The sequence below is a fragment of the Pantherophis guttatus genome, chromosome 2 (assembly GCF_059756535.1).
Source record: "Pantherophis guttatus breed Tessera chromosome 2, ASM5975653v1, whole genome shotgun sequence".
In the NCBI taxonomy this organism is placed as follows: Eukaryota; Metazoa; Chordata; class Lepidosauria; order Squamata; family Colubridae; genus Pantherophis; species Pantherophis guttatus.
Window position 1 is genome coordinate 291930890 of NC_142064.1, and position 139709 is coordinate 292070598.

Consider the following 139709-nt stretch of genomic DNA (forward strand, 5'->3'; position numbering starts at 1 on the left):
CAGAAGGGGGGAAAGAATCTCCCCCTGAAGGACTGCTGGAGCGGAGCCTGTCGGGGGTTCAGCCCAGAGTCTGGAGGGTCTCCGGCTGCTTCCTCTTTTATGGACAGTCCCAGCCTTTCTTCCCCCTCCCCCCACAAGCAGGAGGGGGTGGGTGGGTGGAAGGCTGGGGGGGAGGGCCGATGGGGAGACTCAAAGGCTGGAAGGGACCTTAGAGATCTTCTAGTCCAACCCCTTGGCCTCCAGGGATGCAGCCCCCCTCCTCCCCACACAATTCCAGGTGGGGGGGCCGCTCCATTGAATCATTGGTTCTCAGGGTCAGGAAATCCCTCCTGATCCCTTCCAGGTCGGATCCTCCTCGGAGGATGATCCCATTTTCCCTTCTAGGCTGCTCAACCTTCTCTGGGCTTCGGCTTCTGTCAGTTGAGGGGTGATCCCTAGAGATGCTGCCCCACTCCAGGATCTGCTTGTGAGATCCCAAGTGAGCGAGGGAGATCCCAAGGGCAGGAGTGGGAGTCCAGTTGGTCTTCCCCTCCAGGAAGGGTCCCAAGTGGAGTTTCCCCCCACCCAGAGCCCAGCCAAGACCCCCCCATCCCCCCTTCTCTTCCGGCCCAAGCCCAGAATTCAGGGAGGTCCCCCGTCTGAGCAGTGGCTCTTCCTCCGTCCCCCCCCCCAATTCTCAGCCAAAGACCCTCAAGGCATTTTTTCCTCCCTGGAAATTTTGAGGGTGTTTTTGTCCTTAATTCCCTCCAACTTTTGTAGGTGTGTTCATACAAAACGTCTTTTGAAGAGAAATATCGTTTCCAAATAAATGCAGCTTTTCCCTCCTTTCCAAATCTCTGCCGTGATTTGAAATAAACTTTTAAGCTCCATAAATCTCAGAAACATTTTATATTATGAAGGACCAGATTCTCCATTCCTCCCGTTTGTTCTTTGCCAGGGAACTCAACGTTTTGCCTGCAGGGATCCTGAGAGAAAAGGGGATTTTAGGGGGAAAGGAATCAGTCCTGGGACTCCCAAGTCCTAAGAATCCAGATTCTGAGATGAATTTAGTTCTTCTGGAGGGGAGTTGGAGGAAACATTTTCCCAAAAGAAGGAGAAGAAAATCCATATCCACGGATATGACGTGTCAGAGGATCTGAGTGGCTTTTCTTCCTTGGAAAAGATTTCAGGATTATTTAGGAAGGATGAATGGAGGGACAGTATATTAAACCGAAGAATAAATTTATAATTTATAGAATAACTTGGAATGTTAATAGAAATCCTGAGGACTTCAGGGATCCTATTTCCTCCACTATAGGATTACAGCCTTTTCACCATCACAGTCAGGAAATCTCTCTCCCCCCCAAACTATCCCAAAAGGAGACCTTCTGTTTCTTCTACTCCTCTTTTACTACATCCATAGAAAAACTTTTTTCTAGTCTTTGGAGGAGATTCAGGTTCCTGTGAGTTACGCAAAGGCGGCTTAGAGAGATCCTGAATTCCGGATCCTGTTTCAAGAGCTTTGGGGGTCCAGAGGTGGCCTGGGTCCTTTCCAGGGATGGGGGGGCTGGAGGGGTCAAACTCCCCCCTGGCCCAGCACCAGCCTCAGCAGCCCAGAGCCAGGTGCCCCCCAGCATCTGCCCCACAGTTGTGTATCTGACACAGCCACTCACACACAGTCAGCCCCAGATCCAGGCAGCCTCTGTGGGGCCTCCCTCCCTCCCCTGACCCAGGCAGAACCTCTGGGCCCCTTTCATGCTTCCAACCCCCCAAATATTGTGCTCTTCTCCAAGTTCCCTCTGCCATCCCCAGCTACACACACACACACAAATACACACACACACACACACACACACACACACACACACACACACACACACACCCAGAGCAGCCCTTCCTTCTCCAGCCCCCAAGAGCTGCAGAGGCGCTTGGGCTTCGCTTCCCCAGCCTGAAGCTCTGGGCTCCTCCGAAGCGGAACTGAGGAACCGGCCAGGATCCAGCAGGCAACAAGCCTCCATTCTCCCTCAGGGACTCCCCTCCTCCTCCTCCTCCGCCCCACGGCTGAGTCTGCAGGTGGGGCAGCCACAAGGTCCTCTGCCCCATTGGAGGCGGCTGAAGGGGCCCTTCCCCACCACCTCATTATAGCTCTCTGGTCCTTTTCTCCTTCAGTTAAAGCCCATTGAAGGAAGGAGTCCCTGACTTATGACGGCTCATTTAGTGACCTTTCGAAGTTACAATGGCAGTGAGAAAAGTGACTTTTTCCCTAAATATTTTTAAAATATTTTTTATTTTTGAAGATACACTATCTCCTTGTAGAGCCTCCACAGCTTCTGCCGGCCACAGCCTCCCTAGTTCTCTCCTGGGTCCTCTCTGATGAACCTTAAAGGCTTCTCTGCTGACCGGAGCCTCCCAGAGAGAGGATCGGAGGGGCCAGGAGGGGCAGCCTTCAAGGCTCCCTGGGGGTTGGAGAAGGCCCCGTCCAGGGTCTCCCCTCCCCTGGTGGCAAAGGCCCCGTATGGGGGGAAAGGAGGGGGGGCTGCTTCCAAGGCGGCCTCTGGTCTGCTGGGTTTCCCAGGAGCCTCTTTCCTCTTCCACCAGGCCCAGAACCTGCCTCCCAGGTGAGGCCAGGGGAGTCCAAGCCCCCCATGACTCTTGCGGGGAGCTTCCTCCGGGCCTCGGCTAATTCACAGAAACTTCCATCTCTTTCCTCTGGTTGGTTGGGAGGCTCCGAATATTCCCCCATCCCTCTTTCCCCCCTTTTCTCCCCTTTTATCTCAACCCAAATGCATTGAAGGAGGTTTTCCTCTTTCTTCTGTTGAGTTCAGTTGGTTATTTCTTATACAGTATATAGAGGCTCAGTCGGAGGGCTGTCTAGGGGCATCTAGAGGTGATGGGGAGAAGGGAGGGGTCTTCCACTCAGGGTTGCCCCATTGAACTCCCCTCCTTTTTCCCACCGAGCAGGTCTTCCCCTCCGTGGCAATGTCTTCTGCACCAGGAACGGCTTCAGATGGATTCCTTGGAGGTCATCTAGTCCAACCTCCTGCTCAGGCCTACACCATTTATACCATCGAGCAGGAGACTCTATACCATTGGAATCTGAGCCCCAAAGAGGGAGGGAGCCATTGGGTGCCAAAATGGGGCAGGACCCTCCAGTTGTGGAGGAGGGAAATGGCTGAAATGGCTGGATGAATGTAGGGGAGTCTCGGGTGCCCCCCAATGGCTCCCCAGAAATGCTCAGGGAGGACGGTGCCTTCTGCCATTCTGCTCCTCCAAAGTGGGCTTGAGGGGAAGCAGAGCAAGGGGGCCTCTGAGCAGAAAGGGGGGTCCTGCCCCTTCGCCTCCCTGGATCTGCCCACCCTCCTCCTGAACCAGTTCTGGCTTCGGACCAAAAGTAGCCTGGATGGTGGATCCAGAGGCAGCGGAGGGAGGAGCCTCCTGCGGGGGCAGCAAAAAGGAAGAGGAGGAAGAGGAAGGGAGGATTCCAGGGTTTTCTTACATCTGAAGTTTATTCTTTTATACCAAAGCGAAGGGAAGGGAAGTGAGTGGGAGGGAGAATAATGTAGATGAAGCTGCTGTGGGTTCAAAGCCAGGAGAGTTGAGGGGTCTGAAGTGACAGGTCCACCTAGCATCCCTGGGGACAGTCTAGATGGTCTCCACCCCTCCCTCAGAAGAAAGAGAGGCCCTGAAAGGAAGCTGGTGTGTATATGTGTGTCTCAGCAGGAGAAGGTCCAGGCTGCCATTCTCCTCCTCCCCCCAAACTGCCACCTTCAGCCTCCGTTTCTCACAGGTTGCAAACAGGACAAAGAGTCTTCAGCTGTTAAATAAAAAATATGCTTTTGCATCAGAGAGCAGGATTAATTCATGAGTGCTGTAGAAAAAGAGATGGGGAAGAAAATCAGAATATAAAGAGACTTTTACTGTAAATAACATATTCTTCTTCCCTTTCATCCCCCACCCCCAAGGCAGACCCACACTGCAGGGGGGTGGTTGACAGGCAGGGACACATAGAGGGAGAATCCACCCATTTCAGGGAGGAAAAGGCTGGGATGCTTCATAGGAAGAAAGAAGACGGGGCTACGATGGGGGTGGCAGCAAAGGAGGTAGAGAACGAGCGAACGCAATGACAGAAGAATACCTGAGATGCTAAGTTCATTATCAGCAATTTAGCTGGGCAGATCTCCTGCCATTTGCTGAAGTGGCCTACAATACCGCAGTGCATAGTAGCATGGGGTGAAATGTAAAATTTGTTACTACCGGTTCTGTGGGCATGGCTTGGTGGTGGTGGGGGTTAATGTGACTGGGTGGGCGTGGCCTAACAGAATGGGTGGGTTGCTTACAAAATGCATGGGGGAATTTAAACCCGGGGTGCTCCCTCCCCAAGGGAGGAATGGCCCCCTCCTTCCCTTCCCTTTTGCAATTTCCCAAAACTTGGAAAAATTCTGGGCAAGATTTTAGCGTTTCTGTGTACTTTTGTTTTTGATTGCAATACATTTTCAGATCTCTGTAAGGAAACGTTGCTCAAAATCCAAAAAAACTGCTCTTATCCACAACCAGGAGATTTTGTTCAGGCAAGGTTTTTTTTTAAAAAAGGAACAATTAAGGAATTTTTAAAAGCCACCTATAACTCTTAGGAGGGGTTGAGATGAGGGGGAAGAGGAGAAACTCACCTGCAGGAGGTTGGATGGGAGTTGCTGGAAGGAGAAAAAGACCCAATCAGGACCCTTCGTGGGCTGGAGGACTCAACGGGACCCCTCCCCATTGATAGCCCATAATAGGTTGCAGGATCTTCATTTATAGCCCCTCAAACAAGAGAAGCTTGATGAGAGGCCTCCCCTAGAGGGTCCCCTCCCCACAACCTCCCCTCCAGCCCCCCAGACTCACCTTTCTTGCTCTTCAGGTAGGAGAAGAGCCCCACAGCCAGGAAGGCCACTCCTATCACGGCCCCCATGATCCCCGTCCAGAGTTTGCTCCTGGCAGAGCTGGAGGAATGGGGTTCTGGGGAAGGAGAAGGAGCCTCACCTGAGCAGGAGGATCAGGCCCACCTTCCCCCAGGAGGGTCCATTCCAGCTCTCCCCATGGGGTGGGTCTCTCCCCCTTCTCAGGGCAGGATGGGGTCCACAGACCAGGAGGGGAGGGAGGGGCTTACCCCACTGGACGGTGATGGGGGCCTCCAGGCTGGCATGCCCCACCTTGCAAGTGTAGACATCCCCCCGTTGGGGCTGGGTCTCCAGCATCACCTGGAGCTGGTAGGTCCAGTCTCCGTTCTGGAGCTCCTCCCCAAAGGCCACGCCCTCCTCCTCCAGCCGCCCGTTCTTCAGCCACTGGACCTCGATCTCCACGGGGTAAAAGCCGGTCGCGGTGCAGAGGAGGATGGTGTTGGGGGAAGAGGGGCCCATCTTGGTGGGGGAGATGGAGACGGTGGGCTTGGCTGGAGGGAAGGAGGGGAAGGAGGCACATGAGAGACACAACAGGAAAGAAACGATGCAGAAGACGGGAAGGAAAGACGCAGCACGAGTCGGATGATTCTTGGTATCTCGTTGAAAATGAAACCAGATTTTTAATTAGGTGCAATACCACAACATTTGTTTGTTTGTTGTTTGCTTAGTAAATTTAGTTATTTATTAAATTTATTTGTCAAAGTTGCCACAACTAACCCAAAGTCTTACAGACACTCTCCTAGCCGTGACTGCCACCTGCTCTCCGGGAGTCCAGGAGAATCTCCAGAATTGCCAACTGGGTCTCTGGGACAATGCAGCTCCACCCAGAAGGAAGTTGGTTAAAGTCCCCCATCTTGGGGCTCCCAACACCCAAAGCCCTTTGGCCTTTCCAGGGTTCAGCCGAAGCCCCTAATCCCCCACTCAGCCCCTCCCCCCACAGCCTCCAGGACCCTCGAGGGGGCAGCCTCAGCATCTCCTGGGTCCCCAGAGGTGGAGATGAAACCTTATCACATCAGCAGACGGAGGAGACCTCCAGCCCTGGTGACGGATGGCCTCACCCAGCGGCTTCATGCGGAGGTTATAGAGGAGAGGAGAGAGGACGGAGCCAAATGTCTCTGGGCAGCCCTGAAGGTGATCAAGCAAGCTTGCCAAGAGAAAAAAAGAAAGAGAAAGAGAAAGAGGAGAGAGGAGAGGAGAGGAGAGGAGAGGAGAGGAGAGGAGAGGAGAGGAGAGAAGAGAAGAGAAGAGAAGAGGAGAGGAGAGGAGAGGAGAGGAGAGGAGAGGAGAGGAGAGGAAATCTTTGTCCCAATTTTCTTCGGTGTTTCAATCACTTTTCAAAAAGTTTTATTTGGAGAGAGAAAATTTCTCCTTCCACTTTTTCTTTTCTCCCTTTAGGATCCACAAGATACACAAAAAAATCAGCAGAAGATTTCAGGGGAAAAAGTGCAAAATGTGATGTGGCTTCAAAACCCCCCAATTTTAGGCAGCCTCAATAGAAAGAGGCATTTTGAAGGAAAGGCCAAAGGAGCCAATGGGGGGGGGGCAGCCCTTTGCTCCCCATAACTGCCAGAATCCCCTGAAGGAAAAGTTTCTCCCCCACTGAAGATGACAGACCCTGAATCCCCCCTTCAGAGCAGGAAGGGCAGAAGAGTTCTGGGGGATCTCATGATCTCTCTCAAGGATCCTTCCTGGGGGGGATTCAGAGGGAGACCCACCCCAGACCAGGCTCTGCCTGCACCCAGCCGTCCTCCTTCCCAGCCGCAGGAACCGGCCATTCCTGGGGAAGGAGGTGGGGAGGGGTCCCTCTGACTCCCAGAGGGAAGCTTCTGCCCTGGATGAGGGGGGCAGGGAGTGGGGAAGGGATCCAGAGGGGATCTGGGATCTTGATCTCCTCCTTCAGCAAATGCTCCAACTGGCACAACTCTTGGATGGATTAATGGGGGGGGTTCAGTCTGGATGAGACCCCCAAGAGAGTTGACAATAGATCCATTCCAGCCCAGAGTCCTTTGCTAACCATTTTTTTTATTTCTGTTGAGGGATTTTCTTATTAACAGTAAATTCTATAATGCTTAAGAAGAACCCATTTTTAAATGATTATTTGTAATTCCAACCTGGGATCTGGTCAGGTTTCCACGCAGACAAATAGCAGCATTTCAGGTGTGAGTTGTTTTTATTTTCCAGGAAAATCCCATTTGCCTCTTGGGACATTAAAGGCCTTTGTGGAATTGCTAAAAGAAGGCAGAGGCTTTACAAACTGAAAATGGCCTTTTTTAAAAAAACAGGAAATGCAAATTTGGATGAGAAAAAGACTTTTAGCAAGAAAATGGAAGGATCAGATTTTAAAGCTGCAATTTGATATTTTTAGATTTTTATTTTTATAGCCCATCCCAAACCTCCTTATTTACAAGACTGCAGTGTGAAGATTTTGGGGTTCCAATTTGGCCAGATGGGAGTTGCTGGAGATTTTAATTGAATTGGAAAAAGGTATTTTTTTTCCTTTTAAATACCTACCAAGGGACACAACTTTCTCCCTCTGCTCATCCAGGAATCCAATTTAATAGACAAATAGAGACCTCTTGATTTAAAACAGCAGGAGGACAAAGTACATTTTATCTGCCCCACATCATGTCATTCAAGATTTCTTTTTGATATCAAGCTTGATGAAGGGGTGGGTTCTAAATTTTTTTACTACCGGTTCTGTGAGCGTGGCTTATTTTGTGGGTGTGGCTTGGAGGTCATGTGACTAGGTGGGCGTGGCTAGCTGGTCAGAGTCATTTCTGGAAGGTCCTCGCACTTACGACCTGACTCATTTGTTTGCTTTTAACACTGATCAGCTGTAGGGCGGCCCTTTGAAGCCCCGCGGCAAGAGTTTAAACAGTTTTTTTCCCTCTAGTCATCAGCTGGGACTCAGGAGGCAGCAATAGATTAGGGGTGGGACCAAATAAAAGGTAAGAATAACGTGGGGGGGAGGGCGAGGGGGGGAAGAACCGGTTCGGTGACGTCATATCGTGACCGCTACCGGCTCGGCCGAACAGGACTGAACTGGGAGGAACCCACCACTGGCTTGATGCCTAATGTAGTAAAATAGGACACAGATATAAATCAGTTTCTTGTAAAAATCAAATCCAGAAAGCACCCACAGGCAGACTGATTCAGCAGGATTCATTAAGTTCTTTATATACATATATATAATTTTGGGGAGGGAAGGTTGGGAGCCTCTCTTGGTGGCCGGAGAAAAGCTTTGGCCTCTCGGGGGAAGGAGACGCCCGGATCTCTCCGGAGAGAAAAGTCAGCTCGGAAGTCAAAGAAAAAGGAAGAGAAAATCCCCCCAAAATGACTCAAGAAACATCCTGTGATTTCAAGTCTCCTAAACTGGAGCCTGACCAACAATTGGCATTTATTTTATTTTATTTTATTTTATTTTATTTTATTTTATTTTATTTTATTTTATTTTATTATTTTATTTTATTTTATTTTATTTTATTTTATTTTATTTTATTATTTTATTTTTTATTTTATTTTATTATTTTATTTTATTTTATTATTTTATTTTATTTATTTTATTTTATTTTATTATTTATTATTTTATTTTAATTTATTATTAATTAATTAATTAGTTAGTTAGTTAGTTTGATTTATATGCCGCCCTTCTCTGGAGACTCAGGGCGGTTTACAATGCATTAAGCAATAGCCTTCATACTTTTGTATATACCTGCTTAGTTGGGCTTTCGGTCCCCCCCCAAGCGGTGTTCTTTTTTATACAAAGTCAATTTATTGCCCCCACAATCCGGGTCCTCATTTTACCTACCTCGAAAGGATGGAAGGCTGAGTCAAATACACGGGATTTAATAAATATTCCTGGTCTTTTAATAAAGAACAGGAACCCCTGGAGAATTATTGGCCTCTTGTCTGAAGTATTTTCATGGAAGTAAAAATAATACTTTTGATGAAGAAGAAATTATATGAATCACAATGAAATTCAGGATCACCATTTTGGATTTATAACAAAAATGCATTTTATTTATGTGGATGAAGCTTCTGAGCAGCTAAAGCAACAAACCATCCAGAGATTTTGGTCCTGTCCCTGAACCAGAGGAAGGAAGGAAGGAAGGAGGGGAGGGAGGAAAAGAGGAGGGGAGGATGGGCTTTGGAGTCTTTGGGCAGCTGATGAAGCTCCTTTCCCTGAAGGGAAAATCCCCCCAGAGACCCCCAGAAGGAGGGAGGAGGGAGGGAGGCCCTGAGAGGCCCACAAAAGAGACACACTCACAACACCAACACAATTGGCACTTGGGGCACTTTCGGAGGTTATCAAAAATCACTAGAGAAATGACTCAAGTGGTGAAATTTCTATGTGAAATATTATTGGAATGAGAATTATTTCAAGTACTGTGCCAGATGACAAGAATGTTGTGCTCTTTGTAGGGGAAAAATACACTTTAAATTTCATCCAGAAACAAATTAAACAGGTGAATATTATTATCTCCATAAAAATATCCTCTTTGGTAGTAAAAACATTTCCAAATGCATCTTATGTGGCAGCTGAAAATCCTCCCAGGTTTGCAGGGAAGAATTTAGAAGTGAAAGTGAGTTTTGCCTCCAGACTGAATATGTGGAGAGCAAAATCTCTGCAGGTTCCCCTAAAATATTGAATAATTTCCAGAAGGAGCAAATGCTCCAAGAGGCTTTTCTCTCTTAGGATCTGGAGTTTTCCTCTTATGGAAAAAAGATCTTATTGGATTCTATGGTGAGACGTTATTTTTGGAGAATCTCTGGAGTTAAACTTAACCAGTTCTTAAGTGATGATGCTTTCAAGACTTCTCTGATTTGAATATAGGAATATAATTTCCCTGGAAAGGCCGAATGGCAACAAGGGCAGCTAAAATCCTTGATTGGCCTCTGAAACCCCATCAGTGGATAGAAATAGAGAAGATTTTTATTAGAGAAAGAAATAAAAGGAGAAAAAGAAATGTAGGCAACATTGAAGGAAGCTGGAAGGGAGAAGGAAAGAATCGGAGGCTTCAGGGCTGAATGGAGGCCCAATTTCTTTCTTATGACCCCAAATTCAGTTTTAAGGCTTGTGGGTGTTTTTGGATTCTCCCCCCCAAATCAGGAGCCTCCCCAGGAAGGAAGACGGAAGCGATCAGGGTTCCTCTTATTGGGGGTTTTACATCTCAGTTTAAGCATTGAACCGTGATTACAAATTCTAGGCTGCTTCCGTTACTCATTTCTTTCTTCATTGGATTGAAAAGCTGCTGGGCTGGAAATGACTCTGAATGAAGAAAGACCAAAAAAAGAAGGAAATAAAAAAGGAAGAAAAAGAAGCAGAAGATCCATATTAAGGGGACAAGCAGGATTGAGCAGGAGAGAGAGAGAGAGGGACCCCCCCCAAAAAAACATATCTGGATGGATTTTCTTGTGGGGGGGGGGAATGGATCCAAGGGATCCCAGACAGGAGGAGAGTTTGGAGCCTGGGAAGAAGATTTTGTCCATCTGAGAGTGCAGAATAAATAAATAAATAAGGAGTAAAAGCTGCATCCGGGAGGATCGAAAGGAATGAAAGGAAAGGGGGGTCCTGGCCTCCCCCTCCCAGGGAAGAGCCCCCCCTCCCTCCCTCCCCCCAGGCTCACCTCTCCGGCCAACCACCCGCTCCTCCCTCTTGGCTGCCTCGAAGTTCAACAAGTGGTAGTTGCGGCGGCAGACGGAATCCACTCCGGCCTTCAGGTACTGCAGGTACTGCTCGTCTCTGTTCCACATGTCCACATCGGGCTTCCCCAGCGGAGTGACGGCCACGAACTTCCCGAGGTCGCTGTCGAAGTAGTCGGTCTCCTGCCGGTCGTAGAAGCTCCTGAACAGGAGCCGCACCCGCTGCGTCCCGTTGAGGAAGCGGCACTCGTACTTCTCCTGGTGCAGGAAATGGGCTGCGAGGGGGAGGAGGAGGAAGGCTGTCAGGAGGGACTCCAGGGCCCATCACTCACAGCCGTTGGTAGAGGAGGGGGCGGGGTGGGGGACCTTCCGAGAGAGACTGGAGGAAGATGCCCCCTGGAGGAGGGAAAGGGAACTCTCTCAGTCCCAGAGAGGAAGGGAGGCTTCCTGGGGGGGGGGGTCTGGAGGGGGGGAAGAAAGAGGGGGGAAGGACCTCCTCCAGCCTCCCAGGGTGGAAAAAAGCAGGCAGAAGCTCAACTGGTCTCTGCAGGGAATGTTGGATCTAAAGGGGCAGGAATTGGGGGAGGGGTGAGGGCTGGAGGAAAATTGACGTCCATACCCCCCACTCTCTCTTCCTTTCGGAGGGGATCTGGGGAGGGGCCCAACGAGGACATCTAGACTGACTCTCTCGGGGTCTCCCAACCATTCGAACCCCCACTTTCCCTGGGTCCCCCCAGCTTCTCTTCTTCCCCCGAATCTTCAGCCCAACGCCCTCCCTTTGGAGGATTCTCGGGGATCAACCTTGTTTCCTCTCCCCCTCCCCCAAAAGACCCCCTGCAGTCCCCAGGGTCACGTCAAAGGGAGGGTCTCCAGCCCCCTTCACAAAAGGGAGCCAGTCTCCGAGGAGCAACTCAGACCCCCAACATCCTCCTCCCTCCCTTCCCCCTCCCCTCCAGGGGGATTATGGGGCTGGGGGGTTCTTGGTCTCCTCCCCAAATTCAGGGTCTCCCCCAGAAGGGCCCGAAGCCCCCCTCTTGCCTGACCTCCAAAGCCCCAAATCTGAGATTGAGAAGAAAAAGTGAAGTTTCTGAAGAAGCCCAAAGACTTTTGCTCAAATGCCTCTTTTCCCTTCTGGGGATTCAGGGCTGAAAATGCCTCAGTTTCCCTCTTTCGCTTTTCCTCCCTTCCTCTTTCCCTGCAGCCCCCTCCCACCCAGGCACAGGAAAGGCCGCGACCCCCACCTGGCTACATGGGGGAAGGGTTAGGATTAGGGTCCCTCTCCGTCCTCCTGGGGGGGGAATGTGGGGAGGAAGGGGGAGGAGACCACGCAGAGATGGAGGCTGGTGGAGGCTCTGGGGACCCATCGGCTTTCTTCCCCCTTCCCAGCCCCCTCCTCCCCCGCCCAGCCCCCTCCTTACCGGGGGTCTCCTCCCCCCCTTCGCTCCCGGGGATCCGGGCCAGCGCCCCCAGCAGCAGCATCAGGGGGAGCCCAGCCAAAGCCATGGAGGCTCCCCACAAGCGCCCCAAAGGGGGGAGAAAGACGCTCCCAGCCCCAGAGGAGGAATCGGAGGGTCTGGAGGGGGGGAGGAGGTTTCCTCGGACTTCGGAAGAGGGAGAGTCCAGAAAGAGCAGGAGGACCAATGGGAATCCTCCCTTCTGCAGCGTCATCGGTCTCCGGGCAGAGCCTCCCTTGACTTCGCCCGATGCAGGAGAGAGTTCTGCGCAGAGAGAGAAGCGGAGAAAGTGGGGGAGGGGGATCCCTTCAGTCTTGGGGGGCTGCAATCTGGGGGGTCTTTCATGCCAGCTCCGGAGGAGAATCTCCTCTTCCTTTTGCCCCCCCAGCCCCCCCCCCCGATTCTCCTCCACTCTCCCTTTCTCTGGGCACCTGGACTGGAGGGGTGGACTAGATGCTCTTTGAGTTCTCCCAGTGCCCAGAAGGAGCCTAAGCTGAATCAGCCGAGAGTCCACAAGGGAAAAAGTGGATCCAGAGCTCCAGGGGTCCTTCGGGGCTCAGAAGGGGAGGAGGGACCCCCAGCAGCTGCCCTGGATGACAAGGGGGGAGGGGCAGCCCCACAGCCAGCCAGGACTTGGGGGTCACACGCTCCCCCCAATCCGAAGGGAAGCCAGGAAAACCCTCAGCTGACAGTCCCGCAAGAAGAGGCGGAGGGGATCTGCAGGGATCCCTCCTAATCCAGCCGGATCCTCCCCCTTTACGAGGGAATCTCCGTAGGGATCTCTTGGCTTTACAAGAGAAAAGGGCGTTTCCCTTCCTTGAAACACGCGTCTCCCTTGCTCAGAACGTCTGGACGGACCGGATCCTTCAGGTTTCCCGCCCCTGAACCCCGATTGTGCAGGAATCTCCCTCTTCCTCTCTGTGGGTCGGGATCCCCCTTTTCCTTGCAAAGCAGCCCCGGATGAAGATCCTGGAATGAAGTTTGGCTGTTTCTCCTCCGCTTCCCGCTCCTTTCCTCGGAGAACGTCCACATCTTCTCCCATAATGCACCACAATCTCTACTTTCAGCAGAGAAATATATACAGTGACATTGTGGAAGAAATTTTGCCATCTGATTGTGCAGATCCTGATGAGATTTGCCTATTTTGGCTGTGGGACAGGAAGGCCCCTAAAACAAAAGGCTCCGTTTTATGATGTTCCATGAAGATTATAAGGGCATCAAATGGAAAATAAAAGTCTTAGGGAAATGGGGAAGGGAAAGGAAGGCGAAGGAGAAGTGGGGGATAAAGGGCAAAAGGAAAAAAGAGAGGAAAAAAACTTCTTCCCAGCACAATAAAATAGAAAGTGAAATTGTACCCTCGGTTTTTATTTCTTTTCTAAGTAAATATTAACCATTTCTATAACAACAACTTAACTTAATCAGTAAATCCAAAACTCCAGATTTCATTCTTTTCCTGCCTCAAGCACAAAGTCCAGAAGTGGCTTCCAGGTAGAAAACCAGCTGGAAATCTCTTCTTTCCTCTGCTCAAAAAGTTTATTTTGCCATTTCTGCCACATTTTTCATTCCATCACTTTGTCCATCCTGGGGATGGAGGTTTGTTTCCATTTTTGCATATAAGGAATTCTTGCTGCAGTCAGCATGTGCAGTAATAAAGTCATAAATTTATATTTCACGTTCCTTGTCCAGGAATCCCGAAAGGAAAACTTCTGGTTTTCAACAGACTCAGAGAGATAAATCACATTTACACCCCATTCGAAAAAGACAATAATAAAGCTCTGAAGGGAAGAAAAAGACCCACCTCCCCTCCAACAGCCAACAGATATACAGGATCCATAAATCTCACAAACATTTTATATTATGAATGAGCCGGATTCTCCATTCTGGCCGTTTGTTCTTTTTTTCTAGTCTTTGGGGGAGATTCGGGTTCCTGTGAGTTACGCAAAGGCGGCTTAGAGAGATCCTGAATTCCGGATCCTGTTTCAAGAGCTTTGGGGGTCCAGAGGTGGCCTGGGTCCTTTCCAGGGATGGGGGGGCTGGAGGGGTCAAACTCCCCCCTGGCCCAGCACCAGCCTCAGCAGCCCAGAGCCAGGTCCCCCCCAGCATCTGCCCCACAGTTGTGTATCTGGACACAGCCACTCGCACACAGTCAGCCCCAGATCCAGGCAGCCTCTGTGGGGCCTCCACCCCTCACCTGACCCAGGCAGAACCTCTGGGCCCCTTTCATGCTCCCACCCCCCAAATATTGTGCTCTTCCCCGAGTTCCCTCTGACATCCCCGGCTACACACACACACACACACACACACACACACACACACACACAGAGAGCAGCCCTTCCTTCTCCAGCCCCCAAGAGCTGCAGAGGCGCTTGGGCTTCGCTTCCCCAGCCTGAAGCTTTGGGCTCCTCCGAAGCGGAACTGAGGACCTGGCCAGGATCCAGCAGGCAACAAGCCTCCATTCTCCCACAGGGACTCCCCTCCTCCTCCTCCTCCTCCGCCCCATGGCTGCGTCTGCAGGTGGGGCAGCCACAAGGTCCTCTGCCCCATTGGAAGCGGCTGAAGGGGCCCTTCCCCACAACCTCATTATAGCTCTCTAGTCCTTTTCTCCCTCAGTTGAAGCCCATTGAAGAAAGGAGTCATTGACTTACAACAGTTCATTTAGTGACCGTTTGACTTTGGGGTTGGGTGGCTTCCAATGCACCCCCAAAGCTCTTTCCTTCTTTCCCCCCTTTTATATCAGCCCAAATGCATGGAAGGAGGTTTTCGTCTTTCTTCTGTTGAGTTTCTAGAGCAGTTTGGTTATTTCTTACCTATCCTGCAATTTCACCTCCTCTTTTTTTAGGTCTGTTTCTTATTTATTTATTTATTTCATAAAACACAAAGAAAGACAGAAATAGGAAATTAGGGGAAGGAGAAAGAGATGGGAAAAGAAAGTCTGAGGTTCAGGGGAAAAAAGGCTTTGACTTCCGGCTCTTTTTAGCACAGTACAAGATTAAAAGACAAACATTCCCGCCTCAACTTTTTGCTTTTACACATGAATATGTCAGCAGCTATTTCTAGAAGGACAAATTTATCTAATGGACAAAAGCAAAGTCATTTTAGGTCCGTTTCCTTTGAACACTTTAAATGTGAAGATATTCAATTGAAGAGCTGGAGAAGGAAAGTCTAGAAAGGTCCAGAACACCCTCTTGTGGCTGAGGGGGGGGGCTCCCGCCTGAGGGGATCTGCGCTCTGATTGGTTGCTGCGGATGAAAAGGGGGCGTGTCCCTTTTTCCCGCCTTTTTCTTCTAGGCGCCGTTTGAGATTTACCTCAGGATGTCCCTGAATGTCTTCTGTGCTGTGAATTATCTTTAGGGTCCCTGAAAGTAGAGGCGCCTGTAAATTAACATGCGTTCATGTCAGAAGGCTACTCAGGAGAGATCGGGACCGGGGTGCTTATTTGCCGAATCGATTTTTCGGAAGGAAAAGAGCGAGGGGGGGTGGAGGGAGGGAGAGAGAGATATTCAGATTCTACAGGTATCAGTTTTAGTTTAGCCTGAAAAGATTTCAGGATTTCATGCCTCCGTCTGCCCGTCTCTCGGTGAGGAAGCTTCCTGGCCGCTCGCTTCGAAGTAGCTGAGCCGTTTCCTTGGAAGGGAAACAGGCGCCCCCGGGGCTCGTGATTGGCGGCCTCCGCATGGACCTTTCGGCTGTCTTTCCTCAGAGCCCCGAGGCATAGCAGCCTCCCGCACCTCCTTCTCTGCCTCCCAGTTGCCCGCCCTAACCCTAACCCTAACCCACACCGAAGTTTGGGAAGCAGTTTGGGGAAAGTTTGGGGCAGGAAAGCAAGCCACCGCTGTAGCTGTACACCCGGTAGTTGTGCCCTCAGAAATAATCCACAGCCGCCTTCATTTATTTATTTATTTATTTGTTTAAATTTCTATACCGCCCTTCTCCAATGTAGGACTCAGGGCAGTGAACAGCCAAAGTAAAAACAAGACATACATACAAACATACAAAATCTAAAAAACTGTTTAAAATAATTAAATAATTTTGGCCGTAATTAAAACATTCCAATTTAAAATCCATTTAAAATTTGACTCAAGCCAGCCCAGCTAGTTGGAATAAATGGGTTTTCAGGGCCCGACGAAAAATCCGGAGGTCTGTTATTGTACGTAGCTCTGGGGGGAGGTTGTTCCAGAGGGCGGGCGCCGCCACAGAGAAGGCTCTCCCCCTGGGGGTCGCCAGCCGACATTGTCTGGCGGACGGCACCCTGAGGAGGCCCACTCTGTGGGAGTGTACTGGCCGGTGGGAGGCTATTGGTGGCAGAAGGCGGTCTCGTAAGTACCCCGGCCCTAAGCCATGGAGCGCTTTAAAGGTGGTCACCAACACCTTGAAGCGCACCCGGAAGACCACCGGGAGCCAGTGCAGCTCGCGCAGGAGAGGTGTCACGTGGGAGCGCCTCGTCGCCCCCAAAATCCCCCGCGCGGCCGCATTCTGGACCAGCTGGAGCCTCCGGGTGCACCCCAGGGGGAGCCCCATGTAGAGAGCATTGCAGTAGTCCAGGCGGGAAGTGACGAGTGCCTGAGTGACTGTGCGTAGGGAGTCCCGATCTAGAAAGGGGCGCAACTGGCGTATCAGGCGAACCTGATAAAAAGCCCCCCTGGCCACGGCCGCCAAATGATCTTCTAACGACAGCCGTGCGTCCAGGAGGACGCCCAAGTTACGAGCCCTCTCCGTGGGGGCGAGTGATTCGCCTCCAATAGCCAGCGATGGCGTCAGCTGGCTATATCGGGACGCCGGAAGCCACAGCCACTCGGTCTTGGAGGGGTTGAGTTGGAGCCTGTTTCTCCCCATCCAGGCCCGCACGGCCTCCAGGCACTGGGACATCACTTTAAGGGCATCATTGGGGTGGCCTGGGGTGGAGATGTACAGCTGGGTGTCATCAGCGTACTGATGGAACTCCACCCCGAAGCCACGGATGATCTCACCCAGCGGCTTTACATAAATGTTGAACAGAAGGGGCGAGAGGACCGACCCTTGTGGCACCCCACAAGCAAGGTGCCTCGGGGTCGACCGCTGCCCCCCTGTCAACACAGATTGCGACCGGTCAGAGAGGTAGGAGGAGAACCACCGCAAAACGGTGCCTCCCACCCCCAACCCCGCCAACCGGTGCAACATGATACCATGGTCGATGGTATCAAAAGCCGCTGAGAGGTCTAACAGGACCAGGATAGAGGAGCAACCCCTATCCCGGGCCCTCCAGAGATCATCCACCAATGCGACCAATGCCGTTTCCGTGCTGTGCCCAGGCCGGAAGCCGGACTGGAGCGGGTCTAGATAGACAGCTTCATCCAGGTACCGGGGAAGCTGTTGCGCCACCACACTCTCAACAACCTTCGCAATGAAGCGAAGGTTGGAGACTGGACGATAGTTAGCCAAAACAGCCGGATCCAGAGAAGGCTTCTTGAGGAGGGGCCTCACCACCGCTTCTTTCAAAGCGGCCGGCAGGACCCCCTCACTCAAAGAAGCGTTAACAATCTTCTGGAGCCAGCCTCGTGTCACCTCCCGGGAAGCCAGTACCAACCAGGAGGGACACGGGTCCAATAAACATGTGGTCGCGTTCAGCCGTCCCAGGACCCTGTCCATGTCCTCGGGAGCCACAGGATCAAACTCCCCCCAGATAACACTCTCAAGACCTGCCTCAGTCATCCCGTCTGGACATACCCAGTCAGAGGCCAGCCCTTCCCGAATCTGAGCGATTTTGTCATACAGATACTGCACAAAATCCTCAGCTCGACCCTGCAAGGGGTCATCCCGCACTTCCAGATGGAGGAGGGAGTGGGTCACCCTAAACAGGGCGGCCGGGCGATTATCTGATGACGCGATAAGAGCGGCAAAATAGCTAGTTTTCGCCGCTTTTATCGCCACTAGGTAGGTCTTAATATGAGACCTCACCAGTGTTCGGTCAGGTTCGGAGCGGCTGGTCCTCCAACTACTCTCCAGGCGTCTTTTCCGGCGCTTCATCTCCCTAAGCTCCTCGGAGAACCAAGGAGCTAGGTGAGTTCGGTGCCGGGTCAGAGGCCGCAAAGGCACGACTCGGTCCAAGGCCCCGGCAGCCACACTATCCCAGGCGGCCACCAGGTCTTCAGCCGAGTCATGAGCCAGAATCTCAGGAAATGGCCCAAGCTCCATCTGGAACCTATCAGGGTCCATCAGGCGCCTGGGGCGGAACCACCTGGTCGGTCCCGCCTCCCTGCGGCAGGGTGCAGCGGTTAGAAAGTCCAGTCGAAGGAGCGAGTGGTCAGACCATGACAAGGGTTCGATGGCTATATCCCCTATATCAAGGCCACTCAACCACTGACCAGAGACAAAAACTAGGTCCAGAGTGTGTCCTCCTGTGTGAGTGGGGTCATGAATTAACTGAGTAAGGTCCATGGCCGTCATGGAAGCCATGAACTCTCGAGCCACCTCAGACGTTTCACCGATAGATGGCAGGTTGAAATCCCCCATGATGGCAATTCTGGGGGTGCCCACCGCCACCTCGGCTATAACGTTAAGGAGCTCGGGCAGGGCCGTTGCCACGTGGCAGGGAGCCAGGTACGTGACCAACAGGCCCATCTGTACTCCACGACCCCACTTCACAAAGAGGGACTCACATCCGGCTATCTGTGGAACAGTGGTCTCCCTTGGATCCAGACCTTCCTTTATAATAACCGCCACCCCCCCGCCCTTGCCCTGAGCCCTCGGCTGATGAAATGCACGGAAGCCTGGTGGGCATATATCCACGAGGGGGACTCCCCCCTCCTGGCCCAACCAGGTCTCCGTAATACCCGCCAGGTCCGCCTCCCCCTCCTGAATAAGATCGTGAATGAGGGGGGCTTTATTAACAACGGACCTGGCGTTGCACAACATCAGCCGGAGGCTCTGGCCCTGAGAATCTGGACAACCTGGGGAACAAGAAAAGCATTGGGGGCCGGAATGCGCAATCGCTCTAAGATAGCGAGTGCGCATTCCCCGCACATGATGTGGTCCCCAGCTTCCGCCATATCTGCCCCTCCCACTCACTGTGCTGATGGAACAGCCCTCTTCAAATCGAACTCCAACCCCCTCCCCGACCTCCGGTTCTACGTCCCTAATGTCGCAGCCCTTCGCTAAGGCTGGTCTTGAACCCGGTGGATTTCCCCCAGAACCCACCCTAATCCCCCCCGAACCCCTTAAAATTTTTGTTAAAAACTCACTAAAAAACCCACTTAAAAAACCCCTCAAACTCTTCTTAGCCGCATGCCATCTCTCGGGGCTCCAACGCCCGTCATCAAGATAGGCCCTCGATAACGAAGAGGGCCAGACCTGCGAGAGGGGGGAGTCTCGCAGGGCACGAAGGTCATTCACCGAGTACATCAAACATCAAAGGGAGGTGATAGTCCATGGCCAATAACCAGGGGCCAATTTGATGTTATCACAGTCAGAAGGAGTGAAATGCCAGGCTTCAATAGAGTTCCAATGGAGCATGTGAGACCTCAGTGCCCTCTCACGGCAATGGCGGGAGTAAAATGCTGTTTCGGTCCGGCAAAGGGTGACCCAGCCCTCCTCTCACGGGGGCTGGTCAACCACGATCGTCCAAAAAGCCGGAGATGAGACAGCAGCTATAGACCCACTCCACCAAGACTTGAATCCCCAGATGTAAACCTCCATTCAACGGAGGGGAAGAATGGGGTCAGGTCAGTCCACATAATCCAGACAGGCTCAGACAGCGGAGATCATAATCGTCATTACCTCCGGGGAGGTCAAGATGGCATCTAGACCCGGAGATGATTGTTCAGCAGGCATACACGGCATGGCATCACCACATTCAGGGGGATGGGGGTGAAAAAGGAGAGCAAAGGCAACAAATGCCATAGCGGGGAAAACCCCTCAGTCATAGTCCAGCTCTCCCCAACCCCTCCCGGATCTTCCTTGGGACCATGCTGCTTGCCTCGTCCAGCCTCGCCCAGCCTCCATAAATCCTCATGGAGGCCTCTGGGATGACCAAGGGGCCGGATAATGCCCCACGGTCGCCCAGGAGATCCAACAAAGCAAGCCAGCAACTGCCAACCTCTCCGACGCTCCCACGCTCCAAACTGTGGCAGCTTCTTCCTTGACCCGGCAGCCGCCATTTCCACGCCGCCAGCACCGCCGCCGCCGCCGCCAGCCTCCCCGCCCTCACCTCACCCCCCCCCTCCGCCCCTAATACATGTCCAGGGCAGATTGGGCTGGCGAGGATCCCGGCGGGGGTGCTGCACCGCCACCACCGCCGCGGCGCTGACGCCGTCATCCTGGCTCTGCTACCTTCGCCAGGAGAGTCTGCTGCCGCCCCTCCTCCTTCGGGCCGCTCTCGCCGTCCTACGGTCTCCGCGAGCCTCAAGGACACTCACAGAAGCCGGAGACCCCTCAACGGAGAGCCCCAACACTCCTCCAGCTGGGCCAGGGCTGCAACGATCGAAATTCAGCCCTCCAAAGGCCCCCTGGAGCCATAATCGCCCCCCAGGATCACCGGGATCACAGGCAAGTCGCCATCTTGCGCATGCGCAGAAGAGTATCGCTGTAGCTGTACACCCGGTAGTTGTGCCCTCAGAAATAATCCACAGCCGCCTTCATGATCTGCAGGTGCTGCTCATCCCTGTTCCAGGTGTCCACATCGGGTTGAGCCAACGGAGAGACACGACCTTCCCGAGGTCGCTGTCGAAGTAATAGATCTCCTACCGGTCGTAGAAGCGCCTGTCCAGGAACCTCACCCGCTGCGTCCCGTTGAGGAAGTGGCACTCGGCCTTCATCTGGGCCAGGAAATGGGCTGCGAGGGGGAGGAGGAGGAAGGCCGTCAGGAGGGACTCCAGGGCCCATCGTTCCCAGCCCCTGGGAGAGGAGGGGGGACCCACGTGGGAAGGGGGAGTTGCGGGAGTCCTTCCAAGATAGACTGGCGGAAGACGCCCCCTGGAGGAGGGAGGGGGAACTCTCAGTCCCAGAGAGGAAGGCAGAGGGGGAGGGGGGAACCTCCTCCATCCTCCCAGGGTGGGAAAAGGCAGGCAGAAGCTCAACCGGTCCAGCAATCCCATTCAGTCTCTGCAGGGAAGGTTGGATCTCAAGGGGCAGGAATGATTGGGGGGGGGCTGGAGAGAAAGTAGCTTCCATCCCCCCCACTCTCTCTTCCTTTGGGAGGGGATCTGGGGAGGGGCCACAATGAGGACATCTAGACTGACTCTCCTGCAAAAAGACCCTGCAGTGCAGCCCCCCAGAAGAGCCTCTCGAAGGGAGTGTCTCCCGCCCCCTCCTTCTCCCTCACTTCCCCCTCCCCTCCAGGGGGATTGGCTGGGGGTGTTCTGCGTCTCCTCCCCCAATTCAGAGGCTCCCCCAGAAGGGCCCGAAGCCCCCCTCTTGTCTGACCTTCAGAGCCCCAAATCTGAGATTCAGGAGAAAAACGGAAGTTTCTGAAGAAGCCAAAAAACTTTCGCTCAAATGCCTCTTTTCCCTTCTGGGGATTCAGGGCTCAAAATGCCTCAGTTTCCCTCTTTCGCTTTTCCTCCCCTTCCTCTTTCCATGCAGCCCCTTCCCACCCAGACACTGGGGGAGGGGTGAGAGAGGTGCGACCCCCCACCTCGGACTTCGGAATTGGGAGTGTCCAGAAAGAGCAGGAGAACCAATGGGAATTCTCCCTTCTGCATCATCATCGGTCTCTGGGCAGTCTCTGTTATTCAGGCCCCTTGGTCCTCTGCCCCATTGGAAGCGGCTGAAGGGGCCCTTCCCCAAAACCTCATTATAGTTCTCTAGTCCTTTCTCCCTCAGTTAAAGCCCATTGAAGAAAGGAGTCCTTGACTTATAACGGTTCATTTAGTGACCATTTGAAGTTACAATGGTGCTGAAAAAAGTGACTCTCCGCCTAATATTCCTTCTTTTTTAAATATTTTTTAATACTTTCATGTAAATACCTGTTTTTATTTTTGTTGTATGTGACACAGAGTCACTTGTTGTGAGATGGGCGGCTACATAAATGTGAGAGAGAAGATGAGAGAGAGAGATTTGATGGATGGATAACCTTATTATTTTGAATATAAGCAGAGACAGTAGAAGCTTATTCGTTCCCATCAGTGTCTTCTCCATTCGTTGCAGCCTCTTTAAATACCTTCCAATTTCTGCCCTTGAAGGAATCTCCTCGTAGAGCCTCCACAGCTTCTGCCGGCCACAGTCTCCCTAGTTCTCTCCTGGGTCCTCTCTGATGAACCTTAAAGGCTTCTCTGCTGACCGGAGCATCCTAGAGAGAGGATCGGAGGGGCCAGGAGGAGAGGGAGGGGGAGGGGCGGCCTCAAAGGCTCCCTGGGGGTTGGAGGAGGCCCCGTCCAGGGTCTCCCCTCCCCTGGTGGCAAAGGCCCCGTATGGGGGGAAAGGAGGGGGGGCTGCTTTCAAGGCGGCCTCTGGTCTGCTGGGTGTCCCAGGAGCCTCTTTCCTCTTCCACCAGGCCCAGAACCTGCCTCCCAGGTGAGGTTAAGGGAGTCCAAGCCCCCCATGACTCTTGGGGGGAGCTTCCTCCGGGCCTCAGCTAAGTAACAGAAACTTCCATCTCTTTCCTCTGGTTGGTTGGGAGGCTCCGAATATTCCCCCATCCCTCTTTTCTCCCCTTTTATCTCAACCCCAAATGCCTTCAAGGAGGTTTTTCTTTCTTCTGTTGCGTTTCTAGATCAGTTTGTTTATTTTTTATATACATAGTGCAACTCCACCTCCTCTTTTATTAGGTCTGTTTCTTTTGAACCCTTTAAATGTGAAGATATTAAATGGAAAAGCTGGAAGAGGAAAATGCACAATGGTCCAGAACACACCGTTGTGGCTGAGTGTGTGCAGGCTCCTATATGAGGTGATCTGCGCTCTGATTGGTTGCTTTGGGTGGAAAGGGGGAGTTTCCCCTTTTCCCGCCTTTTTCTTCCATGGGCTCAGAATGCTGTTTGAGATTTACCTCACAATCTCCCTGCATTCCCGGCTATCTTGTCTGCTGTGAATGTAGATGTGAAATACATTTATTTACATAAAACTACAAGTTTGTGTCCGTGTCTCCCACTTCCTTTGGACAGCTGCTGCCTGATTCCTCCGCATTAAATCTCTTTAGTTGCACCTTCCAATTTTGGGTTTCATCCCATGAAGTTTTCAGTGATTGCAACAATGTCACACCTGCCTTTGGGCTCCACCTTCACCCCATTTATTCCTCGTACTATGAACATCCGTGCAGAGGCATCTGAGTCCCTTTTTGACTGACCCCATATTTGCTTTCTACATCTCCTGCTCTGTCTCCGAGTTTCCCTTCTTTCTCTCCATTTGGTTGATTCCCCTGAGATTTGAGCTTGGAATTTGCTTCTAAAACTTTGTCTCCCTCTCACTTCGGTCTCACTTTCAAGCCCTTCGGATGAGGCGAGCCGGTTGGTGTCCAAAGCCGACCTTCTGGATTCTTGTGAGGGGCAGCTCATCTCCTGCCAGAAGCCCCCCATGTGGGTGTTGTGGACCATGGTCCAAGAATCCCAATTTCCCTCGAGAGAACCATCCCCTAAGCCAGAGTTGACTTCCAAGGTGCTGCCTTCCCTCCTTGGATGGTTCCCTTTATTGGGAGAGTGGAAGAGAAATCCCCCTGTGCCCCCAACTCTTTGGCTCCCTTGCCCACCTGCTCCCAGTCTCTTGGCATCGTTTCCAGGGACTTTTTCATTCCTCCCAGCATGAAAGAGGAAAAAGGGATCATACTCTGTGGGCTTCGTTATTTCTGTAAGCCCCTCAGTCACGTCTTTGATAGCTGCTCCTGGGAAACAACCAACCCCCTTAGTTTGATTGTCCGTCTTAGAAACGGCTGTTTCAGTTCCCCTAAACAATGAATCAACACAAGACTTTCTTTTTTTCTTAAGGAGGTCCGGTCTAATTTTTGCCCTCTGCCATTGGTACATTTGGTGTTGTCCCTTCTCCAGGTTCTTGCACACTGTCTTGCAAGGGGAGGCATTGCTCAAAGGAGCCCAAATCTTCTCAGGCAATTTCAGACAATTCCTACAATCACACTCCGACCTATTTTTCCCCTGGTGGCCCCAAGACCCCAGATGAGGAAGGGGAGGGGGAAACTCTGCCTCGGTGATTGAGGCCACTGGAGAACTGCAGAGTCAGTCTGGATGACCTCTGGAGAGGGCGAGGCTCAGTTGGAGGGCTGTCTAGGGGCATCTAGAGGTGATGGGGAGAAGGGAGGGGTCTTCCACTTAGGGCTGCCCCATTGAACTCCCCCCCTCTTTTCCCACAGAGCAGGTCTTCCCCTCCGTGGCAATGTCTTCTGCACCAGGAACGGCTTCAGATGGATTCCTTGGAGGTCATCTAGTCCAACCTCCTGCTCAAGCCTACACCATTTATACCATCGAGCAGGAGACTCTATGCCATTGGAATCTGAGCCCCAAAGAGGGAGGGAGCCATTGGGTGCCAAAATGGGACAGGACCCTCCAGTTGTGAAGGAGAGAAATGGCTGAAATGGCTGGGTGAATGTAGAGGAGTCTCGGGTGCCCCCCAATGGCTCCCCACAAATGCTCAGGGAGGACCGTGCCTGCTGCCCTTCTGCTCCTCCAAAGGGGGCTTGAGGGGAAGCAGAGCAAGGGGGCCTCTGAGCAGAAAGGGGGGTCCTGCCCCTTCGCCTCCCTGGATCTGCCCACCCTCCTCCTGAACCAGTTCTGGCTTCGGACCCAAAGTAGCCAGGATGGTGGATCCAGAGGCAGCGGAGGGAGGAGCCTCCTGTGGGGGCAGCAAAAAGGAAGAGGAGGAAGAGGAAGGAAGGATTCCAGGGTTTTCTTACATCTGAAGTTTATTCTTTTATAGCAAAGCGAAGGGAAGGGAAGTGAGTGGGAGGAAGAATAATGTAGATGAAGCTGCTGAGGGTTCAAAGCCAGGAGAGTTGAGGGGTCTGGAGTGACAGGTCAGCCCAGTATTCCTGGGGACAGTCTAGATCAGCGGTTCTCAACCTGGGGGTCGCGACCCCTTTGGGGGTCGAACGGCCATTTCACAGGGGTCGCCAAAGCCCTCTCTTGCCCCCCTCCATGCCTTCCCTCACCCTCACCCTCTGCCTCTGTTGGATCGCCGGTCGCTTACCCCGCCCACTCCCAATCTATTGCTGCCTCCGGAGTCCCAGCTGATGGCTAGAGGGAAACAAACCAGTGGTGGGATTCTGCCGGTTCTAGGCGGTTCAACCGAACCGTTTGTTAAATTGCTGGCTCGCCCCGCCCCTTGCCAATAAATAGTGGGGGTGGGGCGGGGCAAGGGGCAGGCGAGCCAGTAATTTAACAAACGGTTCGGTGTTTTTTTTGCAATTTATTGGCCTCGCAGCACACCGAACTGTTTGTTAAATTGCTGGCTCATCTGCCCCTCGCCTTGCCCCGCCTCCCACCCACTCGGCGTCAGCCTACCCTAGCCCAGGGCTGGGCAATTGTGGCTTTTTTACAACCTGTGGACTTCAACTCCCGCCTAGCCCATTCTGGGGAACTCTGGAGAATTCTGGGAGTTGAAGTCCACAAGTCTTAAAGCTGCCAAGGTGGGAGACATCTGCTGTTACACTGTAGAATCCTTTCAAGCATGAAGATGGCCAAGTAAGTATCCTCCTTGAGAGACAACAGTTGAACATCAGGAGGGCTGTTAGAGGGCAGGGCTACATTTGGAAATTTTTACATTTTTGCAGGTGGTGCAATACGATCTGGTGTCTACAATGGAGAGCAAAATCCGGCTTCTTTTCTCCGCTGTAAGTTCGGCATCAGGATTCCACCTTGGTGTATTTGCAGCACAAGGCAGCCTTCCTCTCCTGCCTCTTGGGACTCGGAGCGGTAAACAGCGTTCGGTTTGGGGATCAGCCGGATTTTGCTCTCCATTGCTCTCTCAGCCCCCTGCAAGCTCTCGTCTCTCGAGGAGCGCTCCCTGAAGTGGTGCGGGAAATTTTGGTTGGGCTTCTCGAGAGATGAAAGCTTGCAGGGGGCCAAGAGAGCAATGGAGAGCAAAATCCAGCTGCTCCCCGAACCAGACGCTGTTTACCGTTCCGAATCGGCAGGAAACAAGGGCTGCCTTGCGCCGCAAATATACCAAGGCGGAATCCTGATCCTGCACTTACAGCAGAGAGAAGAAGCTGGATTTTGCTCTCCATTGCAGACACCAGATCGGCCCCCTGCAAGAGAATGAGAGAGAAAGTGGGGGAGAGAGAGGGAAAGAGAAAGGGGGGGAAGAGAGAAAGAGAATGAGAGAAAGAGGGGGAGAGAGAAAGAGAGAGAAAGAGTGGGGGAAAGAGAGAAGGGGAGAGAAAGAATGAGAGAGTGGGGGAGAGAGAGAAGCGGGAGAGAGAGAGTGGAGGAGAGAGAGAAGGGAGAGAAAGAATGAGAGAGTAGGGGAGAGAGAGAAGGGGGAGAGAGAGAAAGAGAGAGAGAGAGTGGGGGAGAGAGAGAGAAAGAGGGGGAGAGAAAGAGAGAAAGAGAGAATGAGAGAGGGGGGAGAGAGAGAGAAAGGGGGGGAGAGTGCCTGAAGGACGCTATCCCGTCACTGGGAGTCCAGGTGCTTCAGCAAGTAGCGCACTGGATTCATATTAGTGGTCTACAAAATTTAAAATTATGAACTTGGTGGTCCCTGAGGTCCAAAAGGTTGGGGACCCCTGCTCTGGAGGATTTAAGTAGCTTAACTGTGCTTGCTTGCCAATACCAGAATTACAGAGTTGGAAGGGACCTTTGGAGGTCTTCTAGTCCAGGGATCTCCAACGTTGGCAACTTTCTCTGCCTGGGCCTGATACTTCCTGAGAGGCAGGGGGTCTCTCTGAATGGGACCCCCTCCCCAAAAGGCTGGCCCCAAAGCCCTAGCTCAGAGGTCTTCAAACTTGGCAGCTTTAAGACTTGTGGACTTCAACTCCCAGAATTCTCTAGCCAGCATAGTAGAAAGCTCTGTGGTGTAAACAGTCTATCTCAAAAGACCAGGGTTTTTCTGGTGGGTTAGTAATTAGAAATAAAATGTTCTCTTTTAAAAAAATGACTTGCAGCTGTTGATTCCACTCTAACAAATTAGTTCCATCTAGTTTCAGTTTAGGAAAGTCAATGGGTAAAGTTCCAGTATTGCGTAGTGTATTACTTACTGGCAGGCGCTGTCTATGGTTAAGTATGTGAGGAAACTCACAATATGGTATTGGAATGCTGTTTGGTAGTCTGTATTGACTTGCTTCTATGTTTCTCTCTTCTTTTATAGGTGGTCGGTTCTGCGCATGCTCAGCTCTCATTTTCGCTCTGCAGTCATCTGGGAAGGATCTCTCCGCAGGAGCTCCCAGTTGAGGGCCCAATTCGCCTGGGTAGAGTCTCGGTTCCGGCTTAGGGCTCCTTGGGAGAGCGGAGAGGTTCTGGGTTGTCGCATGGGTCGCCTTGAGCCAGGCTAAGATTCGATATTGGGATAAAACTCAAATATTAGAAATCCAAATCTTTGGTTAAGACAGAAGTGCCTCTTCCGTGCCAAGGTGCTGAATTGACAAACGGTATTTGACGTAGGTACAGAATTGTAAAAGGGCAAACTGACCCTAAACAGATACATCCTGTTGTTTAATGTTTATTACATCCCAAATGTCATGTATATCCTAGAGAAGAAATACTGCTTCCCTTACTGTCCTCTTTACTGCTCTTGAGGCGCCTTTGAGCCCCTTATCTCCTCTTTTATTATGTCTTGAGCTCCGGAGCTGAAAGCCTGAGCCTGTGGGAACAGGGCTGTTATGTCTTTCCTAGAGATAGATTAAAGGGTAGCTTCTACGTGTGAAATGCATCACTCTCTGTAATACTTTTGCGTTTAAACTGTATAAATACATGGCCAGAAGAAGCCATCGGCGTTCAGACTTTTTCGTGGTCTTCGGACTGTTTGAACCTTGCGCAAATAAAAACTCTTTCCTGCACTGAAGAGCTTGTTCTAGTCCGTTATTTTGTCTACAACAGCCTGAATGTACCTCTGGATCGTCGCGTGGCCTGTGAAGCCTGCAGCCGCAGGAGAAACAGCCGGGAAGTCTGGTCTTGCGTTCCGTCCGTCGAGCGGGAGTGGGTTGAAGATGTCGTCTGCTGCCGGATCGAGGTGTCCCTTCAGTGTCTGCTGGACTGGTAAGTATTTTGTTGTCCTCTGGGGATCAGTGTAGTTGCCGCTTGCTATCCGTGGGTGTCCCAGGGAAGTAGCGCTGATATAGGGAGTTCGGTGTTGTTGTAGGCCCCCCCTGTGTAAACTTCGGTTGTGTCTGCTTGGATTTGGCTAGTTTTTGGGGTGTTTGGAGGTGTTTTGGGAAACTTTAGATTTTTGCTGAAGGCTGCGGTTAAAGTTTGCATGGCCTTCTCGATGTCGTCTTTGCTGGGTACTTCTTTGGGGGGGTCATAGTCATCTTCTTCGCATTGTTCATCGCTGTCATATATGTTTTCTTGCGAGTAGCCCTTATTTCCCGCCTCATTATTTGAATTTGGGGGCCCCTTCGGTGATTGGTCGGCCATTTCTGGTGTGATTACTGTCCAAGATGGCCGCCGTGAAAAAGGCGGAAAGTTGTTTCGGCCTTTTCTGTGGGTGAAAGACAAATGGGTGAGTCTCTTACCGGGTTGAAGTCTTCTTGTTCTGGTTCTGGATCAGATTCGTTAGCCTTAGTTGCTGCTCCACAGTCTTTGATTAGGTCTTGGAGTTTCACAATTAGGTCTTGTTCGCCCGGAGTCTTTTTGATCATTTCTAGTAGGTTATTTCTGAAATTATCTCCTTTGTTTGGACAGACTTTAACGAGGATTTCTTTTTCTTCTCCTTTTGTCGGAGTTTCCTTCTGGGTGTTGCTTTCAGGTGATAGTTGGGCTGCCATCTTTTGTGCAAAGGCCCGACTAATGGTTCTTTTTCTTCTAGGTTTTTTAGTTTCGTTGTTTTCAGACATATCTGGATGTAGTTGGGCTGTTAACCATCCTCTGCTACCATATTTGTCAGAATTCGAGGATCTAGCCCAATGATTACTCAGAGTCTTTAATAGTATTTTAATGTACTTTTATTTATGTCTGTTCTCTTGCAGGAGAAACAGAGAAGAACCAAGAACCAGGGAAGTTTCACTATATATACTAAGGAGGAGTGGTCAGAGGTAAGTGGGAGTGGTGATAGTGATGACAACAACTAAGTAGGAGTTGACTATAGATATATACATTAACAAATATTAGGCATTTACATATATGACAGAAAGGAGGCGGGGGGGGGTGTCTCAGCAGGAGAAAATCCAGGCTGCCATTCTCCTCCTCCCACAAACTTTCCACCTTCAGCCTCCATTTCTCAGAGGTTGCAAAGAGGACAAAGAGTCATCAGCGACTAAAGAAAAAATAATCCTTTTGCATCGGAGAGCAGGATTAATTCATGAGTGCTGTAGAAAAAGAAATGGGGAAGAAAATTAGAACATAAAGAGAATCTTTTACTGTAAATAACATACTTTTCTTCCTTTTCAGCTCCCACCCACAAGGCAGGCCCACACTGCAGGGGGGTGGTTGACAGGCAGGGACAGATAAGAGGGAGAATCTGCCCATTTCAGGGAGGAAAAGGCTGGGAAGGACCAGGGATTCCTCCCCATTTCATCTCCAGGGGATTCTGGAAGTCTCCCTAATTGTCTTAATTAGAGGGTTAATCAAGAGGGGAGGGCCCCCTCCCCCACTCCCTCCATGCAGATATGAAGAAAGAAGACGGGGCTACGATGGGGGTGGCAGCAAAGGGGGGAGCCTGGGCTCAAATGGCCAGAAATTGTAGGAATTCTCACAAGGAGAAGTGGGGGGGTGTCAGGAAGAGGAGCCTGTCCAGGTTCCAACTAATGAACCCAAATGAGTCTGTATGGGGTGCCAAGAAGGATCCTCTCGGACCGGAAGGTGGGGTGCAGTTCAGGGCAAAGTTTTGGAGGAAGTTCATTAAGTTGATAGGTTCATCTCAAGGACTTAGCTCCACCTCCCACCCGAGTACGAACGGAGGTATAGAACGAGTGAACGCAATGATAGAACAATACCTGAGATGCTATGATAATTATCAGCAATTTAGCTGGGCAGATCTCCTGCCATTTGCTGAAGTGGCCTACAATACCACAGTGCATAGTACCATGGGACTCACCTCTTTTAAAATAGCTATAGGGGTGGAATTTGTCCCCTGAATACCCTCGGGAACCCCCCTCCACAGTGAGCCTAACAGAATGGGTGAATTGCTTACAAAATCCGTGGGGGAATGTAAACCTGGGCTGCTCCCTCCCCAAGGGAGGAATGGGAAGGAATGGCCCCTCTTCCCTTCCCTTCCCTTCCCTTTTGAAAATTCCCAAAATGTGGAAAAATTCTGGGCAAGATTTTAGCATTTCTGTGTGCTTTTGTTTTTGATTGCAATACTTTTTCAGGTCTCTGTAAAGAAACGTTGCCCAAAATCCAAAAAACTGCTCTATCCACAACAAGGAGATATTGTTCATGCAAGTTTTTTTTTTAAAGGAACAATTAAGGAATTTTAAAAGCCACCTATAACTCTTAGGAGAGGTTGAGATGAGGGAAGAAGAGGAGAAACTCACCTGCAGGAGGTTGGATGGGAATTGCTGGAAGGAGAAAAAGACCCAATCAGGACCCTTCATGGGCTGGAGGACTCAGCAGGACCCCTCCCCATTGATAGCCCATAATAGGTTGTGTGATCTTCACTTATAGCCCCTCAAATAAGTGAAGCTGCCAAAAACATTCCCCAAGGGGCCCCTCTTGGCCACCTGCTAAGCTTGAGGAGAGGCCTCCCCTAGAGGGTCCCCTCCCCACAACCTCTCCTCCGGCCCCCCAGACTCACCTTTCTTGCTCTTCAGGTAGGAGAAGAGCCCCACAGCCAGGAAGGCCACTCCTATCACGGCCCCCATCATCCCCGTCCAGAGTTTGCTCCTGGCAGAGCTGGAGGAACGGGGCTCTGGGGAAGGAGAAGGAGCCTCACCTGAGCAGGAGGATCAGGCCCACCTTCCCCCAGGAGGCTCCATTCCATCTCCCCCCATGGGGTGGGTTTCTCCCCCTTCTCAGGGCAGGAAGGGAGGGAGGGGAGGGAGGGGCTTACCCCACTGGACGGTGATGGGGGCCTCCAGGCTGGCATGCTCAACCTTGCAAGTGTAGACATCCCCCCGTTGGGGCTGGGTCTCCAGCATCACCTGGAGCTGGTAGGTCCAGTCTCCGTTCTGGAGCTCCTCCCCAAAGGCCACGCCCTCCTCCTCCAGCCGCCCATTCTTCAGCCACTGGACCTCGATCTCCACGGGGTAAAAGCCGATCACGGTGCAGAGGAGGATGGTGTTGGGGGAAGAGGGCTCCATCTTGGTGGGGGAGATGGAGACGGAGGGCTTGGCTGGAGGGAAGGAGGAGAAGGAGGCACATGAGAGACACAACAGGAAAGAAACGACGCAGAAGACGGGAAGGACAGACGCAGCACGAGTCGGATGATTCTTGGGATCTCGTTGAAAATGAAACCAGATTTTTTTTTTATTGCAAAAGTTTTACAATTACATTTTCACCCCTTTTTCCCCCCCCCACCACCCACCCCAAACTTCCCATCCTCCCTAACCCTCCCTAACCCTCCCCTCCCCCCAGACTTCCCTATAGTATACTCATAACTGGTAAAAAGAGAACACACACAAAAAAAACAAACCCTTAATATAACACTTATATGTAAACTTGAACCCCTCCCTCCCCTGTATAATTTTTCTCTTTACCTCATTACATTAAAATATTTCTAATACATTATTTTCAAGTAAAAGCTATTTGATACTTTCTAGTTTGATATTTGTTCTGAACATATTCTATCCACCTTTTCCATTCCCATTCATAAGTCTCTTGTGAACAATCTTTTAAGTATGCTGAGATCTTCGCCATCTCTGCAAAACTGGCCATCTTCAAAGTCCATTCCTCGATAGTGGGCAAAGCTTCATTCTTCCAGTATTTACCTATCAACAATCTTGCTGCTGTTATCATATACAATATCAATTTTGTTTCACCCAATGTAAAACCCTTAACTATGCCCAATAAAAACAGTTGTGGAGAGAATTGAATTTTTTTCTTCAAAACATTCTGCATGACCCACCAAATTTTTATCCAAAAAGCCTTAACTTTCCTACAGGTCCACCAAACATGATAATACGTAGCATCCAAACATTCACATCTCCAACATTTTGGCTGAACATTAGGGTACATACATGACAACTTTTTGGGATCTAAATGCCATCTATAAAACATTTTATAGAAATTTTCCCTCAGGTTCTGCGACTGTGTAAATTTAACATTCTGAACCCAAATTTTTTCCCATGTTTCCAACATCACTGGTTCTTCAAAATTTTGTGCCCACTTAATCATACAATCTTTAACTAATTCAGTTTCTGAATCCCTTTCTAGCAAAACATTATAAAGCCTTTTGATATGCATTGGACCTTTCTCTTTTATATGTCTAACCAATTCTTCCTCGTGCAACATAATACCAGTTTTTTGGTCCTCTTTCCATCTCAATTGTAATTGGTTATATTGTAACCAAGTTAAATTAATCCCTTCGTCCAACAGTGTCTGCAATGTCTTCAGCTGCCATCTGCCCGCATCTGTAAAAAGAACCTCTTTGTATAAAAACCCCCCGAGTGACATTATATTTGTATTCCACAAGGTATGACCAAGATCCAGCCATAGCGGTATTTTATAATCCCATTTGAGTCGGTGCTTCTTCCAAACTCTCATCAAAGAGTCTCTAAGTATATGGCTTTTAAATACTTTATCTACTTTGTCATCATAAAATAAGTAAGCATGCCATCCAAATTCAAGATCGAAACTTTCTGCATTCAATATTCCAGCCTTTTTACTTCCAAACCAATCACTTGTTAAAGTTAGAGCTGCTGCATCATAATATAACTGTAGGTTTGGAAGTTTAAGACCTCCTCTTTCTGGAACATCTTGCATGATTTTCAATTTCACTCTCGGCTTTTTCTCGTTCCAGACAAACTTATTAAGTCCAGTTTGCCAAACTTTCAATTGTTTATCACTTTTAAGCACCGGAATCATTTGAAACAAAAAAAGAAATCTTGGCAAAATGTTCATCTTAACTGCTGCTATTCTTCCAAGTAGAGACAGCTGCAGTTTTTTCCAAGTCTCCATGTCTTTCTGCACCTCTCGCCACAACACCTCATAATTATTTTGAAACAATTTCGTGTTTGATTCTGCAACCTGAACTCCTAGGTATTTTACCTTAGGTACAATCTCAAAACCTGCCCTCCTTTCAAGCTCATGTTTGCGATCTTGTGTCATGTTTTTAACTATCATTTTAGTCTTTTTGGGATTCAGTCTAAAACCTGAAACTTTACCATAGCCTTGTATAATGTCCTTCATCAGGATTATTGATTCCGTTGGCTGTGTTAGGGTAACGACCAGATCATCTGCAAATGCCTTTATTCTGTAATCCTCTTGCCTAATCATTATACCTTTCAAGATATTAGAGTCCCGTATTGTATTTAGCAAGACTTCTAGTGTTAGAATAAATAAAAGTGGGGACAACGGACATCCCTGTCTTGTTCCTTTTTCAATTTTAAACTCTGTTGTCAAACTTCCATTAATAATGATCTGTGCCTTTTGCTCTTGGTAAATTGCTGAAATCGCCTGTATAAATTGATCCCCAAAATCCATCTTTTTTAAAGTCTTTAGTAGAAAATTCCAATCCACTCTATCTAAGGCCTTCTCAGCATCCAGAAAGACCAGCACTGCAGGAATCTGTTTATTCTTCTCAAGATATTCCAATAAATCTATTACTTGCCTTACATTATCCTTCATGTGTCTGCCCTCGATAAATCCCGCTTGATCATCATGAATCACCTTTTGGATTACTGGCATCAACCTGTTGGCTAATACTTTCGCATAGATTTTATAATCTGTATTCAAAAGAGATATTGGTCTATAATTCTCTGGTTTTTTAGGACTGACTTGTTCTTTTGGTATCAAAGATATGTAAGCTGTTGTCCATGATGGGGGTATTTTACCCCCTTGTTGAATATTGCAAAATAAATCTCTGAGTTGTCCCACCATTTCAGCTTGCAAAGTTTTATAATACACTGCAGTCAAACCATCCGTGCCAGGAGCTTTGGCTATTTTTAACTGCTTAATTGCTACTATTATCTCCTCCTCTGTTATAGGATAATTCATTCTTTCCTTTTGTTGATCAGTAATTTTTGTAACTCTTTTATCATTTAAATATTTTTCTATAAGTCCATTCTGCACCTCCTCTTTGGCATATAGTTTGGTATAATAGTCCACAAAAGCTTCTTTAATTAATTTTTGTTGAAAAATTTCTTTCCCTCCAATATCAATACTATCAATAGTCCGTATACTTTGTTTTTTCCTCAATGTGTAAGCCAGCCATCTGCCCGGTTTATTAGCGTTACAAAATGTGTTATACTTCGCATATTGTAAGTTTGTTGCGACTTGTTCCGCCATAAGCATTTGAAATTGGTCTTTCAAAAGTTTTATAGCACTACGTACTCTTTCATCTGTTGGATTTTTAATGAGTAACTGTTCTTTATTCTTTATTTCTATTTCCAGTTCAGATCTTTTCTTTTGTCGAAACAGTCTATGTTTAGAGTTCATGTAAATAAGTACCCCTCTCATATAAGCTTTACTTGCGTCCCACACAATTTCAATTGGGGTACCTTTATTCAAATTTATTTCAAAAAATTCTTTCAAATGCTTTTTAAGTTCTGTTGTATTTTTTTCATATCTAAACAAATTCTCATTTAGTCTCCAAGAACGTCTCTCAGCCTTATCCATCTCAATTTCTATCCATACTGGGCTATGGTCAGTCAAAGTTCTTGGAAAGATCTTTGTTCTTTTTGTCTTAACAAGTAAGTCATCTGTCAACAAAATGAAGTCAATCCTAGAGAAGGATCTGTGTCTGTCAGAAAAAAAAGTGTAGTCCAATTCTTTTGGATTATGTATTCTCCAAACATCTTTTAGTTCCATATCTTCTTTCATGTCAAAAAAGGTCTGTGGTAATCTGATCCTAGACTTTGCCAAACTCTTTTTATCTAATTTAGAATCAATTACTCCATTCCAGTCTCCCATAATTAAAATAGATCTGTAATCCCATTGCAGTATTTTAGTATGTAACATCTTATAGAAATGGTCCTGTTGTTGATTGGGAGCATAAATTCCAATCAGAAGAATTTGGCCATTTGCTGTAAGCAATTCAATTGCTACAAACCTACCATCTTCATCTGCTTCTATAACTTTAGCTGTTAACTTTTTATTTACATAAATAACCACACCATTCTTTTTTTGCGAAGTTGAAGATATAAAATGTGTTCCTAGTTTGGAGTTTATCAAATATTTTTGATCTTGAGTTGTGATATGCGTTTCTTGTAAACAAATTATATCATTATTAAATTGTTTCAAATATGTAAATAATTTCTTCCTTTTCTGTGCTGAATTCAACCCATTAACATTCCAAGATAAACACTTAAACATCATCTTCATCTTTCTGGAGCAAAGAGCAAAATAATTGAAGGTCATCCGAAAGCTTCGATCTCGCTCCCCCCATGGCTCCAATCTCTTGTGCAGTACTCTTAACTGCCTTCTTGTCTTGTCTTTCCTGTTGTTGTTGTTGCTTTTGTTTAAGTAACTTAGATTGAGCTCGAGTTATACGTTGGTCCTTAACTTCGATCATCCGAGTCGGGTCCAAGATTGGAGAAGATTCCAGCAAAGGCTCATCCAGAAAACCTCCTTCTGCGCCTTGCATTTCCTCTAATTCCTGCTTAGACTGTTCTTGCAGTTCTCATTGAGGTTGCTTCTCTTCACTCTCCTTAATCTCCAAAACTGTAGATGTATGTGGAGATGGTGTTCTTTCCTTAAGAGTAGTAGTATAGAAGTGCTGTGCCTTATCCACGGTATTCAAACGATATCTTTCTCCCTTATATCTGAAAATTATACCAACTGGGGCGTCCCACCGGAAAGGTATCTGTAAATTTTGCAATTCCTTAACCAGATTTTTAATTAGATCTAATACCACAACATTTGTTTGTTTAATAAACTTATTTATTTATTAAATTTATTTGCCAAAGTGGCCACAACTAACCCAAAGTCTTACAGACACTCTCCTAGCCGTGACTGCCACCTGCTCTCCGGGAGTCCAGGAGAATCTCCAGAATTGCCAACTGGGTCTCTGGGACAATGCAGCTCCACCCAGAAGGAAGTTGGTTGAAGTCTCCCATCTTGGGGCTCCCAACACCCAAAGCCCTTTGGCCTTTCCAGGGTTCAGCCAAAGCCCCTAATCCCCCATTCAGCCCCTCCCCCCACAGCCTCCAGGACCCTCGAGAGGGCAGCCTCAGCATCTCCTGGGTCCCCAGAGGTGGAGATGAAACCTTATAACATCAGCAGACGGAGGAGACCTCCAGCCCTGGTGACGGATGGCCTCACCCAGCGGCTTCATGCGGAGGTTATAGAGGAGAGGAGAGAGGACGGAGCCAAATGCCTTTGAGCAGCCCTGAAGGTGATCAAGGAAGCTAGCGAAAGAAAGAAAGAAAGAGAAAGAGAAAGAGAGAGCAAGAGGAGGGGAGGGGAGGAGAGGTGAGGAGAGTAGAGTAGAGTAGAGTAGAGGAGAGGAGAGGAGAGGAGAGGAGAGGAGAGGAGAGGAGAAGAGAAGAGAAGAGAAGAGAAGAGAAGAGAAGAGAAGAGAAGAGAAGAGAAGAGAAGAGAAGAGAAGATCCTTGTCCCAATTTTCTTCGGTGTTTCAATCACTTTTCAAAAAGTTTTATTTGGAGAGAGAAAATTTCTCCTTCCACTTTTCCTTTTCTCCCTTTTGGAGCCACAAGATACACAAAAAAATCAGCAGAAGATTTCAGGGGGAAAAATGTGATGTGGCTCCAAAACCCCCCAATTTTAGGCAGCCTCAACAGAAAGAGGCATTTTGAAGGAAAGGGCAAAGGAGCCCAATGGAGGGGGGGCAGCCCTTTGCTCCCCATAACTGCCAGAATCCAGTAAAAGTTTCTCCCCCATTGAAGATGAGAGACGCTGGATCCCCCCTTCAGAGCAGGAAGGGCAGGAGAGGTTTTGGGGGATCTCATGATCTCTCTCCAGGATCCTTCCTGGGGGGGGCTTTGGGGGGATTCAGAGGGAGACCCCCCCTCAGACCAGGCTCTGCCTGCACCCAGCCGGCCTCCTTCCCAGCCGCAGGAACCGGCCATTCCTGGGGAAGGAGGTGGGGAGGGGTCCCTCTGACTCCCAGAGGGAAGCTTCTGCCCTGGATGAGGGGGGCAGGGAGTGGGGAAGGGATCCAGAGGGGATCTTGGATCTTGATCTCCTCCTTCAGCAAATGCTCCAACTGGCACAACTCTTGGATGGATTAATGGGGGGGGTTAGCCTGGATGAGCCCCCAAGAGAGTTGACAATAGATCCATTCCAGCCCAGAGTCCTTTGCTAACCATTTTGTTTTCTCTTGAGGGATTTTCTTATTAACAGTAAATTCTATAATGCTTAAGAAGAACCCATTTTTAAATGGTTGTTTGTAATTCCAACCTGGGATCTGGTCAGGTTTCCATGCAGACAAATAGCAGCATTTCAGGTGTGAGTTGTTTTCTTTTTTCAGGAAAATCCCATTTGCCTCTTGGGACATTAAAGGCGTTTGTGGAATTGCTAAAAGAAGGCAGAGGCTTTACAAACTGAAAATGGCCTTTTTTAAAAAAAAACAGGAAATGCAAATTTTGGATGAGAAAAAGACTTTTAGCAAGAAAATGGAAGAATCAGATTTTAAAGCTGCAATTTGGTATTTTTCCATGTTTATTTTTATAGCCCATCCCAAACCTCCTTATTTACAAGACTGCAGTGTGAAGATTTTGGGGTTCCAATTTGGCCAGTTGGGAGTTGCTGGAGATTTTAATTGGATCGAAAAAAGGTTTTTTTTTTTCCTTTTAAATTCCTACCAAGGGACACAACTTTCTCCCTCGGCCCATCCAGGAATCCAATTTAATAGACAAATAGAGACCTCTTGATTTAAAACAGCAGGAGGACAAAGTACATTTTAGCTGCCCCACATCATGAAAATTCCCCCAAAAGGACTCAAACAAACATCCTGTGATTTCAGGCCTCCTAAAGTGGAGCCTGACCAACAATTGGCTTTAAATACACGGAATTTAATAAATATTCCTGTTCTTTTAATAAAGAACAGGAACCCCTGGAGAATTATTGGCCTCTTGTCTGAAGTATTTTCATGGAAGTAAAAATAATACTTTTGATGAAGAAGAAATTATATGAATCACAATGAAATTCAGGATCACCATTTTGGATTTATAATAAAAATGCATTCTATTTATGTGGATAAAGCTTGTGAGCAGCTAAAGCAACAAACCATCCAGAGATAGGAAGGAAGGAGGGAAGGGAGGGAGGGAGGAAAAGAGGAGGGGAGGATGGGCTTTGGAGTCTTTGGGCAGCTGAAGAAGCTCCTTTCCCTGAAGGGAAAAGCCCCCCAGAGACCCCCAAAAGGAGGGAGGAGGGAGGGAGGCCCTGAGAGGCCCACAAAAGAGACACACTCACAACACCAACACAATTGGCACTTGGGGCACTTTCGGAGGTTATGAAAAATCACTAGATAAATGAATAAAAGTGGTGAAATTTCTATATTAAATATTATTGGAATGAGAATTATTTCAAGTACTGTGCCAGATGACAAGAATGTTGTGCTGTTTGTAGGGGAAAAATGAACTTTAAATATTGTCCAGAAACAATGTAGCTGAATATTATTATCTCCATGAAAATATCCTCTTTGGTAGTAAAAACATTTCCAAATGCATCTTATGTGGCCGGTGAAAATCCTCCCAGATTTGCAGGGAAGAATTTAGGAGTGAAAATGAGTTTTGCCTCCAGACTGAATATGCGGAGAGCAAAATCTCTGTGGGTTCCCCTAAAATATTGAATAATTTCCAGAAGGAGCAAATGCTCCAAGAGGCTTTTCTCTCTTAGGATCTGGAAGTTTTCCCCTTATGGAAGAAGGATCTTATTGGATTCGATGGTGAGACGTTATTTTTGGAGAATCTCTGGAGTTACAATGGGAACATTAAACTTAACCAGTTCTTAAGTGATGATGCTTTCAAGACTTCTCTGATTCTAACAAATAAATATAATTTATCTGGAAAGGCCGAATGGCAACAAGGGCAGCTAAAATCCTTGATTGGCCTCTGAAACCCCATCAGTGGATAGAAATATAGAAGATTTTTATTAGACAAAGAAATAAAATGAGAAAAGGAAATGTAGGCAACATTGAAGGAACCTGGAAGAGAGAATGAAAGAATCTGAGGCTTCAGGGTTGAATGGAGGCCCCATTTCTTTCTTGTGACCCCAAATTCAGTTTTAAGGTCTGTGGGTGTTTTGCCTGCATTGAGCAGGAGAGAGAGAGAGAGAGAGACCTGGCTGGGTTCCCCTCCCCCCCCCCAAAAAACATATCTGGGTGGATTTTCTGGGGGGGGAAATGGATCAAAGGAGGAGAGATTTTGTGAATCTGAGAGTGCAGAATAAATAAATAAATAAATAAATGAGGAGCAAAACCTCCATCTGGGAGGATCCCAAGGAATGAAAGGAAAGGAAAGGAAAGGGGGGTCCTGGCCTCCCCCTCCCAGGGAAGAGCCCCCCCTCCCTCCCTCCCCCCCACACTCACCTCTCCGGCCAATCATTCGCTCCTCCCTCTTGGCCGCCTCGTAGCTGCACACCTTGTAGGCCTGTCGGCAGAAATAATCCACAGCCGCCTTCTTGTCCTGCAGGTAGAACTTGTTTCTGTTCCAGGCGTCCGCATCCACCTTCCCAAACTCCGTGAGGGCCACGAACTTCCCGAGGTCGCTGTCGAAGTGCACGAACTCCTGCCGGTCGTAGATGTATCTTTGCAGGTATCTCACCCGCTGCGTCCCGTTGAGGAAGCGGCACTCGTTCTTTCCCTGGACAAGGAAATGGGCTGCGCGGGGGAGGAAGAGGGGAGGGAAGGCCGTCAGGAGGGACTCCAGGGCCCATCGTTCCCAGCCGCTAGCAGAGGAGGGGGGGATCTATGCGGGAGGGGGGAGTTGCGGGAGTCCTTCCGAGGGAGACTGGCGGAAGACGCCCCCTGGAGGAGGGAGCGGGAACTCTCAGTCCCAGAGAGGAACGGAGGCTTCCTGGGGGGTCTGGAGGGGGGAGGGGAGGAAAGAGGGGGAGGGGTGGGAAAAGGCAGGCAGAAGCTCAACCGGTCCAGCGATCCCATTCAGTCTCTGCAGGGAAGGTTGGATCTCAAGGGGCAGGAAGGATGGGGGGGGGGGGCTGGAGGGAAAGTAGCTTCCACCCCCCCCACTCTATCTTCCTTTGGGAGGGGATATGGGGAGGGGCCACAATGAGGACATCTAGACCGACTCTCCTGGGGTCTCCCAGCCCTTTAACCCCCACCTTCCCTCCCTCTCTCCCCCCCTTCTCCTTCCCCCGAATCTTCAGCCCAGCTCCCTCCCTTTGGGGGATTATCTCAGATCACCCGTTTCCTCTCCCCCTCCCCAAAAAGACTCCCAAGAGCCTCTCAAAGGGAGGGTCTCCTGCCCCGTTCACAAAAGAGCCCCAACATCCTCCTCCCTCCCTTCCCCCTCCCCTCCAGGGGGATTATGGGGCTGGGGGTGTTCTTGGTCTCCTTCCCCAATTCAGAGGCTCCCCATGAAGGGCCGTAAACCCCCCTCTTGCCTGACCTCCAAAGCCTCCAATCTGAGATTCAGGAGAAAAAGTGAAGTTTCTGAAGAAGCCCCAAAACTTTTGCTCAAATGCCTCTTTTCCCTTCTGGGGCTTCAGGGCTGAAAATGCCTCAGTTTCCCTCTTTCACTTTTCCTCCCCTCCCTCTTTCCCTGCAGCCCCCTCCCACCCAGGCACAGGAGAGGCTGCGACCCCCACCTGGCTACATGGGGGAAGGGTTAGGATTAGGGTCCCTCTCCGTCCTCCTGGGGGGGGGGGGCTGTGGGGAGGAAGGGGGAGGAGACCACGCAGAGATCGAGGTTGTTGGAGGCTCTGGGGACCCATCGGCTTCCTTCCCCCTTCCCAGCCCCCTCCTCCCCCGCCCAGCCCCCTCCTTACCGGGGGTCTCCTGCCCCCCTTCGCTCCCGGGGATCCGGGCCAGCGCCCCCAGCAGCAGCATCAGGGGGAGCCCAGCCAAAGCCATGGAGGCTCCCCACAAGCGCCCCAAAGGGGGGAGAAAGACGCTCCCAGCCCCAGAGGAGGAATCGGAGGGTCTGGAGGGGGGGAGGAGTTTTCCTAGGACTTCGGAATTGGGAGAGTCCAGAAGAGCAGGAAGACCAATGGGAATCCTCCCTTCTGCAGCGTCATCGGTCTCCGGGCAGAGCCTCCCTTGACTTCGCCCGATGCAGGAGATAGTTCCGCGCAGAGAGAGAAGCGGAGAAAGTGGGGGAGGGGATCCCTTCAGTCTTGGGGGGCTGCAATCTGGGGGGTCTTTCATGCCAGCTCCGTCTTCCTTTTGCCAGCCTCCCCATGATTCTCCTCCACTCTCCCTTTCTCTGGGAGCCTGGACTGGAGGGACGGACTAGATGCCCTTTGAGTTCCCACAGTGCCCAGAAGGAGCCTAAGCTGGAGCTGTGGAGACTCCAGGAGGGCAAAGTGGATCCAGAGCTCGAGGGGTCCTTCGGGGCTCAGAAGGGGAGGAGGGACCCCCAGCAGCTGCCCTGGATGACAAGGGGGGAGGGGCAGCTCCACAGACAACCAGGACTTGGGGGTCACACGCTCTCCCCAATCCGAAGGGAAGCCAGGAAAACCCTCAGCTGACAGTCCACGCAAGAAGAGGCGGAGGGGATCTGCAGGGATCCCTCCTAATCCAGCCGCATCTTCTCCATTCACGGGGGAATCTCCGTAGGGATCTCTTGGCTTCACAAGAGAAAAGGGCGATTTCCTTCCTTGAAACACGTGTCTCCCTTGCTGAGAACGTCTGGACGGACCGGCTCCTTCAGATTTTCCTCCCCCGAACCCCGATTGTGTAGGAATCTCCCTCTTTCTCTCTGTGGGTCGGGATCCCCCTTTTCCTTGCAAAGCAGCCCCGGATGAAGATCCCGGAATGAAGTTCGGCCGTTTCTCCTCCGCTTCCCTCTCCTTTCCTCGGAGAACGTCCACATCTTCTCCCATAATGCACCACAATCTCTACTTTCAGCAGAGAAATATATAAAGTGACATTTTGGAAGAATTTTTTTCCATCTGATTGTGCAGCTCTAGAGTGGAATCGTGATGAGATTTGGATATTTTGGCTGTGGGACAGGAAGGCCCCTAAAACAAAAGGCTCCTTTTTATGTTTTTTTTTTTTTAAGATTATAAGGGCGTGAAAGAGAAAATAAAAGTCTTAGGGAAATGGGGAAGGGAAAGAAAGGGGAAGGAGAAGTGGGGGATAAAGGGCAAAAGGAAAAAAGAGAGGAAAAAAACTTTTTCCCAGCATAATAAAATAGAAAGTGAAATTGTACCCTCGGTTTTTATTTCTTTTCTAAGTAAATATTAACCATTTCTATAACAAAAACTTAACTTAATCAGTAAATCCCAAAACTCCAGATTTCCTTTTTTTCCTGCCTCAAGCACAAAGTCCAGAAGTGGCTTCCAGGTAGAAAACCAGCTGGAAATCTATTCTTTCCTCTGGTCAAAAAGTTTATTTTGCCATTTCTGCCACATTTTTCATTCCATCACTTCGTCCCTCCTGGGGATGGAGGTTTCTTTCCATTTTTGCACATAAGGAATTCTTGCTGCAGTCAGCAGGTGCAGTAATAAAGTCATAAATTTATATTTCACGTTCCTTGTCCAGGAATCCCGAAAGGAAAACTTCTGGTTTTCAACAGACCCAGAGAGATAAATCACATTTACACCCCATTCGAAAAAGACAAGAATAAAGCTCTGAAGGGAAGAAAAAGACCCACCTCCCCTCCAACAGCCAACAGATATACAGGATCCATAAATCTCACAAACATTTTATATTATGAATGAGCCGGATTCTCCATTCTGGCCGTTTGTTCTTTTTTTCTAGTCTTTGCGGGAGATTCGGGTTCTGCTCAGTTACGCAAAGGCGGCTTAGAGAGATCCTGAATTCCGGATCCTGTTTCAAGAGCTTTGGGGGTCCAGAGGTGGCCTGGGTCCTTTCCAGGGATGGGGGGGCTGGAGGGGTCAAACTCCCCCCTGGCCCAGCACCAGCCTCAGCAGCCCAGAGCCAGGTCCCCCCCAGCATCTGCCCCACAGTTGTGTATCTGACACAGCCACTCGCACACAGTCAGCCCCAGATCCAGGCAGCCTCTGTGGGGCCTCCACCCCTCACCTGACTCAGGCAGAACCTCTGGGCCCCTTTCATGCTTCCAATCCCCCAAATATTGTGCTCTTCTCCAAGTTCTCTCTTACACACACACACACACACACACACACACACACACACACACACACCGAGCAGCCCTTCCTTCTCCATCCCCCAAGAGCTGCAGAGGCGCTTGGGCTTCGCTTCCCCAGCCTGAAGCTTTGGGCTCCTCCGAAGCGGAACTGAGGACCTGGCCAGGATCCAGCAGGCAACAAGCCTCCATTCTCCCTCAGGGCAGCTCAGGGACTCCCCTCCTCCTCCTCCTCCTCCGCCCCATGGCTGAGTCTGCAGGTGGGGCAGCCACAAGGTCCTCTGCCCCATTGGAGGCGGCTGAAGGGGCCCTTCCTGACTCCCGAGGAGACCCTGGAGAGCCCAGGAAAGAAACCGATGGAGGGTTGGAGAAATGTCACTCAAAGGACCCACATTCTCCCCCTTGGGACCCTTTGTGGGGAGACCCTCCCTGCTCTCTGGGGAGGCTCTGATGGAGGAAGGATGGGAGGGAAGAGAGGAAAAGGGGACCAGCATGGAGGGGGAGGGGCTCAGTGGCAGATCCATAGGGATCCTGAGCTTCTCTTCTGGGGTTGTGGCTACTCCTGCCAACTTAGCCTCCTCTGCAAATCTGACGAGTTCCCCCCTCCCCACTTGGGACTCCAGGACTCTGACTTTGTTGCTTCTTCCTTGCGATTTATATGGATTTTGATTGTTTCCCAGGATGATTTGATTGCTTCTTGTCCCGTATGACTTTCACTGGGTGTTGTGCCCTCTGATTCTGGACGAATGTATCTTGTCTCTTAGAATGGAATGGAATGGAATGGAATAGAATAGAATAGAATAGAATAGAATAGAATAGAATGGAATGGAATGGAATGGAATGGAATGGAACGGAACGGAACGGAACGGAACGGAACGGAACGGAACGGAACAGGACAGAACAGAATTCTTTATTGGCCAAATGTGATTGGAGACACAAGGAATTTGTCTCTGGTGCATAGGCTCTCAGTGTACATAAAAGAAAAGATACATTCGCCAAGAATCGTCAGGTGCAACACTTGAGGATAGTCACAGGGAACAAATAAGCAATCAGGAAACAATATCAATATAAATCGTAAAGATACAAGCAACAAAATTACAGTCAGGCAGTGATAAGTGGGAGGAGATGGGTGGTGGGAACGATGAAAAGATTAATAGTAGTAGAGATGTAGTAAATCAATCAAGGGTTGAGGGAATTATTTGTTTACCTTATCCCCGCTGAGGCCATACAAACCCATAAGGACTGGTGGATTACTGTCCTTACTGAGGTATTTAATGCGATTAATCAAACAGGCATTATCCCTAAGGTCTGGGAGGATGCCATCATCATGCCAATTCATAAGAAAGGTTCCCCCTCCAATCCAGGCAATTTTCAAAACATCCGTTTATTGTCAGTACTGGGGAAACTCTATGCCCGGTTCCTCCTGTCCAGGCTGGAGTGCTGGGTCGAGGAGGCTGGTCTGCTCGGTCATGAGCAGGCGAGGTTCAGAGCAGATCATTCTACTGTTGACCATGCTCTGATCCTATACCATCTAGCCTTAAAATACTCTACCCCTAGGAAAGGCCGTCTCTGTGTTGCCTTTATAGACTTAAAGGCTGCTTTTGATAGTATTCCCAGATACAAACTGTGGGGCAAACTCCTTTCCTGGGGCATTGATAGAAGACTTCTCTGGCTCATCTCCCAACTGCACGAGGGAACGGAGGCAAAAGTGCGCCTTACCCCCCAAGGGGACCTTTCCAACGCCATCCCTGTTAATAAGGGGGTCAGACAGGGATGTATATTGGCACCCCTTCTTTTTAACTTATATATTAGCGATTGGAGAAGGGCATTAATGGTCCAACTGGAGTATATCCATGCCCCCAGATTAGCTGACTACAGGTGCCCGCTCCTGCTCTATGCGGACGATGCTGCGATTCTTTCATTCTCTCGGGTGGGTCTGCTTAGAGCCCTTAAAATCCTTTCCAACTATTGTTGCGCCAACCAACCGTTTATCAACCATTCTAAGTCTAAGATTATGATCTTCTCAAGAAGCAGGAAAAACTATCAGTGGAAGCTCGCTGGCATACCAGTGGAACAGGTCCATAGATTCCAATATTTAGGCATTCTTTTCCAATCTAATGCCATGTGGCTTACGCAGGTCAAGTCCGTCCGCACCAAGGCCAAGGCGATTACGCATGCCCTTCTGCAATTCTTTTACACGGAGGGAGCCCAACAGATTCCCTCAGTATTGAAAGTATATAGGGCAAAGGTGATAGCTGCCATTACATACGGCGCCCCCCTTTGGGTTCAAACAAATATTTCCCTCCTCGAGTCAGTTCAAAGCCAGTTCTTACGCTGCCTAATGGGAGTCCCCCCCCTGTGTGAGCAATGCTGCAATCCGCTTGGAACTGGGCGCACCATCTCTCGCTACTGTTCTGTGGAAGCGTGCCATTGGCTACTGGCTGACCCTGTGGGTCAGACTTCCAGACTACTATTTAGGCCAGTGCTTATGGCGGGACGACTTCCACGGTCCTTGGGCCCGCAATATTCACACCAAACTTATGAAGATAGGTATTCCCCCTATTGAAGCCCTTATGCTTGGCCCAGATGCAGCCAAATCGCTGATATTTCAGCGATTGGATGATATTGAAAGACAACAGAATCTGGCACTTGGTGCGGGAGTATGTTCTCTGTTGTCTCTTGGTATTACTCCCCGAATGCACCCCCCCCCCAAATACCTCTCTACGCTATCCTTTGTTAAATACAGGTTGGCCTTTCTAAAGGCACATTTTAATGTGATCCCCTCGAATGTCCTAGATAGCAGGTGCTCGGGGTGTGTGAAATCCACCCACTGTTCATGTGACGGCCGATCTCCGGAATCGTTGGCTCACATCGTATTTACATGCCCCCATTATCGGGAGGTAAGGTCAGAACTTATCTCCCCCATTTGCCAAAGATTTCCTGGATTATCTGAAAATCTCAGTCTTCGCTTCTTACTCCAAGATACTGATTCTAAGATTACACTAAAGGTAGCAAAATTTTTTGCTGCAGTCTTGGGATGTAAGAGCTGGGGAAAGGGACGGGCTGGACCCATTGACTGAGGTTAGCTTTATTGATTGTCAGCGGTTGAGTTAGCTGGTGGCTGTATAAAGTACCGATGTGTGGATTTTATGTAAATTGCAATATGGTATTTTCTACCTATGTAAAATTTTAATTGACTATAGTACATAAAGATTGGAGCAAAAAATTTAAAATACATGAACTGTGAGTTTCACGGAGTGGTTTTCACCACTGATCTTGTCGCAGTTTTGCACTTCAGTCTGGTCGTGTGCCAGCTATGTGTCTTGGATGTTTTGGGTTTTTTTTGGTCTATGACCGCAATAAAATATGCTGCTGCTGCCCTGCTGGAGTGATTGATGGCAGTCATTCTGCTCACAGTGTTTGGACTGGAGTATCTGCAGCCAGAAGCTGCTGCAGGTTTGTGGGAGAGCTTTCCTCCAGGTTGGAGAGTAAACGGGACGTTGGGGGCAAAGTCGGTGCCAATAAAGGGACTCATACTTGTTCTCTGGCTATGTTGCCTTCGTGCCACGCCCTGGGTCATCACAGGGGAGACCCTACACCATTTATACCATCAAGCAGGAGACCCTATACCCATGATGGGGAACCTATGGCACGCGTGCCACAGGTGGCATGCGTAGCTGTAACAGTGGGCACGCGAGCTCAGCTCTGGAGTGCACACGCACGCTGGCCAACTGGCAAAAACAGCCTTCCCCACCCCCCGGAAGCCCTCCAGAGGCCAGAAACGGCCTGTTTACCAATTTCCGGTGGGACGTGTGCGAGTGCCCCTCCTTGCTCCTGGCACACGATGGCAAAAAGGTTAGCCATCACTGCCCTACACCATTAGAATCTGAGCCCCAAAGAGGGAGGGAGGGAGCCCAAAACGGGGCAGGACCCTCCGTTTGTGAAGGAAATGGCTGAAATGGCTGGGTGAATATAGAGGGAGCCTCTGGCTCCCCACAAGTGCCTGGGGAGGACTGTGTCTGCTGGCCTTCTGCTCCTCAAAGGGGGGCTTGAAGGGAAGCAGAACAAGGGGACCTCCGAGTAGGGGGGTGGGTTCAGCTCCTTCCCCCTCCCTTGATCTGCCCATCCTCCTCCCAAACCAGTTCTGGCTTCGGATCCGAAGAAGCCAGGATGGTGGATCTAGAGGCAGCGGAGGGAGGAGCCTCCTGTGGGGTTCAAAAAAGAGGAAGAGGAAAGAAGGAAGGAAGGAAGGATTCCAGGGTTTTCCTCCTTCTGAAGTTTATTCTTTTATAGCAAAGCGAAGGGAAGGGAAGTGATGGAGATGAAGCTGCTGTGGGTTCAAAGCCAGGAGTGATGAGGGGGCTAGAGTGACAGGTCAGCCCAGCATCCCTGGAGACAGTCTCCATCCCTCCCTCCCAAGAAAGAGAGGACCTGTATGAAAGTGGGGGGGGCAGTCTCAGCAGGAGAAGGTCCAGGCTGTCATTCTCCTCCTCTCCCCGACCTGCCACCTTCAGCCTCCATTTCTCAGAGGCTGCAAATAGGACGAAGAGTCATACTTGACTAAAGGAAAAATTATCCTTTTGCATCGGAGAGCAGGATTAATTCATGAGTGCTGAAGAAAAAGAGATGGGGAAGAAAATCAGAATATAAAGAGAATCTTTTAGTATCAATAACATATTTTTCTTCCCTTTCAGCCCCCACCTTCAAGGCAGGCCCACACTGCAGGGGGGTGATTGATAGGCAGAGACAGATAGAGGGAGAATCCGCCCATTTCAGGGAGGAAAAGGCTGGAATGGACCAGGGATTCCTCACCATTTCATCTCCAGGGGCTTCTGGAATTTTCCCTGACTTAATTAAAGGGTTCATCAAGAGGGGAGGGCCCCCTTCCCAGCTCCCTCCCTGCAGATGATTCATATGAAGAGAGAAGACGGGGCTACGATGGGAGTGGCAGCAAAGGGGGGAGCCTGGGCTCACTTGGCCACAAATTGTGGGAATTCTCACAAGGAGAAGGGGGGTTAGGAAGAAGAGCCTGTCCAGGTTCCAACTAATGAACCCAAATGAGTCTGTATGGGGTGCCAAGAAGGATCCTCTCAGACCGGAGGGTGGGGTGCAGTTCAGGGAGAAGTTTTGGAGGGAGTTCATTCAGTTGATATGTTCATCTCAAGGACTCAGCTCCACCTTCCACCCGAGGACGAACGGAGGTAGAGAACGAGCGAACGCAATGATAGAACAATACCTGAGATGCTACGTTAATTATCAGCAATTTAGCTGGGCAGATCTCCTGCCATTTGCTGAAGTGGCCTACAATACCACAGTGCATAGTAACATGGGTGTCACCCGGGGTGAAATGCAAAATTTGTTACTACTGGTTCTGTGGGCGTGGCTTGGGGGGGTAATGTGACTGGGTGGGCGTGGTCTAACAGAATGGGTGGGTTGCTTACAAAATGCGTGGGGGAATTTAAACCTGGGGTGCTCCCTCCCGAAGGGAGGAATGGGAAGGAATGGCCCCCACCTTCCCTTCCCTTCCCTTCCCTTCCCTTTGGCAATTTCCCAAAACCTGGAAAAATTCTGGGCAAGATTTTAGCGTTTGTATCTGCTTTTGTTTTTGATTGCAATACTTTTTCAGATCTCTGTAAAGAAACGTTGCCCAAAATCCAAAAAACTGCTCTTTCCACAACAAGGAGGTTTTGTTCAGGCAAGTTTTTTTTTTAAAGGAACAATTAAGGAATTTTAAAAGCCACCTATAATTTGTAGGAGGGGTTGAGATGAGGAAGAAGAGGAGAAACTCACCTGCAGGAGGTTGGATGGGAATTGCTGGAAGGAGAAAAAGACCCAATCAGAACCCTTCATGGGCTGGAGTACTCAGGGGGTCCCCCTCCCCATTGATAGCCCATAATAGGTTGCATTGTCTTCACTTAAAGCCCCTCCAAGAACAGAAGATCCCATAAATATTCCTCCAGGGGCCCCTCTTGGCCACCTGCTAAGCTTGAGGAGAGGCCTCCCCTAGAGGGTCCCCTCCCCACAACCTCCCCTCCAGCCCCCCAGACTCACCTTTCTTGCTCTTCAGGTAGGAGAAGAGCCCCACAGCCAGGAAGGCCACTCCTATCACGGCCCCCATGATCCCCGTCCAGAGTTTGCTCCTGGCAGAGCTGGAGGAACGGGGCTCTGGGGAAGGAGAAGGAGCCTCACCTGAGCAGGATTATCAGGCCCACCTTCCCCCAGGAGGCTCCATTCCAGCTCTCCCTATGGGGTGGGCTCCTTCCCCTTCTCAAGGCAGGATGGGGTCCACAGACCAGGAGGGGAGGGAGGGGACTTACCCCACTGGACGGTGATGGGGGCCTCCAGGCTGGCATGCCCCACCTTGCAAGTATAGACATCCCCCTGTTGGGGCTGGGTCTCCAGCATCACCTGGAGCTGGTAGGTCCAGTCTCCGTTCTGGAGCTCCTCCCCAAAGGCCACGCCCTCCTCCTCCGGCCGCCCGTTCTTCAGCCACTGGACCTCGATCTCCACGGGGTAAAAGCCGGTCGCGGTGCAGAGGAGGATGGTGTTGGGGGAAGAGGGCTCCATCTTGGTGGGGGAGATGGAGACGGTGGGCTTGGCTGGAGGGAAGGAGGAGAAGGAGGCACATGAGAGACACAACAGGAAAGAAGTGACGCAGAAGACGGGAAGGACAGACGCAGCACGAGTCGGATGATTCATGGGATCTCGTTGAAAATGAAACCAGATTTTTAATTAGGTCTAATACCACAACATTTGTTCATTTGTTGTTTGCTTAGTAAATTTAGTTATTTATGAAATTTATTTGCCAAAGTGGCCACAGCTAACCCAAAGTCTTACAGACACTCTCCTAGCCGTGACGGCCACCTGCTCTCCGGGAGTCCAGGAGAATCTCCAGAATTGCCAACTGGGTCTCTGGGACAATGCAGCTCCACCCAGAAGGAAGTTGGTTAAAGTCCCCCATCTTGGGGCTCCCAACACCCAAAGCCCTTTGGCCTTTCCAGGGTTCAGCCGAAGCCCCTAATCCCCCACTCAGCCCCTCCCCCCACAGCCTCCGGGACCCTCGAGGGGGCAGCCTCAGCATCTCCTGGGTCCCCAGAGGTGGAGATGAAACCTTATAACATCAGCAGACGGAGGAGACCTCCAGCCCTGGTGACGGATGGCCTCACCCAGCGGCTTCATGCGGAGGTTATAGAGGAGAGGAGAGAGGACGGAGCCAAATGCCTCTGAGCAGCCCTGAAGGTGGTCAACCAAGCTTGCAGAGAGAGAGACAGAGAGAGAGAGAGAAAGAGAGAGGAGAGGAAAGAGAAGAGAAGAGGAGAAGAGAGGAGAGGGGAGGGGAGAGGAGAGGAGAGGAGAGGAGAAGAAAAGAGGAGATGAGAGAAGAGAAGAGAAGAGAAGAGAAGAGAAGAGAAGAGAAGAGAAGAGAAGAGAAGAGAAGAGAAGATCTTTGTCCCAATTTTCTTTGGTGTTTCAATCACTTTTCAAAAAGTTTTATTTGGAGGGAGAAAATTTCTCCTTCCACTTTCCCTTTTCTCCCTTTAGGATCCACAAGATACAGAAATAAACAAAAAAATCAGCAGAAGATTTCAGGGGAAAAAGTGCAAAATGTGATGTGGCTACAAAACCCCCCAATTTTAGGCAGCCTCAACAGAAAGTGGCATTTTGAAGGAAAGGGCAAAGGAGCCCAATGGGGGGGGGGCAGCCCTTTGCTCCCCATAACTGCCAGAATCCCCTGAAGGAAAAGTTTCTCCCCCATTGAAGATGAGAGACCCTGAATCCCCCCTTCAGAGCAGGAAGGGCAGAAGAGCTTTTGGGGGATCTCATGATCTCTCTCGAGGATCCTTTCTGGGGGGGCTTTGGGGGGATTCAGAGGGAGACCCCCCCCAGACCAGGCTCTGCCTGCACCCAGCCGGCCTCCTTCCCAGCCGCAGGAACCGGCCATTCCTGGGGAAGGAGGTGGGGAGGGGTCCCTCTGACTCCCCGAGGGAAGCTTCTGCCCTGGATGAGGGGGGCAGGGAGTGTGGAAGGGATCCAGAGGGGATCTGGGATCTGGATCTCCTCCTTCAGCAAATGCTCCAACTGGCACAACTCTTGGATGGATTAATGGGGGGGGGTTAGTCTGGATGAGCCCCCCAAGAGAGTTGACCATAGATCCATTCCAGCCCAGAGTCCTTTGCTAACCATTTTTTTTTCTCTTGAGGGATTTTCTTATTAACAGTAAATTCTATAATGCTTAAATGCTCCAAGAGGCTTTTCTCTCTTAGGATCTGGAGGTTTTCCTCTTATGGAAGAAGGATCTTGTTGGATTCTATGGTGAGATGTTATTTTTGGAGAATCTCTGGAGTTAAATTTAACCAGTTCTTAAGTGATGATGCTTTCAAGACTTCTCTGATTCGAATAAAAGGAATATAATTTCCCTGGAAAGGCCGAATGGCAACAAGGGCAGCTAAAATCCTTGCTTGGCCTCTGAAACCCCATCAGTCGATAGAAATATAGAAGATTTTTATTAGACAAAGAAATAAAATGAGAAAAACAAATGTAGGCAACATTGAAGGAATCTGGAAGGGAGAAGGAAAGAATCTGAGGCTTCAGGGCTGAATGGAGGCCCAATTTATTCCTTCTGACCCCAAATTCAGTTTTAAGGTTTGTGGGTGTTTTTGGATTCTCCCCCCAAATCAGGAGCCTCCCCAGGAAGGAAGAACGGAAGAGATCAGGGTTCCTGTTATTGGGGTTTTTACATCTCGGTTTAAGCATTGAATCATGATTACAAATTCTAGCCTGCTTCCGTTACTCATCTGTTTCCTTATTGGATTGAAAAGCTGCTGGACTGGAAATGACTCTGAATGAAGAAAGACGAAAAAAAAGCAGAAGATCCATAGAAAGGGGTCAACAGGTGAAAAAGCATCTGCTAATTCTTTTTTTTTTATTTTGGGTAAAATGAAACCCACATTTTTTTATCCCAAAGTGCCAAAAGCAGCATTTCTGGAGCAGAGGAAGGGAGGGAGGGGCTTGTGGGTGGGAAGAGGGAGGGAGACGGGAGGTTCCTGAATAGGATAGAAATGAATCAGGGATAGAGAGAAATATATATGCAGATACAGGGAGTCCTCGACTTACGACCACAATTGAGCCCAAGACTTCTGTTGCTAAGTGAGATTTATTTATTTATTATTCGAATTTCTATACCGCCCTTCTCCTTTTGCACTCAGGGCGGTGAACAGCCAAAATAAAAACATTTATACATAAATACGATTAAAAATAGATTTAAAATAATTAAATTTGGCCCATAGTTTAAAATTTATCAATTTAAAATCCATATCAAAATTTAAAACCAACCATAAAATCATAAAATCAAGAGAGACCGGCTAACTGAAAGAGATGAGTTTTTAGGGCCCGACGAAAGGTCCGGAGGTCGGAGATCACTCGTATCTCTGGGGGTAGATTGTTCCAGAGGGTAGGTGCCACCACAGAGAAGGCTCTCCTCCTGGGGGTCGCCAGCCGGCATTGTCTAGCTGACGGCACCCTGAGGAGGCCCTCTCTGTGGGAGCGAAGTGGCCGGTGGGAGGCTATTGGTGGCAGAAGGCGGTCCCGTAAGTACCCCGGCCCTAAGCCATGGAGCGCTTTAAAGGTGATCACCAACACCCTGAAGTGCACCCGGAAGTCCACCGGAAGCCAATGCAGCTCGCGCAGGAGAGGAGTCACATGGGAGCGCCCAGTCGCTCCCATAATCCCCCGCGCGGCCGCATTCTGCACCAGTTGGAGCCTCATTCTGCACCAGTTGGAGTTTTTCAATGAATTTTGCCCCATGTTACGACCTTTCTTGGCTTAGGACCTGGTTACCTATGGGACCGCCTACTACCACCAATAGCCTCCCACCGGCCAGTACGCTCCCATAGAGAGGGGCTCCTCCGGGTGCCATTGGCCAAACAATGTCCAATGGGGAGAGCGGAGAGCCTTCTCTGTGGGGGCGCCTACGATCTGGAACGAGCTTCCCCTGGAGATACGGAGGATCCCGGATCCGTGCACCTTCTGTCGCGCGCTCAAGATTTTCTTATTTCATCAAGCTGGCCTGGCCTAAATCTTTTCCCCTTTTAAATGTAAATTTTAATTTGTTTTTAAATTATTGGGTATTTTAAATTTGTCTCAGCCAAATTATTTAATTCGTTTTTATTCTATTTTAAATTTTTGTATTTATGTGTTTTATTCTGCGGCTGTTCACCGCCCTGAGTCCTTCGGGAGTAGGGAGGTATATAAATCCAATAAAAAGAAAACAAAACAAAAAACAAAACACAGTCATTAAGTGAATCACTGCAGTTGTTAAATGAGTAACAAGGTTGTTAAGTGAATCTGGCTTCCCCATGGACTTTGCTTATCAGAAAGTCGCAAAAGGGGGTCACGTGACCCTGGGACGCTGTGACTGTCACAAGTCTGAGTCCGTTTGACCACGTGACCCTGGGGAGTCTGAACGGTTGTAAGTGTGAAAAACAGTCATAAGTCATTTTTTTTCACTACTGTTGTAACTTTCAACGGTCACTAAACGAACTGTTGTTAAGTGGAGGACTGCCAGTATTGAGCAGGAGAGAGAGAGACCTGGCTGGATTCCCCTCCCCCACCCCCACCCCAAAAAAACCCTTATCTGGATGGATTTTCTTTTGTGTGGGGGAGGGGGGAAATGGATCGAAGGGATCCCAGATTCCAGGCAGGAGGAGAGTTTGGAGCCTGGGAAGAAAAGGGGGATTTTGTACATCTGAGAGTGTAGAATAAATAAATGAGGAGCAAAATCTCCATCCGGGAGGATCCCAAGGAATGAAAGGAAAGGGGGGTCCCGGGATCCCCCTCCCAGGGAAGAGCCCCCCCTCCCTCCCTCCCCCCATACTCACCTCTCCGGCCAACCACCCGCTCCTCCGCCTTGGCCGCCTCGAAGTTCAACGCCCCGTAGTTCTGCCGGCAGAAGCGATCCACAGCCGCCTTCGCGTCCTGCAGGTAGAACTTGTCTCTGTTCCACTTGTCAGCATCCCTGTTCCCCAACTCCGTGACGGCCACGAACTTCCCGAGGTTGCTGTCGAAGCGCACGAACTCCTGCCGGTCGTAGAAGTAGCTCTCCAGGTATCTCACCCGCTGCGTCCCGTTGAGGAAGCGGCACTCGAGCTTCCCCTGGAAGAGGAAATGGGCTGCACGGGGGAGGAGGAGGAAGGCCGTCAGGAGGGACTCCAGGGCCCATCGCTCCCAGCTGCTGTGAGAGGAGGAGGGGGGATCTACGAGGGAAGGGGGACCTTCCTTTGAGAGACTGGAGGAAGACGCCCCCTGGAGGAGGGAGCGGGAACTCTCTCAGTCCCAGAGAGGAAGGGAGGCTTCCTGGGGGGTCTGGAGGGGGGAGGGGAGGAAAGAGGGGGAGGGGTGGGAAAAGGCAGGCAGACGCTCAACCGGTCCAGCGATCCCATTCAGTCTCTGCAGGGAAGGTGGGATCTCAAGGGGCAGGAAGGAGGGGGGGAGGGGCTGGAGGGAAAGTAGCTTCCATCCCCCCCACTCTCTCTTCCTTTGGGAGGGGATCTGGGGAGGGGCCACAATGAGGACATCTAGACCGACTCTCCTGGGGTCTCCCCCCTTTCTTCTTCCCCCGAATCTTCAGCCCAGCTCCCTCCCTTTGGGGGACTCCTGATTCCTCTCCCCCTACCCATAAAGACCCCCAAGAGCATCTCAAAGGGAGGGTCTCCCGCCCCCTTCACAAAAGACTCCCAACATCCTCCTCCCTCAGTTTCCCCTCCCTTCAGGGGGATTATGGGGGCTGGAGGGGGTTTCTTGGTCTCCTCCCCAAATTCAGGGTCTCCCCAAGAAGGGCCCGAAGCCCCCCTCTTGCCTGACCTTCACAGCCTCAAATTTGAGATTCAGAAAAAAAACGGAAGTTTCTAAAGAAGCGAAAAGACTTTTGCTCAAATGCCTCTTTTCCCTTCTGGGGATTCAGGGCTGAAAATGCCTCAGTTTCCCTCTTTCGCTTTTCCTCCCTTCCTCTTTCCCTGCAGCCCCCTCCCACCCAGGCACAGGAGAGGCCGCCACCCCCACCTGGGCTACATGGGGGAAGGGTTAGGATTAGGGTCCCTCTCCGTCCTCCTGGGGGGGCTGTGGGGAGGAAGGGGGAGGAGACCACGCAGAGATGGAGGCTGCTGGAGGCTCTGGGGACCCATCGGCTTCCTTCCCCCTTCCCAGCCCCCTCCTCCCCCGCCCAGCCCCCTCCTTACCGGGGGTCTCCTCCCCCCCTTCGCTCCCGGGGATCCGGGCCAGCGCCCCCAGCAGCAGCATCAGGGGGAGCCCAGCCAAAGCCATGGAGGCTCCCCACAAGCGCCCCAAAGGGGGGAGAAAGACGCTCCCAGCCCCAGAGGAGGAATCGGAGGGTCTGGAGGGGGGGAGGAGTTTTCCTCGGACTTCGGAAGAGGGAGAGTCCTCAAAGAGCAGGCGGACCAATGGGAATCCTCCCTTCTGCAGCGTCATCGGTCTCCGGGCAGAGCCTCCCTTGACTTCGCCCGATGCAGGAGAGAGTTCCACGCAGAGAGAGAAGCGGATAAAGTGGGGGAGGGAATCCCTTCAGTCTTGGGGGGCTGCAATCTGGGGGGTCTTTCATGCCAGCTCCGTCTTCCTTTTGCCCGCCTCCCCCCATGATTCTCCTCCACTCTCCCTTTCTCTGGGCGCCTGGACTGGAGGGGCGGACTAGATGCCCTCTGAGTTCCCACAGTGCCCAGAAGGAGCCTAAGCTGGAGCTGCGGAGAGTCCAGGAGGGCAAAGTGGATCCAGAGCTCGAGGGGTCCTTCGGGGCTCAGAAGGGGAGGAGGGACCCCCAGCAGCTGCCCTGGATGACAAGGGGGGAGGGGCAGCCCCACAGCCAGCCAGGACTTGGGGGTCACACGCTCCCCCCAATCCGAAGGGAAGCCAGGAAAACCCTCAGCTGACAGTCCAGGCAGGATCTGCAGGGATCCCTCCTAATCCAGCCGGATCCTTCCCCTTCACGGGGGAATCTCTGTAGGGATCTCTTGGCTTTACAAGAGAAAAGGGCGATTCCCTTCCTTGCAACACGCGTCTCCCTTGCTGAGAACGTCTGGACGGACCGGCTCCTTCAGGTTTCCCTCCCCTGAACCCCGATTGTGGAGGAATCTCCCTCTTCCTTTCTCTCTGTGGGTCGGGATCCCCCTTTTCCTTGCAAAGCAGCCCCGGATGAAGATCCCGGAATGAAGTTCGGCCGTTTCTCCTCCGCTTCCCGCTCCTTTCCTCGGAGAACGTCCACATCTTCTCCCATAATGCACCACAATCTCTACTTTCAGCAGAAAAATATATAAAGTGACATTGTGGAAGAAATTTTTTCCATCTGATTGTGCAGATCCTGATGAGATTTGCCTGTTTTGGCTGTGGGACAGGAAGGCCCCTAAAACAAAAGGCTCCTTTTTATGATGCTCCATGAAGATTATAAGGGCGTGAAAGAGAGAATAAAAGTATTAGGGAAATGGGGAAGGGAAAGGAAGGGGAAGGAGAAGTGGGGGATAAAGGGCAAAAGGAAAAAAGAGAGGAAAAAAACTTCTTCCCAGCACAATAAAACAGAAAGTGAAATTGTACCCTCGGTTTTTATTTCTTTTCTAAGTAAATATTAACCATTTCTATAACAACAACTTAACTTAATCAGTAAATCCCAAAACTCCAGATTTCCTTTTTTTCCTGCCTCAAGCACAAAGTCCAGAAGTGGCTTCCAGGTAGAAAAACAGCTGGAAATCTATTCTTTCCTCTGCTCAAAAAGTTTATTTTGCCATCTCTGCCACATTTTTCATTCCATCACCTCGTCCATCCTGGGGATGGAGGTTTGTTTCCATTTTTGCATATAAGGAATTCTTGCTGCAGTCAGCAGGTGCAGTAATAAAGTCATAAATTTATATTTCAAGTTCCTTGTCCAGGAATCCCGAAAGGAAAACTTCTGGTTTTCAACAGACCCAGAGAGATAAATCACATTTACACCCCATTCAAAAAAGACAATAATAAAGCTCTGAAGGGAAGAAAAAGACCCGCCTCCCCTCCAAGAGAAAACAGATAAGCAGGATCCATAAATCTCACAAACATTTTATATTATGAATGAGCCGGATTCTCCATTCTGGCTGTTTGTTCTTTTTTTCTAGTCTTTGGGAGAGATTCGGGTTCTGCTCAGTTACGCAAAGGCGGCTTAGAGAGATCCTGAATTCCGGATCCTGTTTCAAGAGCTTTGGGGGTCCAGAGGTGGCCGGGGTCCTTTCCAGGGATGGGGGGCTGGAGGGGTCAAACTCCCCCCTGGCCCAGCACCAGCCTCAGCAGCCCAGAGCCAGGTCCCCCCCAGCATCTGCCCCACAGTTGTGTATCTGACACAGCCACTCACACACAGTCAGCCCCAGATCCAGGCAGCCTCTGTGGGGCCTCCCTCCCTCCCCTGACCCAGGCAGAACCTCTGGGCCCCTTTCATGCTTCCAACCCGCCAAATATTGTGCTCTTCTCCGAGTTCTCTCTTCCACACACACACACACACACACACACACACACACACAGAGCAGCCCTTCCTTCTCCAGCCCCCAAGAGCTGCAGAGGCGCTTGGGCTTCGCTTCCCCAGCCTGAAGCTTTGGGCTCCTCCGAAGCGGAACTGAGGACCTGGCCAGGATCCAGCAGGCAACAAGCCTCCATTCTCCCTCAGGGACTCCCCTCCTCCTCCTCCTCCTCCGCCCCATGGCTGAGTCTGCAGGTGGGGCAGCCACAAGGTCCTCTGCCCCATTGGAGGTGGCTGAAGGGGCCCCTCCCCACAACCTCATTATAGGACTCTGGTCCTTTTCTCCCTCAGTTAAAGCACATTGAAGAAAGGAGTCCTTGACTTATAATGGTTCATTTAGTGACCGTTTGACTTTGGGGTTGGGTGGCTTCCAATGTACCCCCAAGGCTCTGTCCTTCTTTCCCCCCTTTATATCAACCCAAATGCATGGAAGGAGGTTTTTGTCTTTCTTCTGTTGAGTTTCTAGAGTGGTTCGGTTATTTCTTACCTATCCTGCAATTTCACCTCTTTAGGTCTGTTTCTTATTTATTTATTTATTTCATAAAACACAAAGAAAAACAGAAATAGGAAATTAGGGGAAGGAGAAAAAGAGGGGAAAAGAAAGTCTGAGTTTCAGGGGAAAAAAGGCTTTGACTTCCGGCTCTTTTTAGCACAGTACAAGATTAAAAAACAAACATTCCAGCCTCAACTTTTTGCTTTTACACATGAATATGTCACCAGCTATTTCTAGAAGGACAAATTTATCCAATGGACAAAAGCAAAGTCATTTTAAGTCTGTTTCCTTTGAACACTTTAAATGTGAAGATATTCAATTTAAGAGCTGGAGAAGGAAAGTCTAGAAAGGTCCAGAACACCCTCTTGTGGCTGAGGGGGGGGGCTCCCGCCTGAGGGGATCTGCGCTCTGATTGGTTGCTGTGGATGAAAAGGGGGCGGGTCCCTTTTTCCCGCCTTTTTCTTCTAGGCGCCGTTTGAGATTTACCTCAGGATGTCCCTGAATGTCTTCTGTGCTGTGAATATCTTTAGGGTCCCTGAAAGTAGAGGCGCCTGTAAATTAACGTGCGTTCATGTCGGAAGGCTACTCAGGAGAGATCGGGACCGGGGTGCTTATTTGCCGAATCGATTTTTCGGAAGGAAAAGAGCGAGGGGGGGTGGAGGGAGGGAGAGAGAGATATTCAGATTCTACAGGTATCAGTTTTAGTTTAGCCTGAAAAGATTTCAGGATTTCATGCCTCCGTCTGCCCGTCTCTCGGCGAGGAAGCTTCCTGGCCGCTCGCTTCGAAGTAGCTGAGCCGTTTCCTTGGAAGGGAAACAGGCGCCCCCGGGGCTCGTGATTGGCGGCCTCCGCATGGACCTTTCGGCTGTCTTTCCTCAGAGCCCCGAGGCATAGCAGCCTCCCGCACCTCCTTCTCTGCCTCCCAGTTGCCCGCCCTAACCCTAACCCTAACCCACACCGAAGTTTGGGAAGCAGTTTGGGGAAAGTTTGGGGCAGGAAAGCAAGCCACCGCTGTAGCTGTACACCCGGTAGTTGTGCCCTCAGAAATAATCCACAGCCGCCTTCATGATCTGCAGGTGCTGCTCATCCCTGTTCCAGGTGTCCACATCGGGTTGAGCCAACGGAGAGACACGACCTTCCCGAGGTCGCTGTCGAAGTAATAGATCTCCTACCGGTCGTAGAAGCGCCTGTCCAGGAACCTCACCCGCTGCGTCCCGTTGAGGAAGTGGCACTCGGCCTTCATCTGGGCCAGGAAATGGGCTGCGAGGGGGAGGAGGAGGAAGGCCGTCAGGAGGGACTCCAGGGCCCATCGTTCCCAGCCCCTGGGAGAGGAGGGGGGACCCACGTGGGAAGGGGGAGTTGCGGGAGTCCTTCCAAGATAGACTGGCGGAAGACGCCCCCTGGAGGAGGGAGGGGGAACTCTCAATCCCAGAGAGGAAGGCAGAGGGGGAGGGGGGAACCTCCTCCATCCTCCCAGGGTGGGAAAAGGCAGGCAGAAGCTCAACCGGTCCAGCAATCCCATTCAGTCTCTGCAGGGAAGGTTGGATCTCAAGGGGCAGGAATGATTGGGGGGGGGGCTGGAGGGAAAGTAGCGTCCATCCCCCCCACTCTCTCTTCCTTTGGGAGGGGATCTGGGGAGGGGCCACAATGAGGACATCTAGACCGACTCTCCTGCAAAAAGACCCTGCAGTGCAGCCCCCCAGAAGAGCCTCTCGAAGGGAGTGTCTCCCGCCCCCTCCTTCTCCCTCACTTCCCCCTCCCCTCCAGGGGGATTGGCTGGGGGTGTTCTGCGTCTCCTCCCCCAATTCAGAGGCTCCCCCAGAAGGGCCCGAAGCCCCCCTCTTGTCTGACCTTCAGAGCCCCAAATCTGAGATTCAGGAGAAAAACGGAAGTTTCTGAAGAAGCCAAAAAACTTTCGCTCAAATGCCTCTTTTCCCTTCTGGGGATTCAGGGCTCAAAATGCCTCAGTTTCCCTCTTTCGCTTTTCCTCCCCTTCCTCTTTCCATGCAGCCCCTTCCCACCCAGACACTGGGGGAGGGGTGAGAGAGGTGCGACCCCCCACCTCGGACTTCGGAATTGGGAGTGTCCAGAAAGAGCAGGAGAACCAATGGGAATTCTCCCTTCTGCATCATCATCGGTCTCTGGGCAGTCTCTGTTATTCAGGCCCCTTGGTCCTCTGCCCCATTGGAAGCGGCTGAAGGGGCCCTTCCCCAAAACCTCATTATAGTTCTCTAGTCCTTTCTCCCTCAGTTAAAGCCCATTGAAGAAAGGAGTCCTTGACTTATAACGGTTCATTTAGTGACCATTTGAAGTTACAATGGTGCTGAAAAAAGTGACTCTCCGCCTAATATTCCTTCTTTTTTAAATATTTTTTAATACTTTCATGTAAATACCTGTTTTTATTTTTGTTGTATGTGGCACAGAGTCACTTGTGAGATGAGGGGCTACATAAATGTGAGAGAGAAGATGAGAGAGAGAGATTTGATGGATGGATAACCTTATTATTTTGAATATAAGCAGAGACAGTAGAAGCTTATTCGTTCCCATCAGTGTCTTCTCCATTCGTTGCAGCCTCTTTAAATACGTTCCAATTTCTGCCCTTGAAGGAATCTCCTCGTAGAGCCTCCACAGCTTCTGCCGGCCACAGTCTCCCTAGTTCTCTCCTGGGTCCTCTCTGATGAACCTTAAAGGCTTCTCTGCTGACCGGAGCATCCTAGAGAGAGGATCGGAGGGGCCAGGAGGAGAGGGAGGGGGAGGGGCGGCCTCAAAGGCTCCCTGGGGGTTGGAGGAGGCCCCGTCCAGGGTCTCCCCTCCCCTGGTGGCAAAGGCCCCGTATGGGGGGAAAGGAGGGGGGGCTGCTTCCAAGGCGGCCTCTGGTCTGCTGGGTTTCCCAGGAGCCTCTTTCCTCTTCCACCAGGCGCAGAACCTGCCTCCCAGGTGAGGTTAAGGGAGTCCAAGCCCCCCATGACTCTTGCGGGGAGCTTCCTCCGGGCCTCGGCTAAGTAACAGAAAGTTCCATCTCTTTCCTCTGGTTGGTTGGGAGGCTCCGAATATTCCCCCATCCCTCTTTTCTCCCACATTTATGTCAACCCAAATGCATTGAAGGAGGTTTTTCTTTCTTCTGTTGCTTTTCTAAATCAGTTTGTTTATTTTTTATATACATAGTGCAACTCCACCTCCTCTTTTATTAGGTCTGTTTCTTTGGAGCCCTTTAAATGGGAAGATATTAAATGTTGATAGCTGGAAGAGGAAAATGCACATTGGTCCCGAACACCCCATTGTGGCTGAGTGCGTGCAGGCTCCTGTATGAGGTGATCTGCGCTCTGATTGGTTGCTGTGGGTGGAAAGGGGGAGTTTCCCTTTTTCCCGCCTTTTTCTTCCATGGGCTCAGAATGCTGTTTGAGATTTACCTCACAATCTCACCTGCATTCCCGACTCTCTTGTCTGCTGTGAATGTAGATGTGAAATACATTTATTTACATAAAACTACAAGTTTGTGTCCGTGTCTCCCACTTCCTTTGGACAGCTGCTGCCTGATTCCTCCGCATTAAATCTCTTTAGTTGCACCTCCCAATTTTGGGTTTCATCCCATGAAGTTTTGGTGATTGCAACAATGTCACACCTGCCTTTGGGCTCCACCTTCACCCCGTTTATTGCTCGTACTTTGAGCATCCGTGCAGAGGCATCTGAGTCCCTCTTTGACTGACCCCATATTTGCTTTCTACATCTCCTGCTCTGTCTCCGAGTTTCCCTTCTTTCTTTCCATTCGGTTGATTCCCCTGAGATTTGAGCTTGGAATTTGCTTCTAAAACTTTGTCTCCCTCTCACTTCGGTCTCACTTTCAAGCCCTTCGGATGAGGAGAGCCGGTTGGTGTCCAAAGCCGACCTTCTGGGCTCTTCTGAGGGGCAGCTCATCCCCTGCCAGAAGCCCCCCATGTGGGTGTTGTGGACAATGGTCCAAGAATCCCAATTTCCCTCGAGAGAACCATCCCCTAAGCCAGGCTTGACTTCCAAGGTGCTGCCTTCCCTCCTTGGATGGTTCCCTTTATTGGGAGAGTGGAAGAGAAATCCCCCTGTGCCCCCAATTCTTTGGCTCCCTTGCCCACCTGCTCCCAGTCTCTTGGCATCGTTTCCAGGGACTTTTTCATTCCTCCCAGCATGAAAGAGGAAAAAGGGATAAGAATCTGTGGACTTCATTATTTCTGTAAGCCCCTCAGTCACGTCTTTGATAGCTGCTCCTGGGAAACAACCAACCCCCTTAGTTTGATTGTCCGTCTTAGAAACGGCTGTTTCACTTCCCCTAAACAATGAATCAACACAAGACTTTCTTTTTTTCTTAAGGAAGTTCAGTGTAATTTTTCCTCTCCTGCCATTGGTACATTTGGTGTTGTCCCTTCTCCAGGTTCTTGCACACTGTCTTGCAAGGGGAGGCATTGCTCAAAGGAGCCCAAATCTTCTCAGGCAATTTCACACAATTCCTACAATCACACTCCGGCCTATTTTTCCTGTGGTGGCCCCAAGACCCCAGATGAGGAAGGGGAGGCGGAAATTCTGCCTCGGTGATTGAGATGGATTCCTTGGAGGTCATCTAGTCCAACCTCCTGCTCGGGCCTACACCATTTATACCATCAAGCAGGAGACTCAATACCATTCGAATCTGAGCCCCAAAGAGCCATTGGGTGGCAAAATGGGGCAGGACCCTCAAGTTGTGAAGGAGAGAAATGGCTGAAATGGCTGGATAAATGTAGGGGAGTCTCGGGTGCCCCCACAATTTCTCCCCACAAATACTCAGGGAGGACCGTGCCTGCTGCCATTCTGCTCCTCCAAAGGGGGCTTGAGGGGAAGCAGAGCAAGGGGGCCTCTGAGCAGAAAGGGGGGTCCTGCCCCTTCGCCTCCCTGGATCTGCCCACCCTCCTCCTGAACCAGTTCTGGCTTCAGACCAAAAGTAGCCTGGATGGTGGATCCAGAGGCAGCGGAGGGAGGAGCCTCCTGCGGGGGCAGCAAAAAGGAAGAGGAGGAAGAGGAAGGAAGGATTCCAGGGTTTTCTTACATCTGAAGTTTATTCTTTTATAGCAAAGCGAAAGGAAGGGAAGTGAGTGGGAGGAAGAATAATGTAGATGAAGCTGCTGTGGGTTCAAAGCCAGGAGAGTTGAGGGGTCTGGAGTGACAGGTCCACCTAGCATCCCTGGGGACAGTCTAGATGGTCTCCACCCCTCCCTCACAAGGAAGAGAGGCCCTGAAAGGAAGCTGGGGTGTGTGTGTGTCTCAGAAGGAGAAGGTCCAGGCTGCCATTCTCCTCCTCCCCACAAACTGCCACCTTCAGCCTCCATTTCTCACAGGTTGCAAACAGGACAAAGAGTCTTCAGCTGTTAAATAAAAAATATGCTTTTGCATCAGAGAGCAGGATTAATTCATGAGTGCTGTAGAAAAAGAGATGGGGAAGAAAATCAGAATATAAAGAGACACTTTTACTGTAAATAATAAATTCTTCTTCCCTTTCATCCCCCACCCCCAAGGCAGACCCACACTGCAGGGGGGTGGTTGACAGGCAGGGACACACAGAGAGAGAATCTGCCCATTTCAGGGAGGAAAAGGCTGGGATGCTTCATATGAAGAAAGAAGATGGGGCTACGGTGGGGGTGGCAGCAAAGAGGGGAGCCTGGGCTCACTTGGCCAGAAATTGTGTGAATTCTCACAAGGAGAAGGGGGGGGGGTGTCAGGAAGAAGAGCCTGTCCAGGTTCCAACTAATGAACCCAAAGGAGTCTGTATGGGGTGCCAAGAAGGATCCTCTCGGACCGGAGGGTGGGGTGCAGTTCAGGGCGAAGTTTTGGAGGGAGTTCATTAAGTTGATAGCGTCATCTCAAGGACTCACCTCCACCTCCCACCCGAGGACGAACGGAGCTGCAGAACGAGCGAACGCAATGATAGAACAATACCTGAGATGCTATGTTAATTATCAGCAGTTTAGCTGGGCAGATCTCCTGCCATTTGCTGAAGTGGCCTACAATATCACAGTGCATAGTAGCACGGGATTCACCCCTTCTAAAATAGCCACAGGGGTGGAATTTGTCCGCTGAATATCCTCGGGAACCCCCTTCCACAGTGACCCTAACAGAATGGGTGGGGTGCTTACAAAATCCGTGGGGGAATCTAAACCTGGGGTGCTCCCTCCCCAAGGGAGGAATGGGAAGGAATGCCCCCCACCTTCCCTTCCCTTTTGCAATTTCCCAAAACTTGAAAAAAATTTGGGCAAGATTTTAGCATTTGGGTGTGTTTTGTTTTTGATTGCAATACTTTTTTCAGAGTTCTGTAAGGAAAAGCTGCCAAAAATCAAAAATCTGCTGTATCTACAGCAAGGAGATATTGTCCAGGTATGTTTTTTTTAAGGAACAATTAAGGAAATTTAAAAACCACCAATAACTTGTAGGAGGGGTTCAGATAAGGGGGAAGAGGAGAAACTCACCTGCAGGAGGTTGGATGGGAATTGCTGGAAAGTGAAAAAGACTCAATCAGAAACCTTTATGGGCTGGAGGACTGGTGGGGTGTCCCTATCCCCTTTGATAGCCCATAATAGTTTGCAGGATCTTCACTTAATAACCGCTTGAGGAACAGAAGTTCCCACAAATATTCCTCCAGGGGCCCCTCCTGGCCACCTGCTAAGCTTGATGAGAGGCCTCCCCTAGAGGGTCCCCTCCACACCACCTCTCCTCCAGCCCCCCAGACTCACCTTTCTTGCTCTTCAGGTAGGAGAAGAGCCCCGCAGCCAGGAAGGCCACTCCTATCACGGCTCCCATGATCCCCGTCCAGAGTTTGCTCCTGGCAGAGCTGGAGGAACGGGGCTCTGGGGAAGGAGAAGGAGCCTCACCTGAGCAGGAGGATCAGGCCCACCTTCCCCCAGGAGGGTCCATTCCATCTCCCCCATGGGGTGGGTTTCTCCCCCTTCTCAGGGCAGGAAGGGAGGGAGGGGAGGGAGGGGCTTACCCCACTGGATGGTGATGGGGGCCTCCAGGCTGGCATGCCCCACCTTGCAAGTGTAGACATCCCCCCGTTGGGGCTGGGTCTCCAGCATCACCTGGAGCTGGTAGGTCCAGTCTCCGTTCTGGAGCTCCTCCCCAAAGGCCACGCCCTCCTCCTCCGGCCGCCCGTTCTTCAGCCACTGGACCTCGATCTCCACCGGGTAAAAGCCGGTCGCGGTGCAGAGGAGGATGGTGTTGGGGGAAGAGGGCTCCATCTTGGTGGGGGAGATGGAGACGGTGGGCTTGGCTGGAGGGAAGGAGGAGAATGAGCCACATGAGAGACACAACAGGGCCCAGAATGGAAGACCAAGTTGGTTAGTTCAGGCCAAGATCCCTTTTCACTCCTGAAAATATACTGTGTTTTAAGTCATCTTCCATAGTAAATTGCAGCAAGAAATTAAAAGGGATCCTGAAAGAGGGAAAAATGTTAAATCCTTCCTGATTGGGACCAATTACAGTCTCCAAAAAGAATTCCCCAAATAGGCATGTCTGACAGGGATAAATGCTGGAAACGCCCAGAGGTGGAAGGAACCTTCTGCCAGATGTGGTGGACATGGAAATAAATAACGCAGAACACAGGAAGGACAGATGCAGCACGAGTCAGATGATTCATGGGATCTCGTTGAAAATGAAACCACACTTTTAATTAGGTGTAATACCACAACATTTGTTTGTTTGTTTGATAAATTTAGTTATTTATTAAATTTATTGTGCACAAAGTGGCCACAACTAACCCAAAGTCTCACAGACACTCTCCTAGCCGTGACTGCCACCTGCTCTCCGGGAGTCCAGGAGAATCTCCAGAATTGCCATCTGGGTCTCTGGGACAATGCAGCTTCACCCAGAAGGAAGTTGGTTAAAGTCCCCCATCTTGGGGCTCCCAACACCCAAAGCCCTTTGGCCTTTCCAGGGTTCAGCTGAAGCCCCCAATCCCCCATTCAGCCCCTCCCCACACAGCCTCCAGGACCCTCGAGGGGGCAGCCTCAGCATCTCCTGGGTCCCCAGAGGTGGAGATGAAACCTTATCACATCAGCAGACGGAGGAGACCTCCAGCCCTGGTGACGGATGGCCTCACCCAGCGGCTTCATGCGGAGGTCATAGAGGAGAGGAGAGAGGACGGAGCCAAACGCCTCTGAGCAGCCCTGAAGGTGATCAACCAAGCTTGCAGAGAGAGAGACAGAGAGAGAGAGACAGAGAGAAAGAGAGAGAGAGGAGAAAAGAGAGGAGAGGAGAGGAGAGGGGAGGGGAGAGGAGAGGAGAAGAAAAGAGGAGATGAGAGAAGAGAAGAGAAGAGAAGAGAAGAGAAGAGATGAGAAAGAGAGAGAGAGAGAGAGAGAGAGGAGAGGAGAGGAGAGGGGAGGGGAGGGGAGAGGAGAGGAGAGGAGAGAAGAGAAGAGAAGAGAAGAGAAGAGAAGATCTTTGTCTCAATTTTCTTCGGTGTTTCAATCACTTTTCAAAAAGTTTTATTTGGAGAAAGAAAATTTCTCCTTCCACTTTCCCTTTTCCCCCTTTAGGAGCCACAAGATACACAAAAAATCAGCAAAAGATTTCAGGGGGGAAAGTGCAAAATGTGATGTGGCTGCAAAACCCCCCAATTTTAGGCAGCCTCAACAGAAAGAGGCATTTTGAAGGAAAGGGCAAAGGAGCCCAATGGGGGGCAGCCCTTTGCTCCCCATAACTGCCAGAATCCCCTGAAGGAAAAGTTTCTCCCCCATTGAAGATGAGAGACCCTGAATCCCCCCTTCAGAGCAGGAAGGGCAGAAGAGGTTTTGGGGGATCTCATGATCTTTTGAGGATCCTTCCTGGGGGGGGCTTTGGGGGGATTCAAAGGGAGACCCACCCCAGACCAGGCTCTGCCTGCACCCAGCCGGCCTCCTTCCCAGCCGCAGGGACCGGCCATTCCTGGGGAAGGAGGTGGGGAGGGGTCCCTCTGACTCCCAGAGGGAAGCTTCTGCCCTGGATGAGGGGGGCAGGGAGTGGGGAAGGGATCCAGAGGGGATCTGGGATCTGGATCTCCTCCTTCAGCAAATGCTCCAACTGGCACAACTCTTGGATGGATTAATGGGGGGGGGGTTTAGTCTGGATGAGCCCCCCAAGAGAGTTGACAATAGATCCATTCCAGCCCAGAGTCCTTTGCTAACCATTTTTTTTTCTCTTGAGGGATTTTCTTATTAACAGTAAATTCTATGATGCTTAAGAAGGACCCATTTTTAAATGGTTCTTTGTAATTCCAACCTGGGATCTGGTCAGGTTTCCATGCAGAGAAATAGCAGCATTTCAGGTGTGAGTTGTTTTCTTTTTCCAGGAAAATCCCATTTGCCTCTTGGGACATTAAAGGCCTTTGTGGAATTGCTAAAAGAAGGCAGAAGCTTTACAAACTGAAAATGTTTTTTTTTTTTAACAGGAAATGCAAATTTTGGATGAGAAAAAATGTCTTTTAGCAAGAAAATGGAAGGATCAGATTTTAAATTAGTGGAAATTCAAAAGCTGCAATTTGGTATTTTTCCATGTTTATTTTTATAGCCCATCCCAAACCTCCTTATTTACAAGACGGCAGTGTGAAGATTTTGGGGTTCCAATTTGGCCAGATGGGAGTTGCTGGTTGAGAGCCTCTCTTGGTGTCCAGAGAAAAGCTTTGGCCTCTCAGGGGAAGGAGACGCCCGGATCTCGGATCTCTCCGGAGAGAAAAGTCGGCTCAGAAGTCAAAGAAAAAGGAAGAGAAAATTCCCCCAAAGAGACTCAAGAAACATCCGGTGATTTCAGGTCTCCTCAACTGGAGCTGCACCAACAATTTGCTCTAAAAACACGGAATTTAATAAATATTCCTGTTCTTTTAATAAATGGAGAATTATTGGCCTCTTGTCTGAAGTATTTTCATGGAAGTAAAAATAATACTTTTGATGAAGAAGAAATTATATGAATCACAATGAAATTCAGGATCACCATTTTGGATTTATAATAAAAATGAATTCTATTTATGTGGATGAAGCTTGTGAGCAGCTAAAGGTTTTTCACAAAACATCCAGAGATTTTGGTCCTGTCCCTGAACCAGAGGAAGGAAGGAAGGAAGGAGGGGAGGGAGGAAAAGAGGAGGGGAAGATGGGCTTTGGAGTCTTTGGGCAGCTGATGAAGCTCCTTTCCCTGAATGGAAAATCCCCCCAGAGACCCCCAAAAGGAGGGAGGAGGGAGGGAGGCCCTGAGAGGCCCACAAAAGAGACACACTCACAACACCAACACAATTGGCACTTGGGGCACTTTCGGAGATTATGAAGAATGAAGAATGTTGTGCTGTTTGTAGGGGAAAAATGAACTTTAAATATCATCCAGAAACTAATTATATAGCTGAATATTATTATCTCCATGAAAATATCCTGTTTGGTAAATGCATCTTATGTTGCAGGTGAAAATCCTCCTAGATTTGCAGGGAAGAATTTAGGAGTGAAAATGAGTTTTGCCTCCGGACTGAATATGTGGAGAGCAAAATCTCTGTTGGTTCCCCTAAAATATTCAATAATTCCCGGATGGAGCAAATGTTCTAAGAGGCTTTTCTAAAATCATTGATTTGCGCAATGCTTGGCCTCTGAAACCCGATCAGTCAATAAGATTTTTATTAGACAAAGAAATAAAAGGAGAAAAAGGAATGTAGGCAACATTGAAGGAATCTGGAAGAGAGAATGAAAGAATCGGAGGCTTCAGGGCTGAATGGAGGCCCAATTTCTTTCTTATGACCCCAAATTCAGTTTTAAGGTTTGTGGGTGTTTTTGGACTCTCCCCCCAAATCAGGAGCCTCCCCAGGAAGGAAGACGGAAGAGATCAGGATTCCTGTTATTGGGGGTTTTACATCTCGGTTTAAGCATTGAATCATGATTACAAATTCTAGCCTGCTTCCGTTACTCATTTCTTTCTTTATTGGATTTCAAAGCTGCAATCCAATTCCAATCCAATGGAAATGACTCTGAATGAAGAAAGATGAAAGAAAAGCAGAAGATCCATAGAAAGGGGTCGACAGGGGAAAAAGCATCCGCTAATTCTTTTTTTTATTTTGGGTGAAATGAAACCCACATTTTTTTATCCCAAAGTGCCAAAAACAGCATTTCTGGAGCAGAGGAAGAGAGGGAGGGGCTATCCTGAATAGGATAAAAGTGAATCAGGGATAGAGAGAAATATATATATGTAGATACAGGGAGTCCTCGACTTAGGACCACAATTGAGCCCAAGATTTCTGTTGCTAAGTGAGACCTTTGTTCAATAAATTTTGCCCCATGTTACGACCTTTCTTGCCACAGTCATGAAGTGAATCACTGCAGTTGTTAAATGAGTAACAGGGTTGTTAAGTGAATCCGGCTTCCCCACGGACTTTAGTTTAGTTTAGTTTATTGGATTTATATACTGACCAGCCACAAAATAAAACACATAAATACAAAAATTTAAAAGCAGAATAAAACCGAATTAAACAATTTGGCCCAAGAACAGATTTAAAACAGGCCAGTAATTTAAAACAGATTAAGATTTACATTAAAAAGAAAAAAGGGGGAAAAGATTTAGGCCAGGCCAGCTTGATGGAATAGAGAGGTCTTGAGAGCGCGACGGAAGGTGCGCAGATCCGGGATCCTCCGTATCTCCGGGGGGAGCTCGTTCCAGATAGTAGGTGCCCCCACAGAGAAGGCCCTCCCCCTGGGGGCCGCCAGTGGACACGGTTTGGCTGACGATTTTGCTTATCAGAAGGTCGCAAAAGGGGATCACATGACTCCGGGACGCTGTGACCGTCACAAGTACGAGTCCGATGCCAAGCATCTGGATTCTGATCACGTGACCCTGGGAGGCTGCAACAGTCGTAAGTGTGAAAAACAGTCATAAGTCATTTTTTTCCCACTTCTGTTGTAACTTTCAATGGTCATTAAACGAACTCTTGTTAAGTGGAGGACTGCCTCTATTGAGCAGGGGAGAGAGAGAGAGAGAGATCTGGCTGGATTCCCCCTACCAGCCCCCCCCAAAATATATCTGGATGGATTTTCTTGGGGGGGGGGGAATGGATCAAAGGGATCCCAGATTCCAGACAGGAGGAGAGTTTGGACCCTGGGAAGAAGATTTTGTCCATCTGAGAGTGCAGAATAAATAAATAAATGAGGAGCAAAACGTCCATCCGGGAGGATCCCAAGGAATGACAGGAAAGGAAAGGGGGGGTTCTGGTGTCCCCCTCCCAGGGAAGAGCCCACCCTCCCTCCCCCCCCAGACTCACTTCTCCGGCCAATCAGGCGCTCCTCCCTCTTGGGCGCCTGGTAGCTGTCCACCCGGTAGTTGTGCCGGCAGAAGGAATCCACTCCGGCCTTCTGGTACTGCAGGCGCTGCTCATCTCTGTTCCACATGTCCACATCGGGCTTCCCCAACTCCGTGACGGCCACGAACTTCCCGAGGTCGCTGTCGAAGTAGTCGATCTCCTGCCGGTCATAGAAGCTCCTGTACAGATATCTCACCCGCTGCGTCCCGTTGAGGAAGCGGCACTCGCCCTTCTCCTGGTACAGGAAATGGGCTGCGAGGGGGAGGAGGAGGAAGGCTGTCAGGAGGGACTCCAGGGCCCATCGCTCCCAGCTGCTGGTAGAAGAGGAGGGGGCGGGACGGGGGACCTTCCTTTGAGAGACTGACGGAAGACGCCCCCTGGAGAAGGGAGCGGGAACTCTGTCAGTCCCAGAGAGGAAGGGAGGCTTCCTGGGGGGTCTGGAGGGGGGAGGGGAGGAAAGAGGGGGAGGGGTGGGAAAAGGCAGGCAGAAGCTCAACCGGTCCAGCGGTCCCATTCAGTCTCTGCTGGGAAAGCTGGATCTTGAGGGGCAGGAAGGATGGGGGGGGGGGCTGGAGGGAAAGTAGCTTCCATCCCCCCACTCTCTCTTCCTTTGGGAGGGGATCTGGGAAGGGGTCACAATGAGGACATCTAGACCGACTCTCCCGGGGTCTCCCCCCTTTCTCCTTCCCCCGAATTTTCAGCCCAGCTCCCTCCCTTTGGGGGACTCCTGATTCCTCTCCCCTTCCCCAAAAAGAGCCTCTCAAAGGGAGGGTCTCCCGCCCCTCCTTCTCCCTCCCCTCCACGGGGATTATGGGGGTTCTTGGTCTCCTCCCCAAATTCAGGGTCTCTCCCAGAAGGGCCCGAAGCCCCCTCTTGCCTGTCCTTTAAAGCCTCAAATCTGAGATTGAGAAGAAAAAGTGAAGTTTCTGAAGAAGCCCAAATGCCTCAAATGCCTCTTTTCTCTTCTGGGGATTCAGGGCTGAAAATGCCTCAGTTTCCCTCTTTCGCTTTCGCTTTTCCTCCCTTCCTCTTTTCCTGCAGCCCCCTCCCACCCAGGCACAGGAGAGGTCGCGACCCCCACCTCGGCTACATGGGGGGAGGGTTAGGATTAGGGTCCCTCTCCGTCCTCCGGGGGGGGGGCTGTGGGGAGGAAGGGAGAGGAGACCACGCAGAGATCGAGGCTGCTGGAGGCTTCCTTCCCCCTTCCCAGCCCCCTCCTCCCCCGCCCAGCCCCCTCCTTACCGGGGGTCTCCTCCCCCCCTTCGCTCCCGGGGATCCGGGCCAGCGCCCCCAGCAGCAGCATCAGGGGGAGCCCAGCCAAAGCCATGGAGGCTCCCCACAAGCGCCCCAAAGGGGGGAGAAAGACGCTCCCAGCCCCAGAGGAGGAATCGGAGGGTCTGGAGGGGGGGAGGAGTTTCCCTCGGACTTCGGAAGAGGGAGAGTCCAGAAAGAGCAGGAGGACCAATGGGAATCCTCCCCTCTGCAGCGTCATCAGTCTCCGGGCAGAGCCTCCCTTGACTTCGCCCGATGCAGGAGACAGTTCCACGCAGAGAGAGAAGCGGCTCCGTGGGGGAAGCGTGGACTTCCCTTTCCCACCCACCCACCCAGGATTCTCCTCCAATCCCCATTTATGCGCCTGGAGGTGCGGACTAGATGCCCTTTGAGTTCCCACAGTGCCCAGAGGGGCCCAGGGTGGAGCTGCGGAGAGTCCAGAAGGGCAAAGTGGATGCAGAGCTCGAGGGTCCTTCGGGGCTCCCCCCTCCCCCCCCGCCCCCGCTCAGAAGTTCGGCCGTTTTTCCTCCGCTTCCCTCTCCTTTCCTCGGAGAACGTCCACATCTTCTCCCATAATGCACCACAATCTCTACTTTCAGCAGAAAAAAATATATAGAAAGTGACATTTTGGCATCTGATGGTGCAGCTCTAGAGTGGAATCGTGATGAGATTTGCCTATTTTGGCTGTGGGACAGGAAGGCCCCTAAAACAAAAGGCTCCATTTTATGATGTTCCATTAAGATAATAACAGCATAAAGTAGAAAAAAAAAGTCTTAGGGAAATGGGAAATGGGGAAGGGAAAGAAAGGGGAAGGAGAAGTGGGGGATAAAGGACAAAAGGAAAAAAGAGAGGAAAAAAACTTTTCTCAGCAAGTGAAATTGTAGTCTCTGTTTTTATTTCTTCTCTAAGTAAATTTTAACCATTTCTATACCAACAACTTAACTTAATCAATAAATCCCAAAAGTCCAGATTTCATTTTTTTTCTGCACAAAGTTCAGAAGGGACTTCCAGGTAGGGTTAGGAATAAATCTATTCTTTCCTCTGGTCAAAAAGTTTATTTTGCCATCTCTGCCACATTTTTCATTCCATCACTTCGTCCATCCCTTTGTGTGTGTCTGTTTTGGTGTTTGAGGGCACCTCATGGTGGAGTTTTGCGTAAGGAAAATCTGGCTGAAATTTCAAGGCTTTCCTTCGTCTGGAGCACGGAGGCCCTGCAGGGAGAGTTTGAGGACGGTTCCATCTGTTTAGAAACCATTTTTTGTAAAGAAAATGGAAGAATTAAAGGGTTTTTAGAAACTGGGGTGGGGGAGGGGTTCAGGTGAGGGAGGAAGAGGAGAAACTCACCTGCAGGAGATTGGATGGTGCAGGAGATGAGAAACTCCAAAAATAAAAGAGGATGTAGGTATATAGGTTAGAAATGCATATTTCAATTTTGCTCAGGCAGGGGTTGGACTAGATGACCTCCAGGGTCCCTCTCCACTCTGTTATTCTGGATCCCGTGTGTTGCATTTCCAGGTGTCAGAAAAATCCCCAAATCCATTTCTCCACCCTGACCTCGACCTACCTAGGCAGGGTGGATCTCCCAGGGGTCAGACTTCCTGGCCCAACAAGACCTTCCTCCACCAGAGGACCCCCTTCCTCTCCAGCCCCACAGACTCCCCTTTCCTGCCCTTCAGGGTGAGGGTCAGGCATTGACCAAATCCCCCTCAGTCAATTGCGGAAGGCAGCTCTGCTTGCAACTGCTGAAATCCCGCCAGGAGGAGACCTCTGGCGCCATCAAACTCCCACCTCCGCCTCTCCCGGGTCCTCGGAAGGGCTCGATGGGCGGACACAAAGGCCAAATCCAGGCTGAACAGCTGAACATCCCCCGGCCCCTCCGAGAACCATCTCCCCCAAAGGACCCCTCGGAGGCTCCTCTGCCTGGAGACGGATGACGCTCAGAAAGCTCCATTTTTCATTGGGTGGGACGGACGTTCGACTTTCTAGAAGTCAGAAATAGAATTCCGCAGCCCTGCCGTTCCCCCCTCTTGCTTTCCCCTCTCCCTCACTCTCTTCACTCCCCCTAACTCTCCTCCCTCCCTCCCTCCCCACTCCCTCCCACCCCCCGTTTTCTGTCCTGCTCTGCGTGGGCAGCCTTTCCTCCCTCCTGACGCAGGACTGGGGGTCGGGCTTCCTCATGCACCTGAGGCCGGCAGGAAAGGGGGGAGGCTCCCAGGGGAGGAGCGTAAAGAGGGGCTTGGAGACCTCCAATTTCCTCCCTTGCACCCTGAGCCTCAGGAAGGTGGGAAAGACTAAAAGGCTACTGTGTTTAGAGGTGGGGGCAAGGACCAAGGAAGGTGAGACCCCCTCATTGCCCCCCTTTAGGGCTTCCCCTCCACTCTAGCCTTGTCCCCTCTCTCTGGACAAGGGGAATTGGGTTCCCACGAGGTCTTCCAAACGGCAGGAACTGAGAAAGGGGGGAGGGGGAGGAGGCAAGGCTGAGAGAGGAATGGGAAGTGAATCTTTTGAGGGAGGGGAGTTCGAGGGGGGCCTGAAGCTTCTCCCTCCTTGTCTTGCAGGAGTTTCAGCCTATACAGCAGCCCAGAGGCTTCCTGGTGGTCTCCCATCCTCAGGCTCACCAGGCCGATCTCTCTCAGCTGGGTGAGGGCATCGGAGGCTGGGCAGCTGCCAGCTGTTGAGGGCTGAGGATCAAGAGCCTTGATAGTACAGGGGTTTAGTGCACCCTGTCATTAACACAGCTGCCTGCAATTTCTGCTGGTTCGAATCTCTCCAAGGCTCAAGGTTGACTCAGCCTTCCATCCTTTCTAAGGTAGGTTAAATGAGGACCCAGTTTGTGGGGGCAATAAGCTGACTTTGTATAAATATACAAAAGTATGAAGGCTATTGCTTAACGCACTGTAAGCCGCCCTGAGTCTCCGGAGAAGGGCGGCATATAAATCAAATTAAAAAAAAAAAATGCCAGCTATGGTTGGTGATGGCAGATCAGAGCCCCCACCCTCTCCCAGCTGCAGCAGGCAGACATCCCACAGGGCGCCTATCCTGAGGCGGCCTGGATCCTCTCCCGGGATGGGGGGAGGGGCAGCACCAGCCTCAGCAGGCCAGAACTGGGTCCCCTCCTGCAGCTGAAGGAGGCGGCAGAGTCCGAACCTGCCCCACAATTGTGTGTTTGGACACAGCCAGTCACACAAAATTGGCCCCAGATCCAGAGAGACTCTGGTGGGATCCCATCGCTCTCCTGATCAAAGCAGAACTTCTGGGCTCTTTTCACGTTTCCCCTCCCCCACACAGAGTTTGATTCTCTCTTGAGCTCTCCCAGACATCACATAAACACACACACACACACACACACAGACAGACACACACAGAGTTCCTTTCTCCAGCCCCCAAGAGCTGCGGAGGCGTTTGGGCTTCGCTTCCCCAGCCTGAAGCTCTGGGCTCCTCCGAAGCGGAACTGAGGACCTGGCCAGGATCCAGCAGGCAACAAGCCTGGATTCTCTCTTTTTTTTAAAAAAATAATCTTTATTTATATTTTCCATTAAAAACAAAGGAAGAACAACACATCATATGAATAACAAACGAGACAACACAACAGCAACAAACAAGAAAAGAAAAGAAAAGAAAAAAAGCAAGAATATCTATAAGCAGGACCTTAATAACCTCGTATTCGGTTCTGTATATCTATATCATAATCCAAAGAAGAGAGAACATCTTGCATATCTTTATAAAACAATTAGGTCTATCCGACCTCACTTTTCTTGTATAGTATAAATTTCTCGATAGATATAATTCCTCATCTAATTTGGGTTATATTTTCCTCTTCTCTAGACACCTATAGAATTTTTCCCAAGATAAACATATTGGTGTCTTTTATTTTTTTAGTCAATTTATCTCCTTCCGCACAGTCTAAAATCTTCTTTATCATCGCTTCCTCCGATGGGATATTTTGATTTTTCCAAAGTTGAGCATACGCCAATCTCGCCGCTGTGATGATGTGTAATGCAAGATATCATGAGTCTCTTCTGATATTTCCCGGTTTGGAGCCGAGCAGGCGTGTCTCTGGTCGCCATTCGATCTTTTGATTTAAAATCTCATTCAGCCATTTTTTTATTTCCCCCCAGAATTCTCCTGCTTTCGGGCACGTCCACCACGGATGGAAATAGGTGCCACACTCACACCCACATTTCCAGCATTCCTCAGACCAACATTTTGGCTAGTCTATCGGGGGGGGGGGGGAAGATGCCACCTGTATATCATCTTGTAGATGTTTCCTTTGTATGCCGTAGAGACTACGAATTTCATGTTCTCCCACCAGATCTCTTGCCATTTCTCTAAATGAATTGAGTCTCCAAAGTTTTTCCCCCAGGCGATCATTGTATCCTTAATTATCTCATCCCCTAAGCCTCCATTCTCCCTCAGGGCAGCTCCGGGACTCCCCTCCTCCTCCTCCTCCTCCGCCCCATGGCTGAGTCTGCAGGTGGGGCAGCCACAAGGTCCTCTGCCCCATTGGAGGCGGCTGAAGGGGCCCTTCCCCACCACCTCATTATAGCTCTCTGGTCCTTTTCTCCCTCAGTTAGAGCCCATTGAAGAAAGGAGTCCCTGACTTATGACGGTTCATTTAGTGACTTTTCAAAGTTACAATGGCAGTGAGAAAAGTGACTTTTTCCCTAACATTCCTTCTTTTTAAAATATTTTTATTTGTGAAGAGACAGTAGAAGCTTATTCGTTCACATCAGTGTGTCGCAAAGCGAAGGGAAGGGAAGTGAGTGGGAGGAAGAATGATGGAGATGAAGCTGCTGTGGGTTCCTGGAGAGTTGAGGGGTCTGGAGTGACAGGTCAGCCCAGTATTCCTGGGGACAGTCTAGATCAGGGGTCCTCAAACTTTTGACCAGGGGGCCACTTCAGGGTCCCTCAGACTTTTGAGGGCCGGACTGGCTAGGTGGGTGTGGCTGGGGGGGGAATGTGACTGGGTGGGTGTGGCTTGGTGGCCATGTGACTTGGTGGGTGTGGCTGGGGGATGTGACTGGGTGGGCGTGGCTAGGTGGCCATGTGACTGGGTGGGCGTGGCTTGGTGGCCATGTGACTGGGTGGGCGTGGCTAGGTGGCCATGTGACTGGGTGGGCGTGGCTAGGTGGCCATGTGACTTGGTGGGTGAGGCTGGGTGGGCACAGCCAATTTAGCAGTCCATTAAATATTACACACAAATGAAACTTTAATTGGTTTTCCTCCTGGGAGTGTTTTATTTGCTTTTGTTTGACTTTTCTTTTGACTAGATTGTTTTTTAAATTGTTTACAAGTCTAGTGGGCCACTTCAGAAAACTCAGTTTCACAGCAATTCACATCCATCCATCCATCTCTCTCTCCCTCTCCTTCTCTCTCCCTCCTAGAAGAGCAAATGGGAAATGGGGAAGAGAAACCTTGCTCCATCCCATCCCATTCGCTCCCTCCCTCCCATCTCTCTCTCAGGAAAGAAACGTCAGCCGCTTGCCCAGGTCCATTAGGCTGCGGCCACCGCAAGTGGGGAAGCCAGATCCCCATCGGAGTCTTGGCTGCCCAGGATCAGCAGAGATGGGTGGGGGGTGGGGGGGTGGAGGGACGCAATCCCGGCTGGACTTGGGCAGCCATAGCACCAATGGGGATCGAGCTTTCCCCACTCATGGCCGCAGCCTAATGGACCTGGGGAAGCTGCTGACAGCCTTGGTGGTTTTTGGAGAGGAACAGCCTTTCTAACTGGCCTCTTCGCCTCCTTCAGGCTGCACAGGTCGGCTGAGTGGCGGTGGAGTTGCCACCCAGGAGCTGCCAGGAGTAGAGACCCCCAATGATGTGCCTCTTTCACTGGGGCTGTTCAGCAGAGAGAGCAGCGCCCCGCCCTGTCCTGCCAGGCAGCAGCTCCACAGTGCTTTCGGGACGCTGCCCGAGGGACACAGCTCCTCCTGCGGTCCCTTCCCTGGACTGAAGGCAGCCTTCAGCCTTGCAGCCCTCCCCCCACACCCCACCGCATCTCCATTCCGAGCTCATGCACCTGTTGGCAAAGCGGGACTGGTGAGAGGCGAGCGAGCTAGGGAGTGGGCGCTGCAACAGCTGCTGCCTTCTCCCTCCCCCCCACCGTCGCTCAGCTGCCCGCTCCGGAAAGAGGACAGCCGTCTCCGCCACTGGAGAGGGAGGGTGGCAGCCAAATTCCGGGAAGGCATGGCTCGGGAGTAGCCGGGCCTCCTTCCGTGTGAGCAGGCGAGTTGGCAAGGCGCCACCCAAACTGGTGCCTAAGGCTCAAAGGCTCTGTTCCTCCAGCCTTGGGGTGAGTGCTGCTTCTTACCACGCCCCCGCCCCCCGATGCTTCAGGGAAGCCCAGGTGGGCGCCACATGTTCTTTCTGGTAGCAGACAGGGAAAGGCCGGGCTCCCCCCCATTTCCTGCAGGGTCTGCTGGCAAAGCACCCCTCTTGTGCACCCACGGCTGCACTTGGGTGCGTGAGGGGAACATGCTTCATGCATAGGCCAAGGGCAAGACCCGCGAGGGGACCAAGGAGATGACCAGCAGTGACGTGATCTCCAACTGCAGGGCAAAAGAGATGGGAGGCAGTAGGCAGCAGCCCCCCCCCCACTCCTCACCTTGTCTTCCCCCGCAATGGGAGCAGTAGCCAAAGACAGAGGCGCAGGGGAGAGGAATGCCGTCCAATGGGCTGGATGCCTCGGACAACCATGGGCCTTGTCCCAACCACACGGGATGGAGCAGGCATGTGATCCGTATCACGTGCCTCACCCGCCCCCGCCCCGCTGCCTGCTGCCGCCACCTTGCCTGTTTCTCGGAGGGCCAGCTGCGGAGTCCCTGCTGCCACACAAGGACCGTGCAGTCCCTGGCCGTCCCCCGGACCCTCTGACAGCCACAGCAGGTGAGGCACCTCTTCCCCGGGCACCTGTCAGCTAGGAAAAGCCAGCCATACGAGGAGTGGGTGGGAGTGGTGGGGCAGGGGGCGGGGCTGAATCCCACCACTGTGCGGGCTGGATACATTGTGTCATTGGTCCGCGGGCCGTAGTTTGAGGACCCCTGGCCTAGATGGTCTCCACCCCTCCCTCACAAGAAAGAGCGGCCCTGAAAGGAAGCTGGGGTGTGTGTGTGTCTCAGCAGGAGAAGGTCCAGGCTGCCATTCTCCTCCTCCCCCCAAACTGCCACCTTCAGCCTCCATTTCTCACAGGTTGCAAACAGGACAAAGAGTCTTCAGCTGTTAAATAAAAAATATGCTTTTGCATCGGAGAGCAGGATTAATTCACGAGTGCTGTAGAAAAAGAGATGGGGAAGAAAATCAGAATATAAAGAGACACTTTTACTGCAAATAATATATTCTTCTTACCTTTCATCCCCCACCCCCAAGGCAGACCCACACTGCAGGGGGGTGGTTGACAGGCAGGGACACATAGAGAGAGAATCCGCCCATTTCAGGGAGGAAAAGGCTGGGATGCTTCATAGGAAGAAAGAAGACGGGGCTACGATGGGGGTGGCAGCAAAGGGGGGAGCCTGGACTCACTTGGCCAGAAATTGTGGGAATTCTCACAAGGAGAAGGGGGGTCAGGAAGAAGAGCCTGTCCAGGTTCCAACTAATGAACCCAAATGAGTCTGTATGGAGTGCCAAGAAAGATCCTCTCGGACCGGAGGGTGGGGTGCAGTTCAGGGAGAAGTTTTGGAGGGAGTTCCTTAAGTTGATAGTTTCATCTCAAGGACTTAGCTCCCCCTTTCATCCGAATACAAACGGAGGTAGAGAACGAGCGAACGCAATGATAGAACAATACCTGAGATGCTATGTTCATTATCAGCAATTTAGCTGGGCAGATCTCCTGCCATTTGCTGAAGTGGCCTAAAATACCGCAGTGCATAGTAGGAGTGAAATTGGTTACTACTGGTTCTGTGGGCGTGGCTTGGTGGGGGGGTAATGTGACTGGGTGGACATGGCCTAACAGAATGGGTTGGTTGCTTACAAAATACGTGGGGGAATTTAAACCTGGGGTGCTCCCTCCCTAAGGGAGGAATGGGAAGGAATGGCCCCCACCTTCCCTTCCCTTCCCTTTTACAGTTTCCCAAAACATGGAAAAATTCTGGGCAAGATTTTAGCATTTCTGTGTGCTTTTGTTTTTGATTGCAATACATTTTCAGATCTCTGTAAAGAAACGTTACCCAAAATCCAAAAAACTGCTCTATCCACAACAAGGAGATTTTGTTCATGCAAGTTTTTTTTTTTTAAAAAGGAACAATTAAGGAATTTTAAAAGCCACCTATAACTCTTAGGAGGGGTTGAGATGAGGGGGAAGAGGAGAAACTCACCTGCAGGAGGTTGGATGGGAGTTGCTGGAAGGAGAAAAAGACCCAATCAGAACCCTTCATGGGCTGGAGGACTCAGCGGGACCCCCTCCCCATTGATAGCCCATAATAGGTTGCATTGTCTTCACTTATAGCCCCTCCAAGAACAGAAGTCCCCATAAATATTCCTCAAGGGGCCCCTCTTGGCCACCTGCTAAGCTTGAGGAGAGGCCTCCCCTAGAGGGTCCCCTCCCCACCATCTCTCCTCCAGCCCCCCAGACTCACCTTTCTTGCTCTTCAGGTAGGAGAAGAGCCCCACAGCCAGGAAGGCCACTCCTATCACGGCCCCCATGATCCCCGTCCAGAGTTTGCTCCTGGCAGAGCTGGAGGAACGGGGCTCTGGGGAAGGAGAAGGAGCCTCACCTGAGCAGGAGGATCAGGCCCACCTTCCCCCAGGAGGCTCCATTCCAGCTCTCCCCATGGGGTGGGTCTCTCCCCCTTCTCAGGGCAGGATGGGGTCCCCAGAGCAGGAGGGGAGGGAGGGGCTTACCCCATTGGACGGTGATGGGGGCCTCCAGGCTGGCGTGCCCCACCTTGCAAGTGTAGATGTCCCCCCGTTGGGGCTGGGTCTCCAACATCACCTGGAGCTGGTAGGTCCAGTCTCCGTTCTGGAGCTCCTCCCCAAAGGCCACACCCTCCTCCTCCGGACGCCCGTTCTTCAGCCACTGGACCTCGATCTCCACGGGGTAAAAGCCAGTCACGGTGCAGAGGAGGATGGTGTTGGGGGAAGAGGGCTCCATCTTGGTGGGGGAGATGGTGACGGTGGGCTTGGCTGGAGGGAAGGAGGAGAAGGAGCCACATGAGAGACAGAACAGGAAAGAAACGACGCAGAAGACGGGAAGGACAGACGCAGCAGGAGTTGGATGATTCTTGGGATCTCGTTGAAAATGAAACCAGATTTTTAATTAGATCTAATACCACAACATTTTATTTGTTTGTTTAGTAAATTTAGTTATTTATTAAATTTGTTTGCCAAAGTGGCCACAACTAACTCAAAGTTTTACAGACACTCTCCTAGCCGTGACTGCCACCTGCTCTCCGGGAGTCCAAGAAAGAAAGAAAAAGAGAGAGGGAAGGGGAGGGGAGAAGAGAAGAGAAGAGAAGAGAAGAGAAGAGAAGAGAAGAGAAGAGAAGAGAAGAGAAGAGAAGAGAAGAGAAGAGAAGAGAAGATCTTTGTCCCAATTTTCTTCGGTGTTTCAATCACTTTTCAAAAAGTTTTATTTGGAGAGAGGAAATTTCTCCTTCCATTTCCCCTTTTCTCCCTTTAGGCGCCACAAGATACAGAAATAAACAAAAAAAATCAGCAGAAGATTTCAGGGGGGAAAAGTGCAAAATGTGATGTGGCTGCAAACCCCCCAATTTTAGGCAGCCTCAACCGAAAGAGGCATTTTGAAGGAAAGGGCAAAGGAGCCCAATGGGGGGGCAGCCCTTTGCTCCCCATAACTGTCAGAATCCCCTGAAGGAAAAGTTTCTCCTCCCATTGAAGATGAGAGACCCTGGATCCCCCCTTCAGAGCAGGAAGGGCAGAAGAGGTTTTGGGGGATCTCATGATCTCTCTCAAGGATCCTTCCTGGGGGGGGGCTTTGGGGGGATTCAGAGGGAGACCCCCCCCTCAGACCAGGCTCTGCCTGCACCCAGCCGGCCTCCTTCCCAGCCGCAGGAACCGGCCATTCCTGGGGAAGGAGGTGGGGAGGGGTCCCTCTGACTCCCAGAGGGAAGCTTCTGCCCTGGATGAGGGGGGCCGGGAGTGGGGAAGGGATCCAGAGGGGATCTTGGATCTTGATCTCCTCCTTCAGCAAATGCTCCAACTGGCACAACTCTTGGATGGATTAATGGGGGGGGTTAGTCTGGATGAGCCCCCCAAGAGAGTTGACAATAGATCCATTCCAGCTCAGAGTCCTTTGCTAACCATTTTTTTTCTCTTGAGGGATTTTCTTATTAACAGTAAATTCTATGATGCTTAAGAAGGACCCATTTTTAAATGGTTATTTGTAATTCCAACCTGGGATCTGGTCAGGTTTCCATGCAGACAAATAGCAGCATTTCAGGTGTGAGTTTTTTTCTTTTCTCAGGAAAATCCCATTTGCCTCTTGGGACATTAAAGGCCTTTGTGGAAGTGCTAAAAGAAGGCAGAGGCTTTACAAACTGAAAATGGCCTTTTTTTAAAAAAAACAGGAAATGCAAATTTTGGATGAGAAAAAAAAAAAAGACTTTTAGCAAGAAAATGGAAGGCTCAGATTTTAAATCAGTGGAAATTCAAAAGCTGCAATTTGGTATTTTTCCATGTTTATTTTTATAGCCCATCCCAAACCTCCTTATTTACAAGACTGCCGTGTGGAGATTTTGGGGTTCCAATTTGGCCAGTTGGGAGTTGCTGGATTTTAATTGGATCCGATTTTTTTTTCCTTTTTAAATATCTACCGAGAGACACAACTTTCAGGTCTCCTAAACTGGAGCCGCACCAACAATTTGCTCTAAATACATGTAATTTAATAAATATTCCTGTTCTTTTAATAAAGAACAGGAACCCCTGGAGAATTATTGGCCTCTTGTCTGAAGTATTTTCATGGAAGTAAAAATAATACTTTTGAGGAAGAAGAAATTATATGAATCACAATGAAATTCAGGATCAATATTTTGGATTTATAATAAAAATGCGTTCTGTTTATGTGGATGAAGCTTGTGAGGAGCTAAAGGAACAAACCATCCAGAGATTTTGGTCCTGTCCCTGAACCAGAGGAAGGAAGGAAGGAAGGAGGGGAGGGAGGAAAAGAGGAGGGGAGGATGGGCTTTGGGGTCTTTGGGCAGCTGATGAAGCTCCTTTCCCTGAAGGGAAAATCCCCCCAGAGACCCCCAAAAGGAGGGAGGAGGGAGGGAGGCCCTGAGAGGCCCACAAAAGAGACACACTCACAACACCAACACAATTGGCACTTGGGGCACTTTCGGAGGTTATCAAAAATCACTAGATAAATGAATAAAAGTGGTTAAATCTCTATGTGAAATATTATTGGAATGAGAATTATTTCAAGTACTGTGCCAGATGACAAGAATGTTGTGCTGTTTGTAGGGGAAAAATAAACTTTAAATATTGTCCAGGAAGAAATTATATAGCTGAATATTATTATCTCCATGAAAATATCCTCTTTGGTAGGAAAAACATTTCCAAATGCATCTTATGTGGCAGCTGAAAATCCTCCCAGGTTTGCAGGGAAGAATTTAGGAGTGAAAGTGAGTTTTGCCTCCAGACTGAATATGTGGAGAGCAAAATCTCTGCAGGTTCCCCTAAAACATTCAATAATTTCCAGAAGGAGCAAATGCTCCAAGAGGCTTTTCTCTCTTAGGATCTGGAAGTTTTCCCCTTATGGAAGAAGGATCTTATTGGATTCGATGGTGAGACGTTATTTTTGGAGAATCTCTGGAGTTACAATGCGAACATTAAACTTAACCAGTTCTTAAGTGATGATGCTTTCAAGACTTCTCTGATTCTAATAAAATGAATATAATTTCCCTGAAAAGGCCGAATGGCAACAAGGGCAGCTAAAATCTTTGCTTGGCCTCTGAAACCCCATCAGTCCATAGAAATAGAGAAGATTTTTATTAGAGAAAGAAATAAAAGGAGAAAAAGAAATGTAGGCAACATTGAAGGAATCTGGAAGAGAGAAGGAAAGAATCTGAGGCTTCAGGGCTGAATGGAGGCCCAATTTCTTTCTTAGGACCCCAAATTCAGTTTTAAGGTTTGTGGGTGTTTTTGGATTCTCCCCCCAAATCAGGAGCCTCCCCAGGAAGGAAGACGGAAGCGATCAGGATTCCTATTATTGGGGGTTTTACATCTCGGTTTAAGCATTGAATCATGATTACAAATTCTAAGCTGCTTTTGTTACTCATCTGTTTCTTTATTGGATTGAAAAGCTGCAGGACTGGAAATGACTCTGAATGAAGAAAGATGAAAGAAAAGCAGGAGATCCATAGAAAGGGATCGACAGGGGAAAAAGCGTCCACTAATTCTTTTTTTTAATTTGGGTAAAATAAAACCCACATTTTTTTATCCCAAAGTGCCAAAAGCAGCATTTCTGGAGCAGAGGAAGAGAGGGAGGGGCTTCTGGGTGGGAAGAGGGAGGGAGACGGGAGGTTCCTGAATAGGATAGAAATGAATCAGCGATAGAGAGAAATCTATATGCAGATACAGGGAGTCCTCGACTTAGGACCACAATTGGGCCCAAGATTTCTGTTGCTAAGTGAGACGTTTGTTCAATGAATTTTGCGCCATGTTACGACCTTTCTTGCCACAGTCATTAAGTGAATCACTGCAGTTGTTAAATGAGTAACAGGGTTGTTAAGTGAATCCAGCTTCCCCACGGACTTTGCTTATGGGAAGGTCGCAAAAGGGGATGACGTGACTCCAGGACGCTGTGACCGTCACAAGTACGAGTCCATTGCCAAGCATCTGGATTGGGATCACGTGACCCTGGGGAGGCTACAACGGTCGTAAGTGTGAAAAACAGTCACAAGTCATTTGTTTCCACTGCTGTTGTAACTTTCAACAGTCACTAAACGAACTGTTGTTAAGTGGAGGACTGCCTGCATTGAGCAGGAGAGAGCGAGACCTGGCTGGATTCCCCTCCCCCACCCCCACCCCAAAAAACTCTTATCTGGATGGATTTTCTTGGGGGGGGGGAAATGGATCAAAGGGATCCCAGATTCCAGGCAGGAGGAGAGTTTGGAGCCTGGGAAGAAGATTTTGTCCATCTGAGAGTGTAGAATAAATAAATAAATGAGGAGCAAAACCTCCATCCGGGAGGATCCCAAGGAATGAAATGAATGAAAGGAAAGGGGGGTCCCGGCGTTCCCCTCCCAGGGAAGAGCCCCCCTCCCCCAGACTCACCTCTCAGGCCCATCAGGCGCTCCTGGTAGTTGTACACTGTATACAACTATTGTATAAATTCTATCTTGATTGATTGATTGATTTTATTGTTTAGTTTATTTATTGCTATTGTTAGTTCATTATTTATTCTATCATTTAGTTAGTTTATTATTTATTAAATTTATTTTATTATTTAGTTAATTTATTATTATTCTTTCTTTTAGTTTATTTTATTAGTTATTTATTTTATTTATTAGTTATTTCTTTATTTCTTTATTGATTTAGCTTTTCATTTATTTATTTTTCATTTATTTCTTTAATTTTATATATTTGTTTATTTTACTTACTTATTTATTTATTTATTGGATTGAAAAGATGCCGGAGTGGAATTGACTCAGAATGAAGAATAGAGAGAACTGAGACCTGGAGAGAAAGGATTTTTTTAATGAGCCCCCCCTTACTGGCCTTCTGGAAAGGGCTCCCAAGGGGGCTCTGGGGCTTTGCTGGGGGGGGGCAGAGAGGGGGAGGCAGCCTGAATCCCCTGAAGCCTTTTAATTCGTCTCTTCATGAATGAATGAATTGATTTTTCCACTGAATTGGAGTCATCCTTCCTTTTGAAATCACCACTAAATCTTCACCCGGGAGAGTCTCAATCAAGGGAAGGAAAAGGGGGTCCCCTCCCCCAACCCCCCCAAACTCTCCCCCCCCCACGAACTCACCTCTCCGGCCAACCACAGAAATACTCTGGAGAACCCCGTAGTTGTACCGGCAGAAGCGATCCACGGAGGCCTTCTTGTACTGCAGGAACTGCTCATCCCTGTTCCACTTGTCCGCATCTCCCTTCCCCAACTCCGTGACGGCCACGAACTTCCCGAGGTCGCTGTCGAAGCGGGCGAATTCCTGCCGGTCGTAGAAGTAGCGGTCCAAGTATCTCACCCGCTGCGTCCCGTTGAGGAAGCGGCACTCGGCCTTATACTGGTAGAGGAAATGGGCTGCGAGGGGGAGGAAGGCGGTCAGGAGGGACTCCAGGGCCCATCGATCCCAGCCGCTGGGAGAGGAGGAGGGGGGATTTACGTGGGAGGGGGGAATTGCTGGAGTCCTTCCTTTCAGGTCCTGGCGGAAGACGCCCCCTGGAGGAGGGAGTGGGAACTCTCTCAGTCCCAGAGAGGAAGGGAGGCTTCCTGGGGGGTCTGGAGGGGGAGGGGAGGGAAGAGGGGGAGGGGTGGGAAAAGGCAGGCAGAAGCTCAACTGGTCCAGCGATCCCGTTCAGTCTCTGCAGGGAAGGTGGGATCTCAAGGGGCAGGAAGGATGGGGGGGAGGGGCTGGAGGGAAAGTAACGTCCATCCCCCCCACTCTCTCTTTCTATGGGGAGGGGCCACCATGAGGACATCTAGACCGACTCTCCTGGGGTCTCCCAGCCCTTCAGTCTTCCCCTTCCCTCCGTCTCTCCCCCCATTTCTCCCTCCCCAGATTCTTCAGCCCAGCTCCCTCCCTTGGGTGACTGTCGACGATCACCCCCCTTTCTTCTTCCCCTCCCCAAAAAGACCCCCAAGAGCCTCTCAAAGGGAGGGTCTCCCGCCCCCTTCACAAAAGACCCCCAACATCCTCCTCCCTCACTTCCCCCTCCCCTTTAGGGTGATTATGGGCGTTCTTGGTCTCCTCCCCAAATTCAAGGTCTCCCCCAGAAGGGCCCGAAGCCTCCCTCTTGCCTGACCTTCACAGCCCCAAATCTGAGATTGAGAAGAAAAAGGGAAGTTTCCGAAGAAGCCCAAAGACTTTTGCTCAAATGCCTTTTTTTCTCTTCTGGGGAAAATGCCTCAGTTTCCCTCTTTCGCTTTCGCTTTTCCTCCCCTCCCTCTTTCCCTGCAGCCCCCTCCCACCCAGGCACAGGAGAGGCCGCGACCCCCACCTGGGCTACATGGGGGAAGGGTTAGGATTAGGGTCCCTCTCCGTCCTCCTGGGGGGGGATGTGGGGAGGGAGGGGGAGGAGACCACGCAGAGATGGAGGCTGCTGGAGGCTCTGGGGACCCATCGGCTTCCTTCCCCCTTCCCAGCCCCCTCCTCCCCCGCCCAGCCCCCTCCTTACCGGGGGTCTCCTCCCCCCCTTCGCTCCCGGGGATCCGGGCCAGCGCCCCCAGCAGCAGCATCAGGGGGAGCCCAGCCAAAGCCATGGAGGCTCCCCACAAGCGCCCCAAAGGGGGGAGAAAGACGCTCCCAGCCCCAGAGGAGGAATCGGAGGGTCTGGAGGGGGGGAGGAGTTTTCCTCGGACTTCGGAAGAGGGAGAGTCCAGAAAGAGCAGGAGGACCAATGGGAATCCTCCCTTCTGCTGCGTCATCGGTCTCCGGGCAGAGCCTCCCTCGACTTCGCCCGATGCAGGAGATAGTTCGGCGCAGAGAGAGAAGCGGAGAAAGTGGGGGAGGGGATCCCTTCAGTCTTGGGGGTCTTTCATGCCAGCTCCGGAGGGGAATGTCGTCTTTCTTTTGTGCTCCCCCCGCCCACCCCCCGATTCTCCTCCAATCTCCCTTTCTCTGGGTGCCTGGACTGGAGGGGCGGACTAGATGACCTTTGAGTTCCCACAGTGCCCAGAAGGAGCCTAAGCTGGAGCTGCGGAGAGTCCAGGAGGGCAAAGTGGATCCAGAGCTCGAGGGGTCCTTCGGGGCTCAGAATGGGTGGAGGGACCCCCAGCAGCTGCCCTGGATGACAAGGGGGGAGGGGCAGCCCCACAGCCAGCCAGGACTTGGGGGTCCTACGCTCCCCCCAATCCGAAGGGAAGCTAGGAAAACCCTCAGCTGACAGTCCACGCAGGAAGAGGCGGAAGGGATCTGCAGGGATCCCTCCTAATCCAGCCGGATCTTGTGGGATCCCAAGTGAGCGAGGGAGATTCCAAGGACAGGAGTGGTCTTCCCCTCCAGGAAGGGTCGCAAGTTGACTTTCCCCCCCACCCAGAGCCCAGCCAAGACCCTCCATCCCCCCTTCTCTTCCGGCCCAAGCCCAGAATTCAGGGAGGTCCCCCCCCCCGTCTGAGCAGCGGCTCTTCCTCCGTCCCCCCCCCCCAAATTCTCAGCCAAAGGGCCCTCAAGGCACTTTTTCCTCCCTGGAAATTTTGAGGGCGTTTTGTCCTCCAACTTTTGTAGGTGTGTTTGTACAAAACGTCTTTTGAAGAGAAATATCGTTTTCACATAAATGCAGCTTTTCCCTCCTTCCAAATCTCTGCCGTGATTTGAAATAAACCTTTAAGCTCCATAAATCTCAGAAACATTTTATATTAGGAAGGAGCAGATTCTCCTTTCCTCCCTTTTGTTCTTTGCCAGGGAACTCAACCTTTTGCCTGCAGGGATCGTGAGAGAAAAAAAGAGATTTTAGGGGGAAAGGAATCAGTCCTGGGACTCCCAAATCCTAAGAATCAGCCTCTGAGATGAATTTAGTTCTTCTGGAGGGGAGTTGGAGGAAACATTTTCCCAAAAGAAGGAGAAGAAAATCCATATCCACGGATATGACGTGTCAGAGGATCTGAGCGGATTTTCTTCCTTGGAAAAGGTTTCAGGATTATTTAGGAAGGATGGATGGAGGGACAGTATATTAAACCGAAGAATAAATTTATAATTTATAGAATAACCTGGAATTTTAATAGAAATCCTGGGGACTTCAGGGATCCTACTTCCTCCACTATAGGATTACAGCCTTTTAACCATCACAGTCTGGAAATCTCCCCCCCCCCCAAACTATCCCAAAAGGAGACCTTCTGTTTCTTCTTCTCCTCTTTCACTTCATCCATAGAAAACTTTTTTTCTAGTCTTTGCGGGAGATTCGGGTTCTGCTCAGTTACGCAAAGGCGGCTTAGAGAGATCCTGAATTCCGGATCCTGTTTCAAGAGCTTTGGGGGTCCAGAGGTGGCCGGGGTCCTTTCCAGGGATGGGGGGGCTGGAGGGGTCAAACTCCCCCCTGGCCCAGCACCAGCCTCAGCAGCCCAGAGCCAGGTCCCCCCCAGCATCTGCCCCACAGTTGTGTATCTGACACAGCCACTCACACACAGTCAGCCCCAGATCCAGGCAGCCTCTGTGGGGCCTCCCTCCCTCACCTGACCCAGGCAGAACCTCTGGGCCCCTTTCATGCTTTCCCCCCCCCCAAATATTGTGCTCTTCTCCGAGTTCCCTCTGACAACCCCACCTACATACACACACACACACACCCAGAGCAGCCCTTCCTTCTCCAGCCCCCAAGAGCTGCAGAGGCGCTTGGGCTTCGCTTCCCCAGCCTGAAGCTTTGGGCTCCTCCGAAGCGGAACTGAGGAACCGGCCAGGATCCAGCAGGCAACAAGCCTCCATTCTCCCTCAGGGCAGCTCAGGGACTCCCCTCCTCCTCCTCCTCCTCCGCCCCATGGCTGAGTCTGCAGGTGGGGCAGCCACAAGGTCCTCTGCCCCATTGGAGGAGGCTGAAGGGGTCCTTCCTGACCCCCGAGGAGACCCTGGAGAGCCCAGGAAAGAAACCGATGGAAGGTTGGAGAAATGTCACTCAAAGGACCCACATTCTCCCCCTTGGGACCCTTTGTGGGGAGACCCTCCCTGCTCTCTGGGGAGGCTCTGACGGAGGAAGGAAGGGAGGGAAGAGGGGAAAAGGGGGACCAGCATGGAGGGGGAGGGACTCAGTTGCAGTGAGGGGGGGGAGGACACTGTTCAGAGGACCTGGAGTAGGGGGATGGGGAGGGGTCTCCCCAGAGAAAGTCTATCCATGGGTGGCTAAACATTGACACCAACTTGAAGGCACGAAACCATCATCCAACAAGCTGATTAGAGGAGTTCTCCGGTCCTTTTCTCCCTCCGTTGAAGCAGATTGAAGAAAGTCCTTGATTTACATCGGTTCATTTAGTGACCGTTTTACGTTGGGTTGGGTGGCTTCCAATGGCTCCATCCTTCTTTTCCCCCTTTTATATTATCTGAAATGCATGGAAGGTTTTCGTCTTTCTTCTGTTGCTTTTCTAGAGCGGTTTGGTTATTTCTTACCTATCCTGCAATTTCACCTCCTCTTTTTTTAGGTCTGTTTCTTATTTGTTTATTTATTTATTTCATAAACCGCAAAGAAAAACAGAAATAGGAAATCAGGGGAAGGAGAAAAAGAGGGGAAAAGAAAGTCTGAGGTTCAAGGGGCAAAAGGGAAAAAAGGCTTTGACTTCCGGCTCTTTTCAGCACAGTTGAAGATTTTTTAAAAAAACAACTTTTTGCTTTTACACCTTAATATGTCAGCAGCCATTTCTAGAAGGACAATTCAATCTAACGGACAAAAGCAAAGTCATTTTAGGTCCGTTTCCTTTGAACACTTTAAATGTGTTCAATTTAACAGCTGGGGAAGGAAAGTCTAGAATGATCCAGAACACCCCTTTGTGGCTGAGGGAGGGAGGGAGGGAGGGAGGGCTCCCGCCTGAGGGAATCTGCCCTCTGATTGGTTGCTGAGGGTGGAAAGGGGGCGTTTCCCTTTTTCCCCGCCTTTTTCTTCTAGGCGCCTTTGAGAAGGGGACAGATAATAATATGGAATAAGATGAAGTAAAAATTTGTATAAATAGTAAATAATAAGGAAGGATCGCTACAAAAAAGCTGTAAAAAGAGTTTGTATATATAAATGTTGTATGTTTTGTTTTGTTTTAATGTTTCATAATAAAAATTATTTTTTTTAAAAAGAAAAGAGCACTGAGCTGTGGAGAGCGGGAAACTCCGGAGCTGAGGGAGGCTGAGGAGCGGCAGGGCCGGGATCGGACTCAGCCGGGGGGAAAGGGAGGGAGGTGTGTGGTGCCGCTTCCCCCTACAAGCGCAGCGTCCGCCTGCCCGTCTCTCGGTGAGGAAGCTTCCCAGCCGCTCACTTCGAAGTAGCCGAGCCTTTCCTGTGGAAGAGAAGCAGGCGGCCCCAGGGCTCATGATTGGCGGCCTCTGCATGGAGCTTTCGGCCGCCTCTCCCCAGAGCTCCGATGCATAGCAGCTGCCTGCTCCTCCCTCTCCGCCTCCCACCTGCCCTCAGCCTTGCCCCAAAGTTTGGGAAGCACCGGGGACAGTTTGTGCGCTGCGCTCGGGGCAGGAAAGCTCATGGCGAGCAGGCCAGCTGGCTCCTTCCCCAGAGAAGGGAGGGCGGCATACAGAGGAAGTGCTCTCGGCCCCAACAGGGAAGCTCCGAATGCGCGGCTTGCTTGGGCTCCTCTCTGCTGGGAGCCGCAGGCTGCACGGGGAAGATTAGGAGCAACCAGCCGGTTCAGGCGCACGGGGGAGCATTTGCTGGCTGGGTGGCAGCTGCCCCACCCGCTGCTCCTTCCCCGGAGTTGCCTTGAGCTGGGGACAGCATCCAGCATGGCCATTCACGCCGGCAAAGATTGGTGCAACCCTCCTCTGCCACTTCTTCCAAGGGAGCATGACTGCTTTCCAGCCGGTGCACCTTTTACCGCTTACCGCACTCTCCTCCGGTCTTCCTGGAGGCAGCTCGCTTCTCCTTCTCCTGGCTGAGAGGGGTGAGGGGGCACGCCGGAACCCAGAAGAAGAAAAGGAGCAGAGCTGCCTGCTAGGCTGGGGCTTCCCTTCCTCTCTGCGGCAGCCCATGTGGATCCCAGGCAGTGCAGCTTCGGGGCCTTTCCTCGCAGTGTCGATCACAAGGTAGGCAGGCAGGCGAGCAGGTACAGGGGAGCGACTGGGGCAGTGATCCTGGCTGGAAAGGGGGTGGATGTCCTGGGGCACGCATGTGCTCCAGCTAGCTAGTCTTCTGTTTACTGGCACGCATGCGTGCGTGACAATCAGGACGATGCACATGCGTGTGCCAGAAACCCAGAAGAGGAATGGGCGATGCCTTGCATGCCAGGTGAAATGGCTCTGTGTGCCACTTCCAGCACGCGTGCCATAGGTTTGCCATCACGGACCTATACCGAATCTGAGCCCCAAAGAGGGAGGGAGGGAGGCGTTGGGTGCCAAAATGGCACAACCCTCCAGTTGTGAAGGAGAGAAATGGCTGAAATGGCTGGGTGAATGTAGGGGAGTCTCAGGTGCCCCCCAATGGCTCCCCACAAACGCTCAGGGAGGACCGTGCCTGCTGCCATTCTGCTCCTCCAAAGGGGGCTTGAGGGGAAGCAGAGCAAGGGGGCCTCTGAGCAGAAAGGGGGGTCCTGCCCCTTCTCCTCCCTGGATCTGCCCACCCTCCTCCTGAACCAGTTCTGGCTTCGGATCCAAAGTAGCCTGGATGGTGGATCCAGAGGCAGCGGAGGGAGGAGCCTCCTGCGGGGGCAGCAAAGAGGAAGAGGAGGAAGAGGAAGGAAGGATTCCAGGGTTTTCTTACATCTGAAGTTTATTCTTTTATAGCAAAGCGAAGGGAATGTATACATCTTACATCTTCAGCCTCCATTTCTCAGAGGTTGCAAACAGGACAAAGAGTCATAAGCGACTAAAGTAAAAATAATCCTTTTGCATCGGAGAGCAGGATTAATTCATGAGTGCTGTAGAAAAAGAGATGGGGAAGAAAATCAGAATATAAAGAGAATCTTTTAGTGTAAAAATAACATACTTTTCTTCCTTTTCAGCCCCCACCCACAAGGCAGGCCCACACTGCAGGGGGGTGGTTGACAGGCAGGGACAGATAAGAGGGGGAATCTGCCCATTTCAGGGAGGAAAAGGCTGGGAAGGACCAGGGATTCCTCCCCATTTCATCTCCAGGGGATTCTGGAATTCTCCCTAATCGTCTTAATTAGAGGGTTAATCAAGAGGGGAAGTCCACCTCCCTCCCTCCCTCCGTGCAGATATGAAGAAAGAAGACGGGGCTACGATGGGGGTGGCAGCAAAGGGGGGAGCCTGGGCTCACTTGGCCAGAAATTGTGGGAATTCTCACAAGGAGAAGGGGGGTCAGGAAGAAGAGCCTGTCCAGGTTCCAACTAATGAACCCAAAGGAGTCTACATGGGGGGCCAAGGAGGATCATCTGGGAAGGGTGGGTGGGTGGGGGTTTCCAATTCACAGCAAAGTCTTGGAGGGAGTTCATTCAGATGATAAGGTCATCTCAAGGACTTAGCTCCACCTTCCATCCGAGTAGGGACAGAGCTCCAGCAAGAGCTAATGCAATGACAGAACTATACCTGAGAGGATTGGTGGGTTGTCCCCGGTTCGGACCGGTTCGCAAGAACCGGTAGTAAAACTTGCAGGAGGCCCCGCCCACCGCCCCCGATGTCATCATTGGCAATCTGCACATGCACAGAAGCAAGGCGTACATGTGAGCGAAGCAAGCGCGCGCACGCAATCCCGTTGCGAACCGGCAGTAACGGTAAGTAGACCCCTCCCTTGCCTGAGATGCTGTGTTAATTATCAGCAATTTAGCTGGGCAGATCTCCTGCCATTTGCTGAAGTGGCCTCCAATACCCCAGTGCAGAGGTGGGATTCACTTACCTTCCCTCCCGGACTGCAAATGTGAGTGTGCTCAAGCACTCGCTTCGCTCACATGTGCCACCTCTGCACATCTGCCTCCCACAGTCACCGCTAGACAGAACCGGCCGAATCCCACCACTGCCGCAGTGCACAGTAGCACAGGATTCACCCCTTTTGAAATAGCCGCAGGGATGGAATTTGTCCCCATGGCTGAATGTCCTCAGGAACCCCCCTCCACAGTGAGCCTAACAGAATGGGTGGGTTGCTTACAAAATGCGTGTGGGAATATAAACCTGGGGTGCTCCCTCCCCAAGGGGGAAATGGGAAGGAATGGCCCCCTCCTTCCCTTCCCTTTGGCAATTTCCCAAAACGTGGAAAAATTCTGGAAAAAAATTTCCTGAAAAAATTCTTCAGGAAGTGAGGGGAGCCGAATGTCAAGTCGCAAATCATCCCTGGCCTGCTCTCGAGTTGCCATAAGCAAGGGGGATGAGAAATCGATGAAACGGCATGGCAGCCAAAGACAGATCCACATTCCAGACTTATCTCTCTCAAGGCTGCATCCCAGGGTTACCCACAGCGGTTGGAGGGGAGTGATCTCTACAACCCGCAAAATTGCTCCGTTGGCAGATGTGATTGATGACACACCCTTGGGAGAGGGGGGAAGGAGGGTCATGATTGGGGCGTAAATTATGTAGGGTCAGAGCTGTCTTCACTTGGGAACGTGCGGACATGAAGCTCCTAATAAATAACTGGATTTCTTTTGAAGCTTGGCTCGAGGCTCATGATTTAATGAGGGCATCCATCAGAACCCTGACACTCTCCTCTTTTGCAATTTCCCAATACTTGGAAAAATTCTGGGCAAGATTTTAGCGTTTGTGTCTGCTTTTGTTTTTGATTGCAATACTTTTTCAGGTCTCTGTAAGGAAAAGCTGCCCAAAATCCAAAAAAAAAAAATTATTACAAAGGAACAATTAAGGAATTAAAAAAAACCACCTATAACTCTTCAGAGAGGTTGAGATGAGGGGGAAGAGGAGAAACTCACCTGCAGGAGGTTGGATGAGAATTGCTGGAAGGAGAAAAAGACCCAATCAGAACCCTTCATGGGCTGGAGGACTCAGGGGTTCCCCCTCCCCATTGATAGCCCATAATAGGTTGCATTATCTTCACTTAAAGCCCCTCCAAGAACAGAAGTTCCCATAAATATTCCCCAAGGGGCCCCTTTTGGCCACCTGCTAAGCTTGATGAGAGGCCTCCCCTAGAGGGTCCCCTCCCCACAACCTCTCCTCCAGCCCCCCAGACTCACCTTTCTTGCTCTTCAGGTAGGAGAAGAGCCCCACAGCCAGGAAGGCCACTCCTATCACGGCCCCCATGATCCCCGTCCAGAGTTTGCTCCTGGCAGAGCTGGAGGAACGGGGCTCTGGGGAAGGAGAAGGAGCCTCGCCTGAGCAGGAGGATCAGGCCCACCTTCCCCCAGGAGGGTCCATTCTGGCTCCCGCCACAGGGAGGGTCTTTCTCCCCCTTCTCAGGGCAGGATGGGGTTCCCAAACCAGGAGGGGAGGGAGGGGAGGGGCTTACCCCACTGGACGGTGATGGGGGCCTCCAGGCTGGCATGCCCCACCTTGCAAGTGTAGACATCCCCCCGTTGGGGCTGGGTCTCCAACATCACCTGGAGCTGGTAGGTCCAGTCTCCATTCTGGAGCTCCTCCCCAAAGGCCACGCCCTCCTCCTCCAGCCGCCCATTCTTCAGCCACTGGATCTCGATCTCCACGGGGTAAAAGCCGGTCGCGGTGCAGAGGAGGATGGTGTTGGGGGAAGAGGGCTCCATCTTGGTGGGGGAGATGGTGACAGTGGGCTTGGCTGGAGGGAAGGAGGAGAAGGAGGGACATGAGAGACACAACAGGAAAGAAATAACGCAGAAGACGGGAAGGACTGATGCAGCACGAGTTGGATGATTCTTGGGATCTCTTCTTGGGATCACACTTTGTAAATGTGTGCCGGGCACCTCTTTTTGTCAGCTTGGGCTTTATGTGCGTCATTTAAAGCTTTTCGAGTTACTGCCCAAGTACCCCGTAGTTGTTCGATCCACTCAGTTAAAGAGGGGTTCTGTGGGTTATCCTGTGGTAGCTCTGGGATTGGCACAAACTCTTGGCCAGAGGCCACCTTAAATGGAGTGAAACGGTGCTGCTATGTATGGAGTTATTATACACCACCTCCGCAAATGGCAATAAGTCCACCCAGTTATGTTGCTGGTAATTTATGTAACATATTGCTTAACGCATTGTAAGCCGCCCTGAGTCTCCGGAGAAGGGCGGCATATAAATCAAATTTAAATAAAAATAAAATAAATAAATAAATCTTAGGTACTGTTCTAACACGGCATTGGTTCTCTCACAAGCCCCATTTGTCTGGGGGTGGTGGGTGGAGTTTAACCTCTGCGCTGAGCCTATTAACTTTAAAAACTCCTTCCAAAAGTTGGTGGTAAATTGCGCACCCCTGTCCGAGATTATACGTTTTGGAGCCCCATGTAATGGATAAACATGTTGAATAAACAATTTTGCAAGGGTTTTAGTTGAAGGGATTTTAGAACAAGGGATGAAATGCACTTGTTTGGAAAACAGGTCCGTTACCGCCCAGATGACGGTACAGCCTTCACTTTCTGGTAGGTCCACAATAAAATCCATGAACATTTCTTTCCAAGGGGCATTCGGCCTTGCCACTCTCTGAAGTGAACCGGGTGGTTTCCCTGGAGATCTCTTAGCTGAGGCACACACCAGACAACTAGCTACATATGCCTCTATGTCCTTTTTGAGTGCAGGCCACCAGAATTGTCTTTTAACGAGATGTAGAGTTTTAACAAATCCAAAGTGTCCCGCCGTCTTGGCGTCATGAGCATGCTGCAACACCGCTACTCTTAAACTGGCCGGAACATACAATTTGGTCTCAATCCAAGCTAGTCCATCACGGAGTGTACATTCATTCGAGTGGGTTCGAAACCACCCGTCAGTCTTTAGAGCTTCTTGTAGTTTCTGAAGCAAATTGCCCGAGAGGGCTGGATCGGCCCTCGTCTGTGCTCTTGTAGTTACTGGTGCTGCTAGTTGTGTCACAGGTATGATAGGCCAAACCACTTCCTCCTTGGTACTGTTGTATTGGGGCAATCTGGACAGTGCATCCGCCATGAAGTTCTTTCTACCAGGAAGGTAGCGTAAAGTGAAATTAAAATGGTTGAAGGATTGAGCCCAGCGAGCTTGCTTTGGTGACAGCTTACGTGTTTTCAAAGCCTCCAAGTTTTTATGGTCAATCCAAACTTCAAAAGGATGCTTAGCTCCTTCAAGAAATTGTCTCCACGTTAACAATGCCCATCGCACCGCAAAAGCTTCCTTCTCCCATATGGCCTATCTCCTTGCGGTCTCTGACAATTTGCAGGACGTATAGGCACAGGGTTATAATTTCCCTTCTGCATTCTTCTGCAGAAGTACTGCTCCCACTGCCACGTTGCTCGTGTCTGCCTGTACGACAAAAGGCTCTTCCATGTCCGGATGTTTGAGGACTGGTTCAGCAGCAAACAACCGTTTCAACTTTTTGAATGCCTCCTGACAGTCCATAGTCCATTCAAGGGCTCGTGAAGGCTTTGGTCTTACTTCACCTTTTGTTTTCAGAAGATTTGTTATTGGCAGCATGATTTTGGCGAACAAGGGGATAAACTGTCTATAGAAGTTAGCAAATCCAAGGGAACTTTGTAGTTCTTTGTGGGTTCATGGCGTGGCCCATTCCAATACTGCCCGAACTTTTCCAGGGTCCATCTCTATCTCCTCATGCGATATGCAATATCTAAGATAGTCAATTTTGCTTTGGTGGAACTCGCATTTAGAGAGCTTGGCATATAGTTCAGCAGCCCTGAGTTTTTTCAGGACAGTTCGCACCAATTTCACATGGTCGTCCATGCTCTCAGAGTAGATAAGAATGTCATCCAAGTAAACCAGCACCCCCTTATACAGGCGCTCATGCAGTACTTCATTAATTAATTGCATGAACACCACAGGGGCTCCTTGTAGTCCAAAAGGGAGCACTCAAAACTGGATACACCCCAGTGGGCAGTTAAATGCGGTTTTCCATTCATCCCCCTCCTTAATTGTCACTCTGTAGTATGCCTCTCGTAAGTTCAGTTTGGTGAAAATTTTCCCCTTTCCTAGATGTGCTAGGATATCCTTCATGAGCGGCAGGGGGTAAACGTTTTCCACGCAAATAGCATTGATATTCCTATAAGCAACCACCAAACGAAAGGAGCCATCTTTTTTTCTCGGAACATTACAGGCGCCGCCTCCCTTGGTCTGGCTGGTTGGATAAAACCCCGTTCTAGGTTTTTATCAATGAAGTTTCGCAATTCCCCTAGTTCTTGAGGGGTCATGGGGTAGAACTTTGGCTTAGGGAGCTTCACCCCAGGGAGTATTTCAATGGTACTGTTCGTAGCTCTGTGGGGGGGCAGCACATCCGAGGCCTTTTGACTAAAAACTTCTTGGAGATCCCAATACTCCTTTGGAATCTTTTCCTCCCCTTCGATGTGGCCTATTGCCACTTCCGCCCTTTCGTGTTCTACTCTGTCCTCCAGGGGGCTTTCTTCCCTCTCTAGTCTCGGTTTTCCGGTGCGAATGTGCAAAACCCTCATTTTCCAGTTAACCCGTGGATTCCATCTACGGAGCCAGGGCAGTCCAAGTATGAGGGGTCGTTCCATGCTAGGGGCCACAATAAACCTGAGGGTCTCTACATGATCCCCCAATTGCATTTCAATGGGTTCAGTCACAAAGCTGGCTGGGCCCCCTCCTGCAATTGATCCGTCCAGTTGACAGAACGCCATGGGCCTTTTTAATGTTTTTAGCCTCAGGCCCATTTTCTCCACGATTTTTGGGCTGATTATTCACCTGGTGCACCCAGAGTCTAATAGGGCTAACATCTGCGCATGTGCCCCTGTAGATGGCACCCTTATTTCTATGGGGATGAGCATGGGGCCCTCAGTGTGACTCACCAGATCATCGGAGTCAGAGTCGGAGTCCGTCCCGCTGTCGTCCACGGTGGTCAGAGTTCCCAACTCACCCTGGTTTCGGGGAGCGAACTCAACGACTTCTCCTTTCAGTGCGGTTTCGTGAGTTTTTGTGGGTGCTTTGTCAGCCTTCTTTAGTCCCAAGCCGGTAGATTTTGGCACTGGCTTGGAGATGGCCTTCCTTTCCACATTTGAAACACGTGAAGGGCTTCGATTTTGGTTTGAATTCCGCTCTCTCCGCGCCCGCCTTTGGCGCTCCTTTGCAGTATAAGGGGGATGACGGGTCCCCTGCACGGCCCCCTCGGAGTCGGCTTCGGGCCAGCTCAATTTCCACATCCTCAGCTACTACATATCAACTTTGCAAGTTTTCGGGGACCCCCCGTGCTCTACAGTCTTTGTATATGTCTTCATTCAGTCCGTCCTTGAAACTCTCCAGTAGGGCCGCTTCTGACCACCCTGTCATGTAGGGTGCCAGTTTGCGAAATTCTTGGGTGTATTTTGGGTGTATCTCTGGCCTTGCTGGATACCCTTCATTCTGAGTCTCGCTTTCCGCTCAGCTAGGTGGTCTTCAAACCGCCTCCTAAGAGACCCCATGAACAGGTTGTAATTCCTCAGCAAGGGAGAGTTATTATTGTGGAGGACCACCATCCATTCAGGTGCTACTCCCTCTAAGACATTCGTGACGCATCTCACTCGTGCCGCATCTGATAAGAGGAAGAGAGGGAGGGGCTTCTGGCTGGGAAGAGGGAGGGAGACGGGAGGTTCCTGAATAGGATAGAAATGAATCAGGAATAGAGAGAAATATATGTATATATAGGGAGTCCTCGACTTAGGACCACAATTGAGCCCAACCTTTCTGTTGCTAAGTGAGACGTTTGTTCAATGAATGTTGCCCCATGTTACAACCTTTCTTGCCACAGTCGTTAAGTGAATCACTGCAGTTGTTAAATGAGTAACAGGGCTGTTAAGTGAATCTGGCTTCCCCACGGACTTTGCTTATGGGAAGGTCGCTAAAGGGGATCACATGACTCTGGGATGCTGTGACCGTCACAAGTACGAGTCCATTGCCAAGCATCTGGATTTTGACCACGTGACCCTGGGGAGGCTGCAACGGTCGTAAGTGTGAAAAAGGGTCATAAGTCATTTGTTTTCACTGCGGTTGTAATTTTCAATGGTCACTAAATGAACTGTTCTTAAGTGGAGGACTGCCTGCATTGAGCAGGAGAGAGAGAGACCTGGCTGGATTCCCCACCGCCACCCCAAAAGAAACCTATCTGGATGGATTTTCTTGTGGGGGGGAAATGGATCAAAGGGATCCCAGATTCCAGACAGGAGGAGAGTTTGGAGGCTGGGAAGATTTTGTCAATCTGAGAGTGCAGAATAAATAAATAAATAAATAAATAAATAAGGAGCAAAACCTCCATCTGGGAGGATCCCAAGGAATGAAATGAAAGGAAAGGAAAGGGGGGTCCTGGCCTACCCCTCCCTCCCTCCCCCCCGACTCACCTCTCCGGCCAACCACCCGCCCCTCCCTCTTGGCCGCCTGGTAGCTGTACACCCCGTAGTTGTACCGGCAGACGTAATCCACTTCGGCCTTCTTGTACTGCAGGCGCTGCTCATCCCTGTTCCAATAGTCCGCACTCGCCTTCCCCAACTCCGTGATGGCCACGAACTTCCCGAGGTCGCTGTCGAAGCGGACGTATTCCTGCCGGTCGTAGATGTAGTGGTCCAGGAGCCTCACCCGCTGCGTCCCATTGAGGAAGTGGCACTCGGACTTCTGCTGGTAGAGGAAATGGGCTGCGAGGAGGAGGGGGAGGGAAGGCCGTCAGGAGGGACTCCAGGGCCCATCACGCACAGCCGTTAGTAGAGGAGGGGGGATCCAAGCGGGAGGAGGGAGTTGCTGGAGTCCTTCCTTTCAGATCCTGGCGGAAGACGCCCCCTGGAGGAGGGAGTGGGAACTCTCTCAGTCCCAGAGAGGAAGGGAGGCTTCCTGGGGGGTCTGGAGGGGGGAGGGGGAAAAGAGGGGGAGGGGTGGGAAAAGGCAGGCAGAAGCTCAACCGGTCCAGCGATCCCATTCAGTCTCTGCAGGGAAGGTTGGACCTCAAGGGGCAGGAAGGATTGGGGGGAGGGGGAAGCTGGAGGGAAAGTAACGTCCATCCCCCCCACTCTCTCTTCCTTTGGGAGGGGATCTGGGGAGGGGGCACAACGAGTACATCTAGACCGACCCTCCTGGGGTCTCCCAGCCCTTCAGTCCTCACCTTCCCTCCGTCTCTCCCCCCCTTTTCTTCTTCCCCCCAATCTTCAGCCCAGCTCCCTCCCTTTGGGGGACTCCTGATTCCTCTCCCCCTCCCAAAAAACAGCCTCTCAAAGGGAGGGTCTCCCGCCACCTCCTCCTCCCTCACTTCCCCCTCCCCTCCAGGGGGATTATGGGGGTTCTTGGTCTCCAAATTCAGAGTCTCCCCATGAAGGGCCCGAAGCCCCCCTCTTGCCTGACCTCCGAAGCCTCCAATCTGAGATTGAGAAGAAAAAGTGAAGTTTGTGAAGAAGGAAAAAGACTTTTGCTCAAATGCCTCTTTTCCCTTCTGGGGATTCAGGGCTCAAAATACCTCAGTTTCCCTCTTTTGCTTTTCCTCCCTTCCTCTTTCCATGCAGCCCCCCCTCCCAGACATGGGGGAGGGGCGAGAGAGGCTGCGACCCCCACCTCGGCTACATGGGGGAAGGGTTAGGATTAGGGTCCCTCTCCGTCCTCCTGGGGGGGGGCTGTGGGGAGGAAGGGGGAGGAGACCACGCAGAGATCGAGGCTGCTGGAGGCTCCGGAGACCCATTGGCTTCCTTCCCCCTTCCCAGCCCCCTCCTCCCCCGCCCAGCCCCTCCTTACCGGGGGTCTCCTCCCCCCCTTCGCTCCCGGGGATCCGGGCCAGCGCCCCCAGCAGCAGCATCAGGGGGAGCCCAGCCAAAGCCATGGAGGCTCCCCACAAGCGCCCCAAAGGGGGGAGAAAGACGCTCCCAGCCCCAGAGGAGGAATCGGAGGGTCTGGAGGGGGGGGAGGAGGTTTCCTCGGACTTCGGAAGAGGGAGAGTCCAGAAAGAGCAGGAGGACCAATGGGAATCCTCCCTTCTGCAGCGTCATCGGTCTCCGGGCAGAGCCTCCCTTGACTTCGCCCGATGCAGGAGATAGTTCGGCGCAGAGAGAGAAGCGGAGAAAGTGGGGGAGGGGATCCCTTCAGTCTTGGGGGGCTGCAATCTGGGGGGTCTTTCATGCCAGCTCCGTCTTCCTTTTGCCCCCCTCCCCCCTCCATGATTCTCCTCCAAACTCCCTTTCTCTGGGCGCCTGGACTGGAGGGTGGACTAGATGCCCTTTGAGTTCCCACAGTGCCCAGAAGGAGCCTAAGCTGGAGCTGTGGAGACTCCAGGAGGGCAAAGTGGATCCAGAGCTCGAGGGGTCCTTCGGGGCTCAGAAGGGGAGGAGGGAGCCCCCAGCAGCTGCCCTGGATGACAAGGGGGGAGGGGCAGCCCCACAGCCAGCCAGGACTTGGGGGTCACATGCTCCCCCCAATCCGAAGGGAAGCCAGGAAAACCCTCAGCTGACAGTCCACGCAGGAAGAGGCGGAGGGGATCTGCAGGGATCCCTCCTAATCCAGCCGCATCTTCTCCATTCACGGGGGAATCTCCGTAGGGATCTCTTGGCTTCACAAGAGAAAAGGGCGATTTCCTTCCTTGAAACACGCGTCTCCCTTCCTGAGAACGTCTGGACGGACCGGCTCCTTCAGATTTTCCTCCCCCGAACCCCGGCTGTGTAGGAATCTCCCTCTTTCTCTCTGTGGGTCGGGATCCCCCTTTTCCTTGCAAAGCAGCCCCGGATGAAGATCCCGGAATGAAGTTTGGCCGTTTCTCCTCCGCTTTCCGCTCCTTTCCTCGGAGAACGTCCACATCTTCTCCCATAATGCACCACAATCTCTACTTTCAGCAGAGAAATATATAAAGTGACATTTTGGAAGAAATTTTGCCATCTGATTGTGCAGATCCTGATGTGATTTGCCTATTTTGACTGGGGAACAGGAAGGCCCCTAAAACAAAAGGCTCCATTTTATGATGCTCCATGAAGATTATAAGGGCGTGAAAGAGAGAATAAAAGTCTTAGGGAAATGGGGAAGGGAAAGAAAGGGGAAGGAGAAGTGGGGGATAAAGGGCAAAAGGAAAAAAGAGAGGAAAAAACTTTCCCCAGCATAATAAAATACAAAGTGAAATTGTAGTCTCTGTTTTTATTTCTTCTGTAAGAAAATATTAACCGTTATTATATTAATATTAACAACAACTTAACTTAATCAGTAAATCCCAAAGTCCAGATTTCATTTTTTTTCTGCCTCAAGCACAAAGTCCAGAAGTGGCTTCCAGGTAGAAAAACTGCTGGAACTCTCTTCTTTCCTCTGCTCAAAAAGTTTATTTTGCCATTTCTGCCACATTTTTCATTCCATCCTTTCCTCCATCCTGGGGATGGAGGTTTGTTTCCATTTTTGCATATGAGGAATTCTTGCTGCAGTCAGCAGGTGCAGTAATAAAGTCAGGAATTTATATTTCAAGTTCCTTGTCCAGGAATCCCGAAAGGAAAACTTCTGGTTTTCAACAGACCCAGAGAGATAAATCACATTTACACCCCATTCGAAAAAGACAATAACAAAGCTCTGAAGGGAAGAAAAAGACCCGCCTCCCCTCCAACAGCCAACAGATATGCAGGATCCATAAATCTCACAAACATTTTATATTATGAATGAGCCGGATTCTCCATTCTGGCCGTTTGTTCTTTTTTTTTAGTCTTTGGGAGAGATTCGGGTTCCTGTGAGTTACGCAAAGGCGGCTTAGAGAGATCCTGAATTCCGGATCCTGTTTCAAGAGCTTTGGGGGTCCAGAGGTGGCCTGGGTCCTTTCCAGGGATGGGGGGGGCTGGAGGGGTCAAACTCCCCCCTGGCCCAGCACCAGCCTCAGCAGCCCAGAGCCAGGTCCCCCCCAGCATCTGCCCCACAGTTGTGTATCTGGACACAGCCACTCGCACACAGTCAGCCCCAGATCCAGGCAGCCTCTGTGGGGCCTCCACCCCTCACCTGACCCAGGCAGAACCTCTGGGCCCCTTTCATGCTTCCAATCCCCCAAATATTGTGCTCTTCTCCAAGTTCTCTCTCTCTCTCTCTCTCTCTCTCTCACACACACACACACACACACACACAGAGCAGCCCTTCCTTCTCCAGCCCCCAAGAGCTGCAGAGGCGCTTGGGCTTCGCTTCCCCAGCCTGAAGCTTTGGGCTCCTCCGAAGCGGAACTGAGGACCTGGCCAGGATCCAGCAGGCAACAAGCCTCCATTCTCCCTCAGGGCAGCTCAGGGACTCCCCTCCTCCTCCTCCTCCGCCCCATGGCTGAGTCTGCAGGTGGGGCAGCCACAAGGTCCTCTGCCCCATTGGAGGCGGCTGAAGGGGCCCCTCCCCACAACCTCATTATAGGTCTCTGGTCCTTTTCTCCCTCAGTTGAAGCCCATTGAAGAAAGGAGTCCTTGACTTATAACGGTTCATTTAGTGACCATTAGAAGTTACAATGGCACCGAAAAAGGTGACTCTTTGCCTAATATTTCTTTTTAAAATATTTTTTATTGCTTTGAATGTTTTTTAATCCTTTCATGTAAATACCTGTTTTTATTTACCTCACTTGTTGTCAGATGAATGGCTACATAAATGTGAGAGAGAAGATGAGAGAGAGATTTGATGGGTGGATGGATGGATAACCTTATTATTTTGAATATAAGCAGAGACAGTAGAAGCTTATTCGTTCCCATCAGTGTCTTGTCCATTCGTTGCAGCCTCTTTAAATATGTTCCAATTTGTGCCCTTGAAGGAATCTCCTCATAGAGCCTCCACGGCTTCTGCCGGCCACAGTCTCCCTAGTTCTCTCCTGGGTCCTCTCTGATGAACCTTAAAGGCTTCTCTGCTGACCGGAGCCTCCCAGAGAGAGGATCGGAGGGGCCAGGAGGAGGAGGGGGAGGGGCGGCTTTAAAGGCTCCCTGGGGGTTGGAGAAGGCCCCGTCCAGGGTCTCCCCTCCCCTGGTGGCAAAGGCCCCGTATGGGGGGAAAGGAGGGGGGGCTGCTTTCAAGGCGGCCTCTGGTCTGCTGGGTTTCCCAGGAGCCTCTTTCCTCTTCCACCAGGCCCAGAACCTGCCTCCCAGGTGAGGCCAGGGGAGTCCAAGCCCCCCACGACTCTTGGGGGGAGCTTCCTCCGGGCCTCGGCTAAGTAACGGAAACTTCCATCTCTTTCCTCTGGTTGGTTGGGAGGCTCTGAATATTCCCCCATCCCTCTTTTCCCCCTTTTATGTCAACCCCAAATGCATTGAAGGAGGTTTTTCTTTCTTCTGTTGAGTTCTGTTGGTTATTTCTTATAATTATTTTTACCCTGGTGGCCCCAAGACCCCAGATGAGGAAGGGGAGGGGGAAATTCTGCCTCGGTGATTGAGGCCACTGGAGTCCTGCAGAGTCAGTCTGGATGACCTCTGGAGGGGGCGAGGCTCAGTTGGAGGGCTCTCTAGGGGCATCTAGAGGTGATGGGGAGAAGGGAGGGGTCTTCCACTTAGGGCTGCCCCATTGAACTCCCCCCCCCTTTTTCCCCCAGAGCAGGTCTTCCCCTCCGTGGCAATGTCTTCTGCACCAGCAACGGCTTCAGATGGATTCCTTGGAGGTCATCTAGTCCAACCTCCTGCTCAGGCCTACACCATTTATACCATCGAGCAGGAGACTCTATACCATTTGAATCTGAGCCCCAAAGAGGGAGGGAGCCATTGGGTGCCCAAATGGGGCAGGACCCTCCAGTTGTGAAGGAGAGAAATGGCTGAAATGGCTGGGTGAATGTAGGGGAGTCTCAGGTGCCCCCCAATGGCTCCCCACAAATGCTCAGGGAGGACCGTGCCTGCTGCCCTTCTGCTCCTCCAAAGGGGGCTTGAGGGGAAGCAGAGCAAGGGGGCCTCTGAGCAGAAAGGGGGGTCCTGCCCCTTCGCCTCCCTGGATCTGCCCACCCTCCTCCTGAACCAGTTCTGGCTTCGGACCCAAAGCAGCCGGGATGGTGGATCCAGAGGCAGCGGAGGGAGGAGCCTCCTGCGGGGGCAGCAAAAAGGAAGAGGAGGAAGAGGAAGGAAGGATTCCAGGGTTTTCTTACATCTGAAGTTTATTATTTTATAGCAAAGCGAAGGGAAGGGAAGTGAGTGGGAGGAAGAATAATGTAGATGAAGCTGCTGTGGGTTCAAAGCCAGGAGAGTTGAGGGGTCTGGAGTGACAGGTCCACCTAGCATCCCTGGGGACAGTCTAGATGGTCTCCACCCCTCCCTCACAAGAAAGAGCGGCCCTGAAAGGAAGTTGGGGTGTATATGTGTGTCTCAGCAGGAGAAGGTCCAGGCTGCCATTCTCCTCCTCCCCACAAACTGCCACCTTCAGCCTCCATTTCTCACAGGTTGCAAAGAGGACAAAGAGTCATCAGCTGTTAAATAAAAAATATGCTTTTGCATCGGAGAGCAGGATTAATTCATGAGTGCTGTGGAAAAAAAGATGGGGGAGAAAATCAGAATATAAAGAGACACTTTTCCTGTAAATAACATATTCTTCTTCCCTTTCATCCCCCACCCACAAGGCAGACCCACACTGCAGGGGGGTGGTTGACAGGCAGGGACACATAGAGAGAGAATCCGCCCATTTCAGGGAGGAAAAGGCTGGGATGCTTCATATGAAGAAAGAAGACGGGGCTACGATGGGGGTGGCAGCAAAGTGGGGAGCCTGGGCTCACTTGGCCAGAAATTGTGGGAATTCTCACAAGGAGAAGGGGGGTCAGGAAGAAGAGCCTGTCCAGGTTCCAACTAATGAACCCAAATGAGTCTGTATGGGGTGCCAAGAAGAATCCTCTCGGACCGGAGGGTGGGGTGCAGTTCAGGGCAAAGGTTTGGAGGGAGTTCATTAAGTTGATAGTTTCATCTCAAGGACTCAGCTCCACCTCCCACCCGAGGACGAATGGAGGTATAGAACGAGCGAACGCAATGATAGAACAATACCTGAGATGCTATGATAATTATCAGCAATTTAGCTGGGCAGATCTCCTGCCATTTGCTGAAATGACCTACAATATCGCAGTGCATAGTAGGCGTGAAATGCAAAATTTGTTACTACTGGTTCTGTGGGCGTGGCTTGGTGGGTGTGTGTGACTGGGTGGGTGTGGCCAACTTTTTTTTTTTTAACTTTTGAAAGCATTTTTTTAACCACCTGTTCGGTCAAAGAGGTTATTAAAAAATTCTTTGAAAAGCCTCTGATGATCCCAGCTGAGCCGCGTGATCATCAGAGGCTTTTTAAAAAAACTTTTAAAAGCATTTTTTCGGCGGAAGAGGTTGTATAAAAAATGCTTTGAAAAGTAAAAAAAAAGCCTCCGCTGATCGTGCGGCTCAGCTGGGCATCGCTACTGGATTGGGCGATCCGGTCTGAACCGGGAGCATTTCACCCCTGGTGTCACCCCTTTTAAAATAGCCACAGGGTGGAATTTTCCTCATGCCTGGATACCCTCAGGAACCCCCCTCCACAGTGAGCCTAACAGAATGGGTGGGTTGCTTACAAAATGCGTGGGGGAATTTAAACCAGGGGTACTCCCTCCCCAAGGGAGGAATGGCCCCCACCTTCCCTTCCCTTTGGCAATTTCCCAAAATTTGGAAAAATTCTGGGCAAGATTTTAGCATTTGTGTGTGCTTTTGTTTTTGATTGCAATACTTTTTCAGATCTCTGTAAAGAAACGTTGCCCAAAATCCAAAAAACTGCTCTATTCACAACAAGGAGATATTGTTCAGGCAAGTTTTTTTTTTTTTAAAAAGAAACAATTAAGGAATTAAAAAAAACACCTATAATTTGTAGGAGGGGTTGAGATGAACGGGAAGAGGAGAAACTCACCTGCAGGAGGTTGGATGGGAATTGCTGGAAGGAGAAAAAGACCCATTCAGGACCCTTCATGGGCTGGAGGAGTCAGCGGGACCCCTCCCCATTGATAGCCCATAATAGCTTGCATTATCTTCACTTATAGCCCCTCAAATAAGTGAAGCTGCCAAAAATATTCCTCAAGGGGCCCCTCTTGGCCACCTGCTAAGCTGGATGAGAGGCCTCCCCTAGAGGGTCCCCTCCCCACAACCTCTCCTCCAGGCCCCCAGACTCACCTTTCTTGCTCTTCAGGTAGGAGAAGAGCCCCACAGCCAGGAAGGCCACTCCTATCACGGCCCCCATGATCCCCGTCCAGAGTTTGCTCGTGGCAGAGCTGGAGGAACGGGGCTCTGGGGAAGGAGAAGGAGCCTCACCTGAGCAGGAGGATCAGGCCCACCTTCCCCCAGGAGGCTCCATTCCAGCTCTCCCCATGGGGTGGGTTTCTCCCCCTTCTCAGGGCAGGATGGGGTCCACAGACCAGGAGGGGAGGGAGGGGAGGGGCTTACCCCACTGGACGGTGATGGGGGCCTCCAGGCTGGCGTGCTCCACCTTGCAGGTGTAGACATCCCCCCGTTGGGGCTGGGTCTCCAGCATCACCTGGAGCTGGTAGGTCCAGTCTCCGTTCTGGAGCTCCTCCCCAAAGGCCACGCCCTCCTCCTCCGGCTGCCCGTTCTTCAGCCACTGGACCTCGATCTCCACAGGGTAAAAGCCGGTCACGGTGCAGAGGAGGATGGTGTTGGGGGAAGAGGGGTCCATCTTGGTGGGGGAGATGGAGACGGTGGGCTTGGCTGGAGGGAAGGAGGTGAAGAAGGCACATGAGAGACACAACAGGGCCCAGAATGGAAGACCAAGTTGGTTAGTTCAGGCCAAGATCCCTTTTCACTCCTGAAAATATACTGTGTTTTAAGTCATCTCCCAAAGTAAATTGCAGCAAGAAATTAAAAGGGATCCTGAAAGAGGGAAAAACGTTAAATCCTTCCTGATTGGGACCAATTACAGTCTCCAAAAAGAATTCCCCAAATAGGCATGTCTGACAGGGATAAATGCTGGAAACGCCCAGAGGTACCTTCCCCAGTACCTGGATGAAGCTGTCTATCTGGATCCACTCCAGTCCGGCTTCAGACCTGGGTACAGCACGGAAACGGCATTGGTCGCGTTGGTGGATGATCTCTGGAGGGCCCGGGATAGGGGTTCTTCCTCTATCCTGGTCCTATTAGACCTCTCAGCGGCTTTTGATACCATCGACCATGGTATCATGTTGCGCCAGCTGGAGGGACTGGGAGTGGGAGGCACCGTTTTGCGGTGGTTCTCCTCCTATCTCTCCGACCGGTCGCAATCCGTGTTGACAGGGGGGCAGCGGTCGACCCCAAGGTGCCTTGTTTGTGGGGTGCCGCAAGGGTCGGTCCTCTCGCCCTTCCTGTTGAACATTTATGTGAAGCCGCTGGGTGAGATCATCCATGGTTTTGGGGTGGAGTTCCATCAGTACGCTGATGATACTCAGCTGTACATCTCCACCCCAGACCATCCCAACGATGCCTTGGAAGTGATGTCCCAGTGCCTGGAGGCCGTGCGGGTCTGGATGGGGAGAAACAGGCTTCGACTCAACCCTTCCAAGGCCGAGTGGCTGTTGCTGCCGGCGTCCCGGTATAGGCAGCTGACGCCATCGCTGGTTATTGGGGGCGAATCATTGGCCCCCACGGAGAGGGCCCGCAACTTGGGTGTCCTCCTGGATGTGCGGCTGTCTTTAGAAGGGCATATGACAGCCATGGCCAGGGGGGCTTTTTGTCAGGTTCGCCTGATACGCCAGTTGCGCCCCTTTCTGGACCGGGACACCCTACGCACAGTCACTCAAGCACTCGTCACTTCTCGTCTGGACTATTGTAACGCTCTCTACATGGGGCTCCCCTTGGGGTACACCCGGAGGCTCCAACTGGTGCAGAATGCGGCTGCGCGGGGGATTATGGGAGTGACGGGGCGCTCCCATGTGACTCCTCTCCTGCGCGAGCTGCATTGGCTTCCGGTGGACTTCCGGGTGCGCTTCAAGGTGTTGGTGATCACCTTTAAAGCGCTCCATGGCTTAGGGCCAGGGTACTTACGGGACCGCCTTCTGCCACCAACAGCCTCCCACCGGCCAGTTCGCTCCCACAGAGAGGGCCTCCTCAGGGTGCCGTCGGCTAGACAATGCCGGCTGACGACCCCCAGGAGGAGAGCCTTCTCTGTGGTGGCACCTACCCTCTGGAACAATCTACCCCCAGAGATACGAGTGATCTCCGACCTTCAGATTTTTTGTCGGGCCCTAAAAACTCATTTTTTCCAGTTAGCCGGTCTGTCTTGATTTTAGGGTTAGTTTTAAAATTTTAATATTGATTTTAATTGACAAGTTTTAAATTATGGGCCAAATTTATAAATTATTTTAACTTTATTTTTTAACTGTGATGTTTTGTATAGATGTTTTTATCTTGGCTGTTCACCGCCCTGAGTCCGAAAGGAGAAGGGCGGTATAGAAATTTGAATAAAGTGAAGTAAAGTAAAGGTGGAAGGAACCTTCTGCCAGATGTGGTGGACATGGAAATAAAAAACGCATGAAACAGGAAGAACAGATGCAGCACGAGTTGGATGATTCATGGGATCTCGTTGAAAATGAAACCAAACTTTTAATTAGGTGTAATACCACAACATTTGTTTGTTTAGTAAATTTAGTTATTTATTAAATTTATTTGCCAAAGTGGCCACAACTAACCCAAAGTCTTACAGACACTCTCCTAGCCGTGACTGCCACCTGCTCTCCGGGAGTCCAGGAGAATCTCCAGAATTGCCAACTGGGTCTCTGGGACAATGCAGCTCCACCCAGAAAGAAGTTGGTTAAAGTCCCCCATCTTGGGGCTCCCAACACCCAAAGCCCTTTGGCCTTTCCAGGGTTCAGCCGAAGCCCCTAATCCCCCATTCAGCCCCTCCCCCCAGAGCCTCCAGGACCCTCGAGGGGGCAGCCTCAGCATCTCCTGGGTCCCCAGAGGTGGAGATGAAACCTTATCACATCAGCAGACGGAGGAGACCTCCAGCCCTGGTGACGGATGGCCTCACCCAGCGGCTTCATGCGGAGGTCATAGAGGAGAGGAGAGAGGACGGAGCCAAATGCCTCTGAGCAGCCCTGAAGGTGATCAAGCAAGTTTGCCAAGAGAAAGAAAGAAAAAGAAAGAGAAGAGAAGAGAAGAGAAGAGAAGAGAAGAGAAGAGAAGAGAAGAGAAGAGAAGAGAAGAGAAGAGAAGAGAAGATCTTTGTCCCATTTTTCTTTGGTGTTTCAATCACTTTTCAAAAAGTTTTATTTGGAGAGAGGAAATTTCTCCTTCCACTTTCCCTTTTCTCCCTTTAGGATCCACAAGATGCAGAAATAAACAAAAAAATCAGCAGAAGATTTCAGGGGAAAAAGTGCAAAATGTGATGTGGCTGCAAAACCCCCCAATTTTAGGCAGCCTCAACAGAAAGAGGCATTTTGAAGGAAAGGGCAAAGGAGCCCAATGGGGGGGGGCAGCCCTTTGCTCCCCATAACTGCCAGAATCCCCTGAAGGAAAAGTTTCTCCTCCCATTGAAGATGAGAGACCCAGAATCCCCCCTTCAGAGCAGGAAGGGCAGAAGAGGTTTTGGGGGATCTCATGATCTCTCCCAAGGATCCTTCCTGGGGGGGCTTTGGGGGGATTCAGAGGGAGACCCCCCCTCAGACCAGGCTCTGCCTGCACCCAGCCGGCCTCCTTCCCAGCCGCAGGAACCGGCCATTCCTGGGGAAGGAGGTGGGGAGGGGTCCCTCTGACTCCCACAGGGAAGCTTCTGCCCTGGATGAGGGGGGCAGGGAGTGGGGAAGGGATCCAGAGGGGATCTTGGATCTTGATCTCCTCCTTCAGCAAATGCTCCAACTGGCACAACTCTTGGATGGATTAATGGGGGGGGGGTTTAGTCTGGATGAGCCCCCCAAGAGAGTTGACAATAGATCCATTCCAGCCCAGAGTCCTTTGCTAACCATTTTTTTTTTCTCTTGAGGGATTTTCTTATTAACAGTAAATTCTATGATGCTTAAGAAGAACCCATTTTTAAATGGTTATTTGTAATTCCAACCTGGGATCTGGTCAGGTTTCCACACAGACAAATAGCAGCATTTCAGGTGTGAGTTTGGGACATTAAAGGCCTTTGTGGAATTGCTAAAAGAAGGCAGAGGCTTTACAAACTGAAAATGGCCTTTTAAAAAAAAAACAGGAAATGCAAATTTTGGATGAGAAAAAAAGTCTTTTAGCAAGAAAATGGAAGGATCAGATTTTAAAGCTGCAATTTGGTATTTTTCCATGTTTATTTTTATAGCCCATCCCAAACCTCCTTATTTACAAGACTTCAGTGTGAAGATTTTGGGGTTCCAATTTGGCCAGATGGGAGTTGCTGGAGATTTTAATTGAATTGGAAAAAGGTTTTTTTTTTTTCCTTTTAAATACCTACTCAGGGACACAACTTTCTCCCTCGGCCCTTCCAGGAATTCCATTTAATAGACCTCTTGATTTAAAACAGCAGGAGGACAAAGTACATTTTATCTGCCCCACATCATGTCATTCAAGATTTCTTTTTGATATCAAGCTTGTTGCCTAATGTAGTAAAATAGGAGACAGATATAAATCAGAGTTTCTTGTAAAAATCAAATCCAGAAAGCACCCACAGGCAGACTGATTCAGCAGGATTCATTAAGTTCTCTATATATACACATATATAATTCTGGGGAGAGTTGAGGGAAGGTTGAGAGCCTCTCTTGGTGGCCGGAGAAAAGCTTTGGCCTCTCGGGGGAAGGAGACGCCTGGATCTCTCCGGAGAGAAAAGTCAGCTCAGAAGTCAAAGAAAAAGGAAGAGAAAATTCCCCCAAAGAGACTCAAGAAACATCCTGTGATTTCAGGTCTCCTCAACTGGAGCCGGACCAACAATTGGGTTTAAATACATGGAATTTAATAAATATTCCTGTTGTTTTAATAAAGAACCGGAACATTCTACCATATGTGGTGGACGTGCCCCATCACAAGGAAGTATTGGTGTCAAATTCAAAAATGGTTAGTAGAAATTACAAAGCAAAAAATAGATATGAAACCTGAATGGTTTTGATTAGGAATACTGGACCTGAAAATGAATAAAAACCTTCAATACATTATATTGTATATACTTACCGCAGCAAGAATCACATTTGTAAAAAATTGGAAACAAAAAAATATACCATCAAACGAAATTGTAATAAGAAAAATTCTAGAATGCACGGAGATGGATAAAATGACTATAGAGTTGAAAGAGAGAGAGGATTCGGACTTTATGAAATATGGAATAAAATGTACAGTTGGCTCAAAAATAGAAATCAGAACAAGAAATGTTTAACTTAATATTGATGAAACTTAAAGTAACTGAACAACATTAAATAGAGGTAAATATAAACGAATATAAATGTGTAGATAAGAACCAATGAATATTATAATGTGTGTGTATATATATATGGAGTAATGCGATTATTCTACTATTGAGTAGTAAATAGAAATGATAGAATAGAGAACTACAAAAAATTACCATTAATGTTATGTAATGTTCAATACTTTAAGTTTTGACATGTTTTGTTTTTATATATGTGTAATTCTTTTTTGTGTTGTTTTTAATGACAAACTGTTTAATAAAAATTATTTTTTTAAAAAAAATAAAGAAATATTCCTCTTCTTTTAATAAAGAACAGGAACCCCTAGAGAATTATTGGCCTCTTGTCTCAAGTATTTTCATGGAATTAAAAATAATACTTTTGATGAAGAAGAAATTATATGAATCACAATGAAATTCAGGATCACCGTTTTGGATTTATAATAAAAATGCATTCTATTTATGTGGATGAAGCTTGTGAGCAGCTAAAGCAACAAACCATCCAGAGATAGGAAGGAAGGAGGGAAGGGAGGAAAAGAGGAGGGGAGGATGGGCTTTGGAGTCTTTGGGCAGCTGATGAAGCTTCTTTCCCTGAAGGGAAAATCCCCCCAGAGACCCTCAAAAGGAGGGAGGAGGGAGGGAGGCCCTGAGAGGCCCACAAAAGAGACACACTCACAACACCAACACAATTGGCACTTGGGGCACTTTCGGAGGTTATCAAAAATCACTAGAGAAATTAATAAAAGTAGTGAAATCTCTATATTAAATATTATTGGAATAAGAATTATTTCAAGTACTGTGCCAGATGACAAGAATGTTGGGCTATTTATAGGGGAAAAATAAACTTTAAATATTGTCCAGAAACAAATTATATAGCTGGATATTATTATCTCCATGAAAATATCCTCTTTGGTAGGAAAAACATTTCCAAATGCATCTTATGTGGCAGCTGAAAATCCTCCCAGGTTTTCAGGGAAGAATTTAGGAGTGAAAGTGAGTTTTGCCTCCAGACTGAATATGTCATAAGTGTGAAAAAGGGTCATAAGTCATTTTTTTTCACTGCTGTTGGAACTTTCAACGGTCACTAAATGAAATGCTGTTAAGTGGAGGACTGCCTGTATTGAGCAGGAGAGAGGGAGAGAGAGAGAGAGAGACCTGGCTGGATTCCCCACCCCCACCCCAAAAAACATATGTGGATGGATTTTCTGGGGGGGGGGGAAATGGATCAAAGGGATCCCAGATTCCAGACAGGAGGAGAGTTTGGAGCCTGGGAAGAAAAGGGGGATTTTGTGAATGAGAGTGCAGAATAAATAAATGAGGAGCGAAACCTCCATCCGGGAGGATCCCAAGGAGTGAAATGAAAGGGAAGCCCCCCCTCCCTCCCTCCCCCCCCCAGACTCACCTCTCCGGCCAATCAGGCGCTCCTCCCTCTTGGCCGCCTGGTAGCTGAGCACCCCGTAGTTGTGCCGGCAGAGGCGATCCACTTCGGCCGTCCGGTAGCGCAGGAGCTGCTCATCCCTGTTGAAAGCGTCCGCCTCCACCTGCCCCAACTCCGTGACGGCCACGAACTTCCCGAGGTCGCTGTCGAAGTGGAGATACTCCTGCCGGTCGTAGAAGTACCTGAGCAGGTATCTCACCCGCTGCGTCCCGTTGAGGAAGCGGCACTCGGCCTTAAGAAATGGGCTGCGAGGGGGAGGAAGAGGGGAGGGAAGGCCGTCAGGAGGGACTCCAGGGCCCATCGTTCCCAGCTGCTAGTAGAGGAGGGGGCACCTAGCAGGAAGGGGGAGGGGCAGGGGACCTTCCTTGGAGAGACTGGCGCCCCCTGGAGGAGGGAGCGGGAACTCTCTCAGTCCCAGAGAGGAAGGGAGGCTTCCTGGGGGGTCTGGAGGGGGGAGGGGAGGAAAGAGGGGGAGGGGTGGGAAAAGGCAGGCAGAAGCTCAACCGGTCCAGCGATCCCGTTCAGTCTCTGCAGGGAAGGTTGGATCTCAAGGGGCAGGAAGGATGGGGGGGAGGGGCTGGAAGGAAAGTAAAGTCCATCCCCCCCACTCTCTCTTCCTTTGGGAGGGAACATGGGGAGGGGGCACAACGAGGACATCTAGACCGACTCTCCCAGGGTCTCCCAGCCCTTCAACCTCCACCTTCCCTCCCTCTCTCCCCCCCTTCTCCTTCAGCCCAATCTTCAGCCCTTTGGCTGAATCCTCCCTCCCTTTGGGTGACTGTGAAGGATCACCCCTCTTTCCTCTCCCCCTCCCCAAAAAGACCCTGCAGTGCAGCCCCCCCGAAGAGCCTCTCAAAGGGAGGGTCTCCCGCCCCCTCCTTCTCTCTCCCTTCCCCCTCCCCTCCAGGGGGATTTTGGGGGTTCTGGGTCTCCTCCCCAAATTCAGGGTCTCCCCCAGAAGGGCCCGAAGCCCCCCCCCTTGCCTGACCTTCAGAGCCTCCAATTTGAGATTGAGGAGAAAAAGTGAAGTTTCTGAAGAAGGAAAAAGACTTTTGCTCAAATGCCTCTTTTCCCTTCTGGGGATTCAGGGCTGAAAATGCCTCAGTTTCCCTCTTTCGCTTTTCCTCCCCTTCCTCTTTCCCTGCAGCCCCCTCCCACCCAGGCACAGGAGAGGCTGCCACCCCCACCTGGGCTACATGGGGGAAGGGTAAGGATTAGTGTCCCTCTCCGTCCTCCTGGGGGGGGCTGTGGGGAGGAAGGGGGAGGAGACCACGCAGAGATCGAGGCTGCTGGAGGCTTCCTTCCCCCTTCCCAGCCCCCTCCTCCCCCGCCCAGCCCCCTCCTTACCGGGGGTCTCCTCCCCCCCTTCGCTCCCGGGGATCCGGGCCAGCGCCCCCAGCAGCAGCATCAGGGGGAGCCCAGCCAAAGCCATGGAGGCTCCCCACAAGCGCCCCAAAGGGGGGAGAAAGACGCTCCCAGCCCCAGAGGAGGAATCGGAGGGTCTGGAGGGGGGGAGGAGGTTTCCTCGGACTTCGGAAGAGGGAGAGTCCACAAAGAGCAGGCGGACCAATGGGAATTCTCCCTTCTGCAGCGTCATCGGTCTCCGGGCAGAGCCTCCCTTGACTTCGCCCGATGCAGGAGATAGTTCTGCGCAGAGAGAGAAGCGGAGAAAGTGGGGGAGGGGAATCCCTTCAGTCTTGGGGGGCTGCAATCTGGGGGGTCTTTCATGCCAGCTCCGTCTTCCTTTCCCCCCCCCCATTCTCCTCCACTCTCCCTTTCTCTGGGCGAGTGGACTGGAGGGTGGACTAGATGCCCTCTGAGTTCCCAGAGTGCCCAGAAGGAGCCTAAATTGGATCTGCCGAGAGTCCAGGAGGGCAAAGTGGATCCAGAGCTCGAGGGTCCTTCGGGGCTCAGAAGGGGAGGAGGGACCCCCAGCAGCTGCCCTGGATGACAAGGGGGGAGGGGCAGCCCCACAGCCAGCCAGGACTTGGGGGTCACACGCTCCCCCCAATCCGAAGGGAAGCCAGGAAAACCCTCAGCTGACAGTCCAGGCAGGATCTGCAGGGATCCCTCCTAATCCAGCCGGATCCTCTCCCCAGCCCCTCCCCCTTCACGGGGGAATCTCCGTAGGGATCTCTTGGCTTCACGAGAAAAGGGCGATTTCCTTCCTTGAAACACGCGTCTCCCTTGCTCAGAACGTCTGGACGGACCGGCTCCTTCAGGTTTCCCTCCCCTGAACCCCGATTGTGTAGGAATCTCCCTCTTCCTTCCTTCCTGTGGGTGAGGATCCCCCTTTTCCTTGCAAAGCAGCCCCGGATGAAGATCCCGGAATGAAGTTCGGCCGTTTCTCCTCCGCTTTCCGCTCCTTTCCTCGGAGAACGTCCACATCTTCTCCCATAATGCACCACAATCTCTACTTTCAGCAGAGAAATATATAAAGTGACATTTTGGAAGAAATTTTGCCATCTGATTGTGCAGATCCTGATGAGATTTGCCTATTTTGACTGTGGGACAGGAAGGCCCCTAAAACAAAAGGCTCCTTTTTATGATGCTCCATGAAGATTATAAGGGCATAAAAGAGAGAATAAAAGTCTTAGGGAAATGGGGAAGGGAAAGAAAAGGGAAGGAGAAGTGGGGGGTAAAGGGCAAAAGGAAAAAAGAGAGGAAAGAAACTTTTTCCCAGCACAATAAAATAGAAAGTGAAATTGTAGCCTCCGTTTTTGTCGAATGCCTTCCTGAAGTCTAAGTCTATCGTGTCCACAGCATTTCTCTGGCCTACTAATTTAGCCACTTTGTGAAAGAACAAAATAAGATTTCTTTGGCATGATCTGTTTTTGGGAAAGATCTGCCAAAATCTGATCTGTCTTTGGCTATACTGGTTCTACTGGTCATATCCTTCTTCCGCTCCCTGGGATCTGCCCACTCCCCTCCCAAGCGAGTTCTGGCCCCAATCCAGGGAAGATCCACCTGCAGGTTCAGGGAAGAGGAGGGGGGGAGGGAGGGGATTCCAGGGTTTTCCTAAAGTCTAAAGTTTATTCTTTTATAGCAAAGGGAAGTGAAGCGAAGGGACTCGGAGGACGAGGAGGAGGAGGAGGAGGAGAGCAATGGAGACGAAGCTGCTGTGGATTCAGAGCTGGAAGCAGATTCGGACAGTGAGGAGGCTGGGGGGGAACCTGGGCCACTCCTGGAGTCTGGGGAAGGCTCGGATGAGGGCTCTGCGTCGGAGGCAGAGAGGGGGCCAGGGCCGTATGACAGATATCAGCTGCCTTTGGAGTCAGACATCAGTGGGGCAGAGGAACAGCTGGGGCCTGTTCCCAGTGTGGGCGTGCGCAGAGTTCCCAGGCGAAGGGAACAGCTAAGGAACAAGGGTCGACTCGGGAGTAAGGCCACAGGTGGACAATGAAGGGCCCCTCCCAGAGGGAATAAAAGAGGAGCGAACGGGGAGTGGAGTTTGCAGGAGGCAATTAGTTCATTCCTGCATTCTTGCCAAGTATTGCGGCGTCTGACAGACCTCGGCCTGGCCGCTCCCCAATAAAGGTCGGTAATTGTGAACTGTCTAGAAAGGCTGTGGGAGAGGAAAGACTTTGCTGGAGAGGAATTCACTGCCAATTAAAGAAAAGGGGGTTTTGTGGGGACGAGGACTTGGCTTCCTGCTGCTGGGGAAGCCTAGGTCAGAACAAGAGAGCGGCCCTGAAAGGAAACTGGGGAGGGGTCTCGGCAGGAGAAGCTCCAGGCTGCCATCCTCCTCCTCCTCCTCCTCTCCCCCACCTCCAACCCTGAACCTCCGTCCTTCACAGGCGGAAATTCCCCAGCTCCTCCTAAAAAATGCCTTTCCCCTCGGAAAGCAGGAAGGAGGGCAGGATTAACTCCGGAGCCCTGGGGGGAAAAGAGACGGGGAAGAAAATAATATTATCACAGAATATAAAGTGAAACCCTCAGTGGGAACAAGCTCTTCCGCCTCTCCTACTGCCCCCCCCAGGAAGGCCTGCACTGCAGGGGGGGCTGATGGGCAGGGACCGGACGGAGGGAAGCTCCGCCCCTTTGGGGGAAGAAAACGCTGGGAGGGGCCAGGGGTTCCCCCCCATCTCCTCTCCTGGGACTCCAAGGGGGTCTGAGCTCAGCCGAGGGGCTGCAAAGGGGGGAACGTGAGAAGATGGGATTCTCCCCAATTGACTTAATGGGGGGGGGGTCAATCAAGAGGGGGGCCTCCCTCTCTCCCTCCCTCCCTCCTTCTCGGCAGAGGTTTCCTAGCAGCAGAGAAGATGGGAGGAATCCCTTCAATGCTGAGGGGAGCAAATGGGGGGGGGAGGAATCGGGTGAAATGTCATGGGGGGGGGTTGAGGAAGGGCTATGCATGACCTTGGCCAGGCTGCCCCACAAAGGGGTCCGGGGGGGGGAGTGAGTGTTGCGGCCAGTACAGAGCTTTTATTCGGAAGTCAAATAAAAAGGGAGGGAGGGGTCCCTGCAAATCTGATTCCGGAAAGCGACATCTCTGCACACCTGAGACCCCCAAGGTCCTGAGTTCAAATTCAGATTTGAGAGTGGCAGCCTTGATGAGGCCTGGCCTAGATGATGTGAGTTGGGAGGGGGGATTGCTGGGGGGGTCCTAGGGAGGAGGGAGGGGCTTTCCTCTTGGGGCTGCCCCCTTGATCCCCCCCCTCTCCCACAGAACTGGTCTTCCCCCCCATGGCGAACGTCTTCTGCACCAGGAACGGCTTCAGCCTGGACTTCCTCCTCCAGCCCATGGAGCCACTGAGGAAAACCCCCTTCCGACCCCCCCACCCAGGAGCCCCTGAGCCAGGGAGATGGACATCAGCGCCACCTTCCCGAAGATCAAGGCCACCGGCCGCAGGATCACCTGGTCTCTTTTCTGAGGGGGAGGAGCTCTGGAGTGGGGGGGGCACATATGGCTCTGTTGGGGACCCCCAGGACAAGACTGGGACCTCCACCCAGGACATGAAGTGGGGGGCCCTCAGCAGCCCCCCAGGCTGTGCAAGAGTCCTGGAGTCTCCGCTGCCCAGAGGACCGGAAGGCAGGGACAACAGTGGGGCGGCCGTGGGGCTGAGTGGGGCGTCCTGGAAAAGGCCTCTCAGGGGGTCTCAGGTGACTGAAGGGCCTTCATTGCTGCTTCTCCAAGGAGAGTCTCGTTTTCTGGTCTCCTTCCCAGAGTGAGGGGAGTTGTGTGATTTTTTGGGGGGACTCATAAAGGTTGCAGAGGAAGAATGGGGGATCACAGGCGAAGTATTTTATGGGCATAGTTATGGGGAGATGTTGATGAACCTGTCAGTAGAGAAAAGAGATCACGTGGTCTCTCAAAGGGGCCTGGGATTAGCCGGGATCGGTCACTGGATCCGCTGGAGGAGGGGCGTGGGGTGTGTGGGGGGGGATAGGGATCTATCAAATGGAATCTTTTTGAAACTTCAGGTGTGGCTTCCTGGCCCAAACTCCTTGTTGAGGTCTCTGCTGGGATCCCCCCCTATTTTGCAAGATTGATTTTATTATTTTCTTTGAATAAAGTCTCTTTGTTTTCATCGACCGAAATATTTGTTCCCTGGATTCATTTCCAACAATGGGAGTTGCTGGAAGGAGAGAAAAGAGCCAATCAGGAGCCTTCCTGGGCTGGGGGAGTCAGGGGAGCCCCCTCCCCATCGAGAGATCCCATGACGTTTCCTGATGGGAGGAAGCTCTCCAAATAGATTTCCCCCCACAGCTTCCTACCTATCCAGACAGGCTGGATCCCTCCATCATGTGAAGAAGGGATCATCCAGATCACACCCAGCCCTTCAAGATCATATTTGGCCCTGCAGATGTTAGAGAGCCGGCTCCCCTCCAGAGGTTGTGGCTGCTCCATCCCTGGAGGCTCTGAGGGAGAAACTGGGCAGCCCTTTGACCAGAGGGGCATAAGCTCTCCTGCTTGAACAGGGGGTTGGACTGGATGACCTCCAAGGTCCCTCTCAACCCTGTTATTCTGGATTCCGTGTGTTGCATTTCCAGGAGTCAGAAAAATCCCCAAATACATTTCTCCCCACTGACCTCGACCTACCTAGGCAGGGTGGATCTCCCAGGGGTCAGACTTCCTGGCCCAACAAGACCTTCTGTGCCACCTTGATGAGAGGCCTCCACCAGATGACCCCCTTCCTCTCCAGCCCCACAGACTCCCCTTTCCTGCCCTTCAGGGTGAGGGTCAGGCATGGACCAAATCCCCCTCAGTCAACTGCGGAAGGCAGCTCTGCTTGCAACTGCTGAAATCCCGCGAGGAGGAGACCTTTGGCGCCATCAAACTCCCACCTCCGCCTCTCCCGGGTCCTCGGAAGGGCTCGATGGGCGGACACAAAGGCCAAATCCAGGCTGAACAGCTGAACATCCCCCCCCCTCCGAGAACCATCTCCTCCAAGGGACCCCTCGGTGGATCCCCTGCCTGGAGACGGATGACGCTCCCAAAGCTCCATTTTTCATTGGGTGGGACGGACGTTCGACTTTCTGGAAGTCAGAAAGAGAATTCCTCAGCCCTGCCGTTCCCCCCTCTTGATTTCCCCTCCCCCCTCTCCCTCCCCCTCCCCCTCACTCTCCTCCCACCCCCTCAGTCTCTTCACTCCCCCTAACTCTCCTCCTTCCCTCGGGAGGATGGCTCCCAGGGGAGGAGCGTAAAGAGGGGCTTAGAGATCCCCAATTTCCTCCCTTGCACGCTGAGCCTCGGGAAGGTGGGAAAGGCTAACAGGCTACTGTGTTTAGAGGTGGGGGCAAGAACCAAGGAAGGTGAGACCCCCACTCATTTTAACCTTGTCCCCTCTCTCTGGACAAGGGGAATTGGGTTCCCATGAGGTCTTCCAAAGGGCAGGAACTGAGAAAGGGGGGAGGGGGAGGAGAGTTCCGGGGAGATCAGGCAAGGCTGAGAGAGGAATGGGAAGTGAATCTTTTGAGGGAGGGGAGTTCGAGGAGGGCCTGGAGCTTCTCCCTCCTTGTCTTGGAGGAGTTTCAGCCTCTACAGCAGCCCAGAGGCTTCCTGGTGGTCTCCCATCCTTAGGCTCACCAGGCCCATCTCTCTCAGCTGGGTGAGGGCATCGGAGGCTGGGCAGCTGCCAGCTGTTGAGGGCTGAGGATCAAATGCCAGCTAATGGTTGGTGAGGCCAGATCAGAGCCCCCCCCTCTCCCAGCTGCAGCAGGCAGACATCCCACAGGGCGCCTATCCTGAGGCGGCCTGGATCCTCTCCTGGGATGGGGGGAGGGGCAGCACCAGCCTCAGCTGGCCAGAACTGGGTCCCCTCCTGCAGCTGAAGGAGGCGGCAGAGTCCGAACCTGCCCCACAATTGTGTGTTTGGACACAGCCAGTCACACAAAATTGGCCCCAGATCCAGAGAGACTCTGGTGGGATCCCATCGCTCTCCTGATCAAAGCAGAACTTCTGGGCTCTTTTCAGGTTTCCCCTCCCCCACACAGACTTTGATTGAGTTCTTCCTGACACCCCCCACGCCCCTCCCTCACACACACACACACACACACACACACACACAGACAGAGTTTCTTTCTCCAGCCCCCAAGAGCTGCAGAGGAATTTGGGCTTCGCTTCCCCAGCCTGAAGCTTTGGGCTCCTCCGAAGCGGAACTGAGGACCTGGCCAGGATCCAGCAGGCAACAAGCCTCCATTCTCCCTCAGGAGTCTCGGCTGCCCCCCAATGGCTCCCCACAAATGCTCAGGGAGGACCGTGCCTGCTGCCATTCTGCTCCTCCAAAGGGGGCTTGAGGGGAAGCAGAGCAAGGGGGCCTCTGAGCAGAAAGGGGGGTCCTGCCCCTTCGCCTCCCTGGATCTGCCCACCCTCCTCCTGAACCAGTTCTGGCTTCGGACCAAAAGTAGCCTGGATGGTGGATCCAGAGGCAGCGGAGGGAGGAGCCTCCTGCGGGGGCAGCAAAAAGGAAGAGGAGGAAGAGGAAGGGAGGATTCCAGGGTTTTCTTACATCTGAAGTTTATTCTTTTATAGCAAAGCGAAGGGAAGGGAAGTGAGTGGGAGGAAGAATAATGTAGATGAAGCTGCTGTGGGTTCCAAGCCAGGAGAGTTGAGGGATCTAGAGTGACAGGTCCACCCAGCATCCCTGGGGACAGTCTAGATGGTCTCCACCCCTCCCTCACAAGGAAGTGAGGCCCTGAAAGGAAGCTGGGCTGTGTGTGTGTCTCAGCAGGAGAAGGTCCAGGCTGCCATTCTCCTCCTCCCCCCAAACTGCCACCTTCAGCCTCCATTTCTCACAGGTTGCAAACAGGACAAAGAGTCATCAGCTGTTAAATAAAAAATATGCTTTTGCATCGGAGAGCAGGATTAATTCATGAGTGCTGTGGAAAAAAAGATGGGGGAGAAAATCAGAATATAAAGAGACACTTTTCCTGTAAATAATATATTCTTCTTCCCTTTCATCCCCCACCCCCAAGGCAGACCCACACTGCAGGGGGGTGGTTGACAGGCAGGGACACATAGAGAGAGAATCTGCCATTTCAGGGAGGAAAAGGCTGGGATGCTTCATATGAAGAAAGAAGACGGGGCTACGATGGGGGTGGCAGCAAAGGGGGGAGCCTGGGCTCACTTGGCCAGAAATTGTGGGAATTCTCACAAGGAGAAGGGGGGTCAGGAAGAAGAGCCTGTCCAGGTTCCAACTAATGAACCCAAAGGAGTCTGTATGGGGTGCCAAGAAGGATCCTCTCGGACCGGAGGGTGGGGTGCAGTTCAGGGAGAAGTTTTGCAGGGAGTTCATTAAGTTGATAGGTTCATCTCAAGGGCTGAGCTCCCCCTTTCATCCGAGGACGAACGGAGGTATAGAATGAGCGAACGCAATGATAGAACAATACCTGAGATGCTACGTTAATTATCAGCAATTTAGCTGGGCAGATCTCCTGCCATTTGCTGAAGTGGCCTACAATACCGCAGTGCATAGTAGGGGTGAAATGTAAAATTTGTTACTACTGGTTCTGTGGGCATGGCTTGGCGGGGGTGTGTGACTGGGTGGGTGTGGCCAACTTTTTTTTTTTTTTACTTTTAAAAGCATTTTTTCGGCGGAAGAGGTTGTAGAAAAAAATGCTTTTAAAAGTAAAAAAAAAGCCTCTGATCATCGTGCGGCTCAGCTGGGCATTGCTACTGGATTGGGCGATCAGGTCTGAACCGGGAGCATTTCACCCCTGGTGTCACCCCTTTTAAAATAGCCGCAGGGTGGAATTTTCCTCATGCCTGAATACCCTCAGGAACCCCCCTCCACAGTGAGCCTAACAGAATGGGTGGGTTGCTTACAAAATGCTTGCGGGAATATAAACCTGGGGTGCTCCCTCCCCAAGGGGGGAATGGCTCCCACCTTCCCTTCCCTTTGGCAATTTCCCAAAACTTGGAAAAATTCTGGGCAAGATTTTAGCATTTGTGTGTGCTTTTGTTTTTGATTGCAATACTTTTTCAGACCTCTGTAAAGAAACGTTGCCCAAAATCCAAAAAAGTGCTCTTATCCACAACAAGGAGATTTTGTTCAGGCAAGGTTTTTTTTAAAAAAAGGAACAATTAAGGAATTTTAAAAGCCACCTAAAACTCTTAGGAGAGGTTGAGATGAGGGGGAAGAGGAGAAACTCACCTGCAGGAGGTTGGATGGGAGTTGCTGGAAGGAGAAAAAGACCCAATCAGAACCCTTCGTGGGCTGGAGGACTCAGCGGGATCCCCTCCCCATCAATAGCCCATAATAGGTTGCATTATCTTCACTTATAGCCCCTCCAAGAACAGAAGTTCCCATAAACGTTCCTCAAGGGGCCCCTCTTGGCCACCTGCTAAGCTTGATGAGAGGCCTCCCCTAGAGGGTCCCCTCCCCACAACCTCTCCTCCAGCCCCCCAGACTCACCTTTCTTGCTCTTCAGGTAGGAGAAGAGCCCCGCAGCCAGGAAGGCCACTCCTATCACGGCCCCCATGATCCCCGTCCAGAGTTTGCTCCTGGCAGAGCTGGAGGAACGGGGCTCTGGGGAAGGAGAAGGAGCCTCACCTGAGCAGGAGGATCAGGCCCACCTTCCCCCAGGAGGGTCCATTCCGTCTCCCCCCACAGGGAGGGTCTTTCCCTCTTCTCAGGGCAGGATGGGGTCCACAGACCAGGAGGGGAGGGAGGGGAGGGAGGGGCTTACCCCACTGGACGGTGATGGGGGCCTCCAGGCTGGCATGCCCCACCTTGCAAGTGTAGACGTCCCCCCGTTGGGGCTGGGTCTCCAGCATCACCTGGAGCTGGTAGGTCCAGTCTCCGTTCTGGAGCTCCTCCCCAAAGGCCACGCCCTCCTCCTCCGGCCGCCCGTTCTTCAGCCACTGGACCTCGATCTCCACGGGGTAAAAGCCGGTCGCGGTGCAGAGGAGGATGGTGTTGGGGGAAGAGGGCTCCATCTTGGTGGGGGAGATGGAGACGGTGGGCTTGGCTGGAGGGAAGGAGGAGAAGGAGGCACATGAGAGACACAACAGGAAAGAAATGACGCAGAAGACGGGAAGGACAGACGCAGCACGAGTCGGATGATTCTTGGGATCTTGTTGAAAATGAAACCAGATTTTTAATTATGTGTAACACCACAACAGTTTAGTTATTTATTAAATTTATTTGCCAAAGTGGCCACAACTAACCCAAAGTCTTACAGACACTCTCCTAGCCGTGACTGCCACCTGCTCTCCGGGAGTCCAGGAGAATCTCCAGAATTGCCAACTGGGTCTCTGGGACAATGCAGCTCCACCCAGAAGGAAGTTGGTTAAAGTCCCCCATCTTGGGGCTCCCAACACCCAAAGCCCTTTGGCCTTTCCAGGGTTCAGCCGAAGCCCCTAATCCCCCACTCAGCCCCTCCCCCCAGAGCCTCCAGGACCCTCGAGGGGGCAGCCTCAGCATCTCCTGGGTCCCCAGAGGTGGAGATGAAACCTTATAACATCAGCAGACGGAGGAGACCTCCAGCCCTGGTGACGGATGGCCTCACCCAGCGGCTTCATGCGGAGGTTATAGAGGAGAGGAGAGAGGACGGAGCCAAATGCCTCTGAGCAGCCCTGAAGGTGATCAACCACGCTTGCCAAGAGAAAGAAAGAAAAAGTGAGAGCGAGAGAAAGAGAGAGAAAGAGAGAGGAAAGGAGAGGAGAAGACAGGAGAGGAGAGGAGAGGAGAAGAGGATAGGAGAGGAGCGGAGAGAAGAGAAGAGAAGAGAAGAGAAGAGAAGAGAAGAGAAGAGAAGAGGAAGAGAAGAGAAGAGAAGAGAAGAGAAGAGAAGAGAAGAGAAGAGAAGAGAAGAGAAGAGAAGAGAAGAGAAGAGAAGAGAAGAGCTGATATTTGTCCCAATTTTCTTTGGTGTTTCAATCACTTTTCAAAACGTTTTATTTGGAGAGAGAAAATTTCTCCTTCCACTTTCCCTTTTCTCCCTTTAGGATCCACAAGATGCAGAAATAAACAAAAAAATCAGCAGAAGATTTCAGGGGAAAAAGTGCAAAATGTGATGTGGCTGCAAAACCCCCCAATTTTAGGCAGCCTCAACAGAAAGAGGCATTTTGAAGGACAGGGCAAAGGAGCCCAATGGGGGGGGGGCAGCCCTTTGCTCCCCATAACTGCCAGAATCCCCTGAAGGAAAAGTTTCTCCCCCACTGAAGATGAGAGACCCTGAATCCCCCCTTCAGAGCAGGAAGGACAGAAGAGGTTTTGGGGGATCTCATGATCTCTCTCAAGGATCCTTCCTGGGGGGGCTTTGGGGGGATTCAGAGGGAGACCCACCCCAGACCAGGCTCTGCCTGCACCCAGCCGGCCTCCTTCCCAGCCGCAGGAACCGGCCATTCCTGGGGAAGGAGGTGGGGAGGGGTCCCTCTGACTCCCAGAGGGAAGCTTCTGCCCTGGATGAGGGGGGCAGGGAGTGGGGAAGGGATCCAGAGGGGATCTTGGATCTGGATCTCCTCCTTCAGCAAATGCTCCAACTGGCACAACTCTTGGATGGATTAATGGGGGGGGGGGTTAGTCTGGATGAGCCCCCCAAGAGAGTTGACAATAGATCCATTCCAGCCCAGAGTCCTTTGCTAACCATTTTTTTTTCTCTTGAGGGATTTTCTTATTAACAGTAAATTCTATGATGCTTAAGAAGAACCCATTTTTAAATGGTTATTTGTAATTCCAACCTGGGATCTGGTCAGGTTTCCACGCAGACAAATAGCAGCATTTCAGGTGTGAGGTTTTTTTATTTTCCAAGAAAATCCCATTTGCCTCTTGGGACATTAAAGGCCTTTGTGGAATTGCTAAAAGAAGGCAGAGGCTTTACAAACTGAAAATGGCCTTTTTTAAAAAAAACAGGAAATGCAAATTTTGGATGAGAAAAAAAGTCTTTTAGCAAGAAAATGGAAGGATCAGATTTTAAAGGTGCAATTTGGTATTTTTCCATGTTTATTTTTATAGCCCATCCCAAACCTCCTTATTTACAAGACTTCAGTGTGAAGATTTTGGGGTTCCAATTTGGCCAGATGGGAGTTGCTGGAGATTTTAATTGAATTGGAAAAAGGTTTTTTTTTTTTTCCTTTTAAATACCTACTCAGGGACACAACTTTCTCCCTCGGCCCATCCAGGAATTCCATTTAATAGACCTCTTGATTTAAAACAGCAGGAGGACAAAGTACATTTTATCTGCCCCACATCATGTCATTCAAGATTTCTTTTTGATATCAAGCTTGTTGCCTAATGTAGTAAAATAGGACACAGATATAAATCAGTTTCTTGTAAAAATCAAATCCAGAAAGCACCCACAGGCAGACTGATTCAGCCGGATTCATTAAGTTCTTTATATACACATATATAATTTTGGGGAGAGTTGAGGGAAGGTTGAGAGCCTCTCTTGGTGGCCGGAGAAAAGCTTTGGCCTCTCGGGGGAAGGAGACGCCTGGATCTCTCCGGAGAGAAAAGTCGGCTCAGAAGTCAAAGAAAAAGGAAGAGAAAATTCCCCCAAAGAGACTCAAGAAACATCCGGTGATTTCAGGTCTCCTCAACTGGAGGCTGACCAACAATTGGGTTTAAATACATGGAATTTAATAAATATTCCTGTTGTTTTAATAAAGAACCGGAACATTCTACCTTATGTGGTGGACGTGCCCCATCACAAGGAAGTATTGGTGTCAAATTCAAAAATGGTTAGTAGAAATTACAAAGCAAAAAATAGATATGAAACCTGAATGGTTTTGATTAGGAATACTGGACCTGAAAATGAATAAAAACCTTCAATACATTATATTGTATATACTTACCGCAGCAAGAATCACATTTGTAAAAAATTGGAAACAAAAAAATATACCATCAAACGAAATTGTAATAAGAAAAATTCTAGAATGCACGGAGATGGATAAAATGACTATAGAGTTGAAAGAGAGAGAGGATTCGGACTTTATGAAATATGGAATAAAATGTACAGTTGGCTCAAAAATAGAAATCAGAACAAGAAATGTTTAACTTAATATTGATGAAACTTAAAGTAACTGAACAACATTAAATAGAGGTAAATATAAACGAATATAAATGTGTAGATAAGAACCAATGAATATTATAATGTGTGTATATATATATATGGAGTAATGCGATTATTCTACTATTGAGTAGTAAATAGAAATGATAGAATAGAGAACTACAAAAAATTACCATTAATGTTATGTAATGTTCAATACTTTAAGTTTTGACATGTTTTGTTTTTATATATGTGTAATTCTTTTTTGTGTTGTTTTTAATGACAAACTGTTTAATAAAAATTATTTTTTTAAAAAAAATAATAAATATTCCTCTTCTTTTAATAAAGAACAGGAACCCCTGGAGAATTATTGGCCTCTTGTCTCAAGTATTTTCATGGAATTAAAAATAATACTTTTGATGAAGAAGAAATTATATGAATCACAATGAAATTCAGGATCACCATTTTGGATTTATAATAAAAATGCATTCTATTTATGTGGATAAAGCTTGTGAAGAGCTAAAGCAACAAACCATCCAGAGATAGGAAGGAAGGAGGGAAGGGAGGAAAAGAGGAGGGGAGCATGGGCTTTGGAGTCTTTGGGCAGCTGATGAAGCTTCTTTCCCTGAAGGGAAAATCCCCCCAGAGACCCTCAAAAGGAGGGAGGAGGGAGGGAGGCCCTGAGAGGCCCACAAAAGAGACACACTCACAACACCAACACAATTGGCACTTGGGGCACTTTCGGAGGTTATCAAAAATCACTAGAGAAATTAATAAAAGTAGTGAAATCTCTATATTAAATATTATTGGAATGAGAATTATTTCAAGTACTGTGCCAGATGACAAGAATGTTGGGCTATTTATAGGGGGAAAATAAACTTTAAATATTGTCCAGAAACAAATTATATAGCTGAATATTATTATCTCCATGAAAATATCCTCTTTGGTAGGAAAAACATTTCCAAATGCATCTTATGTGGCAGCTGAAAATCCTCCCAGGTTTGCAGGGAAGAATTTAGGAGTGAAAGTGAGTTTTGCCTCCAGACTGAATATGTCATAAGTGTGAAAAAGGGTCATAAGTCATTTTTTTTCACTGCTGTTGGAACTTTCAACGGTCACTAAATGAAATGCTGTTAAGTGGAGGACTGCCTGTATTGAGCAGGAGAGAGGGAGAGAGAGAGAGAGAGACCTGGCTGGATTCCCCACCCCCACCCCAAAAAACATATGTGGATGGATTTTCTGGGGGGGGGGGAAATGGATCAAAGGGATCCCAGATTCCAGACAGGAGGAGAGTTTGGAGCCTGGGAAGAAAAGGGGGATTTTGTGAATGAGAGTGCAGAATAAATAAATGAGGAGCGAAACCTCCATCCGGGAGGATCCCAAGGAGTGAAATGAAAGGGAAGCCCCCCCTCCCTCCCTCCCCCCCCCAGACTCACCTCTCCGGCCAATCAGGCGCTCCTCCCTCTTGGCCGCCTGGTAGCTGAGCACCCCGTAGTTGTGCCGGCAGAGGCGATCCACTTCGGCCGTCCGGTAGCGCAGGAGCTGCTCATCCCTGTTGAAAGCGTCCGCCTCCACCTGCCCCAACTCCGTGACGGCCACGAACTTCCCGAGGTCGCTGTCGAAGTGGAGATACTCCTGCCGGTCGTAGAAGTACCTGAGCAGGTATCTCACCCGCTGCGTCCCGTTGAGGAAGCGGCACTCGGCCTTAAGAAATGGGCTGCGAGGGGGAGGAAGAGGGGAGGGAAGGCCGTCAGGAGGGACTCCAGGGCCCATCGTTCCCAGCCGCTAGTAGAGGAGGGGGCACCTACGCAGGAAGGGGGAGGGGCGGGGGACCTTCCTTGGAGAGACTGGCGCCCCCTGGAGGAGGGAGCAGGAACTCTCTCAGTCCCAGAGAGGAAGGGAGGCTTCCTGGGGGGTCTGGAGGGGGGAGGGGAGGAAAGAGGGGGAGGGGTGGGAAAAGGCAGGCAGAAGCTCAACCGGTCCAGCGATCCCGTTCAGTCTCTGCAGGGAAGGTGGGATCTCAAGGGGCAGGAAGGATGGGGGGGAGGGGCTGGAAGGAAAGGAAAGTCCATCCCCCCCACTCTCTGTTCCTTTGGGAGGGAACATGGGGAGGGGGCACAACGAGGACATCTAGACCGACTCTCCCGGGGTCTCCCAGCCCTTCAACCTCCACCTTCCCTCCCTCTCTCCCTCCTTTCTTCTTCCCCCCAATCTTCAGCCCTTTGGCTGAATCCTCCCTCCCTTTGGGGGACTGTGGAGGATCACCCCTCTTTCCTCTCCCCCACCCCAAAAAGACCCTGCAGTGCAGCCCCCCCGAAGAGCCTCTCAAAGGGAGGGTCTCCCGCCCCCTCCTCCTCCCTCCCTTCCCCCTCCCCTCCAGGGGGATTCTGGGGGTTCTTGGTCTCCAAGTTCAGGGGCTCCCCATGAAGGGCCCGAAGCCCCCCTCTTGCCTGACCTTCAGAGCCTCCAATCTGAGATTCAGGAGAAAAAGTGAAGTTTCTGAAGAAGGAAAAAGACTTTTGCTCAAATGCCTCTTTTCCCTTCTGGGGATTCAGGGCTGAAAATGCCTCAGTTTCCCTCTTTCGCTTTTCCTCCCCTTCCTCTTTCCATGCAGCCCCCTCCCACCCAGGCACAGGAGAGGCTGCGACCCCCACCTGGCTACATGGGGGAAGGGTTAGGATTAGGGTCCCTCTCCGTCCTCCTGGGGGGGGGCTGTGGGGAGGAAGGGGGAGGCGACCACGCAGAGATCAAGGCTGCTGGAGGCTCTGGGGACCCATCGGCTTCCTTCCCCCTTCCCAGCCCCCTCCTCCCCCGCCCAGCCCCCTCCTTACCGGGGGTCTCCTCCCCCCCTTCGCTCCCGGGGATCCGGGCCAGCGCCCCCAGCAGCAGCATCAGGGGGAGCCCAGCCAAAGCCATGGAGGCTCCCCACAAGCGCCCCAAAGGGGGGAGAAAGACGCTCCCAGCCCCAGAGGAGGAATCGGAGGGTCTGGAGACTTCGGAAGAGGGAGAGTCCAGAAGAGCAGGAGGACCAATGGGAATCCTGCCTTCTGCAGCGTCATCGGTCTCCGGGCAGAGCCTCCCTTGACTTCGCCCGATGCAGGAGAGAGTTCGTCGCAGAGAGAGAAGCGGAGAAAGTGGGGGAGGGGAATCCCTTCAGTCTTGGGGGGCTGCAATCTGGGGGGTCTTTCATGCCAGCTCCGTCTTCCTTTTGTGTCCCCCCCCCGATTCTCCTCCACTCTCCCTTTCTCTGGGCGCCCTGACTGGAGGGTGGACTAGATGCCCTTTGAGTTCCCAGAGTGCCCAGAAGGAGCCTAAGCTGGATCTGCCGGGAGTCCAGAAGGGCAAAGTGGATCCAGAGCTCGAGGGGTCCTTCGGGGCTCAGAAGGGGAGGAGGGAGCCCCCAGCAGCTGCCCTGCATGACAAGGGGGGAGGGGCAGCCCCACAGCCAGCCAGGACTTGGGGGTCACACGCTCCCCCCAATCCGAAGGGAAGCCAGGAAAACCCTCAGCTGACAGTCCAGGCAGGAAGAAGCGGAGGGGATCTGCAGGGATCCCTCCTAATCCAGCCGGATCTTGTGAGATCCCAAGTGAACGAGGGAGATCCCAAGGGCAGGAGTGGGACTCTAGTCTCCTCCAGGAAGGTTCGCAAGTGTAATTTATCCCCACCCAGAGCCCAGCCAAGACCCCCCCGTCCCCCCTTCTCTTCCGGCCCAAGCCCAGAATTCAGGGAGGTCCCCCCCCCGTCTGAGCAGCGGCTCTTCCTCCCTCCCCCCCCCCAATTCTCAGCCAAAGGGCCCTCAAGGCAGTTTTTCCTCCCTGGAAATTTTGAGGGCGTTTTTGTCCTTAATTCCCTCCAACTTTTGTAGGTGTGTTCATAAAAAACGTCTTTTGAAGAGAAATATCGTCTCCAAATAAATGCAGCTTTTCCCTCCTTTCCAAATCTCTGCCGTGGTTTGAAATAAACCTTTAAGCTCCATAAATCTCACAAACATTTTATGTTATGAATGAGCAGATTCTCCTTTCCTCCCTTTTGTTCTTTGCCAGGGAACTCAACGTTTTGCCTGCAGGGATCGTGAGAGAAAAGGGGATTTTAGGGGGAAAGGAATCAGTCCTGGGACTCCCAAGTCCTAAGAATCAGCCTCTGAGATGAATTTAGTTCTTCTGGAGGGAAGTTGGAGGAAACATTTTCCCAAAAGAAGGAGAAGAAAATCCACGGATATGACGTGTCAGAGGATCTGAGCGGATTTTCTTCCTTGGAAAAGATTTCAGGATTATTTAGGAAGGATGGAGGGAGGGACAGTATATTAAACCGAAGAATAAATTTATAATTTATAGAATAACCTGGAATTTTAATAGAAATCCTGAGGACTTCAGGGATCCTATTTCCTCCACTATAGGATTACAGCCTTTCAACCATCACAGTCTGGAAATCTCCCCCCCCCTCAAACTATCCCAAAAGGAGACCTTCTGTTTCTTCTTCTCCTTTTTCACTTCATCCATAGAAAACTTTTTTTCTAGTCTTTGGGGGAGATTTGGGTTCCTGTGAGTTACGCAAAGGCGGCTTAGAGAGATCCTGAATTCCGGATCCTGTTTCAAGAGCTTTGGGGGTCCAGAGGTGGCCTGGGTCCTTTCCAGGGATGGGGGGGCTGGAGGGGTCAAACTCCCCCTGGCCCAGCACCAGCCTCAGCAGCCCAGAGCCAGGTCCCCCCCAGCATCTGCCCCACAGTTGTGTATCTGACACAGCCACTCACACACAGTCAGCCCCAGATCCAGGCAGCCTCTGTGGGGCCTCCAACCCTCACCTGACCCAGGCAGAACCTCTGGGCCCCTTTCATGCTTCCAACCCCCCAAATATTGTGCTCTTCTCCAAGTTCCCTCTGACAACCCCAGCTACACACACACACACACACACACACCCAGAGCAGCCCTTCCTTCTCCATCCCCCAAGAGCTGCAGAGGCGCTTGGGCTTCGCTTCCCCAGCCTGAAGCTTTGGGCTCCTCCGAAGCGGAACTGAGGACCTGGCCAGGATCCAGCAGGCAACAAGCCTCCATTCTCCCTCAGGGACTCCCCTCCTCCTCCTCCTCCTCCGCCCCATGGCTGAGTCTGCAGGTGGGGCAGCCACAAGGTCCTCTGCCCCATTGGAGGCGGCTGAAGGGGCCCTTCCTGACCCCCGAGGAGACCCTGGAGATCCCAGGAAAGAAACCGATGGAGGGTTGGAGAAATGTCACTCAAAGGACCCACATTCTCCCCCTTGGGACCCTTTGTGGGGAGACCCTCCCTGCTCTCTGGGGAGGCTCTGACGGAGGAAGGACGGGAGGGAAGAGAGGAAAAGGGGGCCAGCATGGAGGGGGAGGGGCTCAGTTGCAGTTGGGGGGGGAGGACACTGTTCAGAGGACCTGGAGGAGGGGGATGGGGAGGGGTCTCCCCAGAGAAAGTCTATCCATGGGTGGCTAAGCATCGACACCAACTTGAAGGCATGAAACCATCATCAAACAAGCTGATTAGAGGAGTTCCCCCGTCCTTTTCTCCCTCCGTTGAAGCAGATTGAGGAAAGTAGTCCTTGACTTACATCGGTTCATTTAGTGACCGTTTGACTTTGGGGTTGGGTGGCTTCCAATATACCCCCATGGCTCCATCCTTCTTTTCCCCCTTTTATGTTATCTGAAATGCATGGAAGGTTTTCGTCTTTCTTCTGTTGCTTTTCTAGAGCGGTTTGGTTATTTCTTACATATCGCGCAATTTCACCTCCTCTTTTTTTAGGTCTGTTTCTTATTTATTTATTTATTTCATAAACCGCAAAGAAAGACAGAAATAGGAAATCAGGGGAAGGAGAAAAAGAGGGGAAAAGAAAGTCTGAGGTTCAAGGGGCAAAAAGGAAAAAAGGCTTTGACTTCCGGCTCTTTTCAGCACAGAAGAAGATTTTTTAAAAAAACAACTTTTTGCTTTTACACCTTAATATGTCAGCAGCCATTTCTAGAAGGACAATTCAATCTAACGGACAAAAGCAAAGTCATTTTAGGTCCGTTTCCTTTGAACACTTTAAATGTGTTCACTTTAACAGCTGGGGAAGGAAAGTCTAGAATGATCCAGAACACCCCTTTGTGGCTGAGGGAGGGAGGGAGGGAGGGAGGGCTCCCGCCTGAGGAAATCTGCGCTCTGATTGGTTGCTGTGGGTGGAAAGGGGGCGTTTCCCTTTTTTCCCGCCATTTTCTTCTAGGCGCCTTTGAGAAGGGGACAGGTAATAATATGGAATAAGATGAAGTAAAAATTTGTATAAATAGTAAACAATAAGGAAGGATCACTACGAAAGAGCTGTAAAAAGAGTTTGTATATATAAATGTTGTATGTTTTGTTTTAATGTTTCATAATAAAAATTATTTTTTTAAAAAAGAAAAGAGCGCTGAGCTGTGGAGAGCGGGAAACTCCAGAGCGGAAGGAGGCTGAGGAGCGGCAGGGCCGGGATCGGAGTCAGCCGGGGGGAAAGGGAGGGAGGTGTGTGGTGCCGCTTCCCCCTACAAGCGCAGCGTCCGCCTGCCCTTCTCTCGGCAAGGAAGCTTCCCAGCCGCTCGCTTCGAAGTAGCCGAGCCTTTCCTGTGGAAGAGAAGCAGGCGGCCCCGGGACTCATGATTGGCGGCCTCTGCATGGAGCTTTTGGCCGCCTCTCCCCAGAGCTCTGGGGTATAGCAGCTGCCTGCTCCTCCCTCTCCACCTCCCACCCGCCCTCAGCCCCACCCCAAAGTTTGGGAAGCACCGGGGACAGTTTGTGCCCTGTGCTCGGGGCAGGAAAGCTCATGGCGAGCAGGCCAACTGGCTCCTTCCCCAGAGAAGGGAGGGCGGCATGCAGCGGAAGTGCTCTCGGCCCCAACAGGGAAGCTCCGAATGCGCGGCTTGCTTGGGCTCCTCTCTGCTGGGAGCCGCAGGCTGCACGGGGAAGGGTAGGAGCGACCGACCGGCTCAGGCGCACGGGGGAGCATTTGCTGGCTGGGCAGAGGCTGCCCCGCCTGCTGCTCCTTCCCTGGTGTTGCCTCGAGCTCCGGACAGCATCCAGCATGGCCATTCACGCCGGCAAAGGTTGGTGCAACCCTCCTCTGCCACTTCTTCCAAGGGAGCATGACTGCTTTCCAGCCGGCACGCCTCTTACCGCTTACCGCGCTCTCCTCCAGTCTTCCTGGAGGCAGCTCCCTTCTCCTTCTCCTGGCTGAGAGGGGTGAGGGGGCACGCCGGAACCCAGAAGAAGAAAAGGAGCAGAGCTGCCTGCTAGGCTGGGGCTTCCCTTCCTCTATGCGGCAGCCCATGTGGATCCCAGGCAGTGCAGCTTCGGGGCCTTTCCTCGCAGTGTCGATCACAAGGTAGGCAGGCAGGCGAGCGGGTACAGGGGAGCGACTGGGGCAGTGATCCTGGCTGGCAAGGGGGTGGATGTCCTGGGGCACGCATGTGCTCCAGCCAGCTAGTCTTCTGTTTACTGGCACGCATGCGTGCGCGACAATCAGGATGATGCACATGCGTGTGCCAGAAACCCAGAAGAGGAATGGGCGACGCCTGGCATACCAGGTGAAATGGCTCTGCGTGCCACTTCCAGCACACGTGCCATAGGTTTGCCATCACGGACCTATACTGAATCTGAGCCCCAAAGAGGGAGGGAGGGAGGGAGGCGTTGGGTGCCAAAATGGCACAACCCTAAAATTGTGGAGGAGAGAAATGGCTGAAATGGCTAGGTGAATGTAGGGGAGTCTCGGATGCCCCCCAATGGCTCCCCACAAATCCTCAGGGAGGACCGTGCCTGCTGCCATTCTGCTCCTCCAAAGGGGACTTGAGGGGAAGCAGAGCAAGGGGGCCTCTGAGCAGAAAGGGGGGTCCTGCCCCTTCTCCTCCCTGGATCTGCCCACCCTCCTCCTGAACCCGTTCTGGCTTCGGACCAAAAGTAGCCTGGATGGTGGATCCAGAGGCAGCGGAGGGAGGAGCTTCCTGTGTGGGCAGGGAAGAGGAAGAGGAGGAAGAGGAAGGAAGGATTCCAGGGTTTTCCTCCCTCTGAAGTTTATTCTTTTATAGCAAAGCGAAGAGAAGGGAAGTGATTCGGGGGAAGAATAATGTAGATGAAGCTGCTGTGGGTTCAAAGCCAGGAGAGATGAGGGGGCTAGACTGACAGATCAGCCCAGTGTCCCTGGGGACAGTCTGGATGGTCTCCACCCCTCCCTCACAAGAAAGAGCGGCCCTGAAAGGAAGCCGGGGTCTATGTGTGTCTCAGCAGGAGAAAATCCAGGCTGCCATTCTCCTCCTCCCCCCCAAACTGCCACCTTCAGCCTCCATTTCTCACAGGTTGCAAAGAGGACAAAGAGTCATCAGCTGTTAAAGAAAAAATAATCCTTTTGCATCGGAGAGCAGGATTAATTCATGAGTGCTGCAGAAAAAGAGATGGGGAAGAAAATCAGAATATAAAGAGACACTTTTACTGTAAATAACATACTTTTCTTCCTTTTCAGCTCCCACCCAGAAGGCAGGCCTACACTGCAGGGGGGTGGTTGACAGGCAGGGACAGATAAGAGGGAGAATCTGCCCATTTCAGGGAGGCCCCGCCCACCGCCCCAGATGTTGTCATCGGCGATCTGCACATGCGCAGAAGCAAGGCGTACATGTGAGCGAAGCAAGCAAGCGCACGCAATCCCGTTGCGAACCGGTAGTAAAGGTAAGTAGACCCCTCCCCTGCCTGAGATGCTCTGTTAATTATCAGCAATTTAGCTGGGCAGTTCTCCTGCCATTTGCTGAAGTGGCCTCCAATACCCCAGTGCAGAGGTGGGATTCAGTTACCCGCCTCCACAGTGAGCCTAACCGAATGGGTGGGTTGCTTACAAAATGCGTGTGGGAATATAAACCTGGTGTTCTCCCTCCCCAAGGGGGGAACGGGAAGGAATGGCCCCCTCCTTCCCTTCCCTTTGGCAATTTCCCAAAACCTGGAAAAATTCTGGAAAAAAATTTCCTGAAAAAATTCTTCAGGAAGTGAGGGGAGCCGAATGTCAAGTGGCAAATCATCCCTGGCCTGCTCTCGAGTTGCCGTAAGCAAAGGGGATGAGAAACTGATGAAACGGCATGGCAGCCAAAGACAGATGCACATTCCAGACTTATCTCTCTCAAGGCTGCATCCCAGGGTTACCCACAGCGGTTGGAGGGGAGGGATCTCTACAACCCGCAAAATTGCTCCGTTGGCAGATGTGATTGATGACACACCCTTGGGAGAGGGGGGAAGCAAGGTCATGATTGGGGCGTAAATTATGTAGGGTCACAGCTGTCTTCACTTGGGAACGTGCGGACATGAAGCTCCTAATCAATAACTGGATTTCTTTGGAAGCTTGGCTCGAGGCTCATGATTTAATGAGGGCATCCGTCAGAAACCTGAGACTCTCCTCTTTTGCAATTTCCCAATACTTGGAAAAATTCTGGGCAAGATTTTAGCGTTTGTGTCTGCTTTTGTTTTTGATTGCAATACTTTTTCAGGTCTCTGTAAGGAAAAGCTGCCCAAAATCCAAAAATTGTTTTTTGTTAAAAAAGGAACAATTAAGGATAATTTGTAGGAGAGGTTGAGATGAGGGAAGAAGAGGAGAAACTCACCTGCAGGAGGTTGGATGGGAGTTGCTGGAAGGAGAAAAAGGCACAATCAGAACCCTTCATGGGCTGGAGGACTCAGCGGGACCCCCTCCCCATTGATAGCCCATAATAGGTTGTGTGATCTTCACTTATAGCCCCTCCAAGAACAGAAGTTCCCAAAAATATTCCTCAAGGGGCCCCTCTTGGCCATCTGCTAAGCTTGAGGAGAGGCCTCCCCTAGAGGGTCCCCTCCCCACAACCTCTCCTCCAGCCCCCCAGACTCACCTTTCTTGCTCTTCAGGTAGGAGAAGAGCCCCACAGCCAGGAAGGCCACTCCTATCACGGCCCCCATGATCCCCGTCCAGAGTTTGCTCCTGGCAGAGCTGGAGGAACGGGGCTCTGGGGAAGGAGAAGGAGCCTCACCTGAGCAGGAGGATCAGGCCCACCTTCCCCCAGGAGGGTCCATTCCATCTCCCCCAACAGGGAGGGTCTTTCTCCCATCTCAGGGCAGGATGGGAGTTCCCAGACCAGGAGGGAAGAAAGGGGAGGGGAGGGGCTCTTACCCCACTGCACGGTGATGGGGGCCTCCAGGCTGGCATGCCCCACCTTGCAAGTGTAGACGTCCCCCCGTTGGGGCTGGGTCTCCAACATCACCTGGAGCTGGTAGGTCCAGTCTCCGTTCTGGAGCTCCTCCCCAAAGGCCACGCCCTCCTCCTCCAGCCGCCCATTCTTCAGCCACTGGACCTCGATCTCCACGGGGTAAAAGCCGGTCGCGGTGCAGAGGAGGATGGTGTTGGGGGAAGAGGGCTCCATCTTGGTGGGGGAGATGGAGACGGTGGGCTTGGCTGGAGGGAAGGAGGAGAAGGAGCCACATGAGAGACACAACAGGAAAGAAACGACGCAGAAGATGGGAAGGACAGACGCAGCACGAGTCAGATGATTCTTGGGATCTCGTTGAAAATGAAACCACATTTTTAATTAGGTGTAATACCACAACATTTGTTTGTCTGTTTGTTTCGTAAATTTAGTTATTTATTAAATTTATTTGCCAAAGTGGCCACAACTAACCCAAAGTCTTACAGACACTCTCCTAGCCGTGACTGCCCCCTGCTCTCCGGGAGTCCAGGAGAATCTCCAGAATTGCCAACTGGGTCTCTGGGACAATGCAGCTCCACCCAGAAGGAAGTTGGTTAAAGTCCCCCATCTTGGGGCTCCCAACACCCAAAGCCCTTTGGCCTTTCCAGGGTTCAGCCGAAGCCCCTAATCCCCCACTCAGCCCCTCCCCCCACAGCCTCCGGGACCCTCGAGGGGGCAGCCTCAGCATCTCCTGGGTCCCCAGAGGTGGAGGTGAAACCTTATAACATCAGCAGACGGAGGAGACCTCCAGCCCTGGTGACGGATGGCCTCACCCAGCGGCTTCATGCGGAGGTTACAGAGGAGAGGAGAGAGGACGGAGCCAAATGCCTCTGAGCAGCCCTGAAGGTGATCAAGCAAGCTTGACAAGAGAAAGAAAGAAAGAAAGAAAAAGAGAAAGAGAAAGAAAGAAAAAGAAAGAGAAAGAGGGGAGAGATGAGAAGAGAAGAGAAGAGAAGAAATTTCTCCTTCCATTTTCCCTTTTCTCCCTTTAGGATCCACAAGATGCAGAAATAAACAAAAAAAAATCAGCAAAAGATTTCAGGGGGAAAAGTGCAAAATGTGATGTGGCTACAAAACCCCCCAATTTTGGGCATCATCAATAGAAAGAGGCATTTTGAAGGAAAGGACAAGGGAGCCCAATGGGGGGGCAGCCCTTTGCTCCCCATAACTGCCAGAATCCCCTGAAGGAAAAGTTTCTCCCCCACTGAAGATGACAGACCCTGAATCCCCCCTTCAGAGCAGGAAGGACAGAAGAGGTTTTGGGGGATCTCATGATCTCTCTCGAGGATCCTTCCTGGGGGGCTTTGGGGGGATTCAGAGGGAGACCCACCCAGCCGGCCTCCTTCCCAGCCGCAGGGACCGGCCATTCCTGGGGAAGGAGGTGGGGAGGGGTCCCTCTGACTCCCAGAGGGAAGCTTCTGCCCTGGATGAGGGGGGCAGGGAGTGGGGAAGGGATCCAGAGGGGATCTTGGATCTGGATCTCCTCCTTCAGCAAATGCTCCAACTGGCACAACTCTTGGATGGATTAATGGGGGGGGTTAGTCTGGATGAGCCCCCCAAGAGAGTTGACAATAGATCCATTCCAGCCCAGAGTCCTTTGCTAACCATTTTTTTTTTCTCTTGAGGGATTTTCTTATTAAC

General features: G+C 51.0%; 4 protein-coding genes across 4 annotated transcripts; all 4 read right to left on the reverse strand.

Moving 5' to 3' along the window:
* Nucleotides 1-942: 942 nt before the first annotated feature.
* LOC148116172 (uncharacterized) lies at nucleotides 943-60537 on the reverse strand. The gene is made up of 7 exons (XM_087885412.1): nucleotides 60468-60537; nucleotides 59578-59665; nucleotides 54248-54600; nucleotides 41086-41268; nucleotides 10544-10834; nucleotides 5126-5407; nucleotides 943-965 (listed from the first exon to the last, which is right to left on the reverse strand). Exons 1-7 carry the CDS (start codon nucleotides 60535-60537, stop codon nucleotides 943-945), a joined length of 1290 nt encoding a protein of 429 aa, XP_087741538.1.
* Nucleotides 28165-41031, reverse strand: LOC148116173 (H-2 class II histocompatibility antigen, E-S beta chain-like). Its single transcript, XM_087888755.1, has 4 exons — nucleotides 40992-41031; nucleotides 39668-39958; nucleotides 31070-31351; nucleotides 28165-28511 (listed from the first exon to the last, which is right to left on the reverse strand). The coding sequence occupies exons 1-4, from the start codon at nucleotides 41029-41031 to the stop codon at nucleotides 28165-28167; spliced, it is 960 nt and encodes a 319-aa protein (XP_087744881.1).
* A 2909-nt stretch (nucleotides 60538-63446) lies between the features above and the next one.
* On the reverse strand, nucleotides 63447-65677 carry LOC148116174 (rano class II histocompatibility antigen, A beta chain-like). Its single transcript, XM_087884953.1, has 2 exons — nucleotides 65388-65677; nucleotides 63447-65247 (listed from the first exon to the last, which is right to left on the reverse strand). The coding sequence occupies exons 1-2, from the start codon at nucleotides 65635-65637 to the stop codon at nucleotides 65063-65065; spliced, it is 435 nt and encodes a 144-aa protein (XP_087741079.1). The 5' UTR covers nucleotides 65638-65677; the 3' UTR covers nucleotides 63447-65062.
* Nucleotides 65678-69825: 4148 nt separating this feature from the next.
* Nucleotides 69826-73114, reverse strand: LOC148116175 (uncharacterized). The gene is made up of 3 exons (XM_087885413.1): nucleotides 73110-73114; nucleotides 70662-71077; nucleotides 69826-70245 (listed from the first exon to the last, which is right to left on the reverse strand). The coding sequence occupies exons 1-3, from the start codon at nucleotides 73112-73114 to the stop codon at nucleotides 69938-69940; spliced, it is 729 nt and encodes a 242-aa protein (XP_087741539.1). The 3' UTR covers nucleotides 69826-69937.
* Nucleotides 73115-139709: the final 66595 nt, after the last annotated feature.

What these genes read in the sequence shown, in the direction of transcription:
- LOC148116175 (XM_087885413.1), bottom strand. An exon ending in GCGCCTGATTGGCCGGAGAA is followed by an intron (nt 70,246 to 70,661) that starts GTGAGTCTGGGG and finishes CGACTGTTGCAG; the next exon opens with CCTCCCAGGGTCACGTGATC.
- LOC148116173 (XM_087888755.1), bottom strand. Translation starts at nt 41,031, where the DNA reads ATGGGTCCCCAGAGCCTCCAACAACCTCGATCTCTGCGTG. An exon ending in ACAACCTCGATCTCTGCGTG is followed by an intron (nt 39,959 to 40,991) that starts GTCTCCTCCCCC and finishes TCCCCCGCGCAG; the next exon opens with CCCATTTCCTTGTCCAGGGA. An exon ending in GCGAATGATTGGCCGGAGAG is followed by an intron (nt 31,352 to 39,667) that starts GTGAGTGTGGGG and finishes CCTTCCCTCCAG; the next exon opens with CCAAGCCCTCCGTCTCCATC.
- LOC148116174 (XM_087884953.1), bottom strand. Translation starts at nt 65,637, where the DNA reads ATGGAGCCCTCTTCCCCCAACACCATCCTCCTCTGCACCGCGACCGGC. An exon ending in CCCCATCACCATCCAGTGGG is followed by an intron (nt 65,248 to 65,387) that starts GTAAGCCCCTCC and finishes CTCCTTCCCCAG; the next exon opens with AGCCCCGTTCCTCCAGCTCT.
- LOC148116172 (XM_087885412.1), bottom strand. Translation starts at nt 60,537, where the DNA reads ATGATGCAGAAGGGAGAATTCCCATTGGTTCTCCTGCTCTTTCTGGAC. An exon ending in GCGGGTGGTTGGCCGGAGAG is followed by an intron (nt 41,269 to 54,247) that starts GTGAGTATGGGG and finishes CCAATTCCGAAG; the next exon opens with TCCTAGGAAAACTCCTCCCC. An exon ending in CCCCATCACCGTCCAGTGGG is followed by an intron (nt 966 to 5,125) that starts GTAAGCCCCTCC and finishes CTTTTCTCTCAG; the next exon opens with GATCCCTGCAGGCAAAACGT.